This window comes from Mytilus edulis, chromosome 1, assembly GCF_963676685.1.
Source record: "Mytilus edulis chromosome 1, xbMytEdul2.2, whole genome shotgun sequence".
Lineage (NCBI taxonomy): Eukaryota > Metazoa > Mollusca > Bivalvia > Mytilida > Mytilidae > Mytilus > Mytilus edulis.
In genome coordinates, this window is record NC_092344.1 from 99,936,326 (window position 1) to 100,063,912 (window position 127,587).

The window sequence follows — 127,587 nt, forward strand, 5'->3', positions numbered from 1 at the left end:
AAAGTTTGTTATGTAAAAAAGGTTGTCACAAGCAAACTGTCTTGAACTTATAATAGGAATGACATTTGAAAGATTGTAAATACTATTCATGATGCCATTCTCTCAGTCATTTCAAGATTAAATCTTAAAACTTATAGCATTTGGTTAATTGCTCATATGCATATATATTGTAGCGCGCAAGAGCTATATGGCAAATAAGGTTGTCAGCAAACTCCCAAACAATGAACGTACGAAATACCTTGACCCAAGACTAAATCTCAAAATCAGAACCAACTGAGGTGACACAATAAACCAGAAATAATGAATGGAAAAGCAAACTCTATGTCTCGCTAGATTTGTTAAAATCTAAAGTAAACGGAAATACGTTTTCAAGTTCAATACTTTATTATTGGCATGATGTTATGGTCACTTTCAATATATATAATGGACTATTAAGGACTACAGTTTACCAATAAAAATATTAATAACAATAGTGTGTTTTTATTATTTGACTAGGGTTTTCTTCAGATACACTGACACTGGTATATAACAATGAGACCAGTAGCAAATATTACATATAACAAAGAGACAAGTGTACTAGAGACTTTACTAGTAGCGTATGTCTAATATTAAACAAGGTATATCTGAGGTATATATATATATATCACTTTACGGTTTAACTGAGTACTTAACTTCTGAGTTTAAATTCTGAAACGTTACATAAACAATAAGAATATTTAACAGTTTAATACACAAGAAAGTGTGCTAGCTGACCCTGTGCTAGAGCGTTATCAAGTGTACAAAATTTAGAAAGGCAAGTGTGCTAGCTGACTCTGTGCTAGAGCGTATGCCTTAGATCTAAAAGGGTTTATGTTTAATTTGTTTTATATATTTATGTTTAATACACGAAAAAGTGTGCTAGCTGACCCGGTGCTAGAGCGTTATCAAGTGTATAAAATTTAGATAGGCAAGTGTACTAGCTGACTCTATGCTAGAGCGTATGCCTAAGATCTAAAGGTTTTTAAATATTTACTTGTAAATGAATGTACAAATAGATTTATGAAGAGAAAATAAGTTGATCTCAGTTTATACAAATTTAAGCTATTATGACAATTGTGCTAGAGACTTTACTAGCAGTATATGCCATATAATTCATATCAAAGTAGTGTTTATCCGTAATTTGGTTTTCTTATTTACTTCAAGACAATTGCTAGAGACTTTACTAGCAGTGTAGTCCTGAAACCCTTATCCTTATCTCAATTACTTAAATCAAGACAAATATACTAGAGACTTTACTAGTAGTGTATGTCTTTTGACTAATCTCCCTATTTATAAAGTTATTTAAACAGGACAAATGTACTAGAAACTTTACTAGTAGCGTATGCCCTTTATCCTTATTTCAATTATTTTAATCAAGACAAAATACTAGAGACTTTACTAGTAGTGTATGTCTTTTAACTAATCTCCCTATTTATAAAGTTATTTAAACAAAACAGGTGTACTAGAGACTTTACTTGTAGCGTATGTTTTGTGTCCCTTTTGCCTTATCTAATATTTATTTAATTGCGTAAAGGTAGACAAGTGTACTAGAGACTTTACTAGTAGCGTATGTCTTGTAAAATAGAGGACAATAAAAGTGTAACAAAGAAATCTCAGATATACCTTTAAAATCCTATAATATAGTTTATAATTTAAACGCAAAAATAGTTTGATTGGCTTTGGACTCTTAAGTAGAAAAATCTAACTTTCCGGTAAAATGTACTTAAACAAAACTTTCCAATTCCAAAACAATGAAATTTTTAACCATAAATTCTTAAAACAGCCTTTAAAAGTTACTTTTGAATTGAAAATAAACTTCTTAAAATTAGCATTAAAATCTCTGTATAATTACGTTTTCCAAGAATAAAATTTAGTTAAACTAGTATCTCAATTGCTTGTAAAACAATTGAAAGGTCTTTCCTGTAAAAGTGATGTTTTCGTAATGTACTTTGTACGACCTTTCGTTTGATATACGACAAGCATACCTTCTGAAACTTTTCGCTTTTTACAATCCGCCTACATTTTTGAGATCGGAAGTATGATATATGTAACACAGGGTAGATGAGCTTTCATTTGATATGCGAGAACGCCATGTTCTAGAAAGTTTGATTTTTGCACTTAATAACCCCATCCAACCAATTTTTGGAGGTTGGGAATTTGATATTTCAAATGTACACATCATGACCTTTCATTTGATATACAACAACCCTATCGTAAAAGAAAATTTATTTTTTGCAATCAATGACCCCATTTAACCAATTTTTGGGGGACGGCAATTTGAAATTTGAAATGTACGCTTGATGTTCTTTCATTTGATATGCGACAACCTTACCATCTGAGAAATTTGAATGTTTGCACTAAATGACCCCACCCTTCCACTTGGGATGAAAAAGAAGTTTAAAATTTTCATTTTACAAAGTGCCAAAAATGATGCAATATCAACGATATAATTAGAAGTTATGAAACTTACAAAGTCGATGCAAAACATGAAAATTTCAAAATGATTTTTTGGTGTTTTTTTCAATGGAATCTTTTTGGTATTTGGTCAAACATATAACTATGTTAACCTCTTCAATTTCTTAAACATTTTAAGTGGTAAGCTGTTGCTGATTCAGAAAAACATGCCGCGGCTCGCAAAATTTCAAACTGCATTATCTCTGAAACGACAATAGATATCTCAAATCTGTTAAATGGTAAATGATCTGCAGTTAAAGGACAACATTATAGAAAAAGAATTGGGACAATTTCAAAGTTCACCAAGGTCACAATTAATCATCAAATATATGATGCAATACCAAACTTGAGAACCGGACGTCGTTGAGACATGGGACTATCACCATTCAACTCAGGACCACTTGAACTTTCAAATATCACAAGTTCAAGGTCATAGTATAATGTGAAGGTCAAGGTGAAATTTCATCATGACCTGACATTGACCTCAAATTGAAGGTCTTGAATTACTGATCATCTTTGCAGTTTATAGTAGGTTGATATCTGTCACCTTTAAAAAGATATACACAAAATACTATACTTTTAAGAATCATCCCGTTGTAACTTTTGAACAGACGGTCTGACATTTTTGGACTTATTATATAAAATGTAGAGCTCGTCGAGAGGAACATTTCATACGCTGTATGTATGCAGCAAAGTCTTATCGTTTTCCTAATATGTAAGCTTGAAATTGCAGCGTAATTTTATTTTGCACTCTGTGACCTTTGACCTTGGGTGCATATTAAAGGTCACATGAATTAAAGATTATTGGTGAAAGTCCCAAGTCTCTACAACTTCTGGTTCTGGAAATACAATTTTTCTAAAATTGTACACAATTTTTCAAGGGTAATAACTCCTTATAAGGGTTAATAACAAAATAATTGTATATGTTCATTAACATTGCCATCTGTTCCTGTACATGTTGCCGTTTTCAAATCAATTCCATCTCTAATACTTTTTGAGAAAAATGCAAAGGAAAGAAATTGCTTCAAGGGGATATAACTCTCAAAGGGGACGATGCAATCCTATTCAACCTCATATGGTAATACATTATGATGAGATCTACCTATTGTCCAAATAAGGTAATGATATCTTGAAAAACAACGAGAGGGGGCCATGTTGAAAAAAAACTAATAAAAGGGAGATAACTTATAAAGGGGATGATGAAATCCTTAACAGGGTCATCTGGTTATACCTCATGATGAGGTTTATCGATGGTCCATGTTTGGTCTTGATAACTTCAAAAGAAACATAGGGAGGCCATGCCAAAAAAATGTTGGAAGAAAAAAAAGAAAAAAAAGAAAAAACATTAGAAAAACAATAAGGTCTTTCCTCACGTAGGTGAAAGACCTTAATAAATAAGTTTGTAAACGTAAAAATTGGTCTTACTTTCTATTAAAATTTTTGCAGCGGTTCAATCCCTAATAAAATGGCGTGAAAGTGACGTCAGTGCAGCGTTTTTGAAAGGTTATATAATACCCGCCACTGCACGACAGTGCAAATGTACCGCACAGGGGCATGCACGATACCCTTAAGTGCCCCATCTTGCACGGTTCACAGTAACCAATAGCCAATCAAAAAGCTCTATTCTTTACCAAGTTGAATCGACAAAGAATACAAAATGGTTAAAATATAAACTTTTACATTTTTTAACATTAATCGTAAAATAAAACATTTCTATAACAATTTCCACAAAAATTCAGGTAAAATACTTTATTCTTTTAATCAACCAATGAAATCGCTAGCCTTCCATCTGAAGTAATGGCGGATAGCGATACATGCTGTCTGTAACAGAAACGAAGATCGACAAGTTTAAGCAAAATGCATAACCTTCAGTGGGGAAAAGTAAATTCTCGAACTCAATTCGACTTTAGAAAAGAGTGTATAAAAGTAAGTTTGGCTGTCATTGTCCAAAACTGACAGAAAGTATGTCTAAAGTGGGGTCGATCCCGAAAAAATTACAGATGAAAAAGTACGGGAACTTTCTCAAAATAACAACAAGTCTCAAAAATCTAAATATTACAATATTCCTCATTTTCTACCCATTTGTTGGTACAAGTTAATACACAACACAATTATTAAAGCATTTGTAATGACTAGATAAACATAAAAAATATGGGAAGTCATTTTAACAAAAATCTTGATGTTTACAATTTATGCAAAAATGAAAACATTCCTGACTTGGATTAATTTATGAAAATATCTCTTCAATGAACAATAAACAAACAGTTTAGTCCTATTATCATAGGAACTTAGTACTCATATAGAATGAATAACATAATCAACAATTTTTAAACACATATATCTTATCTATAACAAGGAAATAACATATTTACAGCATAATACAAAAATAAAAAAAATACATGCCCTGGGGGTTACTTGTCACAATATATATATATATATATATATATATATTAAAAATTAAATACACAAAAAGAGTTTTAAAAGCAGCATTGTCTAGCGCTTTCATCCATCTTGGGACTTTTCAAGACTATGAACGTCGTTATGAACGTCGTTATGGGGAACACATTAGTATTATGACGTAACGTCATTGTTCGTAAAATATTAGTAGTATGACGCAACGTTATTGTTCATGTAACTACTAAGCATTAAGCTTGGCGTCAAACACTTTTATAAATTTTCTTTCTAGTTCTAAAATTTATAAAAGTGTTTGACGCCAAGCTTAATGCTTAGTAGTTACATGAACAATAACGTTGCGTCATACTACTAATATTTTACGAACAATGACGTTACGTCATAATACTAATGTGTTCCCCATAACGACGTTCATAACGACGTTCATAGTCTTGAAAAGTCCCAAGATGGATGAAAGCGCTAGACAATGCTGCTTTTAAAACTCTTTTTGTGTATTTAATTTTTAATATATAATTCTGTACACCGCTTGAAAAGAAACTTTTTTTGTATATATATATATATATATATATATATATATATATATATATCAACCCAACAATGTTAGATCTGTAAATTTGCTTTCGCAAATTTTTGGTTCTTCCCTCGCCGGGATTCGAACCCATGCTACTGTGATATCGTGACACCAAATCGCCTGCACTGCAGCCGTCCCGCTAGACCACACGACCACCTGGGCTCTCAAAAAAAGAGCTTTCGCTGGCCGTGTGTTACCTTTCCTCGTCAGTTTTAATCTAGCGGCGTACTACAGTACATGATATATAAGGCATGAAGATGTTATCGTTACAGATCAGCTAAATTATCTATAGTAAAGGATCCTACAAATTAATGTAATATACAGTCACAGAAAATAATTATATTTATAAGTACGTCTGAGTCAGTGACAACTCTACAACAGATGTATCCATCGGATCGCCATCAATGATGGTGATACATGGCTGTGTACATAATGTATATACAACTCGTCTAAACATCAACCCAACAATGTTAGATCTGTAAATTTGCTTTCGCAAATTTTTGGTTCTTCCCTATATATATGAGTTTTTAGACTTTTATATATATATATATTCTCTCTATATGTTATTTTCAAAAGACTTGATTATTAACAGACACAAACTTAATGGATGTGTTCTTACAAAATTTCTTCTTTGTTAACACTCTTTTCCTATTGATTCCGTGAAATTAATATGGAAATCGACAATATGAAACGGTTGAGAATTTTAAAACTAAAAGAAAAAAGTAACATCACAAAAATACTGAACTTAGAGGAAAATCCATAATCACATGGCAAAAACATATAACAATACGCATAAAAAACGAATGGTCAAGAACTGTCATATTCCTGACTTGGTGCAATTTCTTATTTTTTGCCAATTGTAAAATTTGTCACATTACTTTGAAAATGTTTTGTTTTGACCTATCGATGCAGGAACTGCATGCCCTTTTGAGAACCATGACAACGTTAGCATCTGCCTATCACTGTTTTTATATTCTATTTCGACAGGTTACTTATGACATAAATCTGTTACCCGTTCAAATAAGAGCAACTAAAAGACGTTAATCGACCTTACAATGGGTGCAGTTTGTAGAACAAGGACCATATAATCAGAGAACATTATTTTTTCCCTATATGTTGCAAAGACTGTTACTAGCTTGATATTATTTATTGTAGTTGCTCTAACTTGACCCAGTACCAGAATGTCCTACCACTATGTTGAAAGGTTACCTGTCAAAAATTATATACTCCAGAATCAAAAGTTTATTGTCCCTTTTATCTGTTCCAATTAAAAAAAAATGCTTTTAGAATGAAGAAACATGTAAATTTAATGTTTGATGTTTAGTTAAAGAAACTTTATTCATCAGAAATTATATGTTTAATTGCAACTATGCATTTTACAACATTCCTACAGTAGTATTTACTTGCCTTTCAGTAGCAGTTGTTGTTATTGCAACAAATGTTTCTATTAACGACGTTATTAATGAAAAAATAAAAAATAAAACATTTGCATATGTCAAGTGGCAATGCCCTTATATATGCTAATAAAAAACGAACTCTATCTACGTTTTTTATGAAGACTAACTCATTGTCTAGAAACCTAGATGGCCAACGTGGCTAAAAATAGAGCAAAATGGTAAAATGAAAATGTTGTCTACTAGTTTGAAAACTGTTCCCTTCGAATTCTTTATAGTTGTTATTTAACTTTTGATTTTGTCGTCTGATAACGGACATTCTGTTTTGAATTTTCTTCGGAGTTCGGCATTTTTGAAATTTCCTTTTAAACGTATTACTTTGGAAATATTTTGTTGTAAACTACCAATGCAGAACCTGTGTACCCTCCTGAGAACCAAGACCAGGTTAGTATCTGTCGACTGTTTTTATATTCTATTTCGACAGGCTATCCACGACATTCAGGTACTCATCCAAGTTAGAGAAACTAAAGGACGTAAATCACCCTACCAATCAGAGCAGATTTGATAACAAGAACCATAAAATCGGAAAACATCAATTTCTCCCATTAATTGCACCGATTGGTAGCTTAATTTTATTTATTTTAGTAACTCTAACTTTACCGAGTTCTTGAATCTCCTACCACAATGTTGATAGGTAACCAGTCGAAAATTATATATTCCAGAGTCAAAAGTTTATTGCCCCTTTTATCTGTTCCTATTTATTCGAGAAAAAAATGCTGTTAAAATGAAGAAAAATGTAACATGTAATGATTGTTGTTTATGTGAAGAAAATTATTAAGAAATTATGTGTAATAACAACTCTGCATTTTTCAACATTCCTTCAGAAATATTTAGATGTTTTTCAGTAGCAGTTAATGTAATTGCAACACATGTCTTATTAATGATGTAATTTATAAACACATTTGCATATGCCAAGTGGCAATGTCCTTTAATAATATGCTAATGAAAACAAACTCTGCCTACGTGTTTTATGTATATTTACTCATTATCAAGAAATAAGGTCTTGCATGCTTTTTTTAATCTAGATTTACTTATCATCTACAAACAAGAGGTGAGTGTGTAGCTTGTTCCTTAAATTTCCGTCTTTATTTATTTGTATAGGTCTTACCCGTCATATAGTTTACATCAAATAACCCGTTTAAAGGCGGACTAATTTATTACCGCACGTCTGTGTTGTTGGTCATTTCAGTCTTAACCTGGGAACTTTTTTTGGAAATTTATTGTGATGAAAATTTGACATGATATCGGCATGTTTATAAGGAAGTGCACAAGAAACAGTGGCATTTATGGTCGGATTGTTTATGAACTAAGTGTTGAAAAACAAATAATTTTAAAAGGTATATAATGTCATAACTGTGTCTTTAGTTGTTTTAAAGCAAATTTCAGGGGGGAAATAATACTTGTATTTATATCATCCACAAATAAGAACGCTCATTGAAAAATCTGTGTGAAAATTTCGGATTTATTGATACCCAGTTGATTCAAATCTAAAAAGAAAAGTGTACCTATTAAGAGATTCTCTAGATCTATTTATCAGGACTATTATTATCAAATAAATTTATGTGCTTGGCCTTTAATAAATGACTGTACGGTATGTATTGTGCTCGTTGTTTTACCGCACGGTTAATTGCAGTTACCTACATTCATGTCTTCCGTTGGAAAGTTGTCTCATTTGCAATTGTTTTTACATTTCTAAAAAAAAGTTTAACTGTTGATGAAATAATTACATTATGAAATATTCTAATCTCTAACAAAAAGTAAAATAACAAAAATACCGAATTCCGAGGAAAATTCAAAACGAAAATTCCGTAATCAAATTGCAAAATAAAAAGCTCAAACACACCAAACGAATTGGAAACAACTGTAATAGTCCTGACATGATACATGCATTGTAATACAAGTGAGATGTTTAGCTAGCTATAAAATCAGGTTTAATCCACATTTTTTTACATAAGAAAATGCATGTACCAAGTCAGGAATATGACAGCAGTTATCAATTTGTTTGATGTGTTTGAGCTTTTGATTTTGCCATTTGATCAGGGACTTCCGTTTTAAATTTTCATTTGAGTTCAGGTTGTTTGTGATTCTACTTCTTCTTCAATTTTTGGATTAAACTTGGTTTTCTCGTAGTAGCTAGGTATGACAGTCGCATACAATTCCATTATATTGACAACAATGTGTAAGCAAATCACACAATTAAGTCAATAGGTAAAAAATGTCAAAAATATGGGGAACAGCAGTCTATATTGTGTAATTATCATAATCACTATAAAACAAAAACCAAATATGTCAACAAAGATAAACCAAAAATATAAAGGCATATAAACAAAGATATAAGCAAAACCGAAATAACAAGAGTACAATTTTTTTTTCACAGCACAATAACACAATGACGGTATGTACGAGAACCGAGCCTCGTCAATTTGATATCACAAAAAAAGATTAAATCTAAACAATAAAAGTAATAATCTACAAAGACAAATAAATAAAAAGACACTTTAATATGTTATAACGATTATAAAAAACGTCTGTACCTAGAATTTATACTTCAATACAATCGTGTAATATTTGAGAATTTGAGACGGGATATTTATCAACAAGGGTTTGGTATCTTCCGATGAACATTCTTTGGAAAGGGAAGAGACTGTCTGTGACATAACCCTGATTTAGTAACGTTTTGCTCAGACACTTTTGACGTTTTACAATGTTTAAGAAGCAGCTGCAAGCCCATGAACACCGAATGAGTTGGAAATATATAATCCCTATGCAGTTGAAGTGGTATTATGTTACTGAGGAATGGGAAATTTTTAATTTTAAAATGAAAACCGTCTCGTTTGTCATAGATTCTTTTAAGTTTTTCCCATATTTTGACTATTTTATTCATTGTGTCTGTTTAGTTAACGCATCAATGTAAACATTACGGAATTTGATGAGACTATCATCAAAGTGAGAGAGTTAGCGCTATAAAACCAGGTTTAATCCATCATTTGCTACATTTGAAAATGCCTGTACCAAGTCAGGAATATGACAGTTCTTGTCCATTCGTTTTTGATGCGTTTTGTTATTTGATTTTGCCATGTGATTACGGACTTTCCGAATAGATTTTCCTCTAAGTTCAGTTTTTTTTTATTTTACTTTTTACTGAGATTACCGCTTATGTTAAAGTCAAGGTATTTCTCGTTTTTATATAGATTATACCGTTTTTTTCCTTTTGAATGGTTTTACACTAGTAATTTTAGGCCCTTTATATATTGATGATCGGTGTGAGCCAAGGCTCCGTGTTGAAGGCCGTACCTTGACCTATAATGGTTTACTTTTTTAAATTGTTGCTTTGGTGAAGAGTTGCCTCATTGACACTCATACAACATCTTTCTATATCTGTATATGTCTAAAATTGTAAAAGAGGAAGCCGTGTCTGGTGTTTCTTTGATGTTTTAGTTCCGGAGGATAAATTAATGAAACCCAATCAGCAAAGTTTAAATTGTTAATTGAACGAACATCATCAATGTATCTGAATGAGAATTCAAATGATCTTGCTTATTTGATCTTCTTGTTTTGACAAGTACCTGAGGGAACTTCGCAAGGAGAGGCGCACAGTTCGTTCTCATAGGAATGCCGACAATTTGCTGAAAAAAGTCTTACCTCTAAACTCAACAAAAATATTCTCTTCCTTCTTTGTGTAGCATGTTTTACCATTTTGTTCACTATTAACAAAATATGCAGTATGGTATCCCAAAGAAATATACTTATAGCGTTTTCTACCATTTTTATGTTGAAAATCATTGTGGTTTATTTCTTTTTCAATGTGACATCGGAAATGATGTTATACAGTTGAAAATCAAGTGTTTTGATAGAATTCATTTCAGGGAAAGATCGAAATTTGAAATTATTGATAATTTCCTTGCAGCTTTTTGTAATCCACATATGGTTGATACCACTACGCGAGTTAACAGTCTCACAGTATTTTTTATGACCCTCTTTCAATGCGGACAGAATGTTTGTCAATCTAAAAAGCAAAATCACAAAAATACTGAACTCCGAGGAAAATGCAAAAAGGAAAGTTCCTTATCAAATGGCAAAATTAAAAGCTGAAAGACATCAAACGAATGGATAACAACTTTTATATTCCTGACATGATACATGCATTTTGACATCAAGATGGACAATTCATTCGTGGAACATACAGAATCAGCCTGTAATATACCGTTGTGTGTACGGGTTTTATAAAATTAGGTATATAGTAGAAACTAGGTAGGGCCTCCGGTTTGCTGTCCAATGTAATTTTTTTGGAAGCGATGAAGGACTTATGATTTGACAAAATCTCATTCGTCATGAACATGGGTTTGTATGTGGTATCCCTGACTACTGATTTAGTGCTAAATGTTTTACAAGACACTCTTAGTACATCTTTTTTGTAGTACAATTTACATACAAAACTCTTAAAATCATGAAAGTGTCATTTATTCAATATACGGGAAAATTGTTTAGGAATGTCGACATGTGGGTCTAATTTTAAAGTCGACAATCATTTTTTGTCGAGCCTGCAACTTTTGTTGCAGATAGCTCGACATAGGGATAGTGATCCGGCGGCGGCGTTAGCTAACTTCTTAAAAGCTTTATATTTTAAAAGGTGGAAGGCCTGGATGCTTCATACTTTGTATATAGATGCCTCATGTTACGATGTTTCCGTCAGTCACATGTCCAATGTCCTTGACCTCATTTTCATGGTTCAGTGACCACTTGAAAAAAAAGTTCAGAATTTTTGAAATGTTGAATTCTCTCTTATTATAAGTAATAGGATAACTATATTTGGTATGTGCGTACCTTGCAGGATCCTCATACCCGTCAGACAGTTTTCACTTGACCTCGACCTCATTTCATGGATCAGTGAACAAGGTTAAGTTTTGGTGGTCAAGTCCATATCTCAGATACTATAAGCAATAGGGCTAGTATATTCGGTGTATGGAAGGACTGTAAGGTGTACATGTCCAACTGGCAGGTGTCATCTGACCTTGACCTCATTTTCATTGTTCAGTGGTCAAAGCTAAGTTTTTGAGTTTTGGTCTTTTTATCTAATATTATATGCCAAAGGTCAACTATATTTGGTGTATGGAAATATTTTATGATCTATATGTAAGTCTCGCAGGTTTTATTTGACCATGACCTCAATTTCACGGTTCATTGCACAGTGTTAAGTTTTTGTGTTTTGGTCTGTTTTTCTTAAACTATAAGTAATAGGTCAACTATATTTATTGTATGGAAGCATTGTTAGCTGTACATGTCTGCCTGGCATGGTTCATCTGACCTTTACCTCATTTTCATGGTTCATTAGTCTTTGTTTAGCTATCTTGGTTAATGTTAAGTTTATGTGGCAGTTGTAATAAATCTTTATACTTAGGACTATCAACATAATATTAATGATTAGTAAAGAAGGCGAGACATTTCAGTGTGTGCACTCTTGTTATATAAATAAGGCCGTTAATTTTCTCGTTTGAATTGTTTTACATTGTCATATCGGGGACTTTAATAGCTGACTATGCGGTATGGGCTTTGCTGATTGTTAAAGGCCGTACGGTGACCTATAGTTGTTAATGTATGTGTCATTTTGGTCTCTTGTGGACAGTTGTCTCATTGGCAATCATACAACATCTTCTTTTTTATATAAGGTTAATTTTCAAAGTCGAAATTTTGGCTAATCTTCCAGAAGCCATATATTATATATTTTTAACTACTAGTATATACTAATATTCTATATGTAACAAATGGCATTCTATCTTAACATGTTCTTGTTTTATGTACCGAATCAGTTTGCAAGTCAATGTCTGCTCCCTACTCAAAAAGGGATTTGATCAATTTTGTTTAACAAGACAATCCGATCTTTTTAGCAATAGATAGTAAACTATGGACAACATGAAGGTATACAATAATTATTTTAAGGGAAAAAACTGTACACCAATAGATTTTTCAAACGGATTGGAGATGGTTCTACATTTAATTTAAAAACGGTAGTAGTGTGATACTATAATATATGCTGATATTCCCTTTAACTGTTTGAATAAACTCATCAAAGATATTCGGTCTAAAATTTTGAACACCAGACACGAGTTTCGTCTACAAAAGACTCGTTAGTGATGATCGAATCTAAATCAATACGGTATGTAGTTGAAGAGCATTGAGGACCCAAAATTCAGAAAGGTTTTGGTAAGTATAGCAATGTATTCCAGGGTAATCCGAAAAATGGAAATTTAATTTTAATTATGACATTATATATGATAATTCATGTCAAATCAAAGTGCTGACTACTATTTTAACCCATTTCAACTAGATGGTGTTAAGTGTTAAGTTTCTTTCTTTTCAACCAGCAATGATTCACAAAGCATGGAATTTTCTGTTGTTTGAATTGAAAAAAATTCCTTATTTATTATTTTACAAATTTAAAAGTATACCTGCAATTTATCTGTAAGAGTAATAAAAGTAAATAGCCAAAATATAAACTTGACTCACAAGATACCGTGGTCACTCTTATGGTTGTGCCCAAATTATTTGCCCCCCCCCCATGTAAAGACAACCTTATTCATTAAACAATTATGAGGGGGAGGACAGGGGTAAGGGAGACCGGGAGAAAGGGGGTAGGAGAAAGGAGAAAGAGGTGGGAGAAAGGAGAAAGGAGAGGAAGGCTGGGAGAAAGGAGAAAAAGGAGAAAAAATAAAATATCTCTCCTTTAAAAAAAATTTCTAATATTTCAAGAAAAAATATCTCAAAAGGAGATGTTTTATTCTAATGGGAGAAAGGAGAACAGGGGTAGGAGAAAGAAGAAGAGAGGTGGGAGAAGGGAGAAGGGTACCCCCCTGTCCTTCCCCTCAATTATGTCTTCATAACATAAATAAATCTTATAAATTAATAGAGATATCTTATTAACTTATGGAGATATCTTATATAGTTAATAAGATATCTTATAAATTAATACAGATATCTTATATTTTAAATAAGATATCTTATATTTTAAATAAGATATCTTATATATTTAATAAGATATCTTTATAGACATTTTAATAAGATATCTTTATAGACATTTTAATAAGATATCTTATTTAATAAATCAGATATCTCAATTAATATATAAGATATCTCATTTTGTTATTAAGATATCTCAATTAGTTTATAAGATATCTTATTTAACTAAATAAGATATCTCGAAATTGAATAAATATAATAACGGCGTGCCATATGGGACAGGCACATAAATAAATAATGTGGCGGGGTTAAAATATGCCTGTCTCACATCACTAGCTCGTCACTGATTGTCTTCAGTTATATGCTATTGTGTTCTTGTCATAATTTGAATTTGGTGTTGAATAAAGAACCTTAAGGAGGCTTGATAGTCTAAACATTTCCGAAAAAAAATAAACATTTCTTTTTTCATTACAAATTTAATTTATTATGTATTAGTTGTTACCTAATCATATGGTACAAAAATCATTCAGAAAAAAAATCGTAGTGGCCCAAATGCCTTTAAAAATGTATGTACCATTGAAAAAGCTCCAAGTTATCTCCCTTTGGTGCAAAAATGCCATTTTTTGGGGCATTTAAATTGAAATATCTTTTTTTAACTCATCGGTGACCTATATTTTTTTTATTATTTTCAAATAAGGTGTACTTAAACTAAACTATTTTTTTCGATATTACCTTTTTTTGTTAGTTCAACAGAAAAAAAAGTACCTTTACAAAAATGTATGCTTCTTTCAACAGATTGAGAGCTTAAATGAACGGTGACCCCATTTTTTTTATTTTATTTTTCTATTAAGCATAAGATAAAGTTCATTTATAGAAAAATAATAGCAAACTCCTATATTAAAAAAAAATGATAAATACCCGCGAGCCCAATTAAATAGTCTCTATTATAATTTCTAGTATTCGAACGACTTAGAGACTTGACATATTCTATGGATACTTGTCTATTGTTGAAGGTTGTATATTGACTTCAAATGTCCTCTGATGATTGGTAATCGCTGTCTCATTCACGTTTATTCTATATCTATTTTATTTGTATTTACATTTTTTTTAGAACCTGCAATGTGTAGATATCTTATAATCGGTTTAGTGCTGTTTATGGCATTACTGATTCAAGCAAAACCTAGATGTCGTAAAAATCCAAAACTCCGTAACGGGACTCCACTTCTGGTATCAGCATTCAACATCAAGACGTTCGGAAAATCCAAAATGAGTGACCCTGAAGTAGCGAACTATATTAAAGAGGTTGGTTCAACTATATGTATTGAAAAGTTATAAACCCCTTTATTAACCCCTTTCACCATGCAAGGCTTTTAGTTTTGGATAACTTGTTTAGGCGGATCTCTTAACTTAAAAATATAATAACACCACCACGTTTCTTGTGCACTTATGCTTGTCCATATCGTTGCTAGTAGCTGCACCTGGAAAAATTTGATACGCCAAACGCTCAAATCAACATAGTTAAAAAGCCAAACAAGTATAAAGTTGAAGAGCATTGACGACCCAAAATTCAAAAAAGTTGTCAAAACTTACAAGATAACCACATTTTTCTATTTTGACATTAAAAATGAGATATATACGCACCAGTGTTACCGAAATCGCTTGTTGCCACGAAATATTACACGCTATTATCTTCGTAACAGAGATTTTGCCTACCATATATTTTCATAAATAGTCAATTAATGCTCAAATGACATATTTATAAGAGATAACAACTGTATGTAAAACGTCAATTTTTAGTCCAATATTCATATTGTCCTAGAATAAAATGTATTGAACAAGGCTGTCAAAAATATGTGATTGAAAACAATACTGTAATAAAATTCATACATCTGATGTGCTTCACTTGATGTACCATCAAAAACGCTCAAACATACACATTTAAAAGCAAGGGGGATATATAAATACGTAGAAATATTTGGAGCTAGATGACAAAAGGGACATGAAAAGAATAGCCGAATTTATCTAAGGTCAACTTAACCCGTTGTTGCTTTACTGTTTCTTAATCTATCAACACCGATTGTTTGGAAACAAATGTTATTTTGAACGTGCAAAAGCGCTAACTTCTAGCTGATAATAGAAACGAGGACTACCAGTCCATAAGCAATTGTATTTTTCAAAACAGTATTTCGAAAACAATTACGTACAATAAAAATTAACCAATGCATTAAGGGAAGGAAATGTAGGCTTGTATTCAACCAATCTGCTAAACAGTGTTTGAATTACATTTCTTTTTATAAATTCACTAACTTAAATTAAAGAAAATTTTCAATAAACAGATAGTACTTAGGTATGACTTGATTTTGATACAAGAAATACGAGACATTATCGTAATGATTATCAAATATGGTTTAGTTATAAACAATTACACAAGGCAGCTCCAGGCTTCCGTAGGACAGGCACATAAATAAATAATGTGGCGGGGTTAAAATATGCCTGTCTCACATCACTTGCTCGTCACTGATTGTCTTCAGTTATATGCTATTGTGTTCTTGTCATTATTTGAATTTGGTGTTGAATAAAGAACCTTAAGGAGGCTTGAGAGTCTAAACATTTCCGAAAAAAAAATGAACATTTCTTTTTTCATTACAAATTTAATTTATTATGTATTAGTTGTTACCTAATCATATGGTACAAAAATCATTCAGAAAAAAAATCGTAGTGGCCCAAATGCCTTTAAAAATGTATGTACCATTGAAAAAGCTCCAAGTTATCTCCCTTTGGTGCAAAAATGCCATTATTTTTGGCATTTAAATTGAAATATCTTTTTTAACTCATCGGTGACCTATATTATTTTTTTATTATTTTCAAATAAGGTGTACTTAAACTAAACTATTTTTTTTTCGATATAACCTTTTTTTCTTAGTTCAACAGAAAAAAAGTACCTTTACAAAAATGTATGCTTCTTTCAACAGATTGAGAGCTAAATGAACGGTGACCCCATTTTTTTTAATTTTATTTTTCTATTAAGCATAAGATAAAGTTCATTTATAGAAAAATAATAGCGAAATCCTATATTAAAAAAAAATGATAAATACCCGTGAGCCCAATTAAATAGTCTCTATTAAAATTTCTAGTATTCGAACGACTTGAGACTTGACATATTCTATGGATACTTGTCTATTGTTGAAGGTTGTATACTGACTTCAAACGCCTCTGATGATTGGTAATCGCTGTCTCATTCACGTTTATTCTATATCTATTTTATTTGTATTTACATTTTTTTTAGAACCTGCAATGTGTAGATATCTTATAATCGGTTTAGTGCTGTTTATGGCATTACTGATTCAAGCAAAACCTAGATGTCGTAAAAATCCAAAACTCCGTAACGGGACTCCACTTCTGGTATCAGCATTCAACATCAAGACATTCGGAAAATCCAAAATGAGTGACCCTGAAGTAGCGAACTATATTAAAGAGGTTGGTTTAACTATATGTATTGAAAAGTTAGAAACCCCTTTATAAACCCCTTTCACCAAGGCTTTTAGTTTTGGATAACTTGTTTAGGCGGATCTCTTAACTTAAAAATATAATGACACCACCACGTTTCTTGTGCACTAATGCTTGTCCATATCGTTGCTGGTAACTGCACCTGGAAAAATTTGTTACGCCAAACGCTCAAATCAACATAGTTAAAAAGCCAAACAAGTATAAAGTTGAAGAGCATTGACGACCCAAAATTCAAAAAAGTTGTCAAAACTTACAAGATAACCACATTTTTCTATTTTGACATTAAAAATGAGATATATACGCACCAGTGTTACCGAAATCGCTTGTTGCCACGAAATATTACACGCTATTATCTTCGTAACAGAGATTTTGCCTGCCATATATTTTCATAAATGGTCAATTAATGCTCAAATGACATATTTATAAGAGATAACAACTGTATGTAAAACGGCAATTTTTAGTCCAATATTCATATTGTCCTAGAATAAAATGTATTGAACAAGGCTGTCAAAAATATGTGATTGAAAACAATACTGTAATAAAATTCATACATCTGATGTGCTTCACTTGATGTACCATCAAAAACGCTCAAACATACACATTTAAAAGCAAGGGGGATATATAAATACGTAGAAATATTTGGAGCTAGATGACAAAAGGGACATGAAAAGAATAGCCGAATTTATCTAAGGTCAACTTAACCCGTTGTTGCTTTACTGTTTCTTAATCTATCAACACCGATTGTTTGGAAACAAATGTTATTTTGAACGTGCAAAAGCGCTAACTTCTAGCTGATAATAGAAACGAAGACTACCAGTCCATAAGCAATTGTATTTTTCAAAACAGTATTTCTAAAACAATTACGTACAATACAAATTAACCAATGCATTAAGGGAAGGAAATGTAGGCTTTGAATTATATTTCTTTTTATAAATTCACTAACTTAAATTAAAGAAAATTTTCAATAAACAGATAGTACTTAGGTATGACTTGATTTTGATACAAGAAATACGAGACATAAGCGGCGAGGCATTACAAGATCTTTGGACATTAGTGAACAAGTAAGTTTTACAGCTGATAAACCACATATTTTGAAGTATTGAAATAACACATACATGAAAAAACATTCATTTAAAAATTCAAACAGATGTTTCCATGAAATACAAACTGAGTAATAAAAACATATTACGAACACTAGAGACTTAAACTTATCATCATTAAACGGACAAAATGGACTAATACCAAAAAGTAGGAAGTATGAACAGACCTACTTTATAACCGTCTTTTATTTAATTTGTACATTTTGGAGCTGAATTCCTTATAATCACTTTGTAAAATTCACAAAATCTTGTACATTCAATTATAAGATAAACAATATAAACGCCACAATGCAATCTGTGTGTTTCAATAATCCTTAGAAAAGAGTTTTTGGGGGTAAAGAAATAATTCTTTCAACAATAACCCTTCAGCTGCTCAAGAAACTGACCGATGGACACTGCTTTATTACAGGACCGATAGTTACGGTATGACAGTAAGCGAACGTCTGGGAAGATCTTCATACAAAGAACAGTATGCTTACTTCTACAAGTAAGTTTTATTCTGGTATTTATAACGTGTAAAACAATTTAGTGGATAGCGATGCAACGTAGAGAAGTTGCAATGATTTGTTCCTTAAAGATTTATTTAAAATTCGATTGCTAAAAAAAGTCAAATAACATTAATACCAAACTCCGAGGATAATTCTAAACGGAAAGTCACTAAGCAAATGACAAAATCAAAAGCTTGAACACATCATACGAATGGATAACAGCTGTCATATTCCTGACCTTTTTAGGAATACTATAACAAGTTATTAAGCTTACAATCAATGTCAGTACCAAGATCCTATACTTCAACACCATCACGTATTATTTGTGAAGTTGATACGGAATATTTATCAACAAGGTCTTGGTATATTCCAATGAACTGTTTTTAGAAACGTCCTTTGGCATAGCCCTGGTTCGTCTACTTTCTGCTCGGACACGGTTGACGTTTTACCAAGTGTGATGAGAAGCTGCAGCTCTTGAATACTGACAGAGTTGTGTGAAATATATATCATATTCTTATGTGTAGCTGAAATTGGTTTATTGCTACGGTGGATGAAACTGATAATTTCAAAATTAAAATCGTCTACCACTTATGTCATATTCGAGATATAAGTCTTCAATTTCTAGTTCTGGAGGATACAATAATGTAACACAATCAGACAAGTTTTAAATGTTACTATAAAGAACATCTCAATATATTTGAATGTGAGAGTAAATTATCTGTCTTCTTGTTTACAAGTGTATGAAGGAACTCCGACTCATATGAAAATAAGAACAGGTTGTCAATGAGAGGTGAACAGTTCGTTCCATAGGAATGCCGACAATTTGATGAAACAGCCTACCTCCAAATTAATTAAATATATTGTCAATAAGAAACTCTGGCATAATATCACATGTACATCTGTGTAGCTTGTGTTACCATTTTGTTCACTATTAACAAAATATGCCGTATGATATCCCAAAGAAATAAATTTAAAGCGTATGATACCATTTTTATGTTGAAAGGCATTGTGAATTATTTGTTTTAGACGATTTTTCAATTTCACATGGGGAATGGTGGTATACAAATACACGGCGCAAATACAAAACTTCAATCCTGGTATTTATGATGAGTTTATATACGGGGTTGAAAATTAAAAGTTTTGATAGAACTGATTTCAGAGAAAGTTCGAGATTTAGAATTATCCATAAGTTCTTTAGCGTTTTTTAGATTCTACATATAGTTAATACCACTACGCGAGTAAATTGTTCACAATTTTTCTGAATACTATCTTTCACTGCGGACAGAATCTTTGTCAATCAGATGGATAATTCTGTAGTCGAACAGGAAGATGAGCCATCAATGTACCGTTGTTTGTACGGAATTTTGTGAAGATCGGGTATCCAATACAAACAAGGTAAGCCCCCTCCCCCCCCCGATTTGCTGTTCTATGTAATGTTTATTGAAGCATAGGAATGATCAAAATGACAACGGAAAAAAATAATATTCATAAAAATGGATATCAATCGGAAGTTGTTTCATGATTAAACAACCTGCATTGTAGAATATTAATAACGTCAGCTTGTTTGTTTTACAGAGTACGTACTTTGAAATTAATAGATGTTCATCAGTATGATGACGGCCCTGATGATTATACTGACTGGTTTGAAAGAGAACCATACAGTGCTCTCTTCCAACCTGTACATGGGGGAACAGGTATTTTAACGCATTTCTTTTTCAAATACACGAGTAAGAATTACTTTAAGTTGATACTATTAAGAGGTCGAATGTGTCATTTATGTTAGTCAACCAGTTGCTGTTAGTTTCAGATACGATATTTGTCGTTGTCACATGTTAGTCATGTTGATGGGTTTTTTTTTCTTTCAGAAACATAATTTATCTGGCTGGTATAAATGTTAGTCAGTTGATGTAATGTCACCGGATATAAATATTCAGTACATTTTGCTATATTCCCTCAGGACTTTGTGCTTTCTGTGTTTTCAGTGTGTATGTTTGACGTTCATATTATCTTCATTTTTCCTATTTATATCTAATTTAACTATTGACGGCAATATTTTGAGCTTCTCCTGTAGAATTAGTTACTGGTGAATGGCTTCTTTTATTTTAGAATATCTTTGGTGTTTTAGTCCGATTTATTTATTACCCTTTCACAGTGTTTTGCGCGTTCGGAACCGGTGGCCAACACGTTCTGATATAAACACATTTCAGTTAAAGATATGTAATGCTTATTAAATATCACTAAGTCGATGTCACTGCTGGATTAGGTTTCCTCTCACATGTTATTAGCTCAGAAATCAGAAAGTCTGTTTTAAATTAATAAGGTAAAATTTATAAATTAAATAAGTACAAACCTTGTGATTGTTCGAAATAGTATAAGGATATTCTAGAATTATATTATCATAGCTGTATTTGACAACATCTTTCTGAATTTAGGAAACCAAGTGCTCCTTAACTTCAAACTTTATTTTGCCTATTATGGCATCCATACGGAGTCTTTTGAGACTAAACTTGTGGTTTGCGTACAAGCTAAAAGCCTGATATTTTTTTGATGAGGTTTTTTACAACCACAGAATCGATCCCACTGCTCGTGGAGGTTTCATTCTCGAGGGTATTAACACCTCAGTAGTCAGCTAGTCTGTCTTGACATATCATGCCTTTGTAAGGTCACGTTTATAAAGTAGCTGTTTCAATACTTTGAACTGTTTGAAATACTAAGCATTTTTTCTTTTAAGAATAGATAACCTTAGCTGTATTTGGCAAAACCTTTTGGGATAAAGGGTCTTATAATGCCCTTTAACTTCGTATTTTTGTTGGCCTTTTCACTTTTTTTATTCGCGTACTAATTCTTTATCCTGGTATCTTTGGTAAAGTCTTTTGTTAGTTAGTTTATATAATTTATAAGTAAAAACTTACTGTGCCTAGTATAATATAATATAATATAATATAAACTCATCATATATACCAGGATTAATACAGAAGGCTATATCTTTGTTTAAGATTAAAGAAAGGTCATGCTAGAAGATGTGCTAATTAGTCAAAGTGTTCTCAAGATCTCTGATACTGGTTTATAGTTGATGTTTTTGTATCATACAAAATTTCGCTTTCGCATGCTGTTATAAAAGTTAGTAAGTCGATGTTTATTTTCAGATACAAGATTTGTTGTGACTGGAATACATGTAAAGCCAGCCGAAGCTGTCCCAGAAATCGGTTATTTGTATAATGTGTACCAAGACACAGTGAACAAGTGGGGAATAACGGTGAGCTAGCATTTATATATTTGTGTCGATGTTTTTTCTTCTCTCCTGATTATTATACTGTTTCCAGTTCATATTCGGAACTTTTTCATGAGAATAAAGTAAAAAAAGGTTTTAAAAAATTAATAATTCAGTAATTAGTCTAATTCAATATGTTGATGTCATTAAACACTATAAAAGGTTTGTTGCAAAAAGAAATAATACAAAATTAATCAAATCGAATAGCAATAGATGGTATACTGCTTGCAGACTACTGGTTGAACATATACATATAAGACAATATTAAAAAGGTTAGTCAACTGACTTCTAGACCAATTACATACAATTTGTCTCATAAACCAATAATTATATGTCTACCGATGAGGAAATTGTTTTTCAAAAGCTTATATAATTGCAGAGAATAATAAAAGATAGATAGAATGAATTAGTGATTGTATTTTGTTTTTATCGATTTTATTTTGAATGGCACATTAAACGCAGTTGTACTCAATTTTATTTTGTTAAGTCATCAAAAAAAACTTGAAAGGTCCCCGTTCATAAATTAAGAATTATTAAGAAGGTTATTCAAACTCCCTCAGACAATGTAAATGTGGCTATCCTGTTTAAGTCATATAGGGTTAACCTTGCAACGTATAAATCCCTGGCTTTATTATGTTTAGATTTGAGCGTGCGTGGTGACCTAAATTCGCTCTTCAGACGCACAAAACTTAAAAAGAATTTATTTCATGAAATTGTCAAGCTTTAATTGAAAAATCTTGAAAATGATTTAATAAAATGGCGAATGGAAATGAGAAATGATTTTCTAGAGAAATAAAAGCAGAAAACAGACCCAGGTGACCAATTGGTCTTCAACACAACTAGAAAATGCCACACCCAGATTTTGGCTTTTTGAAGATAAACATACTTATATTAATTTAGCACTCTTCTGCTTTTCATGAAATTTGATACAACCTGTTCCTTTGTGAATATTAAAACATAAAAAACAGACTTGAGATGATTGACAACGCGATAACTATTTGAGAGGTGCAGATATTGGCAAAATTGTTGTGTTTACTGAGCTTTTGAAATATTTCAAGACCTCAATCATTCAAATTCAGGATACTATTTGAAATATTTCAGGACTAATTCGATTTCACCGAGGTATATCATCGTACATAAACTCGTATATTTTATGGTATGCGCAATGTTCTATATGTTAATTGGAATGTATACTGTTATACAAGTGGTGAGACTTTAATAAAATATTGAATCTGAATCTGAATCTCGTTAATGATATGATTTTATCAACTTTCGCGTAAGATATAATCAAGGAAACAAAACATTGGATATCCCAAACCTCTTCAACATTGATTTGATGTATTTAAAAGTATTTTGATCATTAAAAAATCGGGTTCAAAGAAAATGTTAATGCAGTTATAATTTTCCACAGTTGCCTAGTCTTTTAACACAATACAACATAGTGATAAGTCGCCTACACATATATAGAATGATTTAATTTAAATTATAATGTATCAATTGTTTCGTTAATATTACAAAACTGATAAAAAGCTGTATTTTTATCCATAAGAATATAATGACTTTCGGAGACTTCAATGCAGATTGTTCCTATGCCAAGGTTGAAGATTTGGCTTCAAAGCAATTTTACTATGACAATGTTGACTTCCATTGGCTGATTGATTGGGATGCTGATACTACCACATCTCAAAACACTAACTGTGCTTATGATAGGTATGATGAATGAATACAAAGATATCTAGATTTAATAGCATTTTCTAAATATTCAAAGTTCTGTCATTCTCTTAATATGAGACCCTTAACCAATAAAAAACAGAAATCTCGGAATTATATTGGAGAGTTTCGGGTTGAAACGAGTGTCAGGTTGAATAAAAAATTTAGTATGTCTTTCTCTTTTATTCTATCTCTTTCTCTTTGTCTCGTTCTACAAATATTTAACTAGAACATCATTCTTCATTATTTTCAAATATTACTTCCTAAATAGGTTAATAGAAACTAATATGATAACTAAATAAAAACCTATAGAGATAAAAACAAAAAAAAATAATACAAAATATGTACCTGTGTGTAATAATATCCGTTTTTGTTCTATGGTAGAATCGTAGTCTCTGGAACCAAGCTTCAGCAGGCAGTAAAACCAGGTTCAGCTAATGTGTATCAGTTCGAGAACACACTTGGATTGACTTACGAAAGGGTAGGTTTTAAACTTTATTTTGATGATGCAATATGGTGTTAACGTGTTAGCATAGTACTGTTGTTTCGGTACTATGATAATGAGAATTTCTGCATAAAAGAAGCGTCAGAATAAATTTAAAAGGTATCCGTGGTACTCCAAATATAAACATCTACTGCATTTATTGATTAGTTGATAGAGATGGGATAATTGAAACATGTGTTTGAATCATTATAACAGAAAATCAAATTCGGCCACAATGTTGGACGTATTCTTTCAGAAACATGCACTTCACTATTGTCCCTTTAATATATCCGATGTTTTCTTTTCTTCTTCTGTTGTTCATACCATTAAAACATTTTTATCTTTTTTGCTTGATTTCCATTTATTGTCCTTCTGATATATCCGATGTTTTATCATCTTCCTCTGGTGTTCACACCATTATTATATTTTATCTATGTTTGCCTCGATTTCCGTTTATTGTCCTTCTAGTATATCCGATGTTCTCTCTTTTTATTTTGGTGTTCACGCCATTACAATGTATGTGTTGCTTGATTTCCATTAGTTTAAGGGTTATATAATTTCAATACATTCTACTTCTTGAGTATAACACAAATAAGATGTTTTTATTTGTATTTTGAAAGTGATTAATAAAGGTTGACAGCCTGTTCTGGATCCTAACCATTATCAAATTGTATGAAAATATTCATGCCAAATTGTGTATATCATATTTAATTTTTATTGTATCATAAATGTATATATTAAATATGCAGTTTTATATTTCAGATGTTGGATGTTAGCGACCACTATCCTGTTGAAGTGCAACTTATCATTTAAGAAACCTGTGAATTGGAAAAGGCTTCGCATTTCAATAAAATAATACACAAAAAAAACCAATGTATACTTTACTTTACATCATTTGGTTGAAGCATGAATCATACAGTTGAAATAAAACAAAACATTTCTTGAGTGAAAATTATTTACCATCTTTATAGTATATTCAAATACACAATATCACATCCATCCTCTGACATTCTAACAACATGAGTCAAGTAAAAAAAATATTTATATTTTAAGATAACTAAAACTATTAATTTATCAATTATGCCAATTATGAGCATTTGTTCAAAAGAAATGTTCGAGTCTTAAAGCAGACTCGTGGCACGTATAGTGCAATAATAAAATCCAAAATGTCAAAGTCCATGCTTTGGTGTTGCAAAACAAAACCAAACAGTCAGATAAAAAATTAGCAGGTAAATAATTTTATCTGGATTCAGTGCAATGGAATTCGGTTGAGAAGTTATGGAATAACAAAGTTTAATGCGGACGAAGACAATAGACGACAGAAGTTAACCCTATGTGTAATTAGTTTCGTAAAAGTCTTCAATTTGGAATATATACAGCTAAAAGTGCAAATAAAAGTTATTTAACTCTACGAAAAAATACACTACACAATTAAAATAATAGAAAGCTTACAGTACGGAACCATAGTTACAAAAGAATGACTACATATGTGAATGTGGAATCCGTAAACAACTTGCAGATTAAATAGTTAACAAAGGTACCAGGATTATAATTTAGTACGCCAGACGCGCGTTCGTCTACATAAGACTCATCAGTGACGCTCATATCAAAATATTCATAAACAGTACAAGTACAAGGTTGTAGGTCATTGAGGATCCAAAATTCCAAAAAGTTGTGCCACATACGGCTAAGGTAATCTATGCCTGGGATCAGAAAATCCTTAGTTTTTCAAAACATTCAAAGTTTTGTAAACAGGAAATTTATAAAAATGGCCAGATTATTGATATGCATGTCAACACCGAAGTGTTGACTACTGGGTTGGTGATACCCTCGGGGACGAAACGTCCACCAGCAGTGGCATCGACCCAGCGGTGTAAATAGTTATCAAAGGTACCAGGATTATCATTCAGTACGAACAAAACCCCAACTCCAAGGCTAATTAAAATAGGGCAGTTAATAAAAACTGACAAAATCAATCACCGTCAACCAAAGGAACGAGTGAAATCCTGACATGGCACAGACATTATACGAAGAATACAGCGGATTAATAGATATAGGAAGATGTGGTGTGAGTGCCAATGAGACAACTCTCCATCCAAATAACAATTTAAAAAAAGTAAACCATTATAGGTCAATGTACGGCCTTCAACACGGATCCTTGGCTCACACCGAACAACAAGCTATAAAGGGCCCCAAAATTACTAGTGTTAAACAATTCAAACGGGAAAACCAACGGTCTAATCTATATAAAATAAAAAAACGAGAAACGAGAAACACGTATAAATTACATAAAAAAACGACAACATCAGATTCCTGACTTAGGACAGAATAACTGATGCAAACATTTGTAGCGGGATTAAACGTTTTAATGGATCCAAACCTTCTCCCTTTTTCTGAAACAATAGCATTACATCATAACATAGAAAAACACACGATAAAATATCAATTGGCAGGCTTAACTCAATCAAAAAACGTACATTAATACACTATGAACGAATAAATTTGATCTGCGATAACTGAATGTAAATGCACAGTTAATAAATTATTAAAATATTAGGGACAAACATTCAAGGCCAAAAAACAAACAAAAAAGTCCAAACAAAGCAATGTCAAGACACCACTGCGAAATATTTAACCCTTCGAAAATATTCACTTTAGAAAAAAAATGGTTTTAAAAAAATACAGGTAAATCTTGAAGTTTATACAAATGTAGTAAGAAGAAGTGAAACCTGGTTTTATAGCTAGCTATCCCTGCCACTTGTATGACATTTTTTTGTTAAAGTTCCGTTATAATGAGAGAAACATTAGACATTTTTCGAAAAATTCAAAGTTTTGTAAACAGGAAATTTATAAAATAACTGATATTCATGTCAACACCGAAGTGTTATCAAAGGTTATGACCTGATTTAAGGTCATTTACTAAAATATAAGCAGATTATAGATTCATTTCCTTTTGATTTGAGACCCAAATAGTACCAATGCAAATATAAGGTAGAAGTCCTTCGAAAACACGACGATGGACGCAAAGTGATGAAAATAATACATTTGATTATTTTGGTCAGGTGAGCTTAAGATAAATCAACAAAAGTTAAAACTTTCGAGAGATTATGTGCATCATCATCAGGCGACGACGAAAATTAAAATGTAGATAAAGTATATGAATTACAATCTGATGAAAGCCTGATCTCTCACTGTTCCGTTATATATTTTTCAATTTTTATTCTTTGTCTCTTACATGGCGAGACATCCAAAACAACCAAGCAGAGATGAGAAGTGATCCCGTTTTTTAATAACATTTTTATAGAATATTACTTGGCTTGAGATTTCATACTTAACTATTTAAAGTACTTGACTGTATAAACACATTTCAATCAATCAATGTTCGCCTAAGTCACATACAAATAAAAACCTTGTATTGTATAGAAGGACAGATCGTATAAATAAAATCATTTTATTGTCAATATATGTTAAATCGTCTGAAAATTATTTGTTCAAAACATTGTATCTTTTTGCTATAATTTTACGTTTCAAAATTTTATTTACATTTATTCAACCGTCCTGAAAAACGTAATGTTAATGAAAATGAATTTTCCCGGTAACGGATGGTTACTCGTTATCAGTATCATTTGTCGTTTTAATGTAAAATCAATTGTCACAGTTCAATCCAATTTTCGGACAGAATGAGACGTGGATGTAGAAATGTGGTCAATTTACTTATAGGTTTAATTTTTGTAACCATTATAATATTTATCAACTATCAATATTCAATATTGATAACTAAGGAAAATACAAGTGTTCAATTTAGGCAACACAAAACTTGGAGTAAACATGGTACTAATATCGTTAATCCAAAAAAGTTAGTATATAGCAGTGGAGCTAGTCAAATAAATAAGGATTTACATGTGTATGTCGTGGAAGAGCATCACGCTGGTATGTATATCTTTATGTTTTATCCTCTGATCATTGTAGGGTCCATTCTGTCTGGTAGTGTTAATGTGATCATGACCTTACTTTCATAGTTAATTTTTTTTTTAAGTTTTCATGGTTCAGTCTGTTTCTCGTATACTATATTCTATATAATAGTTAACTATATTTTCTGTAAGGAATTATCGTATCGTGCGCATGTCTGTCATTGAACAATGTTAAGCTTTCACATGCTATATATATATAAGCAATAGGTTAACTCTGTTTGAAAATAAATAATAAAACTAAAAATTCTTACATCATAAATCTCAGTTCGGAAGAAGGAACATTTAATTTCCTGTCTTACCACTTAGTATGTTTCCGCTTGCTTTAATGAAATAATACACATATAAATACATGAAAAATTTATATTATCAACAACGTTTTACATACGATTTTAAGAACAGTTTAAATCACAAACTTCCTTAAGCCCCAGTCCCACTAGACCACGATCGCACCACGCTCACGGCGATCTAAAATAAATTTAGATCGTGGTGAGGTCGCAGTATGAGCGGCATGAAAATGTTAATTTTCGTTGCTTTCACGATGCTACTACGTCCTCTCTACGCTTCTACAACGATCCCGCTACGATTAAATCACGTTCTCACCGCGTTTATTCTGCGACCTCACTACGCTTATAAAGATCTTTCTACGCTCTTCACGTTCTCACTACGACCATACCACGAGTTATCCGATTGCAACACGATCTTACTGCGATTATAGCACGTTCTTACCACTATTATATTACGTTCATACCGCGATCTTACTACGTTCTCAGCAATACCGTCAATATCGTGTTTCATATCAATATAGTTCCATTCCTTCTATTTCTGATTAAAACGGAGATTTCTCGGAAACAATACAGTCATGCCACCAAAATCTACTAGAACACGTGGGCGTGGTGGTAGGGGTTGACTGATGTAGAGGCAGAGGGAGAAAAGTATGAACGCCATACTAAACTTCAAATAGTACACAGGAAACTAAAATTAAAAACAGTACAAGACTAACAAAGGCCAGAGGCTCCTGACTTGGGACAGGCGCAACAATCGTTGGGTTAAACATGTTTGTGAGATCTCAACCCTCCCCCAATACCTCTAGCCAATGAAAAAAGTAAACGCATAACAATACACACATTAAAATTCAGTTCAAGAGAAGTCCGAGTCTGATGTCAGAAGATGTGACTAACGAAAATAAACAAAATGACAATAATTCATAAATATACTACACAACATACTACTAGCAGTTAACTGACATGCCAGCTCCATACTTCAATTAAACTGATATTATACACATAAGTAGTATAATACTTGTCATCAAGAGATGTCGGAACGACCAATCAAACCTAAATTACAACCTATTGCTGGTCCATAAAGCTCAAATGCCGATATTTTAGTGAACGATAGCAGAGATGACACAGATGTGTCAATATATATAGGAAGATGTGGTATGAGTGCCAATGAGACAGCTCCCCATCAACGTAAAAATCTATAAAAGTAAACTATTATAGGCCAAGGTACGGCCTTCATGCAATACGGAGCCTTGGCTCACACCGAACAGCACGATATAAAGGGCCCCAAAAAACTAATGTTAAACCATTTAAACGGGAAAAACCAACGGTCTAATCTATATAAAAACGAAAAGCATGGTTGAGCCGTTAGAGCAAATGGATAAATACATTCAGACAAACAAAAGTATTTAAGTAGGGAGTATTTTTATATATTTTATGTGAAAATGACAATAAAAATGATGGTCGTAGTGTGGACGTAGTAAGGTCGCGAGAAGAGCGTGATGAGGACGGCAAGGGCGTGCTAGAATCGTACTATGGTCGTGAACAGCGTGGTAAAATCGTAGTGGAAGCGTAGTTGGGTCGCGGTGAGAACGTGATGGTCGTGGTAAGGTCGTGATAACGTCGCTGTGAGATCGTAGCGCAATCTCTCCGAATAGAATCACGCTTTCGCTACGCTCTCGCTACGATCGTACAGCGACCTTTGCGATCTTACTACGATCTTAGTGCGCTCTCACTACGCTTCTTCTACGACCTAATTTCGCCACGACCGCACCACGATTGTTTTGAACATGTTCAAAGTTGGCCACGCTCTTCACGATCTTGAAGACATCACCACGACCGTGGTACGACCTTACTGCGACCTACACGATCGTACCGACGTCGCGCAAGATACTGGTGACAATTTGAAGGTGATTCGAGAAAAATCGGCGAAAAGGCTAACTGTCCGTTTAGGACGCAACAATTTGCAGAATCGCTAAATAATTTTCGTTACCCAATCTAATGGCAACAAAATATCTGTTTTTCATAATATTTTTTTCACGAATAGGTTTCGATTTGAAGCGCTAAATTTTATGAAATAGGCAATTTTGCCGTGTAATGCGTAACATTGAACATTGAGATCTCCAAACATTTTTGAGAATGAAATATGGATTGAGTAGCCAAAGGTAGTTCTCATTTGGAAGGAATTAAGAACCATATGTAAAGTTTTGAATTACATAATTTTACTTACATATATGACGTCATACATGTAGAAAAATGACGTCATAGCAACTTTTTGATCTTGTAATGGTGACAAATAATCTAGACTCCAACTGCAAACTTTGAAGATCAAATTCATATACTGAAGGTAATTTTAAAAGGATATCGTTTATATTTATAATTTATAAATTACAAACATTTCTGTTTAAATTGGTACCAAACTTTTTGAGTTTACTTGTTTTAAAAAAAAACTATTGAAAAAATTTAAAATCAGAAAAAATGTCCCGTATCATCTGAAATCCAAACAAATATTCCATTTTGACGATTTCGGGATCTACGATGTATCGCGATTAAATCAGAAGAAAAATACTGATACAGATTTCAAAAATTACAACAAATACTGAACATGATAATATAAATACTGGCTGTTTTTATATTTTATCCTTTTCGCAAATAAAGAAAAGAAAAATCAGAAAAAATGTCCAATGAGACAAAAAACGTCGAAAAATAATGAAACGTCATATTTCACACAGAGTCAATACGCAAAAGAAATTATAAGAAGAACTTGTAAAGAATCGATCTCCAAACATGAAACGATATGGGCATGTTTTTGCCTTAGGGAGCTTCCATTTGATTTTTAAGGGGGGGGGGGGGGCTAGAATGAAATTTGAAAAAGAGGGAGGACAGGGGTTTTGAGTGTAAAAAAAAGGCAGACAGGAGTTTCGAGTAAAAAAATAATGAATAAGAATGGAAACGGGGAATATGTCAAAGAGATAACAACCCGACCAAAACGTAGAAAACAGCTCAAGGCCACCAATGGGTCTTCAACATGCGAGAAATCCCGCACCCAGAGGAGGTCTTGAGTAGGCCCCGAAATCCTAATGTATACTAGATCAAGAAAATGGACGCCACTCTTCACTTCGAAACACACAGATGAACTAAAAGTAAAAAAATATAAAAGACTAACAAAAGCTATAGGTACCTGACTTAGGACAGGCGCGAACTGCGGTGGGGTTAAAAGGGCAGGATGAGCAGTTGGCAAACAAACCCAGGATAAACTTGTAAAAAAGGCAGGACCAAATATAGTGAAAATAAAAAGGCAGGACCGAGATAACAACTAAAAAAAATACCGGACAAAATTTTTCATCCTAGCACCCCCCCCCCCCCCCCCCCCCCCATTAAAATCAAATGGTTGCTCCCTTAATGAAATAAAAATATTATTCTATATTAAAATTCGTAAAAAATGATTTGACTTTAGGAAGTGCTGGAACAATCTAAAAGAAGAGTTACCATATTAGATAATTTTCGTAGACAAAACAAGAGGCACCAATCCCTTCAAACAACCGAAATGATCTCTGGTGTTTCAGGAGAATGATTAGTTCCAAAAAAATAAAACACGAGACAAAAAAGACTCATATTTAATTATTGAATGTATTTATAAACCAACGATCAATTAAAATAATCGGACTTAAAAAAATCAGACCAAAATTTTGTGTACATTCAAATATAAATATGCTTTCAGAAATATGAATAACAGAAAAAAAAGTAAACTTTCGGCTAAGGAAATACTTATTAGGAACAGAGAACGAAAAAGGCTTCAGAAAAATGAAACGAGTAGAAAATCTTATGGAAAGTTGTACAAGAATAAAGAGAGCGAGACAAAAACATATAGTCAAACGATTAATGCAAGAAAAAAGAGAGAACAAAGGGAGAAATCTAAGAAAATAAATGAAAGAAAACTGAAAAATAAAATGAATGTCCGTAAACACAGAAGTAAAAAAAATGTAGAACTTTCATCAATGTCACTTGTTGTACCAGAAGGTTCAAATGTTTTCAAAAACAGAATGGAAAAGGCCAGAGCCCTAAGAAAATTTAAAGAAGGTTTACCAAAATCTCCATCTAAACGATGCGCAGTTATATCGACTTATTTGGCCCGCAGATCCCCTCGATCGCCAACAATAGCTAATCTGAAACATTCAGTTTCGCCAGTTGAAATGGCCGTCGTTGCAGATATTCAAGAAATAATAAAATCTACAAAATTAAAGCGATCTAAGAATGCACGTTCGGTAATGAATTCTGTTACTGCATCAATCAGCGGGGAAAATTTAGCAAACTCGAGAGGTAAAATTAAACTGTGTAAAAATTTAGGTTTGCCAGCAAGAAGGGTTGCTGGAGGCCAGCGTATTAGGTCTAGAATTCTTAAAAGTGAATCGTCTGCATGGGCTCTTACGCAACAGAAAACAAGAAAAGATTCCATTTCAGAAGAAACAAAGAAAACAGTTTATAACTTTTGGCTCTCTGATGGCATATCACACCCGACCGGCAACAAATCCGATATCAAAAGAGAACGATTGGGACCAAACTTATATACTTCGCATATGACACACGTGCTGGAAAAAACACAAACTGATGCGTATTTAGATTTTGTCGCCAAATATCCGGAAATTAAAATTGGACAAAGAGCATTTGAGAAACTTCGACCGTTTTTCGTAAGACCTGCATCTGAAAAAGATAGAAATACATGCTGTTGTAGATATCACGTGGAAGCAAACCTTGTTTTCAAAGCATGTATGAAGTTCAGAAAATCGTGTGACAGGGAAACCGATTCGCAAGAAAGTGACTATCCCGTATTTGAGAAAATGTCAGACCTTATACATATTACGCTATGTCCAAAAGTAAATGGATTTTATAGAAAAAATTGTCTTGACCGAAAATGTAGCCTTTGCGGAGTTGGTAATTTCAAACTTTCACCCAACGAATCACAGTCGTCTTCAACTGTTGAATGGCAAAAATATGAATATATAACTGAAAAATCGAAGGGTAAAAATGTAAGGCGCCGACTGACCCTGATAAAAAAGAAAACTAGCGTAAACGAAATGTTTCTCAATTTAAAAAAGCTTCTCGAAACTTTCCCCGCTCACCAGCACCGATCAAACTGGCAAAGCAATCAACTTAAAAGTCTTGTTCAGAACTTGCCAGTCAATCATTGCATATGCATCCACGATTATTCGGAAAATTATCGCTGTGTCGAGAAAGAAGAAATCCAATCCAATTACTTCCAAAGAACTGAATGCAGCATTCATGTAACCGTCATGCACCGACACGCCATTTTAGAATACGATGGTGTAGACAGTACAGAAGAATTTCCGGAAATAATTACGGAACATTTTTTCGTAATTTCCCCGGACCTGCAACATGATAATGATTTTACAAAATATGTCCAAAAGAAAGTTAAGGAATATTTAGATTCAATATCATACACAGTTGATCATATGCATGAATTCACAGACGGTTGTTCTAGCCAATATAAATCGCGGCACTGTTTAGGAAGTTTATCTACTGCCATCCCTGATTTCGGATATAAAACATTCCATAGAAATTTCTTTGAAACAAGCCATGCAAAAGGGCCTCAAGATGCCGCGGGGGGATTTATAAAAAGACAGGCGGACATATCTGTTCTACGTGGCAATACAGTGATTCAGAATGCGAAGGATTTATTTACGTTCTGCGAAAGTAGCCTTAAAAAGCCAAGAAGTGCATTATTTAAAAGAAGGGTATTTCGATATGTGGACTCAATTGATAGACACAATTCCAAAATATTTAAGCCGATCCAGCAAAATAGACAAATACTTCATGTTTTTACTAGTACATGTAATGAAATCATTGTTTCCGATCTCTCTTGTTACACGTGCGATCAATGCATTTTGGGGAATTATCTTAACTGTTTAAATGTAGAAAATACCGGGGTAAAGAAAACTATTAAGCCACGCGAAATAACACAAACTTCTAACGAAGAAGAAGTAGCACAAGACACTGACATTCTTTCAGAAGACATATCAGATTTGGTATCCATAAACTCTGTTGTGGCTGTCAAAACCGACGATGATAACTTTGACTATTATTTAATGAAAATTTCCAAAGGTTCACACGTATTGAATTCAGCAGAGAGTGACAGCTGGGGTGCTACATATCCCCCTGGATTCGAGGTTTTCCGGGGTCATTATTATGACAAAATCAGTGACAATGATCCGTTAAAATATAAACTTTTAAAGACAAAGACTGCTTTGGTACCGACGAAATCTCTGCTATACATACTTGCTGATGTAGATGCCTCTTATCGTATAACTATTTCAGAGGACACCCATCTAGACATTCTTTCTGTATTGGACAATTTGGATTGAAATAAGAATTAAATTATAAAACATCATGCACTGTTGTTTAGCCACTCATAAAATATTTTAGTAGACCTTTCCGATTCAAATGAAATGATTCAACGTGGCTCTGCTTATAATTAAAAAATATAAAATATATATATATATATATATATATATATATATATATATATATATATATAAGCAAATTTACAGATCTAACATTGTTGGGTTGATGTTTAGACGAGTTGTATATATATATATATATATATATATATATATATATATATATATATATATATATATATATATATATATATATATATATATATATAAGTACGTCTGAGTCAGTGACAACCCTACAACAGATGTATCCATCGGATCGCCATCAATGATGGTGATACATGGCTGTGTACATAATGTATATACAACTCGTCTAAACATAATGTTTAGACGAGTTGTATATATATATATATATAGCAAAAGTAAATAAACATATATATATATACATTTTTCGTTAAATAAAATATACATGAATATCTTTACTGAAAAAAAATATTCCCATGAAAAAAAACCTGAATGAATCAATGCTTACACATTAGAAATCACATTAGAAAAACGTTACGTAAAAAACAAGAAAATAAGACGGCTTTTTGCTATATTTCCGACGTTACGTTATTATCACCAGTATTTTGCGCGACGTCACCACGATCATCAAAATTTGCATTTTTTTCACAGATCGTAGTGCGATCGTGGCCTAGTGGGACTGGGGTATTATATAAATAAACAGTCATCATAGATACCAGAACTAAATTTTGTATATACGCCAGACGCGCGTTTCGTCTACAAAAGACTCATCAGTGACGCGAATCAATAAAAGTTAAATAAGCCAAATAAAGTACGAAGTTGAAGAGCATTTAGTAAACGTTTATGCAAAGTCAACCAAATTTTGATTTAAGGTGGTACCTAACACTACAGGGAGATAACTCTGTAAAATCAGCTAAACGTTTTAATTACGTTATGCTGTTAAGGGAATATAAAGCTTCTAAATGATCAAAATTAGTCTTTGTCAAACTGCTATATAGGAAGTACACCACTAATTAATGGCCCCATTGCTTTCTATGTTAAATTCCCAAATGTCGAGTGGTCACAGCTCTTTTATCTTAAGTTCAAATAAAGTGACAATCATTGCATGTCAAAGCAACACCTTCTGGTGTCCTGTACTGAAAAAATCAACATACCTTACATTGCATATAAGAAAGAACTGGTTCCCGCAACTTAGGATGTACCAAAACAGGTACTTCCGATCTGACAAAAAGGCAAAATGTACCCTCCTTTTTAAATTTCATGCCATTTTTTTATTATTCAAATTTATCAGTCAAAAATTGTTTTACAATGATCACCAGTCATGCAGCTTTCATTTGATACCAAAATTAATAAAATACTCTAAATATTTTGAAAGTTATGTCCATGCGTAGGAACTATTTTGTGTTAAATATGTACTACTTTCTGGTATGTGCTTTCTGGCCGGGCCCGAATTAGTGGTGTTACACCTATAACCAGTGTAATTTTTCTGAAAAAAAAACGGTTGGTTCAAATTATTTGAAATTTTTATATTTTTGTCAAAGGGACAAAGTATATACTTTGTCAAAACTTTATGAAATTTAAACGAGCCAAATCAATTTTAGTGAAAGTGTTGGGTACCACCTTAAACCACTTGTCTATTGCACTGGTTATAATTGTATTACTTTTATTTTCAGTATTGAAATACTGGTTTGATGCTGTCGATAAAGGAATGTTGCCTAAAGAGGGTAACATATTGGTAAGTTCCATCAAAGGGATGTTTTATACACAAAATTTGAAATACTATCGCAGAGGTTATATTGTATTTATCTATTATAATGTGCATTGCCAGAATTGCAATGCATATAATATGATATCAAACAAATGTCGAAATATACACTTTTTGTAGTTTTTGTATATCCTGGTACTTTAATACGCTTTTTTCAGAATATGGGAGAAATGACATTTCATGCCATCAAGTCATTTTCTGGCGCAAAACAAAAAGTAATAAATTTGTATGCGCACTTATACATTCTGACATTCATTTTTGCTAGAACTTAATATTCTGTCAAACTTCTTATCTCAAGAGGTATAACTTCGGAATCAGATCTAATTGATACTCCTTTGTGACATTGTTGACTTATCACTGAGTTTGTACTCACATGAGGAACACATCTTGTGTCACATGCAGAGCAATATCTGTTTGCTTTCAGGAGCTCCTGAAATCACCACCAGTTTAAGATGGGTTCGTGTTGCTCAGTGCTTAGTTTTCTATGTTGTGTTTTGTAAATTGTCTTCTGGTCATTTTTCGTTTGTTTTTGTTTTTTTTTCTTGCTATGGCGTTGTCAGTATTTCAACTCTTGAGTTTTAAAATTCCTATAATCTTATCTTTCGTTAATCTAAAATATGTGTGATGGCTGACCGTTTTACAACCGGTTGTCAACTCGTATATATTAGATCCACTTGTAATGTGTCGTTCGGATACACTGTGGCTTATTCCCTCCAAATGGCAATGTACAAACAAAATTAAACAACACAGCCTCTTATTGTCATATTTGTTTTTATTAGGTACATATTGACGGTCATTCGGATCTAGCTATGCCTTTCAATACAGCATTCTTTCCTACCTTCCGTAGACCACGGACACTGCGTGATATAGAGGCTATGATGCAAAGTAACGATGTTTTTATAATGGTAAGTTGTATACATTTGTATATAAATTGTATGCTTTGTTTATATAAAAAAGAAGATTAGGTGTGATTGCCAATGAGGCATCTTTTCACGAGAGACCAAATGACACAGAATTTAACATATGTATGTCACCGTACGATCTTCAACAATGAGCAAAGCCCATACCGCAAAGTCAACTCTAAAAGGACCCGAATGACAAATCTAGATTCAAACGAGAAAACTGACGGCCTTATTTTTGTACAAAACTTTACGAAAAACAAATATGTTACATGCACAGCAACAAAAGACTACCACTAACTACGGGTTCCTAACTTCGGACAGGCACATAAATACAGAATGTTGCGGGGTTAAACATGTAAGCGGGATCCATAGCCTCCCCTGACCTGGGACAGTGGTGTAATAGTACAACATAAGAACGAACCATAAAAATCAGTTAAAAATGCTTAACTCATCATAAATATGTCTAACAAAAACAGAGTGGACGTAGCCGGGAACTTACACATCCCAACACAAACAAAATAGATCTGAGAATATTCGCAGTTACTAACAGCTAGTCATCTGAGAGCGTAGGGAATATTTAAACATGATTTTATTTAGTATTTATCCAAAAGTTACGTAACAAAGATAGTTTTTACCACAATTAATATTATGCTTGAAGAAAAGCTAAAGTATTCTTCCTATGATGCATATTTATTTATTTTCGTTGGCGAGGTCATGCGAGGTCATGCGAAGAAAATTTGACAAAAACTTTTGATTTTGTATCAAAATGCCATCAACAGGAACAAGTAAATTCAAGCAGAAATTAATAGGGTATTGATTTCATGGGAAAATGTTAAACTGCAAAATAATATGTCAAGCTATGTCTCAACAGCTGTAGCTAGAATCCATAGAATTTAATATCTGACCGTGGTGAAACTATTCATACTTTATACAACAAAACAGTTTCACCCGTTGAACTAGCGTAAATTCGATAAGGACATCATACATAAAATAATTTACCAAGATCATTCGTGTAAATTTTAGCAAATTATACACATGCCCAAAGAGCACCAATAAGATTTTAAAAGTATCATAAATATAGTTTGTTACGTCTGACACGCACATTTTAGACGTGACTTTTTTTTAATAATTACTTTTTGTGAACTATTTATAAAAAGTGAGATTTAGATATTTTTGCTAAATTAATATATAGAGATGATCTCGTGTGGACGTTTTCGCAGCATTTTGACGCAATAACGTACGAAACGTAATTGAAGGCAAACATTATCGGGCGGTTCTTGTGTCGGTGTCTTGTAAAGTGTACGTCGCATGAATAAATGTGATTCAACTGGCCAGCACTAATTTCAATAACCAACTGTAAATAGTTTTTTAGCTATTGATTATGTTCAATTTGAATTTGAAGGAAACCTCTGTGCAAGTTTGGATGTGAAAACGTTTTAGATTTGTCTATATCATCTCCATGTTTTTCTTCTTTATATTGAAAGGGTGCCGCTATGTCCGGTCTTTTTAAGAAGATTGTATGGGTTTGGCCTCAATGGGATGAATCTAACCAAGAAGCAGATGAAGCTACTACAGATTTTAAAGTAGGTTTAACAACTCTTGAGTTCGACGATTTGGAAGAATATGGGAGAACGTTTTGCATGTGTTTCACCAACTTTACGACATCAAAGAACACGTGCGTTTACACGCCAGTGAATGGAGATCGAGCAAATATGGTTCAACTTCCCGTTACTTCATGTGATATTCATATAGAATTTGAAGTCATTCTTTTAGAAGAAAGAGTAGCAGCCAATTCACTTGCAGACAACTTAGGAAATGAAAATATTGTGCTTGACATTGACGAAGACTTTTACGGATGCATCCTTCCTGCTCAAACTTTGGTTGACGTTGGAATCACAATGTCCGAAACGGAGAAACTCAACGAAATTTTAGGTAGCATTGTTTGTCCTAAAACTTCAGATCATGATATGAAGGCCGATAAAATGTTATTTAATGTTTTGGAGATTTTAAAATCTGAGGAAGCTTGTAAACAATTTGCAAAGTATTCTTTATGTAAAGGAGTTGCTCGTCGCCAAACGGCAGTGGACTATTTAAAACATCAGATCCAAGCGTTAAAGCTAGATTGTCCCCACAGCGGAAACAAATCATTAATTCTAATTAGAAAGCTCATAAGTAAGATTTCACTTTTTACGAATTCTCAGTTATCAATATTACAAAATATTGGATTTTGTTTGTATACAATGATGCCTTCTAAGACTACATTTTGGGAGTCAACATTCGGAATTTGTCATGGCAGCAACGTTCCTGGTTCTTCTGCAGTGTTTGATCATCCCACCAATTCAACTGAAATCAGTTATCGGACCAAAATTTTGAAAGAAATATTAGAAAGATTAAAACCGTCCGCTTTACCAATTACGACAATTTGTCGATCAGTTAGAGATGGATATACCCCTAGACACCATTTCCGTCAAATAGAAAATGACGTTGTGAATTCTTTAAATATTTTAGAACGAAACAAAATACTTCATTACGACCCATGGTTACTAGGAGGGAGACAGGGTTGGCACGGAAGGCATGAAAAACACGTTGAATAAATGTTAGATTTTCTTGAAAAATTAACGAGAAACAAATTTGCATGTTCGGCGTAAAATGTTATACGGAAGTTATAATGAAGTAAATGAAATTTAACAACAAGAAGTTACACTGGTTTTTTTTCTCGATTGGTAAACTTCAAGCTCAGGAACAATGCTTTTTTCTTGATTAAAAAACTGAGTCAAATGCTATAGTCGTAAACCATTATTCGGACTGAGGCATGATACCTTAAAAAATTATAAGGGTTGTCTGATAAAAAATGTAAATTGATAACTGTTTTTTGTTGTTTTAGTTCCCATCTTTTTTCTTAACCTCATAAAGACTAGATCCAAAGTAAAACTGACGAAAAAGGACATTGGTTAAATAATGATAGTGCAAGAGGGACAAGGGAGTTTGCTAGGCATACTCAAAACATACTTGTCTGGTTAACATTTAGGATGACAAACCATGTAACTTTAGGTAGTGGTCTCGACCAACATGACCAGAACTAATTAACATTAAAATAGGAATGACGTAAAATAGAACAGAAACAAAGCAAACATGACTGTTGCCAAACCCAGAGCACAAGAATTCATTCCTGCTATTGTTCGAATTCATGTTGCCCAATTTTTAGTTTTCTAGTTAGTGTTTTGGGCACATCATGTTGTGTGTCGTTCCGTCTTATGAAAAAAAGTGGTCATGACGTTGTCTTTTATTAGAACAAATAACAACGAAAATGCATTATACCTTTTATACTAAGAAATTACTAAATATACATAATAAATAGTAACAATAATAAACATTAAATATCAAATCTAAGTAAATAATGGTAAAAATAATTAAAGTAAAGAAATATATACATCAATATAAAAAAAATTGTGCCCTTCATAAAAAATTCCTTCTGATGTGAGGTAATAGTGAACACTTAATGCATTATAATATAAATAGTTATAAAACTACAATTTTTTTAATAAATGAATGTATATATTAAAACTAAAACTTAAAGCTGGATGTGTGCTATGACTTTCCCTAATCGCAACTGTGAAGTATGTTATCATTTGTTGAGTAAATAGCTCATTTAACTCTCTTTGAAAACTCACACCGCGCATTTACATGTTGTAAAAGTTTAATTGAATGTTAAAAAATGCGCTTTTATACTTATTTTAAAACAATTCATAACAACAGCAGTTCCGTTTAGAATTTTACCATAAAGCTAATTTCTTAATGACACTTTCAATGACAAGAAATTCAGTGTCTTGCGTGCTTTTTTTAGGGTTCTTCGGTGTCGTTCAAATGTTTACCTAGACTATGAAATGAATCTGTGTCGCTGAATGGTTCGTCCTCGTCGTCCGCAAACTTAATTTGGTCCATTATTCTATGATCAAAGTGCATTCCTTTTCGTTTGTCGCTGCTTCTAGAATGTGGTCGTGCAGGTTGTTCTTCCAGTTTTCCATCGACAGATAGAATTGGATTGGCTGAGAGTTGATCTTGTAATTCTCTCAGAAATAGATCAGCCGGTAACCCTGCTTCAATAAAATTTGAAATAAAATTTATTCAGCCTTGATTTTTATTTTATTTTTCTGGGGGCCTTACGATATTTATCAAACTTAAATATTGTTGAATTGCTATGATTTTGTACGTGAACACTAGATGATATTTTTTTCGTTCTGAGTGTCTATCATATATTCATGATATTGTATAGTAGATTTTGTCTTAATTACTAATATTAAATAACAAACAAAAAATACAGGATTGCTATATATAGGTGACGGTTATCTTTTTCATTCATTTGAAGTGTAACCGCATCAGTACATTTGAAAATAATACTACAACAGCTTGTTCGAATCAATATTGAATAATTGAAAATAACTGTAATATTCAAGAATACCTAGAATGTTTGACATCATATTGATATCATGAAAAATCAGTTGAATCATGACATCTCCTGCAACCTCCTTGATGAATTGTAAAGTATTTCTGATGTATAATCAGCACTTGTCTCCTGAAATCACCACCACTGACTTTATAAATTAGAGACCCTAACTTTGACTTTTCATATCTAACTAGATTATTTTGTTTTTCACCAACCAAAAAAAAAAACCATTTTGTCTTGTAGAATTTCTTAAAACTAGTGAGTTAGAATTAATTTTGGCCTCTAGAGTGGTGGTAATGTCAAATGAGTTTCGTTTATAGAAGATATTTACTATTTTTGGAAATTTGCAAAATTGCTAACGTAGTTTCGGTGAAGAAAATGATTTTCCATGGGGTTTAAATGCGAACTTAATACAATAAAAAAAAAAAGATGTGGTATGATTGCCAATGAGACAACTCTCCAGAACAGACTAAAACGACACAGAAATTAACAACTATAGGTTACCGTACGGCCTTCAACAATGAGCAAGGCCCATACCGCATAGTCAGCTATAAAAGGCCCCGAAATGACAATGTAAAACAATCCAAACGAGAAAACTCACGGCCTTATGTATGTACAAAAAATGAACGAAAAACAAATATGTGACATATAAACAAACGACAACCACTGAATTACAGGCTCCTGACTTGGGACGGGCACATACATACATAATGTGGCTTGGTTAAAACATGTTGGCGGGATCCCAATATCCCCCCTTACCTGGGACAGTGGTATAACAGTACAACAAAAGAACAAACTATAAAAATCAGTTGAAAAAGGCTTAACTCATCAGATGGACAAACATATAAGTGGACGTGGACGAGAACTTGCACATCCCAACACCAAAAAGACAATAGGTAGTACAGATCTGAGAGTACTCGCAGTTAACTGACAACTAGTTCAAACCACCAACAACTAATAAAAAAGATCATGCATCTAAGACTAAATTATCAATCCGTACACAACCAACATCCAATGGATTTAGTGTAAATACGTCATAAACCGTCAGAGGAAAACATGACCTTGTGCAATGTTTGGTACATAATCGCCATTAAATTGGGATCGTTTGCCGACAAACTCAATACATGTTATACACATTTTGTCTTGTCTTTTCAAAGAAAATGTTGTTTTTTTCACTTTTCCTTTAAGATCATGTTTTTTTTATAAAATTTAAAACTAAAAAGAACTGATTGTTTAGATTTTTCATACATTGTTTCTACAAGACTAAGAAAAAAAGTGCTACAGCAGGAAATTTCGCAGTCTTTTTAATAACATTTTCCGTTTTTTAAAAGTATTTCTACTGTACACTGTGATAGGGATAGAAACTGGTTATATATTTGTTACAAAGATTCGCCAAGATATACCCTGCTAAGTGTTAGGGATGCGTTTGTGAACTCTATAGAATATTATTTTTCGGTTATAGAAGTGGATGGTATTGTTTTAACTAGAACTATTATTGCCCCCTTCTTAAGAAAAGTATTTTTTAATATGAAAACACGAATTACCAGATGTATAGTCTCCACGCTTTGCAGCATCAACGGCAGCATAAATATGATCCCCGAGTATTTGTCGGTGAACGTGCTGAAAGATAGAAAACATTATGAATTATAAAATAATATCTAATGATGTGCGTTTTTAAAATGGCTCTTTGATATGTTTACGGTCTGATAATAATGATGTGAGGATATCTGTAAAGACAACAAAGTGAATATATTATTCCTAAAATGACAGGTATGAACTAGAATCGAAACATTGCCTTTTACATACAGCCAACTGGGCATCATTTTAACGAGGCCATTATGAATAAAACCAGCATTGCCTAGTTGGTCAAATTGATAACTGCATAAAATACAGCGCAGACTTGCCGACTACAGGCGCTTGGAGAATACATATCGAAATCAAAGAACTATATTTAAATTCGATTGGATTTAACAATGACAGTATATTCTGGCCGATGACAATTTATCTTTATTTTCAAAATCCAGTAAACAGAATGGTTATTCAAGGTGACTCCATTGTTTCACTTTTCAAATTTTACATCCTTTTCTTTTTAAAAGCGGAACATACATTATACATGCTTGACCGTTCTCTGGCTGGGTCAAAGGGCAAACTGAAATTCGCATGAAAACAGATCAGTTTATTGACAAGCAAGCCAATTATGCTTTAGCTATGTTCTATAGCTCATTGAGTAAAAAATAAGCCAAACTGATTGATAAAGGCGGAATGTTATTTCATAATTCCGCCCCTATAAATGTTTAAAATAAAAAAAAATCTCATACATATAGCTAATGTCCCTTTACAGAATGTTGGGTTTGTACATTTGTATACGTGGTACATATCCTTGTGCGTCAGCTGTCTGATTAGAGTTTTAAATCGCCCTTAAACTGTACGAAAGTGTTTAACGTTAATAAAATAATGAAATCTTCTATTAAAATGCATTACATCTAGTTCAGATGTTTACAAAGAACTACCAGACACTTGATACATTGCAAATTATTTCAAGGCTATACTAATACTCTATAGAAATATGTCACAGGTGTATATACTGGTGTTCCTGGCAGATGTTTCATAAAAAATAGTAAATCATCATTTCTATGTTTAGATATCCCTATTGAACTATTGTAATGGTTTTGGATTCAAATCCGGCCGGTGGCTTCCTTTTCTGATTATTTCACATTTGGTCACCCAGGGACTCTTGCTAGCTAATTGTATATGGTATGGGGTTTTCTCAAACTTGGAAGAAAAGTTAGACAACACACTGACCAGTTGTTGTTCACGTCCTTGTCCTTTGGTCGTTAGCGGGTAATTGATTCATTGGCTGTGTTATTAAATCACTTAAAAAGTTATTTCTTTTTCCGTTTTTTATGTAGGCAGAAGCCACAACCGCGCCTTATCAAACTACACACAGACACATGATGATCATTGTTAAAGGTTATACAGTTGCAGATATGAAACTTCATTGTTTTATATACATTTGCATATTTTATTACGCCAGTACCTTTTCTTTGGCCCATTTCAGCAAATTAACAATCGAAATAAGTTGATCTTCCATTGACAACAACCGACTACATTCTATTTCAACAGCCTCTAACTGGAACTGAGTACTAGACATGTGTTTTCTACATGACGAAAGGTCATTGCGGAGTCGTTCGATTTCCTTTAAAAGATAATGAAAAAAATGAAGCATATAGTTATATTTTACATGGATTTTATATGGCGAACATAAAATTCCAGATTCTTTCAATGACCTTGAAAATGTTGATAATTGTTAATTTCAAAGTGATTAATAAATATCATGGCATACAACGTATAAGTTTCGCAAACCTACATACCTGAGATTGTTCCGAATTAACTAATGATAGAGAATTTACATCTGCCTGTAACCTCATTAGTAACTGTCGATCCGCCATTGGTGTTGGTGACATTGTGCCATTTGGATCATCTCGAACTGGCCCACATTCTTGGTATTCATTTGGCTTGTTTTCGGACTCTTGGTTTTTATTGTACGTGGAGGTATGCAATGATGCTTCCCCGTCACCTATTATTTCAAACAGATTGTTAGGATCATAGTAATATTGATGTATAATTTTAAACATTCGTGCATCATTATTCAGTTGCGGTGACGTATGGCTATATCTTGAAATTCTTTGACATTTAAAAAGAAAGTGAAAGACATGTTAGAAAACAAAACATTGAAACTCAAATAGTGAGAGTATATAAGTGAGCGCCTGTGGTTGTTTCGTTTTGTTCTGTTCTAAAGAAAGTCTTTAAAATTGTCTTTTTTTAACTTCATCCATGAGCACGCCACATTTATGAAATACGAGAAAGCATGGTCGACCTTGAGTCTAATTACTGTTTCCCTGTAGTGTTAACTATGTCTGTATGTGGACAGTCGGATGCAGCGTGTCGTTGTTAGTACAGTGAACATGCAAATGCTTTTTGCCGGTGAACAATGATCGACGTATTAAGTTATTGATATAATACTGAAATAATACTTGCCATCGTAACCGTTGACCGAAGTTGAAATAGATGAGGCATCTGACATCCAAGTGTTTATACCCGATGAAAGACTATCAGCAACAGCTTGGAAGGTTTCCACTCTAAATGTAAATGACAAAGATATATTCATCTTTAGACAATATGAAACCATGCATTGTTTTATAGTAATAAAAACAGATACCGTAGTTATGGGTTTACTCATAGAAATTTACTCTGCAGTAATTTTAAGTTCACATAAAAAAAACAAGGTTTGAAATTGAGGTTTGAAAAATAATATGTACACTATATTTTATTTTTGTTTTTAAAACTTAAAAGTGTCTGAATACTATTTTTTTCAAATCTACTTAGATGAATTATATGAAAGAAAAACAACTTCTACCGAATCAATCTGGAAATATATGTTATATAAAAGTATGGAATCAAATTACAGTAAAAAACATTGACTCGGCAGTATAGAAATATGGATCTTTAAGAGAAATTTCCATTTGGACCCCGTGTCACAACTCTGCATATGGGAACAGTCATAACGTTTTTTTTTATTGTTACAAGGAATGCGTTGGTATTCTATTGCAAGGCAAAATGTCTGCCCTTGTCCAACACATCCTCTTTTCTATTGGCAGTCCAAATGTTCCGCTCTTCAAAACGGTGACTCAATTTCTAAAACCTATTGTGGGATTATTGTAATTTTGTTCTCGTACTAAATATTCGCCACTGGACATCAATCAAACAACAAACAATCACTTTCAGTGCACATGACATGTGTCTCTGTAGTTATTGCCATCCCCTATTTAATACAAAAGGTGCCAGTACGCCAAAGAATCTTGGGAATAGCGTGGACACTAGAGCTTCTTAATGTAACAGGCTAAAGACAAGTATAAAACTATCTAGCAATTATACCAACAGATAGCACGTTTTGGTGAGAATAACATTAATTTTTTATGCTACAGTAACATAATTTGTTGTTGAAAGTCAAGTTTAAATTCATCCCTGAAAAAGTCTACATCATAGAATTTACATTATTTTGCGTGCGCTTGTTGTTATAATTGTTGTACTTTTTATTTTCTAACTTTGGTCTCCAAGCTTTCTGCATGAAAACTTATCTAGAAATGCACTAAACTTAGAAAGTGTGATTCTGAATTCCTTTTGACCAACGAAATATTGGCATTAATTTAGAATAATAAAGACCTATTCAATGGATTAGTTGTGTGCAATTTTTGATTGATATCAAAAATAAAAAGAAAGGATCGTATTCAGTAGTGAAAAAATATAAGGAATTGCAAAATGCATGAAATGAGGTACAGTATAATAGCATAAGAACTTAACCCATGAAATGATACTAACAGTTAGTAAACAAGATAAAAACATGAATCACCACGAAGTATCTTAGCATGCAACACGTGGAGATGGTATCATATTTATGTTTTAGAATGATCAAAAGCACAATCTATCTTCTGGAATTCTTATCTTTCAATCACTTGGGATCATCGCTAATGTAATGATTCAACTTAATAACTTGTTCTGCATGTAAAAATAGATTCCAATCAGAGAGTATACTTCTACGTAATAACATTTCAGATTTATTCATTTTGAGATAAACTGTAAGACGATTTGATTTAAGTTAAATATGAAAAAAACAAATGAAATGTATTAATCAGTCCTGTTTTGAACGATTTTTTGTTTTCATTGATTGATTGTTTGGTACTTAACGATCAGTAGCAAATATTTCTTGCAATAAGAACAGTTAGATAAACAACAAATCAACAATTAAGGCTTTGTTAAGTACGTTTAAAGGCGGGGCTAGGGACCGATAATTTGGACTACCACTGGAAAAAGACAACTTCCATTTAGAGGCAAACACTCTGTCGTGCTATATGTCAACTACCTATCTCTTAATTACCACCATATTTATACACCCAAGATTCCCATCTTATTAGTTGGTCATTTATCCTTCATTTCATTAACATGTTTTTCACTTTCTTGAGTGAGAATGTAAATGCAAGAATGTTTAAAACTGTAAATTAATTTTGTTAATTGAATTCGTAGTGCTAATAGAAGTAAACTTACTAGTACTATATGGTACACACAACATAAAGAAACATCAGTTATAAACGAATCATAAAAATGATATATGATGGCAGAAATACTATTTCATTTCATGCTGAAAAAAAACCTATAAGACTGTCTTACCTGTGTATAGATTCATCGTCAGAGTTGTTTGCAGACGATAATCGACCGATACATTCTAAATCTTTAACTTTTGTCAAACATCTTTTCAAATTTTCACGTATTCGTTCGTAAACTTTAAGCATCTCATCATATTTCTTATCTAAGATGACATTCTTTTCTTCCAAACTGCACATTTCTCTATCATTTTCCAACAAATCATTTTGCAGTTTAGTGTTATAATGTAAGAGACTTCGAACCTCCTTTTCTCGTACATCCCGAGCATATTTCAATTCCTGAGCTAAAATTTCCAATGGTGTCCCTTCATGACTCTGGTTAAAATATGGTAAATCCCATGGACAAGAGACCCGCTTGTTATACTCGGGTTGTCTCTTTTCTGATTCGAAACTTCCTGGTTGGTCTGAAATAGCAATTTCATTTCGTTTTGATTGCCTTTCTCGATAAAATGCCGAAATGACGTCTCGAGGTGGTCGTCGTTGTGATCGGTCAACAGTAGAGCGTCGGTGAATTCCTACATAAGATCTCCTTAATCCGTCTTCATTGTGTTCTTCTTCTGCAGTTTCGAAAGAAATATCTTCAATGATACCTTTAATATCTTCTGCCAGGAGCTGGAGTTCTAACGGATTTCGCTTTAATGGCGTTCGTCTATGTCTAGATGTTCGTTGGGTTCTCTTATTGTTTGGAGATCCAATCCTTAAAGTTTGTGGCCGTGGTGGTTTTTGATCCATTGTTGACTTTTTCATACCATTTTAAATATTGCAAGGTGAATGAAACATTTCAACATAACTCCTTGTAATTAAGAGACGGAAATACACTTTGATGAATAAGTTAGTTCTATACGATGTTATCTAGTTGTATAAATATATAAGTCGCATCCTGTGGTTACAGAAATCATCTTTTTTATCTTTTTTTTAAAGTCGAATCTATCATAAGGCACGTGCCAACAAGGTCGGAATAAAAAGATGTGAAATCTGATACAATCTAAGCGGAACCCCATACCGATCCTAAGATAAGACATCAGATTAATTAGATATGCAACAACTAATTCTTTCCTTGAATATATCGGAAAACATGTTGCTGTTAAACATTTGTTTAAATCATTTAAATTTAAAAAGTTTCTATAAAATGTTCACTACTTGCAGTTTGATAAATAAATTGAGTATGTGTATGCATTTTCCAATATGTTTGGCTTGATTAAGAAGAAATTAAAAAAAAATGTATGATGTTGGTTTTTTTTTATAATTTGAAGCAAGACGTCATCTAATGAAATTGGGTAACCTGAATTTATCTTGCTTTACCATAAAATAAGATAAAAATTTCTAAAATTGAATAAATGGTTTTGCATTAACCATAATATCTTCGTGTAAATAAGATACACCCAGTCGTTCTAATGCCCCCATTTACGTATCTAATAATTACAGTGTTTAAATGTTGTAGCTCGTTCGCTTTGTCTGTTTTAAAACCTTTACTTACTTATTTCATTAAACGAAAAAACAAATTGAATTTGAGAGTCCTGCTTTCTTTCGTTTAAAAACTGTCCATTGTAGATATAGGTATCTTGTATTGGGGAGGGACAAATGATACTTTGTAATAACACACTGATTCGAAACATAAAATTCTCTAAAACTGACATTACTAGTATCAAGATTCTTGATTTCTTGATTGACAATATATCTTTTACGTTTAGAGTACGTACTTTTAAAAAACAAAATTGGCATACCCATGGGGACCGATTGTGTTCCGCTTCTTGTCGACTTTTTCCTTTATTCATATGATGTTAACTTCATACAGGAGCTTCTTATGAAGAATGAAAAGAAGGTAGCATTATCCTTTAGCGTTCTGCAACATAAATGGTATCCTCTGAAAAATTAATTCACGGTTTGATGGCTACGTTGAACGCATCTATCCCATCGAACTTGCAACAAATGACACAATAGATAAAGTTACGTCTGTATCGTGTCTTGACTAACATCTTGAAATTGACAATGAGTATCGTTTGAGAACAAAACTTTACGACAAACAAGATGTTTCGAGCTTCCTATAATTGTAACCTTTACATTTCTATGTAGCAACAATCTAACGAAGTTTATAACTCCCATTTGATGTGATTTCCCAGTACTTGCTTTTCCTATCATGATTTACCTGATAGTTGGTTGCTACGTACAAGGAAGTCATTAAATCAAACGTTCCATGTGGTGAAGTAGAAATAATTCCTTCAAAATATTTAACAGACGCCACCAAGAGTTGATTGATCGTTATATGGAATATCTGCTTCACAGATGACGATGGAAAATCCTGTACACTTTTTTCTTCGATTGCAACATACCGTAATAGATTTATCACACGGTTCGTACATACATGAGCAACACGAGGGTTGATATATGTGATGCAGGATCTGCTTACCCATCCTGTACATCTGATATCACAGCGTTTTTGTAGGGATCGTTTAGGTCCCAATGGATTCGTGTTGATTAGTCTTCAGTTTTCTATGTTGTGTCTTCTGTACTATTATTTGTCTGTTTGTCTTTTTATTTTTTAGCCATGGCGTGGTCAGTTTATTTTCAATCTATGAGTTTGACTGTCCCTTTGGTATCTTTCGCCCTTCTTTTAGCTTAGTCTTTGGTTTTCTATGTTGTGTTTTGTATTCTGTTTGACTTTTAATCGTTTTTAATTTTTAGCCATGCCGTTTTCAGTTCATTTTTTTTTATGTTATACTGTTACACCGCTGTCCCATCCCATCACAAGAGAGAGTTTGGAGTCCGCAAACATTTTAACACTGTCATATTCTGCAAATGGCTACACCGCAAAGAGCCTACAAATTAGTGGTAGTCATTTTTGGTGAATAACATATTTGATTTTCGTTTGACGTTTTATTTTATTTTTAAATCAGGTAGTTAAGTTTTTATTATTTTTTATTGTTTCATATTTCTCATATTTTAGCATGATATGTAAGGTAGTTTTGCTTGTTAATTGTTGAAGGCCGTACGGAGACCGTAGGTTTATTTGTTGGAATGAAATTAATGAACACGTTTTCTTCAAAATGTACGAAAAACAGAAGTTTTAACCTTACAAAGCTGCAGAAGCTCAGTAAACAAATGCGTATGACACTAACAATTTTATTGCAATATAAATAAACCAAGAGTTATACATCGCCACACATGCAGACAATACGCTGGCAAAAGAAAAGCAACAAGTTAAAAACATATAATACTGAAAACTGTAGACAGGAGCAACACTCAACCCAAGGTTGGGAGTAGTGTTTTGGGGGTGGAAAAACATTTTTAAAACAAAAGACTATAAAATAAAGTTATAAAAAAAACATGCACCACCGATCAGATTTTCTTTTTGAAAAGTCAGTTCACTTCATTGCTTCATAGTTTTCTTCAACAGTTGTACCCTTTAGACTTTAATATTCTGAGAAAATCCCACCGTTTATCAAATTAAATTGCTTTAATTATCCTTTCTTTTCAATCAAATCGCACCTAACGAGTTTAAAAGAGAAACATGAAAAAAAACAATAATACATACTACCAAACAAAACTTTATTGAACTATTCTAACATTTTTTTTAAAGAAACATGTCAAAACTATGCATACTTCGCTTAGATTATTATGTATAAATTTGGTGAGATTTATGAGTATATCTATAAATAATTGATTCAGTGCTGTTAAAATATGTACCAGAAATAATCTGCATTTAGCATATTAAAATGCAAACAAATGTGTTTTATTATAAATATGTTGATAATAATTACATGACAAATTACTTGTAAATAGTTATAACAATTATTACTACCCAGTGAATGTATCGTGTTTTGCGCAATTAGATAGTACGTATGATGTCATATATAATTTTGATCATAAATGGACGAATTTCTTTCTGTGTTTCCTAAACTTTAAGCAAACAGTTTTCTTTTATGAAGACGAGGTTGTTGCTTTCGAATCATCTCCATTTCATCCAAAAGCTGTCGCTCTCTTTCTCTTAGTTTTCTGGTTTCATCATCTCCAACATTTTTAGCTGACCTCAGTTGACCCAATTGGCCTTTCACCCTGTCAAGTTCTTTTCGAAGTCTCTCAACATCAGCTTGTAGTGTAATTTCCAGCTCTAGTCGTTTTTTCTCTTCTTCAGACAAACGGTCTCTCTCGTGTTTTAAATCATCTGTGGTTTTTCTTAATTTCATTTTCAAATTACTGATATCAGCTTCCATTCTTTTAAGTTCTTTTTCTTTTGTTTCAACAGAATCAGGTCTACTTTTGACAACTCGTTCTTTATCTAGTTTGGCTTGTAGAATTTTCTTTTCAAGACGGAGTTGTTTTAGTTCCCGTTCTCTCTTGTTCAATTCCTCATTAAGTTCTCTAACCTTTGTCATTTTGTTGTCAAATGCTTGCTCTGCTGCTTTTACTGCCATGTTTTCGAATTCAGGTTTTAACTGCGCAATCGCCATCTTGACCATCTGTTTTGTAAACGTTCCAACAATTCTGTAAAACACAATATGTCTAAATGGTCAAATAAATTTTGGTCTTTTTTTTTTATAAAAAGTATTTGATTAGTTGTAACAGCATGTATCACCTACTCGAATACTATTATTAAATTTATTTAACTATTAAAACCCTGTCTGTCATGTTGTTCATTCGTTAAAAACTGTTGATGATCTTATAATACTAACATCATCAAGGAGTGTTCTTTAAGAATTGTGTTAGGTCCAAATGCTGCGAGACTAAATACAATTTTGAAACGCAACAAAAACTCGTTGAGATTCAAGTGTAGATTATACATTCTAATGGGAAAACGTGAAACAGAAAAAAAGACACATATCTCTCTCTTACATTTCATTATGTTATCGACCAACATACAATGTGTTAGGTAGGAATAAGAGACTCGGATAAAACAAACCAATTTCCAATCGCGGAATGAGTGGACATACCCGATACTTCTTCTGAATTCCTGAAACTCTTTGCCTTCTTCTTCTGTCATAAATTCAAGAGCATGAGTAACATGATCTAAAACATAAAAATATATTTCAATTGATATATTAATTTTAGATTGCAGTGAATAGGAGCTGGGTGTATAAATGTCCTGGGCATTTCAAAGAAATAACTTTCCAAGGGTGCCAACCATTTAGACTTTTTTATGTATCAATTACGATGAGACCAAATGTGCGTTTATGTTCATGTTATTTCTAATTCCATAGACAATTTGTATTCAAGAAGAACGCGTATCATTGCGTCCTTCCCTTTCCACCCCACCAAAAAAAATGACCAGACTTAAGTGAGTACATGGTTACACAACCTTAGTTTTGCAAGAGATTTCGTAAGGAATTGTACGACACATGCTGCAGGACGACAATATTGACAAGTCTAAATCTCCTGACATGAATATTGTCAACAAGTCAACAACGCATCTCTGTGGGATGTTTTTATAAATCGAAATACCTATATTCATTAATTGGAATCACAACTTATGAAATAAAACGAGGATTGTACTAGGTAATGAAATAAACGCGAAAAAGAAGACGTAGATAATATTTCCGAATGGTTCCATGAGCACTCATGCTTAATCTATTGCAAGGAAACAAAAGATAGCTAAAAGTAAAATAACAAAATTATAGAACTCCAAGGAAAAATTCAAAACGGGAAGTCCCTTATCAACCACCTGTGATACCTCCATGAAAGTATGTTGTTTTCTAAACGATAAATTAGAGCAATAGTAGTTTAACGATTTTCTTATAGCATAAATCGATTAGAAAGACAAATCAAGGTACCTATAAACAAAAACTGAGGGAATCGCAGGAAATCCATAACGACAGATACAGGGACCATCTACAAATCCCGAAAAACATTGTTTGTGTATGTTATTATCATAATAACATTACATTAACTGCTTGGAAATTGAATGAGTTATTGACAACATTTACTTGGAAACTCACCAATACTTTCATGATACTTGCAAAAGAGGAAATCCCTAACAATCAGGACTGTTCTACGTTCCTCTTCAATTTCAACAAAGGGAAGAAGTGAAATTTCCTTCACTGTACCCGGTACCATAGTTACAAACGTGTTAAGACAAACAACGTTATATAGCTCTTTCTTCTTGCAATAGTAAAAAAATACTTCTTCATCATTTACACTAGTATTCCCCATTTTAAACTTAAAGACAGATTACGAATTAGTTCAGTTTTCGTTCAATAAAAATATGGCAAACGTATGTACACCTTTCTGGTTTTAAGAAGGGATAAATTATATAAACTGACATCATCTCCTTGTGTAGTTATTCTAATAATCGGGTGAGGCAGATTTCATACATAGCTTCTCAGGAAGAATGAAAAGAAGCTTGCATTATCCTTCACGTGCTGCTATGTAGATGATGTACTATCACTAAATAGTTCAAAGTTTATTGACTATTTCTGAACGCAACTATTCAATTAAACGTGAAAAGGGGTTACCATAGATACAGATTAGTCTGTCCAATATTTTGACTATATCTAGAAATTGACAATGAATTTAGGTCGACAACAAAGCTTTACATCAAACGGGATGATTTCAGTTTCCCAATTGTAAACTTTGTATTTTTAGGTAGCAACATCACAGCAGCGTCCTAATATGAAGTATGTATATAAACTCATCATAGATACCAGGACTAAATTTTGTATATACGCCAGACGCGCGTTTCGTTTACAAAAGACTCATCAGTGACGCAGTTGTAAGCAGTTAATTTATAATTATAACCATATCAATGATAATTCATGTCAGCACAAAAGTGCTGACTACTGGGCTGGTGATACCCTCGGGGAAATAAATCTCCACCAGCAGTGGCATCGACCCAGTGGTTGTAAATAAACTCATCATAGATACCAGGACTAAATTTTGTATATACGCCAGACGCGCGTTTCGTCTACAAAAGACTCATCAGTGACGCTCGAATCCACCAAAAAGTTAAAAGGGCCAAATAAAGTACGGAGTTGTGGAGAATTAAGGACCAAAATTCCTAAAAGTTTGGCAAATACAGCTAGATAATCTATGCCTGAGGTAGAAAAGCCTTAATATTTCAAAAATTCAAAGTTTGTAAACAGTTAATTTATAATTATGAACATATCAATGATAACTCAAGTCAGAAGTGACTACTGGGCTGGTGATACCCTCGGGGAAATAAATCTCCACCAGCAGTGGCATCGACCTAGTGGTTGTATAAAATAAACTCATCATAGATACCAGGACTAAATTTTGTATTCCCTAGTTGATACAAATTGTCATATTCTAACTATTGATTTTCCTATCATAATTTTCTTGAAAGAGGGTCTTTGTTTTCATAGTTTAAATTTCTGACTTCTTTTATCTGTACAGTTGTACCGTCATATGTCTTTTTATTTTAACATGCCCATTATTAACATGATGTTTGTTTAACAGTAAATTTAATAGTATATAGTTTTATATGCAAGATATTTCAAATAAGATTTTTTTTAATATTAACAATCCCTTTCATCTTTTTAAAAACTATATATAAGTGATCGTTTCTCATTTGCTAAATTTTTATCATGGGCTGTAATATTTCGCTATGTTTTTCTATAAATGAACTTTATCTTATACTTAATAGAAAAATAAAATTTAAAAAAAGGGGTAACCGTTCATTTACGCTCACAATCTGCCTTCGAATGAAGCAAACATTTTTGTAAACGTACCTTTTTCTGTGGAACTAATAGGAGAAATAGAGGTAATTTCGAAATAAAAAAAAGAACTTAATTACAGAAATCGCTCAATTTTTACAATAGTTTAGTTTTAAGTACAGCTTAATTGAAAATAATAATAAAAAATATTGGTCACCGATGAGTTAAAAAAGATATTTCAATTCTAATGCCAAAAAAAATGGCATTTTTATACCAAAGGGAGATAATTTGGAGCGTTTTAAATGATATCTACATTTTAAAAATTCATCTGGGGCCAACACGAATTGATTTTTTTTATTTATGTTTGTACCATATGATAAAGTAACAACTACTTAAGGTAAGAAATAAAATTTGTGATGAAAAATAAATGTTTATACCCTCGAGCCTCCATAAGCACTCAGATTAGTTTTCATATTATGTAATGCACTGTTGAAAAAACGAGTTCCAAGTGATAAAGTTGAAGTCATTGCTTCGAAATATTTAATGACAGAATGACCAGTTGGTTTGGTCGTTATGGAATATATGTCTCACAGGTGACCGCATGTCCAAATTGTCATAATTTTTCGATTTTGATTTCACCGAATACGACTTGTTACCGAATGTGTACTACCCATGGGCATCTGATATAATCCCATGTTTTAATGGACTTCCTTTTGCTCAGTGTTTATACCTCTATGTGGCTACAAAGTTTCCAGATCTAAATCTGAACGAGGCAAATGATGATCAAGGAAGAACAAAACTTGTTCCTTATCCAAAAAATCAACCCTAAAAAAGCAACAACAAAAGATAACTTTGTTAAAACTCTCCCCCCTCCCCCTAGACACCTGTTGATTTGGAAAATACAAAGGTACTGGTATGTAAACAGTTATAGACAAGAGGTTCGACAGACAAACACTTTTTAGTTAATGTACTTGATGGTCATCTATTGTTCAATATGAAATTGATTTTTCCTTATTAGCTATAACAGAAATTTGGAATTCATCATATGTGTAAAACAGACGGACGGCAAAACAACATAACTAAGAGGAAAATAATGATAGCTTACCAATATCTAAAACAAGTTTAAAAATTCAGAATATACAAATATAGTTAATAAAAAACTACTGACAGATATTAGTTAATTAATACAACAACCTTATCTCCTCGACGGTAGTCGTAGGGACAAAACAAACAATCGAAAATATTCGAAGAGGATGTGGACGATACCAAGGGAATATTTTAAAGAAAAACGTACATCTCCATGGAAAAATAAGGAAAACGACAAAAAGACGAAAAAGTCCACAAAACAATGACAAACTACAGACTGAGCAAAATAAATTCCACCAAAAAGCGGATAGAACTCAGGTTCTATTGAATTGTAAATAAAGGCAACAGTATTATACCGGTGTTCAAAAGAAATAAATCGAATCGACCGGGTAACAAACTAAAACCGAGGGAAACAAAGAAAAAATAAAAATACTAAATTGCAACAAAAACAAACGCCAACATATATTTTGATAACAACTGGTATATTCCTGACTTTGTATGGCACATTTTAAGAAAAAATGGTGGATTGAACTTGGTTTAATGGTTAGCCAAACCTCCCGCTTTATGCCAATGTTAAAATATATCACTAAAATGACAATACTACGTGACAGAAATACAACACAAACACTCGCAAGAAAATTCATCTCGGAGAAACGCACTAACAAATAATGTTATAGTCGAAACAACATACAAACCGCAGACGAAACGAATATATTCCATCAACGACAGATACTACAGGATATAACAGTGACGCGCTAACATAACTAACAAACAATCTCGAACTTTATACAATTATTTTCACAATACGCGTCCAAACAATGTTCATGACAATGATTATTTGGAAAGGAAATTCTATTATTATTTGGACTACAAACGACAAGACATAATTCATTATTCAACCTCCACCATAACAGAAACATCAAAAGTAAATGCATGACTTTTGTGTGTACGGAACAGTTCTTGATCAACATGTAGCACACTTCGTGTTGCTCATATATAGATATAGGAAGATGTGGTATGAGTGCCAATGAGACAACTCTCCATCCAATTAACAATTTATAAAAGTAAACTATTATATAATTTTTAGGTCATGGTACGGCCTTCGACACGAAGCCTTGGCTCAAACCGAACAGCAAGCTATAAAGGGCTTCAAAAATTACTAGTGTAAAACCATTCAAACGGGAAAACCAACGGTCTTATCTATAAAAAAAAACGAGAAACACTTATGAACCACATAAACAGACTACAACCACTGAACATCAGATTCCTGACTATACATATGTATTGAAGTAACTTCATTTACAACATATCCGTTGTCATTGTGACACTGCATATATTCCACAACAGTCAATCAAGTTATGAAGATATTCAACTTACATAAAGAGCATTATTGATCGTAATATTTCTTTTTAAACTATTTGTAAAAAGTGAGAATATCTGACAATTTTTTTTATAACTACACTGTTTAAATATGTTAATGTAGTAACATAATCTTACATTATATGTCGATATAATGATATTCAACAAATTTATTCAGCAACCATAATCTCTGTTCGGATCGTGTGTTTGGTTTTTTTTTCATTTTGAAGTTGGAATTTCACCTGATACATGTAGCGTGTTTCATAATACATTATATGCCAATGCTATTTGAGTTGGACTACATTTAAGAAATATGCATTTTATGTGTTTTATCCTCTCAGAAAAGGCGATATATTTTGATTTTATTTAACTTTTACTTATGAAAGGTACAAATGTGCCAGTAAATATTGTCACAAAACCTGCAATATAATAGCAAATTATGAAAACATGAAAAATAGTAGCAAGCATTTTCTAATAAAAACAACTTACGAGAAGTCCCATTACTCATTGTATCGTCATCTGAACTACATGCTGCCATTTCTGTCAATATAAAACAAAAGATAAACATGAACTAGTTATCTGTAAGCCTAAAAAAATAGGTTAAATTTCTAGTTTAAAAGGTCGAAGTATGGTAGTTTGCAACTATAATCCATTTTATTCTGGACGCACGGTTATAGACTTCCATTTAATCTAAAGATAAATAAATATAAGGCGACACATACCGTGAAAGGCTTCAGAAGGAATATTGTTCTTTAAATCGCTAATACATTATTATGTATTATATAAGTTTTTTTTATCTCACGAAATATTCATTCAAAAACAAAAAAAGGATAGAACAGATGTGATCAATAGAAATAAAGTATTGTAAAATTTAATTGGGTATACTTATCGTTTTGTGTGTGTGTGTGTGTGTGTGTGTGTTTTGTTGTTGAACCGAAAAGTAGTATCCGCCTATTCTGTAAAGGTTTATAGCTTTGGTATAGAATGTATACAGATCGTAACCCTTCTATTCTGTTTGAAAGTGGCATTAAAAAAAGTAAAACAAATGAGTCTGTGCCATTTTTACTTAAATTCTTCGTATTTCCGAAATAAATATTTATAGACAGCAAAAAAGTTGTAATTGATAAGCGTCTCTATTCTATTTCTCTTATGTCGAAGCGAGAGAGCGTCTATAGGTCTTGCTGTAAGGTGTTAGCTCGTCGTTCAAAACCTCATAACTGCCGTCACATCGGAATACATTAATAAACGCTTTGCTCCTTCAAAATTTTCATTTTGTAATATTTCATGATAGTTTTGTCTCATTCATATATCCCTCTATTCCTTCATCAGTAATTCAAAACAAAACAAAAATATGGCAAACAAAACGTATTTACAAGTCACTTACTTCGTATTCTAGACATAGCACATTTCTTTGTTTTTAGTTCAAAATTTACAGTTCATAAATCTAACGACATGAAAATAATTTTATATGGATGTAAATTGCATTACACAAAACAACTTGACATTTAAATTCAACACAATAATGGCACTTGATTGCCAATAGATTTATTACTATAGACTTATCTCAATGGTTGTTCAAGAGTATATATAAATATTCAGTTGCTAACAAAACTCGTCTGGTAGATTAAAAAAATAGAATTGAAATTTGAAAGGAAAAAAAAATGGAAGATAGAAAAGAATTGTTCACTTTGGTTCTGTCTATATCCAAACATAAATACGGTTGACACATTAATTGTATGGTTTTCAAAGTCTAATATTTGATTTTCTTTTATGTTTGTCACACTATTTTTCTGAATGTAATCATGTAGGTTTGTTTGTTTGTTTTTGTTTTGGTTTTTTTAAGATATCTTACCTTATCACTGATTTTCCAGTACTTCGAAAACATAGCTTTGAAAGTGGAACAGTTTTGGGCTTTAATTTCAGAAGTTAATTTGCATTTGTAATGGGACAGCTCAGGATGGGAGAAAAATAACAAGAAAATAGTTGTGAACTTCAAAGACCTTCTCTACTAGAAATATTGCCAAACGTTCATAGATACATTATTGATTTGACAATAGTATATATCACTTGATAATATTGCATTATATATATCAAACATATATGTCTAGAAAAAAACAGAAAATCTAAAAATCTGAAAATAAATGTTTTAAACAAATACAAAAAGTACAATTTTAATCAGTTGCCCATATAATTTTGCTTTTTCTCTCACATGGAGGTATTTAGGTTGTAATTTTGTCGTAAAGCAATTCGTTCATTGGGACAGTTCATGGAAAATTAACCGCACTTTGTGTACAAAACCTTTATTAGTATTGTTTAAATAATATAAAAACAAGAAGATAATTCAAGCGAACTATATAAACGTACCTTTTGGTTGAAAATATTCCACAAATAATGAAAGCCTTTATTATGGTGTAACAAGTAGCATTGGCAAAGTTATGGTTATTTATTTGATTTACTATTGATTTCAACGTTTGAACAGTTATCAAAAAGTCGTTTTTAAGTCAAGAAGAAAGTGATAAATGCTTCCGAAATACCATATTTGTTTTCCATACCAAGGGTTTAATCTTAACTTTGTCAACAATGGATTAAAACTACGCATACATGATTGCAGGCTTCTGAATATTACATATGATTTCTACGTTTTATTTTGATTATTTGGAGATATAGAACTTTTATTCTTGATTTTAAAGTACACACTGAATTTGTTACTGTGGTGAATATTAACTTATGACTGTCCAATATTTCAAATGGTGTTTCCATAATTTTTGTTATTGTAGACACTTCATGAATAATACGACTAAGATAAGACGTAAAAGTCAATACAACAGATAAATATAAATATCTGGATAAAGTAAGGTTTAACATCACATAATCAATTAAAACACTATCAATAATATCCGCGATCAGGAATGTCCCTGTCGCGATGAAGTTCAAAACGACATGTACTACATATGCAAAAATAAGTCAAATGCAACATTAATTAGAACTTTCAAAATTTCAATAATGCACGAATATACATCTAAAGCTAACACAAATTTCGTAAATTCTAAAAGTGTTATCCAATTATGTATTATAAGTGAACCTAAACCCATATGGTAATATCCATCACAGTCCCGTTTGAATGTTATCGTTATTTTATCTGTTTATATTTTTACGGGTGCAGGGCATTTTTGCAAAGAATGTAATGACTTCTTTTTGCTGAAATTGGCTTGGATCTTTTTAGTTAGCATGCACAAACCGTGGGTTTAAAATCTGGCGTTTGAATGGGTCATACTTTGTACTCTTGTGTGACTCGGTCTACACTTGGACAATCAAGAGCGTAAAAGCTGAAAAATATCAATTAGTTATCAAAACTAAATTAGTAATTAGTAAATAAATTAAATATTTTTCCCCTCTTTAAACCTCCAATTGAAATTTTTGACACTTTTATGGCATTTCTGTAGTAAATCTAATGAATATTACGTAAATAAAATCAATCGAGAGCACTGAGGTTTATTTTCAGCAAATAGAGACATACAATTTACATATAATTTACTTATATTAAAATGCTTCGGGGGACCTTTGGGGGAGGGGGGGGGGGTGTCGTTCCGAAATACCGCTGTACCTATATAATGGAACTCATTTACGAAATCTTCAGAAAGGAAATAAACTATAATCAATTTAAAGTTCTCTTTTTTTTTGAATGGGAATGCTTGCAATTGTGTATATTGTACAACTATGATACGTTATAGAGTTGTCTCATGAACCGTGACATTATTCTTCTTTTTTTATTTAGGCCTAACCTTTAGATGTTTTTTGATACACGTGAGATAGATCTACGAGCATTTTTTTTAAAAGCTATGAGATTAATGTCATTTTGTTTCTGTTATTAACTTTGCATGAATTTTACGTGTATCTTAAAACAGAAAAAACATTGCCGGAAAAAAAGTTTTAGCTTTAACTTATAAGAGCAGTAAAATTAAGCTGGATCTCGACTGATTACTACACTTTGTTCACATATCATCAGATAGCATTTGTTCATTTTATACTAAATTAGAAATGGTCATAGCTGACTCATAGCTCCTCAACTACCAAAAAACCAAAATTTGAATTTCCCGCCTGATCAACTAATAGAAAAAAATGTGACGTCTGTCTGTTATTCAAAACGGAAGTAAACAATATACGATGGCAGACTATGGAGATCCAATTTTTCAGTCCACTCTACACATACAAAAAATAGCACACCAAGTTGCATTAACTTCTAGTCATCTTATTTGGGAACAAGCATCGAAAGGTGGACCCCTTGACAGTCCGTCTTCTGAGCCACTGTTTTGTATGTAGATTTACAAATATTCTTCCCTTTGTCTTCGTACATAAATTTGAAGGTTCATCATGACATGATAAGGAATTGAAAAATATGGCCGTGTTTACACCTCCAAAATTACTATGAGTACAGACAAACTGGTACATCCAGGAAAGTTTTAAGGCATGGCAGGAACTAGATATATAAAAGTTATATGAAGTCTGCGTTTCAGAAAATTAAAAACTTACCTGGATTTTGATGTTCATTTTTTTCCAGTCTGCAGAAGATAGCAAAATAAACAAACACCCGAGTTTCATTTGATACGGTCCACTCAGTTACACAGTTTAAACCTGTTAAATCACCTATTGTTTTCAGGTGTCTATTGTCCATCTATTGTCCATTTAAATCAATACTACTCACAACATTGATTATATGAGGGGAGCTTCTCAATCGTTTTCACTACTTAGTTAATTTTTGCACCTTCTGCAGGAACGAAAAAAAATGGATAGCAAAATCTAGAAAAGTTTATAATTTTCTGAAACATAAAATGCATTTAAAATTTATATATCTAGTTCCTGCCATCCCTTAAAACTGTTGCAGGTGTATAGGTTAGTCTGTACTCAGAGTAAAATTTGGGGTGTAAATACGGCCATTTTAGCCAAAAGGTTATGATGAACCTTAATTTGACACTTTTTTGTTAATTTCTTGGAAAACTGTTTTCTTCCTCCTTTAATCCGTGGCCCTCGTTTAATGCTCTTTTGCAAAATCGAAAAGAAATGAAAATATGTGTTTCCTTCACTACTGGATTTATAAAGATAAAAAAAAAGTCTGCTAATAGCAGACTTTTTTATCTTTATAAATCCTAAAACAAGGATGGAAATTAAAATTTCCATTCAAGCAGTAGCCTCCTCTCTCCGCTACTCTAGTACTATACTGACTCTAAATAATTATGACGTCATGAAAGACAGTAAAGACGGCAAATATAAAAGAGTTATTCTGATCCAGGGTAGTCGTTAAACTAGCGCTCATTGTCAGCTGTCTGAATTGTCAGCCAAAGGATTAAATTGCTAGGTCATATCCCTCAATTTACACTCCAAGGTTAAACAACAATACATATGCAGGGGATAATTATTGAATTTAATCACCAACTTGTGGAAAATCTAAACCTTACCAGCTGTCTGGTTCATATGACCTTGACCTCATTTTCATGGTTCATTGGTCAATGATAAGTTTTCAAGGTTTTGTCTGTTTATCAGATACTAAAAGAAAAGGTAATTTTACTTGATGTATTGATATTTTCCAAGTTTGGTTCATGTCTGGTCTCTGTGTGCATGATACATCCGGATTAGTTCTAGCAGTTTTTGCCAACTCGGAGTCATCCAATAATTGTCTAGATACAGTTAAACATAGCATTATATCATATCTACTAGAAATCTGAGAAATTTGTGTATTTGGTGAATAATTTCCTAAAAAGTCCTCATGGTTAGTGAAAAATATTCTATACTTTTTTTTACATCTGTTCACTGCTGCATACTACATCAAAATATATGGTTTGTCCCTTATTCATTCTTTTTTCCTTTTCCAGGTCATAGAAATGCAAATACAGTGCCACTGAGAGAAGTTATAATTGCTACACATGAAAAGGATAAACAGAATCCAAGTCTGCCATCGGTGAACAAAAGTCAAGGGGTGAAGGCTAAAGACACAACACATCTATACATAGAGTTACAATGCCCATCTTTCATTGTTAATATATTGAGCAGAGGATCAAAACATAAATGGAAGTACAAAAAGTTATCCTTTGTCTGCCAGGATTCTCACCTATGCAGTCAGTGGGTCAGAAATATCAATGATGCTCTTGATAATCTAGGTCAGATTCTTCAAAATGAATTTGATTTGTTTGAATATAAATTAATTGTTATTGTTAAACCTACATGTTTCTATTAAAACCAATATTTTAATTGTAAAAAATTCTACATATTTGAAGCAGAAAATACCCAAAGGGACATAAAAAAAATAAAAAATCATGTCAAAAAATTATTACATACAGACAAGGTAAATGTTTGTGACACCTATCTTGTTGCTCAAGGCAAGTAACAATTGCTTAGAATAAAAGAGAAATTTTCATAAAAAAGAAAAGTTAAAATTCAGTCATGAAGGTGGTTTACTGTGACTAGCCTTACTTAGCATAATTACTGATTTAAATTTTGTCAACATAGTCAGAAGACGAAGTGATTGCCCTTATAAATGATGATTGTTTTTATCCTCTTTTACGTTTTGGGCAAGATCTAAAGGAGAAAAATTCAAAAAGGTCAACAGAAAAATGATCAGCAAAATAAGATCAATAAAAAAGAGATTTTTGCCATGAATACTTTATCGAAGGATGCTCATTTTTACATACAAGCATTTGTGCTTTATAAATAAAAGATTTTTTAACTGTTGTATTTCAGATTTTAAAAGACCAAAACATCTACTGGTATTTGTAAATCCATATGGAGGTAAACGACAGGGACCAAGTTTATATAAAGAAAAAGTCGCTCCATTGTTTGAGATGGCTGGCATCAAAACTGAAGTTATAAGTACGTACAAAATGTACAACACTGTACAGAAATGACAGTTCAATTGTTAATAACAAGAGTTATATTAAAAATTTGTGGAATTAAAGCGTTCACTGTATATAGCAACATAGCAACATACACATATATACATTTGCACATCTAAATGTTTAATATTATTAAGATGAACTACCCTGACAGAAAAATGCAACTGTTACAATTCAAGCTCACCAAATTTGGATTACCGGTATATGTAGAAAATCTTGAAACCATTATGATAAGTTAAGTAATTGAACCAAATCAATTTTAATACATTTAACAGCATTTGGTGTTAATTTGGAGAATAACAGTTAAAAAAGTGTGTGCCAAATGCCTACCAAAATACAAATGATTTCTTTTTTTCTTTTCATTGGGATCTAGTTTCTTAAAAAAGAAACAGAATAAATAATATCTTTTATTGTGTTAGGCAGATCTTCCTACAACAGAATCTTAACATTGCAGGGAGGGAACATGCCATTGTCTAGACCATTATACTGCCAAAAATAGTCAAATTATTTTGGCCATTCAATTCATTCATGTATGCTAATCTGATGGATAAATGAATAGGATATAATCTGGACACGTTTTATGCAGAAATGTAACTTGTGATGTTAAATGACCATTGAACACGTTTAAGTGACCTTTGATTGACTCTTGATTCTCATGAAGAGCTGTAGCCTGTACTAATTAATTATACCGTTTGCTGTATATTTAAAAGTAATTAATTTTGTAGCCACACAGAGAGCAAACCATGCCAGGGACACTTTACTTGAACATGACCTTCAGAAAGTTGATGGGTAAGTAAATCCATAAAAGCATCGTTACAGAAAAGACCCTACCAAAATTTAAGCTACATCAATTTTACTTAAATTACATTTGTTTTCAAGAACGAGATTTACAATATATCTGCATAGGGTTACTTAAAAAATATTTCAGACAAAAAAAATGAAAATTTTATGTATTTTTGTAAAGATCAAAGTGTGTTCTCTCCGATCCCAGGGGTGACAGTTAGTTTAAAGCTAGGTTCACACTGCTGATCAGATCAACTCGATGATCCCGACTGTCCAAAAACTGAGCTCAACCAAATTCTTGATCGGGCCTGTTTACGACTTATACGCGACCGCCATCCGACTGTACACGACATTAACTTGACAGTTCACGACTCCTTATGACTCTATCAGGACTCCATCCCGACGTACAAAATGAATGCTTATTCAATAATTCCGATCAATTCACGATCTTTACTCGACTAGCTAGACCAAATCAATTTTTCACGATCTCAGTCTGATCTCGACAAGACCAGATCCACTTGATCATATATGGGCCGTAGGGATAGTCGGGAATTGGTCGGGTATGCACAATCTTAGTATTAAAACGTGCGAAACTTTTATTCCCTGCCGCTTCGGAGTGGGCATTACGTGTTACCATTGTTTGTCTGTACATATGTGTGTACGTCCCAACAATATTAGTTTTTGGTCTCTAATTTTATTTTGCCTCAACCAAATTTAATGAAACGCCGTATACAAAATGCTTATTACCATAAAACACATTTCAAATGCGAATTTGGGTGGCCGTTCTTGAGTAATGACCCTTTATAATGTTATATATGCTAGCTTGGGTATTATCAGTGTCCCATGGACACATTCTCCGTTTATTTGGTTATATACAGTAGAAAGTCCGAGTGAAATCACATTTAAAATACCTAAATAGAAGTAAAGCCATTTGTATTTGTATGCAAGGTGGTAAAAGGTCAGAGAGATAGATTAATAGCTGTGAACGGAGCTTGAAGAGTGCATAGAAGACGAACAAGAAGGTGTAGAGAGCAACGGCGCCGACAAATCTTGGCGAGGCAGTGGCTGACACGACGACTACATGTAGGCAGTATGAGAGACTTGCACTTACTCAACACAGAGTAACCCAATGCTTATAAAAACCTCATAGTGGACACTGATATGTAATGGTAGTGTTAATGCTCTTTTTGGAAATGACATCACAAAATGACATTTGTAACTGGATTAGTACTTATGTTAGATAGCAATATACATACACTGAACCATCCCCTTTTCCTTGCTTTCTTAAAGTGGAAGATATTAGCAAGCAAAATCGAGGGAATTGTGCAAATGATGATACAAGCATGAAATTTGGTATAAAGGTCGACCAAATGATACTAAAAAAAAATCCGCTGCTGGCCATAAAAAAAAATCATTTTTTCAAGATGGCCACGGCCTTTTTCAAAATGGCTGTAGTTTAAATTTCGAAAATATCTATATTTCTGGAAAACTGTCTTTCTTTGTCATTCTTTTGGTAAAATAACAATGAGGTTCGGTGTTTTCCTTCCTTACATGAGAGATATATTGTATACATGAATATTTGACTTGTCTTGGGTTTGCGCATGCTCAAAAAATAGTTATAAAATTCAAAAACATTTACTTTTTCGTTAATGAATTTGTCTATACTTACTAATGATATTTTTGCCACGTATAATAATGATTGTTATTTACTATTACGTCGTCAGATCTCCTCACTTATTCCCTATTGTGGCTGGTTTTGCTGAATATAAAATCGCATTGCTATAAGACGTGGCACGGTATTTAGTTATCTCACATTCATGAATTTGGTTTCAATGTTTTATTTGTAATATTGATCGGATATTGTCAACTGTTTTATCGTTTTTAGTTGTAACTGTTTTGTTTTCTATTCTATTATAATAGTATTGTAACTTAAATTGTTAGTAAATGCATCGGATATCATTATTACGAACCTAATCTTGAACTTTTTCTTGAAAATTATTAAAAGTTACCTGTGAATTCACTTTTGTGCGTCGATGTAGTCGGATAAATCCCTCGACCTGTTATCATTTGAGTGAAATTTAGAAAAGGTTTTTTATATCTGTATTGCAATTATTGTTGATATTATTAATGCTATAAGAGTAAATATTTGATTTGGTTTTATTTTCACAATCATCATGGCGAAAAGAATTCGTCTGTCATCAGTCTCAACAGGCAGTTGGGAAACTGACTGGACAAAGTGTTGTTTATGTCAAGAAGACACAGTTGAAACATTAAAATTAACTGCCGATGGGTATAAAATGTTTGCTATCAACATTCCTAAGTTTCACGAAATGAATAGCTTACCTATACCAATAGACGTTAGAAGGTTTAACAATGGTTCTGGTATTGAAAACACTTTAACAACAAATGAGGCAAAATACCATCCAAGTTGTCGAATAAAATTTAACAACACCAAATTGAAACGTGTCGAACAACGATACGAGTCGGCAAAATCAATCAAAGGTGAACCTTGTTGTTCTCCCAAGTTCATTCGTCGCCCAATTGATCATTTAGATACAAAATTGAAACAAGATATTGTTAAGTGTTTTTTGTGTGACAAAGAGGCTCCACCTTCGTCACTCAGGGAAGCAATGACAATGAAGCTGAATGATAGATTGAAAAGTTGTGCTGAAACTCTCCAAGACAAGCAGTTATTGGCCAAACTAAGTACTGGGGATGTCATAGCCCAAGACTTGAAATACCACCCCGCTTGTCTTGCAGCTCTATATAATAAAGAAAGAGCCGTGAAGAAAAGGACAGAGGAACAGGCACAGATTGATACCAATGCGGAAAAAGAAGCAGGAGATGTAGCCTTGGCTGAGTTGGTTAATTACGTATTTGAAACTCAAAGAAATAGTGATGGGGCCAATGCATTTAGACTGGCAGACCTTTCAAATATGTATGAAAAAAGAGTTAAATGAGGGTACAATTCCAATACACAGGACACGACTGAAAGAAATTCTTCTTGCAAAGATACCAGATCTTCAAGCATATACGAAAGGCAGGGAGGTGTTATTGGTTTTTGAAAAAGATGTTGATCCGGCAATAGCATTAGCATGTAATTACGACGACACCATACATATTGGAAAAACTGCAGAAATTATTAGGGCACAAATTAAGGAACATAAAACAAAATTTTCTGGTTCATTTTCTGCCGAAGATACCCAATCAAGCGTTCCAACATCTCTGCTAGAACTAGTGTGCATGATTGAACATGGCCCTGATATTCAATCTCAATTAGAGAACAGTGTATGCAAGTCTGATATAGCAATTGCTCAGTTGCTTATGTACAATTATCATGCAAAAACACCAAAAATATCAGAACAACAACGGCATGCAGTAGATCGTGAACCTCCTTTTTGTATCTATATTGGACTTTTAATTTTTGCAAGGACTAGGAAGCGTCACTTGATCGATATTTTATTTCAATATGGGTTATGTATTTCATATCACCGGGTATTAGAAATATCAACACAATTGGAAGATGCTGTAGTTGAACGATTTTTGTCCGAAGGTTTAGTATGTCCTCCTGTTTTGAAAAAAGGGCTTTTCACTACAGCTGCTGTTGACAATATTGATCACAACCCTAGTTCAACAACTGCCAAAACTTCATTTCATGGGACAGGAATTTCTATTTTTCAGCACCCGTCAGATGACATAAGTGGGATTGAACGTGGAGACTTAATACTTGGGAATAGATCAAATTCAAGACAAGTATCTTCACTTCCAGATACATACGCAAATGTTAGACCTGCCTACTTAAAGACTAAACCTAAACCTCCAAATAGCCCCGATACCATACTCAAGTTAACAGATCATGATTATCTTAAACAAAGCCTCCAGTGTGAATTTGAATGGCTAAACGAGGTTCATCTAACAGATGAGGATTTGGGATTCGAACACATATCTTGGTCGTCATATCATTCCTCCAAAAAACGAGGCCCTTCTGTACAAGTTAGTTTAACATCTTTGATGCCACTGTTTGAAGAACAAGCCCATTCAGTTGCAATGATAAAGTGAAGGAAGTGGTTGCCTTTCTAAATCCAGGACAAACACCAATTATAACTGCAGATCAACCACTTTTTGTTTTGGCAAAGCAAATTCAGTGGGAATGGCCAAATTTGTATGGAGAAGATAAGTTTGTCGTCATGTTTGGGGGATTGCATATTGAAATGGCTTGTTTTAAAATTCTTGGTGACATTTTGCGTGATAGCGGATGGACTAGTGCCCTCACAGAAGCCGATATTGCAACATCTGGCACGGCAGATTCCTTCCTTGTATGTTCAAATGTACCCAGGATTAGACACGCACATCAAATAACTGCCTGTGTTTTGTTTGAATTGCTAATGTCGGCTTATGAAAGCATAAACGCAGACAATATAGCTGATGACTCTGTGACGTTCGATAATTTGATGGATTGGTGCACAGAAAGAGAGTCAACTAGACCCCAGTTTAATTTCTGGCGTTCCATTATGAATTTAGAACTCTTGTGTTATCTGTAGTACGATCATTTCGTGAGTCAGATTTTTTACTTTACAAAGAGTCCTTATCAAGCATGATACCGTATTTTTTTGGACTAGATCGTGTAAATTATGCTCGATGGTTACCGATCCATCTCCACGATATGGCTTCCCTTCATGAACATCACCCACAGGTGGCAATGGAATTTGCCAATGGTAATTTCACGGTTCGTAAGACCAACAAGTTGTTTTCTAATATCGCAATTGATCATGCACATGAACAGAACAATGCAATTGTGAAGGGCGATGGTGGTGCCATAGGTTTAACTGAGGATCCCTCAGCTTTGAGGCGATGGATGGTAGCTGGACCAGAAGTCAGTAGATTGGTAGAAGAATTTGAAATATCTAGTGGTTTGAGTCATACAACAACAGACGAACGGCACCATGAAGACTCTGCTAAGACCCAAAGGGATTTCTTCGAAAGAGTTCAACGGCTTTCTAAAGTGATGACTGAGTTTGGAAATCCTTTTTTAGAGGAGTCATCAGATTTATACAAAATTGACTCTAAGGAAATTGTTGAATCGGAGGCTGGTAATATATGTAGACTGGAAGATATTGGATCGAAACAATACGAAGATCTATTACAAAAAATTCAAAACGAAGGAGAATCTGCATTTTATGACCTGATAAAAAAGAACAATTTCCGGTTATTCAGCCGTAAAACAAAACCTGAAACGTCTTCATCAAAAACAAAACTTAAGAACCTTAAAAGTGATTGCGATCTCTTTTCTTGACTTTTCATTTCGTGTCAAAGTAGACAGTGTGACTTAGAAGATTTCTTTAGTCATGAAAACCAAACTGCTCCACCGTCTTTGTCTCAGGATGGCACTTTCAACAGTGGAAATAAATCGCAGCTAATGGACGTACTTGAATCCTTCTGCGATTTGCCTTCAACTGATCCACACTCAGACGCATTCGTTGTTGATGGGGCAGCAATGGTTAATTCCAGACCACCACGTGGGGCAAAAACATTTGATGACTATGCATATGATGTCATACTGCCTTACATAAAATCATGCACAGATGATTATCCAAGAGTAGACATTGTTTTTGACGTTTACTTAAAGAATAGTTTGAAGGCTGGAACGAGAAGAAAGCGAGGTGCTGGTGCAAGACGGAAAGTTGTAGGTTCAGGTCGAACACCAAGGGTTTGGAGTAGTTTTCTCCGTGAGGATGACAATAAAACTGAATTGTTCCATTTTCTGGCCGACAGAATCGCTCGTTTAGAGACTGATAGAAAAATTGTTAATGTGACGCAAGGTGAAAATGTTCTTTGTAATAGCAATACAAATATCTCCCAGATATCTCCTTGTAACCACGAAGAAGCCGATACGCGACTGTTTGTCCATGTTAAGCATGCTGCTGCAAATGGTTGTAAAAAAGTGATAATAAGTAGTACTGACACGGATGTAGTAGTGTTAGGAGTTGCAGCATTTGAAAGATTAGGTGTTGAAAAATTGTGGATCGGTTTTGGAAGAAGTAAAGACTTTCGATGGCTTCCAGTGCATGAATTATCGAATTCGTTAGGTCCTCGCGTAGCTGCTCTTCCTTTCTTTCATGCATTTAGTGGGTGTGACACTGTGTCAGCATTTCGTGGGAAAGGGAAGAAATCAGCTTGGCAGACATGGGAAGTATTTCCGGATGTAACAGACGTTTTCGCCCGCTTGAGTATGAGACCAAACTCTATTGAGGACACAGACATGGACCTCATAGAGGCATTTGTTTGCATTATGTATGACCGATCAACAGCAACATTTGCAGTGAATGAGGCGCGGTTTGAATTGTTTGCGAGGAAGCAGCGGCCTTATGATGCTATTCCGCCTACCAGAGGTGCTCTTCTTGAACACACAAAAAGAGCAGCATTCCAAGGCGGACATGTTTGGGCCCAAACGGACGTATGCATTCAACAGGTACCAAGTCCTGAACACTGGGGTTGGACGAAAGAAAACGACATCGACAATTGGAAACCAAAATGGACTTCGTTACCTGCAGTTTCATCGTCGTGTCAGGAACTTGTGAAATGCGGGTGCAAGAAACCCAGCTGTGTTGGTAATTGTAAATGTTACCGTTCTGGCCTTCCTTGTACGGGTTTGTGTACATGCAACTGTCAGTTTGATAATTTTTAGATACACACAATGTTTTTTTAAGCAAACGATGAAAGAAAACTGAAAACAATCAGTAACATCCCTTGTGATGTTGCTTGAAAGTATAAAAATTGGCATTTTTGACTTTTTTGCCGGCATTTTAAACCGGAAGTCAACTTTTGTATCATTTAGTTATTGTCTAGTCGACATTTATGATCTGTTATTTACTTTTTATCAAAACTTACATTAGATTTTAGGTATAACACACCTTACAAAGGATAAACGCAGTATTGTCAATTTGTAATGACACCATTTTCAAAATGAGTGGTGGCCATCTTGAAAAAATGATTTTTTTTTATGGCCAGCAGCGGATTTTTTTTTAGTATCATTAAGTCGTCATTTATACCAAATTTCATGCTTGTATCACGATTTGCACAATTATGTCCATAATATCTCCCACTATTACAAATAAAGCGTACTGTTCGTGTCATATATGTGCATAAGTATGTAATCAGTATTTTTCATAGATTTGATATCCAGTAGTTAAATGGTTAAAGATACTTATTTTCATTTTGCTGTATGGCAACAACCTGCATATATTTGCTTAAAAATATTGCAAAAAGGAGGGCAAAGATGTCACATATTTCCCAAAAATTTGACCCAAAGTAGAATTTCAATCCTATGGAGTGATACTTTTTTGAAACCGTGTACATATATCTATCAAGAGATCAAGAGTGCATTTCTTTCTAACCAAAGCTTGGTAAACGTTGTGTGCCATTTTTTATAGTTTGTTAAACATTACAGAAGTAGAAACAAATGCATCGTTAATCAGATTTTGCTGACCCTTTTGAACTGTCAAAATCGCATGCACATTTTGTTGTTATTTGAACTTATGACGCGGGGAAATAGGCTCCATAGAAGATGTTATAGACATAGAGGACATCTTTCCTCAATGCATATTTAATCTTATTGGCAATCTTTCGTCTTAATCAGACGAATGTATGAAGATAGTGATGACAAAGCTTCTTTTTTTAAAAGAGTTATGTTCTTGCTTGTCATAACTCAAAATATTGTTTAAACTACTCAAATTCAGGTATTACCCTTCTTTCTTTCATAGCTGTTATTTTATGAAAGAAAGGAGGGTAATACCCATAAAACAGGTAAAATATAATCTTGGTGTTCTTATGAACCAACTTTGAAAGATAACTCAGTCATCATCAGTCTAATAATAAATGTTATTGCACAAATACTTTCATATTTTTAAAATCCGCTGGTGCTTGCAGGATTTTCTTCCCGTCCGGAACACATGAGTTCCTCCCATGTTTTGTTGGGTTATGTGTTGCTAAGTTTTTAGTTTTATACGTTATGCGGACGGCTGTTTGTCTTCTCGTCGGTTTTCGTTTTTTCTATGGCTGTATCACTGTTTTCAACCTTGGAGTTTGATTGTTCCTTTGGTGCCTTGCCTCTTTTTTAAAATGTTACCTCTCCTTGCAAAAGTAAAGACAGAGTTATGAGAGTTTATCAGATCTGCACACACTTTTAGAGAATCGTGTAGCTGTCATGTGTTCTCGTGTATGGCTGAGTAGAGATCGAAGAGTGGTCGATAGTGGTCAAGAAGGGATCGGGTATTGGTCAAGTTGGTCTGTGATAAAATAAATATAGAAGTCACAGTGATCTGGAAGTGATCGGACACTGGTCGAGTTAATCTGGAAATGATCGGACATTAGTCGAGCAAAGGTCGAAATGATCGAGGACTGATCAGTAAAATTTTTGTATTCCGACCAAACTCGATCTCTACTAGATCCTTTCCCGATCAATTCAACCGCTACTCGACGAATTCTCGATCTCTTGTCGAGTGACTTGCTTCTTGATCCTTACTTGATTGTTTTTGACATGTCAAAAACTGTAAGGGAGAAAGTCAGATCGCTGACAAGCAAGGTAGACTATCCCGAACATCCTTGTCGATTGAGTCAGACCAGTCTCCGATCTCGTACTTTGTCTTGATCGGGCTTGATCGAGTTGATCTGATCGGTAGTGTGAACCTAGCTTAACCGGTTGAATCCAACATGCAATGAAAAACCACAAAGTTCTCCAAACACATCTTTATTGGATGTCAAAAGGTAAAAACTGCAAAAGATAAAATAAAAACAACCTAAAGTAATTTAAAAACACATACGTAGTCAAAAATACAATTTTCAATACAATGTAAAAAAATTGTTTGCAAAAATGTATGACACAAATGGCGTTCCATACAAATTTAATCAAAAAAGGGGACACTTTACAAAGCAAAAAATACAAATTTTAGAGGCCGATACAGGCCAAATACTTGCACAAAAAAGGGGTTGGACTTCTATAACATGTATTTAACTTGCTTAAATGCCCGAAAACTGATGTAAGATAATCAAAATCAGATATTTGCAAAGGCTTTTACATGAAATTACTTCAAATTGTCACAGAAATCTTTTTTGAACTAACGTGACATTTCAAAATATACATAATAATACAAAAATAGCATAACTTACAGTGTGGTAGACAATAATACGACAAAAATTGATCCAAAGTTCTCAAGCAAGCATACACGAGTTGTGTTGATGAAGGGAGATAATTACATAAAAAGTATCTATGGAAAGCATGTAAAAATGTTCCAGAACAAAGTGTTGATAAAGGAAAAATGATTGATTACAGGGTCGTTTGTGTAGGAGGTGACGGTATGTTCTCAGAGTTACTAAATGGTCTTTGTGAAAGAAAATTAAAAGAGGCAGACCTTGAACAAACACAAGAACAAAATCCTATACCACCTGATATAAGAATTGGAATTATACCAGCAGGTAAGAATGCAGACACAAATTTCCTGTCTCAAAACCAGCACGAAAACCTATTAAATTAATAAAATTAAAAATTCTAGTGATGTTTGTATATTGGTATCACGTCGGCGTCGTCCAAAGACAGATGGTTTCTAGATAATAACTTTAGGATAAGTAAACAGAAATCAATAAAATTTTAAAACAATGTTTATAACCACAAAAGGAAGCTTGGGATTGATTTTGGGGGTTATGGTCCCTAAGGTTTAGGAATTAGGGGACCAAAGGGCCCAAAAATAGCATTTATCTAGTGTCAGAACAATAAGTTGTGTATAAGTATTTCAATTGTTCTGAAATTGTACCACAATGTTTAATACCATAAGTAGAAGGTTGAGATATATTTTAAGAGTTATGGGGCAAACAGTCTAGGAATAAAGGGCCAAAAAGGGGCCAAAAACAAGCATTTTTAAACGACCGCAAAAATTGAAAAATTTTTGGTCATATATTGGTATGACGTTGGCGTCAGCGTTGTAGTCCTCGTAGTCGTTGTCCGAAGACATTTGGTTTTCGCACTAACTTTAGTAAAAGTAAGTAGAAATCTATGAAATTTAAACACAAGGTTTATGACCATAAAAGGAAGGTGGGGATTGATTTTGGGAGTTTTGGTCCCAACAGTTTAGGAATTAGGGGCCAAAAAAAGGTCCCAAATAAGCATTTTTCTTGGTTTTTGCACAATAACTTTAGTATAAGTAAATAGGATTCTATGAAATTTTAACACGGTTTATGACCACAAAAGGAAGGATGGGATTGATTTTGGGAGTTTTGGTCCCAACAGTTTAGGAATTAGGGGCCAAAAAGGGCCCAAATAAGCATTTTTCTTGGTTTTCGCACAATAACTTTAGTATAAGTAAACAGAATTCTATGAAATTTTAACACGGTTTATGACCACAAAAGGAAGGATGGGATTGATTTTGGGAGTTTTGGTCCCAACAGTTTAGGGATAAGGGGCCAAAAGGGTCCAAAATTAAACTTTGTTTGATTTCATCAAAAAATGAATTATTGGGGTTCTTTGATATGCCAAATCTAACCATGTATTTAGATTCTTAATTTTTGGTCCTGTTTTCAAAATGGTCTACATAAAGGTCCAAAGGGTTCAAAATTAAACATAGTTTGGTTTTAACAAAAATTGAATTCTTGGGGTTCTTTGATATGCTGAATCTAAACATGTACTTAGATTTTTGATTATGGGCCCAGTTTTCAAGTTGGTCCAAATCGGGGTCCAAAATTATTATATTAAGTATTGTGCAATAGCAAGAAATTTTCAATTGCATAGTATTGTGCAATAGCAAGAATCTTCAATTGCACAGTATTGTGCAATAGCAAGAAATTTTCAATTGCACAGTATTGCGCAATAGCAAGAAATCTTCAATTGCACAGTATTGTGCAATACCAAGAAATCTTCAATTGCACAGTATTGCGCAATAGCAAGAAATATCTAATTGCACAATATTGCGCAATAGCAAGAAATTTTCAATTGCACAGTTTTGCGCAATAGCAAGAAATATTCAATTGCACAGTATTGTCCAGTTTTCAAATTGGTCTACATTAAGGTCCAAAGGGTCAAAAATTAAACTTTGTTTGATTTCAACAAAAATTGAATATATGGGGTTCTTCAATATGCTGAATCTAACCATGTATTTAGATTTTTAATACTTGGACTCGGTTATCAAATTGGTCCACAGTGAGGTCTAAAGGGTCTAAAATTGAACATTATTTGATTTCATCAAAAATTGAATTCTTGGGGTTCTATGATATGCTGAATCTAACCATGTATTTAGATTTTGGATATTGGACCATAATAGGTAAATGTCCAATTTAAAATTTTTAAGTTTTTAAGTTTAAGTTCTTAGACCACATTCATTCTGTGTCAGACACCTATGTTGTGTCAACTATTTAATCACAATCCAAATTCAGAGCTGTATCAAGCTTTTAAATGTTGTGTCCATACTTGCCCCAACTGTTCAGGGTTCGACCTCTGTGGTCGTATAAAGCTGCGCCCTGCGGAGTATCTGGTTTATTGTAGTTTCAAGTCAATAAATTGGAGTTATCTTTCTTTGTCCAGAATGGTTGTTGAATCACCTTAAACCAATGCTTTATATAATCTTCTTTGAAAATTGGAGTTATCTTTCTTTGTCTAGAATAGAAGTTGAATCAACGTAAATCAATGCTATATACAATATACAATGCAATATTCACTTTACTACCAACTGATAAATTAAAGCAATCTTTACCATTCAATGATTACAAGCACTTTGATTACCATTCTAGGGTTATGCCCCTTTACAAGTGGAAAAATTGAAGAATTTTTTAGTTTCTGTTTTCTTAACTTAAGTTTGTCTCAACTAAATTTAATGAAATGTGTATATAATGCTTATTACCTTTAAACTCAGTTTAAGTTCAATTTTTGGCATCTTCACTTTTACAGTTCTTGAGTTATGTCCCTTTATAACGTAATATGCTAACAGGGGCATCATCTGTGTCCTTTTGGACACATTCCCCATTTATTTTTTTAGAAGTTACTATTAATTAAAATTAATTTTAACCATGACTGATGACATTTTATACAGTCGACTCTCGTTATCTCGAAGTCAGTAGGAACAGAGAAATATTTTGAGATGCACATAGTTCGACTCAAACGAAAACTGGAAGTTTGACAAACCAAGGGACACAACTCTTACTTAACTTGGTTAAACTAAAATAAATCAGGGTGAATATGGGAAGGGGATCGATATTGTGGTATCAGATCGATGTAGTTAAATGTCATGGTCTTTCATTATTATAATAACATTATTTTTACTTTTTCTATTGTTTCAGTTACAATTTTTTCCTATGGCTATTTTTCGAGAGAGTAATTTCCATTCGTTAGTTTCGTTATTCAGGTCGGTTATAGTTGACAAAATTGTTTATTCTCGGATACATGAGATTTTAGAAAATTTAGATTTCTCTTCATTTTGTTTAGTCTCACTCTTTCTTTTCAAAAGAAAATACAACAAGATTAAAGACGCCGATTCAGTAGTTTTTAGGTGATTATTTACAGAAGTCATAATCCTCACTTAATACACACCCACGCTCATTAGTATAAATCACAATTAATTGTTTTGTAAACATTTTAAATACTTTTTTATGAATATTAACAATGTATCACTAATTATTTATATAATTTCTTATGTAAACACTAGCCGAAATAGCATGTCGTAAATTAATACAGTGGTCAGTGACCGGAAATTTAATTACACATGTATTGTCACTCTTCGATCCATTTAAACCCTGGAGGTCATGTTTTGACATATGTGTATTAGTTTGAGATAAATAATGAATTTTGCATGCTTTTGTTAACCTTGGGACCGTAAATTTAGTTTGACTCATCCAATTTCGACTCATCAGGAGTCAAATTACATACATTTATATGGAACAAAGTTCGGGACCACGTGAAAACTTCGACTCATCCGAAATTTCGAGTCAACCGAGTTCGAGACAACGAGAGCTAACTGTATTTTAATACTTTATGATGTATTTAAATGAGTAGTTATTGTTGCAAACTCCATTAGAAATTTGAATTGAGATAATTTTTGGAATAAGGGAAAGGGGGAAGTGAAAAAAAATTGAGGTGGGGGTCAATTTTTTTTTCTCATTTCAGATTTCAGAATTTAAAAAGAAAATTTCTACAAATATTTTTTCTTTGAGAGGATTAATATTCAACAGCATAGTAAATTTCTCAAAACCAAAAAAAAATTTTAAGTTCATTAGACCACATTCATTCTGTGTCAGAAACCTATGCTGTGTCAACTATTTAATCACAATCCAAATTCAGAGCTGTATCCAGCTTGAATGTTGTGTCAATACTTGCCCCAACCGTTCAGAGTTCGACCTCTGCAGTCGTATAAAGCTGCGCCCTGCGGAGCATCTGTTTAAATGTTAATAAAAGGAAATGTTGGGTTATAGTCAATGAGACAGCAAACCACAACACAAGAAAAAAATCTAGTGTCAACTACTAATAATCATCAAAAGCAATGTGAAAAAGTTGTAAATTGGGGTCCTAATATATATTTTATGTTCAATTTAAAACAGGATCAACAGACTGTATAGTTTATACCACCGCAGGAACAAATGATCCTGTTACTTCAGCATTACATATTATACTAGGTAAGTTATTGTCATCACAAAAATTGGATGTAAAAGTATGCATACATTAGATTCTTTCATGATATTTTTGATATATCTTAATATATTTTAGAATTGAAAAAAAAGGCGCAAACTGGCCTCTTATGATATTTTTATTTACCTAAGAAGATGGATAATATGGAAATGCTTGCCTTGATTTAATTCCATCTTCACATGGTTTTACTATGACCGATAATTGTGATGATCTTGACCTGAAGTCATAATGCATTTCAAATTGATAAGTGTGTGTGTGTGTGTGCCATATATTTGTACTGATTGCCTATATGTAAGTTATCCTACTTACAATTATTAAACTTGCAGGTTACTATGTATCAATGTAACAAGTAACATATGTTGTTATTTATACTTTCAGGTGACAATGTAGGTTTAGATGTCTGTTCTATATACTCAAATAGTAAATTTCAACGTTACAGTGTCTCAATGTTAGCATATGGTTACTATGGTGATATTTTGTTAGATAGTGAAAAAAATCGATGGATGGGACCAAAGAGATATCATATTGCAGGTAAGTTCAGAGATTACTGTATTTTTTTTAAAGCTTTGTGGACACTCATCAGTAGTTACACTGTCCTTTTGACTTGCATTTCATCTGTTCCAAAGTGTATGAATTCAAGTATGAATTGAATCTGGACCATGCATCTGACTTACTGGTGAATAAACAGCTTCACAACCATGTTATGTACAAACATTAGGAAAGCTTCACACACTCTACAGATATACTGTTATTAAAAGAGAGAGGATACCAAGCAATCAATAAAAAATCTTAAATTGAATAAAAAAACCATGGCAAAAAAAATGATGGGAGTAGACAAACAACAATAACAAAATACCACACAGAAAACTAAAGATTCTTAAAAAAAAATGTAAGTAGTATCAGGGTTAAATTATAGTTTGAAAAGTTTGAATTTTGGCTTAAAAATGTAGTTTAATCCATTTAAAAGTTCTGTCAGTCTTTGGAAGGTCATCCGAAGATGGCAATGACAAATCCTATTTATTATACCCCACTCAACGAAGTTGCAGAGGGTATAATGTTTTTGACCCGTCCGTCCGTCAGTCCATCCGTCCGTCAGTCCGTCAGTCCTGTTTCTTGTCATCGCAACTCCTCTCAAACCACACAACAGAATTTCACGAAACCTTTTCAGATAATAAGGACATACTATGTAGTTGTGCATATCGACGGGAAATTGCGATTCAATTTTTTTTCTAGGAGTTACGCCCCTTTGAACTTATTTACTTTAATGTACTACTGCAACAGTTTGACATCGCAACTTCTCTCAAACCACACAACAGAATTTCACGAAACCTTTTCAGATAATAAGGACATACTATGTAGTTGTGCATATCGACGGGAAATTGCGATTCAATTTTTTTTCTAGGAGTTACGCCCCTTTGAACTTATTTACTTTAATGTTACTGCAACAGTTTGTCATCGCAACTCCTCTCAAACCACACAACAGAATTTCACGAAACCTTTTCAGATAATAAGGACATACTATGTAGTTGTGCATATCGACGGGAAATTGCAATTCAATTTTTTTTCTAGGAGTTACGCCCCTTTGAACTTATTTACTTTAATGTACTACTGCGACAGTTTGTCATCTCAACTCCTCTGAAAACACACAACAGAATTTCATGAAATTTTATAGATAATAAGGACATACTATGTATATTGACAGGAAATTATTATTCAATATTTTTCCTTATACATTTTTTTTCTCTTATACTTATTTAATTTCTCCAATGACAATGTGGGGACGTGGGGTATGTGAGCGTGCTCACTAAGGTTCTTTAATTTTTGAAGTTCATTTTTTCATGGCTGTTTGAAAATAGATTAATGATTTTTGATTGTTGCAGGTGCCAAAAAATTCCTTGGAAACAAGGCATACCATGGAGAAGTCACATTTAGATTGTCTTCTGACTCAGATAGTAATCCAAGAGATAAAAAGAAATGTTTAAATGAGTAAGATATAATAAATTTATTGTTGAGTAAAGGGTAAATATCAAATAATTGTACATGAATAGAGATCCTTATATTATTCTCTCATCAATACTGAAAGACAAAAGAGTAGAAAAAAGACAAGTCATATTGAAAATTCTTTGCTCTTTTCCACTCAATTCTTTCTGTTATTATTTTGAAATCTAGTGTATGCATAAATTTTAAGACAAGAAAGACATGTGATCATCAACTTAAGTTGTGATAAGCCTTTGACAAAAGACCATGCTCAGGACTTGATCCAAGATAAACCTATAGCTTGCTGTACAGTACTCTGATATTGCTTCTTATTAATATCTGTTTGCTCCTTATAACTCCATCAGCCATATGTCTTGATATTTTATAGACTGATTTTTACATGAATAAAAATTTCTTTTGTAGGTGTAATACTTGTTGTCTGGCTGGTTCCAGGACAGTTGATAAGCACTCTAAGATGAATGATGGTAAACTATTTTATAGAAATAAGATAATTTGTAATTTAGTGACTATAAGGGTTTTTGGTTATATGATAAGTTTTGAGTTTCAACATACTATGGGGACATAGAAATACTGAGTGTCGAATGTCTAGTCTTGTAGGCATATTAATTGTACAATTCTTGCCAAATTTTTATAAAACTTGTATCATAAGTTTATATCAACAATGTCTTGAAACAGTTCAAAAATCAGTGATGATGAATATTTGTAAAAGAGTAGTCCCCTAAGGAAATATTAATAGGTATATTGAAAATTCCTTTGTATGCACTTTACCTAGTACAATTCTTGCCAGATTTTTTTTAACACTTATGGTTGTCTCATTGGCACTCCTACCAAATCTCCTTATTTTATAATTATTATTATAATACTGCATTTATATCGCACATTATATAATATTAAAATTACCCTAAGCACCTTTAATACAACATATATCGATTCATATATATAAGTATTAACAACAAAATATGAAAGCCCATGTTATAAAATCCTGAAACAAACAGATTTTAAAAATATTACATATAAAACTATACTACATGTATTAAATTTACCGATAAACAAAACAATTGGTCCGAGACCACAATTGTCGTCCCTTGATTTTCGTTGTCCACTAATATAGTCCCTAGTGTTGACAGTGGGTTACTTGCCATTAATTTTTATACCCCTTCCAAATTTATTTCTCCATGTTTAATGCCTCAAATTGCAAGTGGGGGGGGGGGGGGGGGGGGTAAAATTACATTGTAAAAAAATTTGGGTCCAAAATTTTAAAGGAAAGTAGTGATTTGGTCCAGCTTAAAAAGGTTAAAAATTAGCACTTCGGAAGCTGTCAAAAGATTTCAAGACGCCCTAAACATAAAATTGTCCATATTTTGAGTTAGAGCTGATGAAGTTTTCTATAATTTTGATATAATTTGTCCCAAAAGTAGTACAACACACTGTAAAAATTTCATTGAGAAAGCGCAGGTGGGATTTTTCTAATTTTCATTTATGTACTAAAAGAAATGCACTACCAAATAATTGTGGTCTCGGACCAATTTATATAAAATGGGCATGGTAAAATAAAGGAGATGTTGAAACTGTAACAATAAAAGTAAGTTAAAACTTCAAAAATATTTGCTAAAAAAATTCTAAAATTACCAAAAAAAGTAAGTTAAAAATTCAAAAAATAAATCAAATGTGTAAAAATTCAAAGATACAATGATATAGAAATATTTTAAGAACTATGAAAATGTATTGTATATTTATACAAATTGTGCATACTAGTGTTGTAAAATTATGCCCCTTATGGGTTCTTGATTAGATTAATGAAATTCTTATACATGAATTGAGTGCAAAAGTTGACAAAGATGTAAATATTGTAAATATTTGTTTCAGAATCTGATGGTGTACACAAGTTCAAGGGTAAATTTATGGCCATTTGTAGTTTTACAATGTCATGTGTGTGTGCTCTGACTCCTGCAGGTGCTTCACCTTACTGTCATTTAGGTGACGGAACAACTGATCTCATGCTGGTACAGGAATGCTCAAGGTTTAAATTTTTGAAACATTTGATGAGGGTGGCTGACAGAACAGCTGATCAGGTAAATAATAGATAAATGATTAAAACAGTCTTTTTATGTCCCACCTTCTCACCTAGGGACATTATTTTTTTTGGTCTATGCATCTACCGTAAATTTGGTTATTTTGGTTTCTTTGGTGCCTCCAATGAAAGTGCCAAAATTAAACGTATGAAAATAAAGCAAACACTACAAATTGAAAGGCCAAGATCGTAATACTCATTTTTGTGGGAAAATATTTGATGTTAATATATCTTCCGTATATTTCCTATCATTCTATACATAGCCAAATCTGCAAATAAATACCTGGTATAATTTGACAACAACACTGTATAATTTTTACTTAATTGTCAATTTTTGGAAATTGTTAAGAAAACGCAGCATTAATTTTTATTCACACATGTCATAAATATGCCAGGCTATTGCTAATTAGACACCGTTATTGGTAATAAGAATATCAAAGCTCCTTGCAATTCTTTATCTTAAATTAATTAATTAACATATACTGCCAGAGGCACATGGATTAAAATTTAAATCCTTGATTGTCAATAGATTTACAAGTACTGAAATAAAGATGATTCAAATTTATTTCATATGATAGTGTTAAAAATAAGTAATCTATTTAAAAAGTGATTTTGACATTGAAGATTTTATTTCATAACTTTTTTCAGCACGATATACGGAGTTATTTGCAATTCCATCCGTATCCAATTCCTTCATTAGGTTAACCTTGTCGTGTTTCTCATTTGAGAATTGTCAATTATCAGGTAAATAAAGGCAAAGATGAATGAGCTTGCTCACGGCTGTTGTTCCAAAATTAATCATATCAATTGGACGAAACACCAAAATTACACACACCAAAATAAAAAAATTGCCTTTTGAGAGAAACCGCCAAAATATCCTCTGCCAAAAATTCCAAATTTATGGTATTCAAATTTTGTCTGTCCGTCCGTCCATCTGTCCAACTTTAGTTTAAAGTTTTGGTCAAGGGGGTTTTTGATGCAGTTGAAGTCCAATGAATTTGAAACTTTGTACACAGGTTCCCTATGATATGATCTTTCTAATTTTAATACCAAATTAGAGTTTGGACCCCAGTTTCACACTCAAATGACCATAGAAAATGATAGTATGAGTGGACCATCAGAGTACTATGGACACATTCTTGTTTTATTTTATCAGAAGGAGATAATTCTGTGGATAACTATTCAGTACTTCTAAGAAATAAATCTATAGACTACATTATCCTGTAGTTGAAGTCTACTTTATAGTCCCACACTGAAATGTGTATCATTCCTAAAATAGTATATGCATTAAAACAACTTTACATTATGCATTTATTAAAATTTTATCATGTTTTATCATTACAGTTTGATTTTGACTTCATTAAAATATACCGAGTGAAAGAATTTAGTTTTCGTCCATTTCCTGAACATGAGGAAGAACAAAAGGAGGATACTGCATCAGGAGGAATAAAACATTCCAAACTTCCCTCGTCTAGAATGAAGACAAGTGTATGGAATTGTGATGGGGAAGTTATACCACACCCTTCATTACAAGTCAGGTTAGATTATAATCGAACAACTATAAGAATTCATTTTCTCATAATTTGTAGACATAAATATCAATTTTCTACCTTTTTATGTGATTTCTGAATCAATTGGTTAGTATTTTGGCATTATATAAGTTACATCATAGTAAGTTACATTATTTATTTTCTTGTTCAAATTGAGAGGTTTATGGTGAATTTGTGGCTCTTGAACAAAGAATTGCAAGAAAAATATTCCTTCTGAATGTCTGAATCAGTTTGATTACTATTTGGAATAAAGTCAAGTCATTAAAACTTACAGATCAAGATTGACTTATGTTTCTGGTTGAAGATTTATATGGAAGCTTACTGTATATGACCTTTGGACATTGACAATATCAGTTACTACACCTTGTTTTTTGCCATCCCTACAATAGTAGCTGGGATTATGTTTTCAGGTCTCTGCATCCACTAGAATGCTTATTTGTCAGTCCTGTACCTGGTAAAATTAATGGTTTGTTTAAGGACATTTAAAGTTAAGTTATGGTCTCATCTATTTAAAACTCAATAATCATGTGTTCTACAATGTTACTTTTAAAGAATATATGCCAAATTAGATTTCTGACCAATTGTTCACTGTTCACTAAACATGCAAATGTGTTGGTGTTAGTTGGGCTTCCATGGTGTCCTATGGATACATGCCTGTTCTATAATGCCTATATCAAATTCTCTAGATAATATTAGTGTTATAGTCATATTTTATGAAGTAACTGGACAATGTTGAGTCTAATTCGGGTTGAGTGATATTTACAGATGTTGTGGACCTAGAACATAGTAACAGCAAAATCAAACAAGTAATTACTTATTATTTCATTTGCAAAAAAAATAAACCATTGTTGATAATAAGAAACTGACATAATATTTTGATCATTTTTTTCAGAGTTCATTGCCAGCTTATAAAGTTATTTGGAAGAGGTATAGAAGAAATAGAATCAAAACATATGTGTAATTGTTGTTGTTCACTAGGAGAACTACCACCAGATACTCCATGATATACTACAACCTTTACAGAAGAAGATAAACATGGTTTACACCATGCAAATACAGTTCAAAAATCCTCTGTGATATGCAGGACATATTAAGTCCCAAAAAATCTTTTAAAATTCAACTTTGGATATTTTTAGGACATAGTTTTGGGAAAAATTAAGTTGATTAATTCTTAGGTAGTAATTATGTTAATCAAGAAATTATAAAAGAAAATGCTGTTATCTTTGTTTATAAATAACAAAATCCTCAAAGTCATAAAAGGATGAAAATATGTATTCAAAGTAAAGGTTTTATTTAAGGTAGATCATAAGTATAGACTTTTTGAGACAGAATTTTCTTATAATTTGTTAAATTAAAGATTTACTATGCTTTTTTTCAAAAATATAACAAAAAGTATGGGTCACCGTGCTATTTTTCATGCTATGAGTCGTTGAAAATTGCTTAAATTTGGTTAGATTGTTCATGAAAAAACACATTTGTGTGCATAAAAAAAATCTATGCGATAGAATTTTGAAATAAATTGTGAGAAGATAGGTTTTATTATAAGTTTTAAGAAATAAAAACAAAATATGGTGTCACCGAACTCGTTTTCTTGCTACAAGAAAAAATAAAAAAAATCCCTATTAGTCCAGTCTAATTTTTTTACTAAAAGAGTTATCTCCCCTTAAATGGCTCATTTGTAAAAATGATTCTAAAAACATAAATAAATGATATTTGTTTAAATATTTTGAATAAAACAATGAATCACCAAGTTTTCTTTATATGAATAACAGTCTAACCATTAAGTTGCAAATCTGTCTCCAAATTTGCAGATTTGGGCAAATAACTAGATCGATTTTATACTGTGATTGAGCAATCCAAGATTGCGGTATACCATGAATCTTCCTTAAGTAAACTCGTTAAAACTTATGCTTTCAAACTTGTCATGTTATAGTTGGAGGTCTTTATAATTTCTTTCTTTCAATTAAATCTTAACAGATTTGACTTTATACTGGATGAAAATTTCCACAGTAATGTGCATACATAATTACTTTTAAGTTTCTCAAATAGAGCCACCATTAATTTACTTTCAAAAGTGCTAACAAAAAAGTATACATAGAATTTCGTTTGGACTATTTGTCACAATATAAATTGTATTGTATCTGTGTTTCTATTTAAGTATGAAGAAACCACCAAAATCAACTGCAAAAACCAAATACTTGCATTTATAGTGAGAACATAGTTACCCTTTTGAAAGTTTAGAGAAGAGAGATAATAAATGAAAGTTTTAATAATCCATTCAACCTTTTAACCACAATTTCCCATATCATTAAATACTAATAAAAGAGATTGATTGAATATTATATTCTGTACTGAACCTTTTTTTATTATTCATGTCCTGTCTTCTTGTTCATCGAGGAAAAAACTGATCTTATTGTCAGATGAGAATTGAGAATGTACAGGTAACTATGAATTTCAAATCCCAACTCATAATTTGTTGTTTCAAATAATCCGTAGATATGCCAAAGCATATGTTGTATGCTTGTTTATAAATAAATTTTTTGTGATAATGTGTATTTGGAATTTAATGATGGGAAAATTTAATCGAAATGTAAGATTAATGAATTCAATTCTTGCACAGTTATTAGTTTGAAGTTACAAACAAAAAATCATATGTGGGTAACATCTTTATTAGTGTTAAACCTGTTGCGTATATACATCAAGAAAAACATCAACTTATTTTCCAAGTTACAGTTTTCCAATTATACTGTTTACATCAGAATACAGATGTACAAGTTTGTTATTAGACATTTATATATATGTTGTCGTTGAAATGTGTGGATCTCGCATCAAATAGTATGTTATCTCATAGAGAGAAGGCTGTGATATTTTTTTATGTTCAAATTGTATACAGATTTTTTTTAATATCCATGTAAATAGTGTCTCAGTATTTAATTTCATTACAATTTTTGTGATAAGCTGCGAGTTAAATTGTATGCTGATGTCCCATGAAAATGTCTACTGGAGAACAAAGCTGCTTCCTCAATCCCCATCTGTCAGAAACAAATCATTTTCAAAAGTTAACTATGAAGAAACCTTTTCACTTTTATATGATTATCAAAAGTCATATGCAGGGTTCATTTTCGTCATAATTTAAAAAAAAAAAGGTTAATTAGAGATGTAGAATTAACCAGGGTAAATTAATTGAAATTTACGTACTGTAATTATTTATGGTATGTATTGGCATGTACTATTTTTTTATGCTTTCACATTTCCCCCCTGCTGATACACATAATAAATATGGTGTGTACTAAAGAAAGCTAATGTATTTAGAGACCTCTTATGCAAAAACACCTTTCTTATATTTCCATTGTAATAACTTATGGTGTTTGAGTGCTTCAAAAATGCTATTTATTTAACTTTATTTCATTTTTTTGCTGTCTTTTTCTTTGTCATATCCTGTGGATACATTCATTCTCACAGATATCAATTTTCATAAAATAACAATATAATTTTAATTTACCGCTTTTTATTTCTAAACATATTTATTTATTCTGTTTGTACCATAATGACCAGTCAATATATGATGACATGTTTCATATTTTATTTTGATTTTCTTGAGGATTGTTTTCCCTTTGACAGACAATTTGAGATGGATCTTTAATACTGCCTCAAAATATAAAAATACCCCAAAAAATAGTTTAAACGCTGAAAATAAAAGTATTTTTATAATGCCCCTTGTAGGGCATTATTTTTTTCAGTCTGTGTGTCTGTTCGTCCAAACTTGCTGTTTATTCCAACTGTTTAGTATACTTTATTGACATCATGTTGTTTGTGTCCAAATATTTGTAATTTCAGAGCAAGAAAAGTATTAATATGTTGACTAAAGCCAATGACATTACCTTTAATTAGTTATCATTTTTCCTGATAACAGTTATTGAGAAAACCGTTGTGGGTGCAGATTTTCTCACTGCGTTGAGTTCCAATAGGTGACCTTTGGCTGTATATGATCTTTGGTCGGGTGGTCGTCTCTTTGGCATATTCCTCATTTCCATTCTCAATTATATTAACTGATCTGTTAGTGGAAATTGAAAAAGTTGACAACTATTAGTATTTTCATTCAAATTAATTTAAATTCCTGAATTTTTATGTAATAAAGATATTTTTTAAGATGTGACCGATATCTTGCAAGTGTACATTTATGAATTATTTTTCAAATACCTCAAATATTTTTTTCTTTTAATTTCATTCTGTGTGTAATTAACTATATCTCATGTTTTAGTTATAGATCAAGGAGAGTAATTTAGATTTCAATGTATTTAATGTGACTTTTTTATAGGATGCTTATTTATTCTGCTTTTATCAGGATATAAATCAAGGAATTGTTTCTTGATAGGTAACAATGCAATTTAGTGACATTGTATGTCCTTGTTCTTTTTTTTATTACATTGTATTTGATGTAATTATTTTTGTAATTGGTTATTTTTATGTAATTTATTTGCTAAGCTATGTTTAGGTAATACATTCCTGTGTGTTATAACATCACAGTACTGGTTTATCATGTATTTTTTGTCATCCATTCTTTATGTAGATTTAGGAATCAATTTTTTCAATGCAATTATTAACAGACAATGCAAATACTATGAGTGTTTTAATAAGAAATGATTTTATTCAATGCAATTATTAACAGACAATGCAAAATCCAATGAGTGTTTTAAATATGACACATAGCTGCTCCATAGAATAGAAAACAATATGTACTAAAGTAATCAATGCAATATGTCATCTTACAGCAGGTAAAATGACACAATTAATAACATATTTTATAATATAAAGACAGACAGACAGACAGACAGAATATTTTATTATAGTGTCACATACCAATACTGAACAATATCATACATAATAATATAAGTATAAAAATACAAATAAGAATTTAAATCGAAGTTAAAATATCGGTATCCAGCCATGACTGACTTATGAGACACTTTTGCTTTAAAACTTATTCTAACATTCATTTACAAATGAATAAATAAAACTTTTACATCACATTTAAAGAAAAAAAACATTCCGTTATACACAATATTTTCTGCGGTTAAACATAAAATATAAAGATTTTGCTAAAAAGGGTTGTATACAGTCATGTGACATCAGAAAGATAAATTTGTCATCATGACTAAAATCGTAAAAATTTGGGTTAATTGTATAAAACCAAGGCAAAAGTTTTGTACTAACTAATATAAATATTTCAATGCCCTAACAAAGTATATTGCTTTTTAAATTGTGTGCTGTCTTATGTATCATAAGCATACTGTTAGAAATAGTCCATTTGGAAAACTTAATATTATGCACAGAAAATAAATTTAGTAATGCATAAAGCTGAAGCAGTATATGAACTTTTCTTGCTTACACAGTATCATAAACCTTCATTTACAAGCTTGATTTTGGTGCGCTTTACATATCTTTTGTTTCTTATGTTTTGTTTTTTTGTGTCTTGATGTTTATTGTTGGTGTATGTTATTACAGTTGTGACGAGCTGAATAAAACAAATACAAAATTATTATGTGTTTTTATTGGAATAACCTTTCACAAAAAATTCTAGTGCTATCACTTCTGCCATATATTGTTATTGTATGTACTATTCAACTTGACCAGAAGGATGCCTTCATTATGTTTAGTCTGTAGGTCCTATGTTACTACCTGTTTACCTTTTTATGCCCCACTTACGATAGTAGAGGGGCATTATGTTTTCTGGTCTGTGCGTCCGTTCGTTCGTCCGTCTGTCCGTTCGTTCGTCCGTCCGTTCGTTCGTCCGTCTGTCCCGCTTCAGGTTAAAGTTTTTGGTCAAGGTAGTTTTTGATGAAGTTGAAGTCCAATCAACTTCAAACTTAGTATACATGTTCCCTATGATATGATCTTTTTAATTTTAATGCCAAATTAGAGGGTTTACCCCAATTTCACGGTCCACTGAACATAGAAAATGATAGTGCGAGTGGGGCATTCGTGTACTGGGGACACATTCTTGTTAATTATTCATTTTCTCATAAGGATACCATATTGAAGGCATTGTACTTTAGAGTATAATCTCAAGAATTTGAGATTTACCCAGAATTTAAGATTTTTTAAGTATTGACTGACTGTCTGATTTTCTAAGTGGTAGTAACAGGTGGTAGGGGGCATTAAATTTTACCCTTGTCTGTATGTCCCAAAGTTGGTATCCATTCTCTAACTTTAGTTTGCATTAACCAAATGTTATGAAAATTATACACAATGCCTATTGCCACAAAACACAGATCAAGTTTTAATTGGGTTGTATCATTTTTTTAAACTGTTCTAGAGTTATGCCCCTTTACAAACGGAAAAATTGCTGAATTTTTCATTTCTGTTCTCTAACTTAAGTTAGCCTCAACCAAATGATATGAAACTTCTACACAATACTTATTACTACAAAATAAAGGCCAAGTTTGAATTTTGGTGGTGTCACTTTTTTGTTCTAAAGTTATGCCTCTTTACAATTGAGAAATTGCTGAATGTTTTGTTTCCATACTCTCACTTAAGTTAGCCTCAACCAAATGTGATGAAACTGATACACAATACTTATTAACACAAATTCATTAAATATGGGTAGTGTCACTTAAACCGTTCTTCGGTTATCTCCCTTTATAACTTATATGATATGCAAGCGGGGCCATCATCTGTATCCCTTGGACACATTTCACCTTTATTTAAATTTTGTTTAAAAGCAACACTTATCTTGAACAACAGATAAAAATTGTCGCTGATGTTCTTATAAGCATTTTGATTTGCTGGTAAAATATGTAAATGTTCTTATAAGCATTTTGATTTGCTGGTAAAATATGTAAATGTTCTTATAAGCATTTTGATTTGCTGGTAAAATATGTAAACTCTGATTAACTAACATCTTGAGCCTGTCAACACTGTTGTAGAGAGTTCCCAACCCTGCTAGTAGTTGGTGGGCATGACTGAGCATAGCTGTCTATGATTGCCAGTTTTCCTGCTGCAGGTCTAACCAATAAAAACTGGCTACTAAGATATAGGCAAGAGTCCTGAAATGTGGAGTTCAACAACAACAATCAATTTATCTTTAAAATTGAGAATGGAAATGGGGAATGTGTCAAAGAAACAGCAACCCAACCATAGAACAGACAACAGCAGAAGGTGACCAATAGGTCTTTGTTGGTTTAAAATCAAGCATTACTAGACAATTGGTTTTTAAACACTATTCTCAACTAGGCAAATCCTAACAACAATGGAAGTGAGTGATGCACGGAAATAAAGATGAACACACAACTGATTCAGTAATTAAAGGTACGATTTTGGGGCAAAATTGGCCTTAAATTTAATTATTTCAACCACAGAATTGATTCTATGTAATTTTAAAGGAACACTGTTTTGGTTAAATATAAACTGTTTTCTATAGTTTCATTTATCAAGAAATTAAAGTAAATTATATAAATTCTGCAGCAGTGCCAACATTTTGACTTTCGCCTGGACATGCTTAGCAATAATAAAGACTTAGCTCAAAAAGATAGATGAACAATAAATGTATTTTGTGTTTTTATTGAGGCATATTCTTTAAAAAATTTCGCCTATGACATTACATGGTCAAATTGTGGTATCAAGACTTGGCTAATATTTATTTTCTTTAGACATTCATTGGATGTTTAAAGAGTGTTATTAATAAAGATATCATGCAATGTTTTATTGTCAGTGAATTTACGAGACAACTTGAAAATCAGTCTTGTATTTACATTCTCCATAGGCTAAATCACAGGCACTTGTCTCACAAAAAAATCCTATAATTGACAGCCGACAAATCGGCATATAACGGAATTTCGCCACCAGCTGACATTTTTCTAAAATGCGAGGTAAGTACCTTGTGTTATATTAAGGTATGTAGGAAACAAATTCTGAGACATGTGCCTGTGGGCTAAATGTTTATTTGAAAGAGGGGATTCCATAGATCCTTATCCAAAACCTTGTCTTGGACAAAGGCAATACACATATCAACAAACTATAATATTTTTCAATATTGGTAGTGTGCATTCCTTCAATGTGCTAGTTAGGGTTCAATCTCTTGTTAGGTCAAACGAAAAACTTTATAAAAAAACATTTCCTGCTGCTCCACCGAAAACAAGACAGTAAGAAAAGACTAGTTGGCTAGGAGTCAGAATAATGTTGAGACTTCGTGTTACTCCCTGGCTAAAAAATGGTCCCAGTGTGTCAGTCTAGTACAAAGCAGGTTCATATTTATAATGATTTTCTGTGTTTTCATGTACGCCATGTTATATTTGCCACTTCACATTAAACATCTATCAACCTCAATTAAACATCAAACAAGCGTCCTGTAATATCTTTAATGTATTTAGGTGTTTTTATTAAAAGTAAAGGTAGATATACAGTGTGTGCACTGCGTACTAGTTTCCTTTTTAAAATAGGAACAGTCAGTGTTAAGTGAGATCAAGTCCGAAAAAAATGGTATTTTAAGATTGAACTAGTGACATCAATGATAAATAATGCAAGATAGATGAAAGACTGAAGTGTAAGTAAGAAATTTATCCTGATTACCCTAATTTCTTAGCCAGTAGGTTCAAAGGAAATTCGTGTCTTATTTTGCCATACTACCTAGTGGCAATGAAACGTTTTACACTTCAACATATGCTATTCACTCATGCCTGACTTGTGTATATTAACTGGTGACTCTATGGTAGATGAAATTACTAGTAAGCTTCTTCATTTTATTGATATCTTATTACAAATATTGATATTACAACCATAACCATTGACCAGTCCTGACAAGTATTCATTGCTCCATTTTCTATGAGGGATTCCCAGAAATGGATAAATTCTTTTTGTGATGTAGATCTATCTGAAGAGAGACAAGAATTAGTTTGTTCTTCATGATTGTATAGGTATATGAGTGTAAATATTCTTTTGTTGCCTTTAAAAAAGAAAAACTCAGCACTTCTCTAGTAAAATACTTTTTGGCTTTTCACTTTCTCCAGTGTTAACTTCTGTGGATTTTTTTATAATTATTTTTGACATTCAAATTCTTTTTAAAATATTGTTCATAACTGTTGTATAGATAATGGTTATAATATTGGTGTTAAAGTTAACTAGGTGCATTGTTCAGAATTCATGCTTACGACATGTTTCATCATAGTGATATTTGGCATAGATATTGGTTGTTTGTTGCTTTTTTGTCAGTTGTTGTCTCCGATACATTTTCGCTTTACATTCTCAGAATCTATACACCGCTCAACTGCATGCAGTTTGGTAATGTTCTAGTGACTTTATAATTTAAATGGTGAGTTTACTGATTGGGTAGATTAATGAGGATTGACTGGGTTTTTTTTTTCTTTATTTCCAGTGGCAAATATTTCAAGATAAATATTTGTAACCAGTTACATATACTGTTGATACATGCTATGATTATGCATAAGTATTCGTGTACCTAAGATTCAAGGACTACTCTTATCTCGATATCGAAGGGAATTTAGAATATTTATTTTGTTGAAATGTTTTTTTTTTTATTTATGCATGTTTGATATATTTTGTATGCCTTTGCTAAAGATTTTTTTCAGAACAGTTTCAATTTCAATGTAAAGACGTCAGTCTTACTTCGCTGACTTTGGACTGTATGTTTTAATCAAAATGTTAGTTTCTTATGCGAGTTTATAGAAAAGATCCTTATACAAGACCATTTATATTTGGTTATCTTTTTAATAGGCATTCTTCCATTCTATTTCCACGCTCCCTTGGTCAATTATTTTAAAATGCTAGACATTTGTTCAAATATTACGATCTCTGACTAGACATGTTGTAAAACAACAGTGTATTTTGCCATTGTGATTTGGTTAGCATCCCTTCAAAATGAAGCTTTCGGTGGCCGGGTGTTACCTTTCCACGTCAGTTTTAATCTAGCGTCGTACTACAGTACATGATATATAAGGCATGGAGATGTTATTTTTACAGATCAGATAAATTATCTATAGTAAAGGATCCTACAAATTAATGTAAGATACAGTCACAGAAAATAATTATATTTATAAGTACGTCTGAGCAGACTTGGGGTAATTGTAATTGTAATCATTAATCAGCTGTAATTGATTACAATTTTTCAAGTAATCATTGTAATCATTAATCAACCAAAAATCTGATTACATGTAATTTAATTTAATCAATTACTTTTCAAAATACCCTGTAATCCTGATTACTTTTTGATTACATTCTGATTACAATGAAAAAAATCTTAAACTGTGTTTATGGTCAATAAATGAACAATTTTGTTATTCTTATTTAATAAATATGTACATCTTAAGATAGTTTGGTTTACTTTATAAAGCATTGATTTGTATACTTCAGAAAAAATAAACTGTTACAGTATTGAAAAGTCATCATTATATCATCAAAGTCATCAAAATATATTTTACTGGCCTTAGTAAAATATATTGTACATATATTCAAAATTTAAAGATTTACATATATAATATATATTTGATAATAACTGTTATATTCAAGTAATATTATACTTTTCTTTAATCCTGAATTATGATCTTTTGTTAATATTGTGATTTTTGTCAACTTTGAATTGACAGGTAGGAAACCAATTAAGGTTTGTTTTTATTGCAATTTCCAATTGAGTATAGCTGTAGGACAATGTATATGATAAAAGATTAATCAGACATGTGAAAATTTATCAAATTTTAAGTTGGACAAATATCTTGTTCAAGATAAGCAAATTTTTGTATTTTCTTAAATTGGACATGTAAAATGCAATGATTTATAGGACTTATATTTTGTTTACAATTTGATTAAACAATTCTATTAAAATTTTACATAGTTTTTAACTGGTAACTTTATTTCATCCATATTTTAACTTCCATAAACTGCACCTTGAAATACATATAAAGTCTCAAAGAGGTCAGAAGACAAACAGCAAACTCTAAATGCCATATTCAATTGAAGTCAAAATAATTAAGAGATCAATGCTGATAAAGTGTAATGGGTAATAACCAGTGACACAATGTTCATGTATGTATGTTGTGAACTTTTGTGGTTTATTAAATAGATAGCATTCAAAAAATCAGAATGTGAATATATATGTTCAAACTCTTTTAGGTCATTTTTTAGTAGCAATAAACAAAAAAAAACTATGTTAATTGGACATGCTTTGATACTATATATGCCCTTGAATTTTTACTAGATAACATTTTTGTTCGCTTTGGGGATTCCGTATATCGTCAGATTATCGGAATTCCAATGGGGACTAACTGTGCACCACTTATTGCGGACCTGTTTTTGTATTGTTATGAGTTACAATTTATGACAAAAATAAGCAAAGACCCATCGAAACAACATCTGATAAACAAATTTAATAATACTTTTAGATATTTGGATGATATTTTGGCTCTCAATAATGACGACTTCAGTATGTATATTAATGAAATTTATCCTGTTGAACTTACTTTAAATAAAGCTAATACTAACAATGACCACTGCCCTTTTCTCGATCTTGATATCTATATCACTAATGGAAAGCTGAATACTAAAATTTATGATAAAAGGGATGATTTTTCATTTCCTATCGTTAATTATCCGTTTTTAGATGGTGACGTTCCCTTGTCACCATCTTACGGTGTTTATATATCTCAACTTGTACGATTCGCTCGTGTATGTAACAATGTTTTAGATTTTAACGAGAGAAATTTATGTATTACTGATAAATTATTACACCAGGGTTTTCGATATCACAAACTAGTCAAAACATTTACTAAATTTTATCATCGCTATAAAGACATCATTCGTAAATATAGCTCAACATGCAGACTTCTAATACGTTCAGGTATTTCACATCCAATTTTTATGGTAATATTCTTTATAAAGCACAAAGGTGTCAGTATTCACCTCAGAAACTTACAAAACCTTTGAATAAACTTATTAAGAAGGGATATAATTACGATACTGTTGTCAAGTCATTAAAGATTGCATATTTTGGCGTTAATATTGAGTCACTGATAAGGTCTTTGCATCGGAACTAAACACATTATTTTTTAAAAACAGTTGTTGGCATGACACGGGTTATGTTCTTCTCATATATGTTATGATGGTATGATGCTAAACCCCTAACGGGAAGGATTGTGCCTGATGTTCATATGATGAAATCATAATCTTTCAGTCAGTTTAATTGAAGTCTGGAGCTGGCATGTCAGTTAACTGCTAGTAGTCTGTTGTTATTTATGTAGTATTGTCATTTTGTTTATTTTCTTTGGTTACATCTTCTGACATCAGACTCGGATTTCTCTTGAACTGAATTTTAATGTGCGTATTGTTATGCGTTTACTTTACTACATTGGTTAGAGGTATAGGGGGAGGGTTGAGATCTCACAAACATGTTTAACCCCGCTGCATTTTTGCGCCTGTCCCAAGTCAGGAGCCTCTGGCCTTTGTTAGTCTTGTATTATTTTAATTTTAGTTTCTTGTGTACAATTTGGAAATTAGTATGGCGTTCATTATCACTGGACTAGTATATATTTGTTTAGGGGCCAGCTGAAGGACGCCTCCGGGTGCGGGAATTTCTCGCTACATTGAAGACCTGTTGGTGACCCTCTGCTGTTGTTTTTTATTTGGTCGGGTTGTTGTCTCTTTGACACATTCCCCATTTCCATTCTCAATTTTAAGTTTGAAGTTATTATTTTCTAATATATATATAAAACAAAATCTTTTCTAAAAAGTGCTTTAGTTGTATCAAATTCATTCATATCATTCAAAATGTTTGTTCTTTTTAAATTCATTGTAATCAGATGTAATCATGATTACTTTGCTAATGTAATCATTAATTTAATCAGACACTTTCAGAAATGATGTGATCATAAATTTAATTCAATCGTACAAATGACAAAGTAATTGTAATTTAATCAATTACATTGAAAGTAATCGGACCCATCTCTGCGTCTGAGCCAGTGACAACTCTACAACAGATTTATATTCGGTTATAGCTATATTAGCAGGGTTGATTTTGTTTCTTCGGCATAATCTCAATTTACTCAATTTTCTTTGTAATATATATAAAAGTAACATGGATATCGTTTTTTGGTGGCCTTTACAGTTGCTGTTGGGTGTGAGCAATTTAATGCTCCGTGTTGAAGACAGTACTTGATGGTCTATGATGGTTTACTTTTACGAATAGTGACTTAGATGGAGAGTTTTCTTATTATCACTCATACCACATCGTCTTATATTATTCTGCTCATTATTAGTTAAGGAATGACTGTAATATATTTTCTGTCTATTCAAAATAATATAAAAAATGTGGTGCACACTGAATAACGCGCGTAGCGGGTTATTTAACAGTGTGCACCACATTTTTTAATGCTATTTTGAATAGACAGAAAAAATATTACAGTCATTTCTTATAATTTAATTCTAAATTCCATTTTAAACCGTAGAAAACCATGAAAAAACGTTGATGACGTCACGGTCACATGACTAAATTATGTCTAGGGGCTGATAACAAAATAACGTCAGCCAATCAGAAGACGCGTTACATCCAAAATTAAATTATTAAATGATTTGTTCTAATTATTCAAGCATTTTACTTTGCAATGACTACAAAGGTGATAAATTTTAATATATTCAGCCTCCTCCACATATCGCAAATGTTTGCGTTATAACGCAAAGGTTTGCGTTATTTCGCATAAGAACGTTTCTAAAGTATTTTATTGTATTTTTGTGGCAAAAACTAAAATGACTAATTTTGTTTGTATACTCACGTATTTTGTATGCCTTTATCAGTAATATACAATTTAGACTTTATTTTTTTCTTTATCATCAAAGTTGAAAATCTATATGTTATTTCTATTATCATTATGGAAAATATACCTACATGCAGACGGAAATATCCAACCAAAAATCTTCCCGAGTGACTGCATTTTGACTGAAAGAAATGTCGTTTGTTTTCTCACCTAATTCTTACACGATATATTCTATAATTCACACACTAAGTGCAATCTAATGTTATTGGTCCAATGTTTTTTCCCTTCTAACATGAAAACAAACTTTATTTTAAACACAACTTTACAGTCCCACTCATATTTTGTTTCTTGTTTTTATTGGTATTAATTGATTTAGATGTAGTAGATATGTTTAGTCATGCATGATTTGTTTTGGGAAATTCCTATTTATCTATTTTTTGCATGTATACGCTCTTTAGATGGTAAAACTAGCCTATGCTCTACGTATCTTTTTTTGTGCTTTGAAACTTTTGTTAGGGTATTTTTTTTAGTGATAATTAGGAAGGTCTGGTGGGTTGTTTATTCCAAGTATCGACTCTGTGGTGATTATTTTCGCCTTGTTAGATTTTCGATTGTGTGCATGTAGTTTGGAGTATCGAACTCACCGTACAATATGACTCTTACGATTCTTTTAAGAATTCTCTTAGTAAAAATCGTTTAACTTTTGCTAAGAATAAAAAACTAAAAAAGGATTTCATAAAATTTTGGGAGAATTCCATTTCAAAAAGTATTAATGATAAAAGAGGAAACAAATTAAGGACTTTCAAGGATTTGAAATCGTTTGATATGGAGAACTTTTTAAAATTAGATATAGACAGAGCTAATATTTCAAACTTTATAAGAATAAGGATAAGTAATAGTATTCTTATGATTGGGAAAGGCAGACATAAAAAGATTGATTTAGAAAACAGATTATGCCCCGTTGTAAATTTGAAGATGAACTACACTTTACCTTAAAATGTGCCAAACTGAATGAATTGAGGAATAAATTTTTCCTGAATATTTCGGATATTTTACCATCTTTCAATAATCTTTCAGACATGGAAAAATTCTATTTCATGATTTCGAAGTAATGAATCAATGTTAATACCAAAATATGCTATCTTTAATTACATTACAACAGTATCGTAACTATATCCTTTCTGAATAAGTCTGTTTAAAGGATGGTTAGCTTTTGAGGTGAATGCCAATATTTTTGTGCTTTCGGTAAAGAATATTACCATAAAAGATTTTGATGTAAAAATGTCCTTGTAAAATCTAATAAATGTTTTACCACTGGTTTGTGATATCGAAAACCTTGGTGTTATAATTATTCAGTAATACAGAAATGGGTCACCTTCTAAAAATGGATGATTAACAATAGGAAATGAAAAGTCATATCATTAATTTCGGTATTATGCTTCCCGCTAAAGATGTGTCAGATGTTGTTTCGATGGGTCTTTGCCGATTTTAGTCTTAAATTGTAACTCATAACAATAAGGAAACGGGTCCGCAATAAGTGGTTCACAATCAGCTCCCATTGGAATTCCGAAAACTTGGCGATATATTATAGGAATCGACCATTTATGGCCGTGTTTTTGGATGCGGATATTTGCTGAAGTGATTGGTAATGTGCTTTTCTTGATTGAGTTACTTTTTTGTAAACTCTATTAAAACCAAAATTTATAAAGCTCACTATAGCTTGTGTTTATCATAGTGTAGTTTATTGAATATTGACTTTCATGTAATAAAATTTTGAATCTTGAAACTTAATCTTGAAAATTTAAACTTTAAAAGTTAAGTAGGCTCGCGGGTATAAGATTTTCAGAAAAAAATTAAATATTAATTTTTCATTACAAATTTTATTTATTACCTTAAGTAATTGTTACTATATGGTACAAAACTCATTCCAAAAAATCAATTCGTGTTGGCCCCAGGTGACTTTTAAAATGTAGATATCATTGAAAAAGCTCCAAATTACCTCCCTTTGGTGCAAAAATGCCATTTTTTAGCATTCAAATTGAAATATCTTTTTAACTCATCGGTGACCTATATTTTTTATTGTTGTTTTCGAATAAGCTGTACATAAACTAAATAACTGTAAAATTTAAGCGATTTCTGTAATTTAGTTCTTTTTTTATTTCGATATATTACTGCTATTTCTCCTATTAGTTCAACAGAAAAAAGGACATTAACAAAAATGTATGCTTCTTTCAAAGGCAGATTGTGAGCGTAAATGAACGGTGACCCCATTTTTTTATTTCATTTTTCTATTAAGTATAAGATAAAGTTCATTTATATAGAAAAATATGGAGAAATCCTATATTAAATAAAAAAAAAATTGATTTAGCGGACCCGCGAGCCCCCTTAAGTACTGAGAGATGTTTAATAAAAAAATAATAAGATTGTTTATTGTTTTGTTTGTGGTTTCCGAATATGTGAGTTGCAAGAGCTTAAGCAGAGTTCCATTTGGTTCATATTATCACTTTATTTCATGATTACTTTGTGTACGTATTATGTGTATATATATTGTGTATTTCACTAAAAACTTGTTTTATAATAATCATTGTATTATGATGTGTATGTATCTTTCCGAAAAGGGGCCCATCATGGATTGGTCTGAAAATAATGCCTAATTAGGGTTCAATCTCTTGTTAGGTCAAACGAAAAACTTTATAAAAAAACATTTCCTGCTGCTCCACCGAAAACAAGACAGTAAGAAAAGACTAGTTGGCTAGGAGTCAGAATAATGTTGAGACTTCGTGTTACTCCCTGGCTAAAAAATGGTCCCAGTGTGTCAGTCTAGTACAAAGCAGGTTCATATTTATAATGATTTTCTGTGTTTTCATGTACGCCATGTTATATTTGCCACTTCACATTAAACATCTATCAACCTCAATTAAACATCAAACAAGCGTCCTGTAATATCTTTAATGTATTTAGGTGTTTTTATTAAAAGTAAAGGTAGATATACAGTGTGTGCACTGCGTACTAGTTTCCTTTTTAAAATAGGAACAGTCAGTGTTAAGTGAGATCAAGTCCGAAAAAAATGGTATTTTAAGATTGAACTAGTGACATCAATGATAAATAATGCAAGATAGATGAAAGACTGAAGTGTAAGTAAGAAATTTATCCTGATTACCCTAATTTCTTAGCCAGTAGGTTCAAAGGAAATTCGTGTCTTATTTTGCCATACTACCTAGTGGCAATGAAACGTTTTACACTTCAACATATGCTATTCACTCATGCCTGACTTGTGTATATTAACTGGTGACTCTATGGTAGATGAAATTACTAGTAAGCTTCTTCATTTTATTGATATCTTATTACAAATATTGATATTACAACCATAACCATTGACCAGTCCTGACAAGTATTCATTGCTCCATTTTCTATGAGGGATTCCCAGAAATGGATAAATTCTTTTTGTGATGTAGATCTATCTGAAGAGAGACAAGAATTAGTTTGTTCTTCATGATTGTATAGGTATATGAGTGTAAATATTCTTTTGTTGCCTTTAAAAAAGAAAAACTCAGCACTTCTCTAGTAAAATACTTTTTGGCTTTTCACTTTCTCCAGTGTTAACTTCTGTGGATTTTTTTATAATTATTTTTGACATTCAAATTCTTTTTAAAATATTGTTCATAACTGTTGTATAGATAATGGTTATAATATTGGTGTTAAAGTTAACTAGGTGCATTGTTCAGAATTCATGCTTACGACATGTTTCATCATAGTGATATTTGGCATAGATATTGGTTGTTTGTTGCTTTTTTGTCAGTTGTTGTCTCCGATACATTTTCGCTTTACATTCTCAGAATCTATACACCGCTCAACTGCATGCAGTTTGGTAATGTTCTAGTGACTTTATAATTTAAATGGTGAGTTTACTGATTGGGTAGATTAATGAGGATTGACTGGGTTTTTTTTTTCTTTATTTCCAGTGGCAAATATTTCAAGATAAATATTTGTAACCAGTTACATATACTGTTGATACATGCTATGATTATGCATAAGTATTCGTGTACCTAAGATTCAAGGACTACTCTTATCTCGATATCGAAGGGAATTTAGAATATTTATTTTGTTGAAATGTTTTTTTTTTTATTTATGCATGTTTGATATATTTTGTATGCCTTTGCTAAAGATTTTTTTCAGAACAGTTTCAATTTCAATGTAAAGACGTCAGTCTTACTTCGCTGACTTTGGACTGTATGTTTTAATCAAAATGTTAGTTTCTTATGCGAGTTTATAGAAAAGATCCTTATACAAGACCATTTATATTTGGTTATCTTTTTAATAGGCATTCTTCCATTCTATTTCCACGCTCCCTTGGTCAATTATTTTAAAATGCTAGACATTTGTTCAAATATTACGATCTCTGACTAGACATGTTGTAAAACAACAGTGTATTTTGCCATTGTGATTTGGTTAGCATCCCTTCACCTTTTTTCTTATATGTGTTTGTTTTGGGGTTTTGTTTCGTCTTTTTTAACAAACAATTCATACCGTGTTCTTGGCATGTCATTATGGAATTCATCTGTTCAAAGACAGTATTCATCATATCCGTCACAACATCTACAGACGACTGTCCACACGAGTCACTTACAGACTTCTGCATACACTGGTAAGAACCAAGAAGTATTCTGAAACAGTAACATCACAATATTACATCCTCGAATAACTATCAAACTAGGATGAAAAACCGTGTCCTGCATTTATTTAAGTTTTTATCTCTGTCTTGACTTTTTATTTTTCACTCTACTCGGTCCTGACTACTTTTTATAGTTTATCCTGACTGTTTTACATACATTGTTATCCTGTCCTAGACCCCCCCCCCCTAAAATCAAATCCCTTACTTGCACCATTTTTGTTTAACTTGATCTGTGTACGCATCATCTAACATGGATATTTGTTCAAGTTGGCTCTTGACAGTTTCAACATGGTCCTTGTAACAAGCATTAGATCTTTTCTGTACCTCTGGTTTTCTCCAACAAGCATCATGTAGAACCATATCTACAAAATACACTTTTAACATTAGGAACTCAATTGTTTGTCTTATTTTTTGGTTAAAAACGATAATGCTTATATGTTCATTTACTATTTGGGTTTCTTTACTGTGGCAATATCCGAAGGCTGTTTGTCCTAGCCCTTCAATGTGTTTACGAAGAAACACCAAATCCTACAATATTTTGTATATTAGTTGGTATCTGTAGCATGATTTGCTGTACAACTTGAGCTTAGGTTTTTTATATAGATCATTATAATATTGCTCACGTTGTATACATTTCTTAGTCTGCTTGTAACGTATTGTGTGCCTTGTGTTTGTATAGTTTTTCAATAGGAGGACCTTTTATATATCACTAATAGTATACGGTATGGGTTTAATCATTTGTGAAGGAGACGATGACCTGTATAATGTTAACATCTTCATACTTTTGGTATATGGATCGCCGGTTGTCTCATGTCGGATATGATGATCTCTCATAGCAATCATGACACATTCTTTTTTTTCATATACTGAAAAAGGCATCTTGTTTAATGTCCTCCGTGGCCAGATAAATGTAAAAAAAAATGATGTACCGTTGTCGTTGTTTATTCATTTATCTAACTTATTGTATACCTGAAAACCCAGACGTGCATATAAAGTTGACTGTTTTCAGTGTCGTCGCAAAAGTAGATGCATACATCAAGTCATCTGAACATTTCGATAACTTGGGCGTGTAACAGCTCTTGAATTCTCCTCTGTATCTGCAAATTGAAGTAATATCACAAGATTTCGACGTGCATTGCATTATACTGTTGCATGTTAGTATGTACAGTGAAATAGCCATCTTTATGTGTATTGTGGTTGGATTTACCTCGCTGAAAGCTCCTACAACAAAAGCTGGTCCAAACATCAATATATCGTGGAGTGAGTTTAAATTGAAGAATCAGTTTTAGTGTTGTGGGCTGTCTGCCAGCAGTAATGAAATAGAGCAGCAAAGAATATTCTGAGGAAACTGACTCGTAAAAGATATGCCGTACAACCAAACAAAATGATGATTTGTTTTATTCGCCGAGATTTTGATTTTTGAAAAATGTAGAATATATACGTACTTACGAACAAAGACTTTCAATCTGTCTTTTATGAGGCAAAACAGTGAATTCTTCCGATTCAGATACATTCTGCGACAGTTTCCAAGTACACAGATTAAGTCCAACAAAATCGCATCCGTTTACTGTACTCAAGACAACTAAAATGAAAAGTTGTCTATCAAAATTCTGTGTTGTCCAGGAGAAAAAAACTGTAATGTGTTGGTTTCATTTTTACAGCACTGGGTCGATACCTTTGCCGGTGGACTACCAGTCCCCAGAGGTTTGCGCAACTCAGTAGTCAGTACTTCGGGACTGATATGATTTATAACAAACCTTTCTTAGATGGACCTTTTATAAATTTTTAAACAATGAAGACACTAAAGTTTCAACTCCCTCAGGCAAAGTGGACAGTAGATGGTTTAGTCTATTCTTTTAAGGCCTTTTTCTTCATAAAGCTTCTATTAAAACTGTTTAGAATCTCACACATCCTCGGCTTTCAAATATTCGGCTTTGCGCGCTCCTGATGAAGGTAAAGTCAGACTGAAGTGAAATTTTTGTGTTTGCTCTTAATCTATAGAATATCCAGAATATGCTGAAAAGTTAGTGGATATAATGCGGCTTCCTTTAAATCATACTTTGACAGATGGAAAGTCGGAAGAATACTGAAGTATTATATGAGGAATTCGCTCCACAACTCAGTAAAATATTCACCACAATAACAAAATATGGATATATTATTTAAAGTGTATGGATATTGTTTTTTACGGAAGCGTTTTAGCGCCACACTTTTTTTTTATATTTTTCTTCCTATCTTCGCAAAGGTTTGCGTAATATCGCAAAGGTTTGCGTAATATCGCAAAGGTTTGCGTTATATCGCAAATGTTTGCGTTATATCGCAAAGGTTTGCGTTGTAACGCAAACCAAACCTTTTGCGTTGTAACGCAAACATTTGCGATATAACGCAAACCTTTGCGTCACAACGTACACCTTTGCGTTACAACGTAAACCTTTTGCGGTATAACGCAAACCTTTGCGTACCTTTGCGTTATAACGCAAACCTATGCGAAATAACGCAAAGGCAAACCTTTGCGATAAAACGCAAATCTTTGAGTTATAACGCAAACCTTTGCGAAATAACGCAAACCTTTGTGAAATAACGCAAACCTCTTGATTTCAATTTTTCATTAAGTTTTGTATGTATATGACCGACTGTCATTCATTTCGTTTGTGGTTTATTAGTAGGTTAAAAAAGAAACATACATCCATGCAAGGCCAAATTATTATATTAAAAATGCATAAGAATAATGGAATACTTGAAGTTCAATTATACATAAATAAAAACTGATTTGTGCATAAAAAAAGTATATAATTTAACATGAAAATAGACGCTATATAGGCATATTTAAATTGAAAGATAATTCTTTTTTTTTTTTTTGAAGCAAGAAATCGTTTTTTAAAATCTCAGAATATGATAAAGATTCTTTGATAGAAAGTCATTGAATTTTCATTTCAATATAGTGAAGTATTTTTAAGATGCTTGGCTAGTAATTTTAATGGAGAGAACATAATTTTATTAATAAAACATCTTCATTCTGTACATTTATTGTCAAAGGGTAGCTTGTTTAAATCTAACCAACTTTACACAGTTCTCAAACGGGATCTTACTGTGGAAGTATATTTATATTCGGTTAAACAACTCGTCTAAACATCAACCCAACAATGTTAGATCTGTAAATTTGCTTTCGCAAATTTTTTGTTCTTCCCTCGCCGGGATTTGAACCCATGCTACTGAGATATCGTGACACCATATCGCCTGCACTGTAGCCGTCCCGCTAGACCACACGACCACCTGGGCTTCATAAAAATGAAGCTTTCGGTGGCCGGGTGTTACCTTTCCACGTCAGTTTTAATCTAGCGTCGTACTACAGTACATGATATATAAGGCATGGAGATGTTATTTTTACAGATCAGATAAATTATCTATAGTAAAGGATCCTACAAATTAATGTAAGATACAGTCACAGAAAATAATTATATTTATAAGTACGTCTGAGCAGACTTGGGGTAATTGTAATTGTAATCATTAATCAGCTGTAATTGATTACAATTTTTCAAGTAATCATTGTAATCATTAATCAACCAAAAATCTGATTACATGTAATTTAATTTAATCAATTACTTTTCAAAATACCCTGTAATCCTGATTACTTTTTGATTACATTCTGATTACAATGAAAAAAATCTTAAACTGTGTTTATGGTCAATAAATGAACAATTTTGTTATTCTTATTTAATAAATATGTACATCTTAAGATAGTTTGGTTTACTTTATAAAGCATTGATTTGTATACTTCAGAAAAAATAAACTGTTACAGTATTGAAAAGTCATCATTATATCATCAAAGTCATCAAAATATATTTTACTGGCCTTAGTAAAATATATTGTACATATATTCAAAATTTAAAGATTTACATATATAATATATATTTGATAATAACTGTTATATTCAAGTAATATTATACTTTTCTTTAATCCTGAATTATGATCTTTTGTTAATATTGTGATTTTTGTCAACTTTGAATTGACAGGTAGGAAACCAATTAAGGTTTGTTTTTATTGCAATTTCCAATTGAGTATAGCTGTAGGACAATGTATATGATAAAAGATTAATCAGACATGTGAAAATTTATCAAATTTTAAGTTGGACAAATATCTTGTTCAAGATAAGCAAATTTTTGTATTTTCTTAAATTGGACATGTAAAATGCAATGATTTATAGGACTTATATTTTGTTTACAATTTGATTAAACAATTCTATTAAAATTTTACATAGTTTTTAACTGGTAACTTTATTTCATCCATATTTTAACTTCCATAAACTGCACCTTGAAATACATATAAAGTCTCAAAGAGGTCAGAAGACAAACAGCAAACTCTAAATGCCATATTCAATTGAAGTCAAAATAATTAAGAGATCAATGCTGATAAAGTGTAATGGGTAATAACCAGTGACACAATGTTCATGTATGTATGTTGTGAACTTTTGTGGTTTATTAAATAGATAGCATTCAAAAAATCAGAATGTGAATATATATGTTCAAACTCTTTTAGGTCATTTTTTAGTAGCAATAAACAAAAAAAAACTATGTTAATTGGACATGCTTTGATACTATATATGCCCTTGAATTTTTACTAGATAACATTTTTGTTCGCTTTGGGGATTCCGTATATCGTCAGATTATCGGAATTCCAATGGGGACTAACTGTGCACCACTTATTGCGGACCTGTTTTTGTATTGTTATGAGTTACAATTTATGACAAAAATAAGCAAAGACCCATCGAAACAACATCTGATAAACAAATTTAATAATACTTTTAGATATTTGGATGATATTTTGGCTCTCAATAATGACGACTTCAGTATGTATATTAATGAAATTTATCCTGTTGAACTTACTTTAAATAAAGCTAATACTAACAATGACCACTGCCCTTTTCTCGATCTTGATATCTATATCACTAATGGAAAGCTGAATACTAAAATTTATGATAAAAGGGATGATTTTTCATTTCCTATCGTTAATTATCCGTTTTTAGATGGTGACGTTCCCTTGTCACCATCTTACGGTGTTTATATATCTCAACTTGTACGATTCGCTCGTGTATGTAACAATGTTTTAGATTTTAACGAGAGAAATTTATGTATTACTGATAAATTATTACACCAGGGTTTTCGATATCACAAACTAGTCAAAACATTTACTAAATTTTATCATCGCTATAAAGACATCATTCGTAAATATAGCTCAACATGCAGACTTCTAATACGTTCAGGTATTTCACATCCAATTTTTATGGTAATATTCTTTATAAAGCACAAAGGTGTCAGTATTCACCTCAGAAACTTACAAAACCTTTGAATAAACTTATTAAGAAGGGATATAATTACGATACTGTTGTCAAGTCATTAAAGATTGCATATTTTGGCGTTAATATTGAGTCACTGATAAGGTCTTTGCATCGGAACTAAACACATTATTTTTTAAAAACAGTTGTTGGCATGATACGGGTTATGTTCTTCTCATATATGTTATGATGGTATGATACTAAACCCCTAACGGGAAGGATTGTGCCTGATGTTCATATGATGAAATCATAATCTTTCAGTCAGTTTAATTGAAGTCTGGAGCTGGCATGTCAGTTAACTGCTAGTAGTCTGTTGTTATTTATGTAGTATTGTCATTTTGTTTATTTTCTTTGGTTACATCTTCTGACATCAGACTCGGATTTCTCTTGAACTGAATTTTAATGTGCGTATTGTTATGCGTTTACTTTACTACATTGGTTAGAGGTATAGGGGGAGGGTTGAGATCTCACAAACATGTTTAACCCCGCTGCATTTTTGCGCCTGTCCCAAGTCAGGAGCCTCTGGCCTTTGTTAGTCTTGTATTATTTTAATTTTAGTTTCTTGTGTACAATTTGGAAATTAGTATGGCGTTCATTATCACTGGACTAGTATATATTTGTTTAGGGGCCAGCTGAAGGACGCCTCCGGGTGCGGGAATTTCTCGCTACATTGAAGACCTGTTGGTGACCCTCTGCTGTTGTTTTTTATTTGGTCGGGTTGTTGTCTCTTTGACACATTCCCCATTTCCATTCTCAATTTTAAGTTTGAAGTTATTATTTTCTAATATATATATAAAACAAAATCTTTTCTAAAAAGTGCTTTAGTTGTATCAAATTCATTCATATCATTCAAAATGTTTGTTCTTTTTAAATTCATTGTAATCAGATGTAATCATGATTACTTTGCTAATGTAATCATTAATTTAATCAGACACTTTCAGAAATGATGTGATCATAAATTTAATTCAATCGTACAAATGACAAAGTAATTGTAATTTAATCAATTACATTGAAAGTAATCGGACCCATCTCTGCGTCTGAGCCAGTGACAACTCTACAACAGATTTATATTCGGTTATAGCTATATTAGCAGGGTTGATTTTGTTTCTTCGGCATAATCTCAATTTACTCAATTTTCTTTGTAATATATATAAAAGTAACATGGATATCGTTTTTTGGTGGCCTTTACAGTTGCTGTTGGGTGTGAGCAATTTAATGCTCCGTGTTGAAGACAGTACTTTAGTCTATGATGGTTTACTTTTACGAATAGTGACTTAGATGGAGAGTTTTCTTATTGGCACTCATACCACATCGTCTTATATTATTCTGCTCATTATTAGTTAAGGAATGACTGTAATATATTTTCTGTCTATTCAAAATAATATAAAAAATGTGGTGCACACTGAATAACGCGCGTAGCGGGTTATTTAACAGTGTGCACCACATTTTTTAATGCTATTTTGAATAGACAGAAAAAATATTACAGTCATTTCTTATAATTTAATTCTAAATTCCATTTTAAACCGTAGAAAACCATGAAAAAACGTTGATGACGTCACGGTCACATGACTAAATTATGTCTAGGGGCTGATAACAAAATAACGTCAGCCAATCAGAAGACGCGTTACATCCAAAATTTAATTATTAAATGATTTGTTCTAATTATTCAAGCATTTTACTTTGCAATGACTACAAAGGTGATAAATTTTAATATATTCAGCCTCCTCCACATATCGCAAATGTTTGCGTTATAACGCAAAGGTTTGCGTTATTTCGCATAAGAACGTTTCTAAAGTATTTTATTGTATTTTTGTGGCAAAAACTAAAATGACTAATTTTGTTTGTATACTCACGTATTTTGTATGCCTTTATCAGTAATATACAATTTAGACTTTATTTTTTTCTTTATCATCAAAGTTGAAAATCTATATGTTATTTCTATTATCATTATGGAAAATATACCTACATGCAGACGGAAATATCCAACCAAAAATCTTCCCGAGTGACTGCATTTTGACTGAAAGAAATGTCGTTTGTTTTCTCACCTAATTCTTACACGATATATTCTATAATTCACACACTAAGTGCAATCTAATGTTATTGGTCCAATGTTTTTTCCCTTCTAACATGAAAACAAACTTTATTTTAAACACAACTTTACAGTCCCACTCATATTTTGTTTCTTGTTTTTATTGGTATTAATTGATTTAGATGTAGTAGATATGTTTAGTCATGCATGATTTGTTTTGGGAAATTCCTATTTATCTATTTTTTGCATGTATACGCTCTTTAGATGGTAAAACTAGCCTATGCTCTACGTATCTTTTTTTGTGCTTTGAAACTTTTGTTAGGGTATTTTTTTTAGTGATAATTAGGAAGGTCTGGTGGGTTGTTTATTCCAAGTATCGACTCTGTGGTGATTATTTTCGCCTTGTTAGATTTTCGATTGTGTGCATGTAGTTTGGAGTATCGAACTCACCGTACAATATGACTCTTACGATTCTTTTCAGAATTCTCTTAGTAAAAATCGTTTAACTTTTGCTAAGAATAAAAAACTAAAAAAGGATTTCATAAAATTTTGGGAGAATTCCATTTCAAAAAGTATTAATGATAAAAGAGGAAACAAATTAAGGACTTTCAAGGATTTGAAATCGTTTGATATGGAGAACTTTTTAAAATTAGATATAGACAGAGCTAATATTTCAAACTTTATAAGAATAAGGATAAGTAATAGTATTCTTATGATTGGGAAAGGCAGACATAAAAAGATTGATTTAGAAAACAGATTATGCCCCGTTGTAAATTTGAAGATGAACTACACTTTACCTTAAAATGTGCCAAACTGAATGAATTGAGGAATAAATTTTTCCTGAATATTTCGGATATTTTACCATCTTTCAATAATCTTTCAGACATGGAAAAATTCTATTTCATGATTTCGAAGTAATGAATCAATGTTAATACCAAAATATGCTATCTTTAATTACATTACAACAGTATCGTAACTATATCCTTTCTGAATAAGTCTGTTTAAAGGATGGTTAGCTTTTGAGGTGAATGCCAATATTTTTGTGCTTTCGGTAAAGAATATTACCATAAAAGATTTTGATGTAAAAATGTCCTTGTAAAATCTAATAAATGTTTTACCACTGGTTTGTGATATCGAAAACCTTGGTGTTATAATTATTCAGTAATACAGAAATGGGTCACCTTCTAAAAATGGATGATTAACAATAGGAAATGAAAAGTCATATCATTAATTTCGGTATTATGCTTCCCGCTAAAGATGTGTCAGATGTTGTTTCGATGGGTCTTTGCCGATTTTAGTCTTAAATTGTAACTCATAACAATAAGGAAACGGGTCCGCAATAAGTGGTTCACAATCAGCTCCCATTGGAATTCCGAAAACTTGGCGATATATTATAGGTAGCACTCCACAGTTAGAAAATAAAATTAAAAATGAGCCACAAAATGTTTTATCATCTCCTATTCCTGGATTTCTAATACATTAACCTAACTGTTTGTGTTGTACATGTGCATATGTATGTAATCAGTATGTTCCATAGATTTGATTTTCAAAAGTTAAAAGAGTGAAAATTAATTCCTTTTGTGTGTATCCATGGCAACATTCTGCATTTATTTACCATAAAATATTGCAAAAAGGGGGGTGGACATGTCACATATCCCCCCAAAATTTGGATCAAACTAGAATTTCAATGCCTTTGAGTGATACCTTTTTAGAAACTGTTTTCATAAATCTTCCTAATGATCAAATAAAAAATGGGTGTCTTTCGCCTCATTTTTTCGTAAAATCCAATCACAAAGTTCGTGCGATAAAAAGTTGGAAAAAAAACATTACAATAATTGCTGGACCAATGTATGGTAGGGACATGCAAATACGGACTGTCATACAGAAAACAGCCTATATTACATACATTACATAATCTTGATGTTCATATAAACCCAATACAAAGGCTATTTTAATACTCAGCTATCCAAAAATGAATTTTATTGCACACTAGCTCTCATATTTGAAAAATCCACAGGGGCCAAAATGCGAAACTACACACCTAACTGTGGAGTGCTACCTTAAGGTGACATTTTTCCCCTCCTGCCTCAATTTTTATTATATTTTCTGTGTTCTACTAGCTGTTACGATGAAAATGGTACCTTAGTTTTTAAAATTGGTTCAGTAATAAAGATTTTATGAAGGTTAGCAGTTGATGTTGAAACGCGACAAAAAGTGATTTAAAAATAAATGCTGGATAATAGTGAAAAACTTCAAGTCTGTCTCATTTTTGGGGTAAATTTCTAAAACTTTTCCCATTATCTTATTTAAAATCATAAAATTACCTTAAAGGAGGACAAATTGTACAAATTTTAGGTATTTGAAGGCACTTATAGGTCAATTTTGCTGTAAATAGCATACCTAACCTTGGTTTAGAAGCTCTCAAGCAGGGTATAAATTTCTAGCAGTACTGGCATCATTAAATTTGATTAATGCCAAATTATAATATAAAATCCTGCTAAAAATGTTTATTTGACTTATTCGCATTCAAAAATATAAAGCGATATATTCTGAGAATATCATATAAAGCGCAATCTTTGGTTACAATGGCGAAGCTAATGGAGTACAAATTTAAGACCGCAACATGTCTAAGTGTCAAAATGTGTATATTTGGTTGCTAAGGACAGTAAACAATAAAATAAACATAAATTGCATTCCTAGCAGATTTTTTACCTTCAGAACTAAAACAAGAACATAAAAGAATAAAGATTTGTGGTGAATTTTATCTTAAAAAGTGCATTTCTGTGCTTTCTGATGTGCCATAAGGTAGCACTCCACAGTTAGAAAATAAAATTAAAAATGAGCCACAAAATGTTTTATCATCTCCTATTCCTGGATTTCTAATACATTAACCTAACTGTTTGTGTTGTACATGTGCATATGTATGTAATCAGTATGTTCCATAGATTTGATTTTCAAAAGTTAAAAGAGTGAAAATTAATTCCTTTTGTGTGTATCCATGGCAACATTCTGCATTTATTTACCATAAAATATTGCAAAAAGGGGGGTGGACATGTCACATATCCCCCCAAAATTTGGATCAAACTAGAATTTCAATGCCTTTGAGTGATACCTTTTTAGAAACTGTTTTCATAAATCTTCCTAATGATCAAATAAAAAATGGGTGTCTTTCGCCTCATTTTTTCGTAAAATCCAATCACAAAGTTCGTGCGATAAAAAGTTGGAAAAAAAACATTACAATAATTGCTGGACCAATGTATGGTAGGGACATGCAAATACGGACTGTCATACAGAAAACAGCCTATATTACATACATTACATAATCTTGATGTTCATATAAACCCAATACAAAGGCTATTTTAATACTCAGCTATCCAAAAATGAATTTTATTGCACACTAGCTCTCATATTTGAAAAATCCACAGGGGCCAAAATGCGAAACTACACACCTAACTGTGGAGTGCTACCATAGGAATCGACCATTTATGGCCGTGTTTTTGGATGCGGATATTTGCTGAAGTGATTGGTAATGTGCTTTTCTTGATTGAGTTACTTTTTTGTAAACTCTATTAAAACCAAAATTTATAAAGCTCACTATAGCTTGTGTTTATCATAGTGTAGTTTATTGAATATTGACTTTCATGTAATAAAATTTTGAATCTTGAAACTTAATCTTGAAAATTTAAACTTTAAAAGTTAAGTAGGCTCGCGGGTATAAGATTTTCAGAAAAAAATTAAATATTAATTTTTCATTACAAATTTTATTTATTACCTTAAGTAATTGTTACTATATGGTACAAAACTCATTCCAAAAAATCAATTCGTGTTGGCCCCAGGTGACTTTTAAAATGTAGATATCATTGAAAAAGCTCCAAATTACCTCCCTTTGGTGCAAAAATGCCATTTTTTAGCATTCAAATTGAAATATCTTTTTAACTCATCGGTGACCTATATTTTTTATTGTTGTTTTCGAATAAGCTGTACATAAACTAAATAACTGTAAAATTTAAGCGATTTCTGTAATTTAGTTCTTTTTTTATTTCGATATATTACTGCTATTTCTCCTATTAGTTCAACAGAAAAAAGGACATTAACAAAAATGTATGCTTCTTTCAAAGGCAGATTGTGAGCGTAAATGAACGGTGACCCCATTTTTTTATTTCATTTTTCTATTAAGTATAAGATAAAGTTCATTTATATAGAAAAATATGGAGAAATCCTATATTAAATAAAAAAAAAATTGATTTAGCGGACCCGCGAGCCCCCTTAAGTACTGAGAGATGTTTAATAAAAAAATAATAAGATTGTTTATTGTTTTGTTTGTGGTTTCCGAATATGTGAGTTGCAAGAGCTTAAGCAGAGTTCCATTTGGTTCATATTATCACTTTATTTCATGATTACTTTGTGTACGTATTATGTGTATATATATTGTGTATTTCACTAAAAACTTGTTTTATAATAATCATTGTATTATGATGTGTATGTATCTTTCCGAAAAGGGGCCCATCATGGATTGGTCTGAAAATAATGCCTAATTAGGGTTCAATCTCTTGTTAGGTCAAACGAAAAACTTTATAAAAAAACATTTCCTGCTGCTCCACCGAAAACAAGACAGTAAGAAAAGACTAGTTGGCTAGGAGTCAGAATAATGTTGAGACTTCGTGTTACTCCCTGGCTAAAAAATGGTCCCAGTGTGTCAGTCTAGTACAAAGCAGGTTCATATTTATAATGATTTTCTGTGTTTTCATGTACGCCATGTTATATTTGCCACTTCACATTAAACATCTATCAACCTCAATTAAACATCAAACAAGCGTCCTGTAATATCTTTAATGTATTTAGGTGTTTTTATTAAAAGTAAAGGTAGATATACAGTGTGTGCACTGCGTACTAGTTTCCTTTTTAAAATAGGAACAGTCAGTGTTAAGTGAGATCAAGTCCGAAAAAAATGGTATTTTAAGATTGAACTAGTGACATCAATGATAAATAATGCAAGATAGATGAAAGACTGAAGTGTAAGTAAGAAATTTATCCTGATTACCCTAATTTCTTAGCCAGTAGGTTCAAAGGAAATTCGTGTCTTATTTTGCCATACTACCTAGTGGCAATGAAACGTTTTACACTTCAACATATGCTATTCACTCATGCCTGACTTGTGTATATTAACTGGTGACTCTATGGTAGATGAAATTACTAGTAAGCTTCTTCATTTTATTGATATCTTATTACAAATATTGATATTACAACCATAACCATTGACCAGTCCTGACAAGTATTCATTGCTCCATTTTCTATGAGGGATTCCCAGAAATGGATAAATTCTTTTTGTGATGTAGATCTATCTGAAGAGAGACAAGAATTAGTTTGTTCTTCATGATTGTATAGGTATATGAGTGTAAATATTCTTTTGTTGCCTTTAAAAAAGAAAAACTCAGCACTTCTCTAGTAAAATACTTTTTGGCTTTTCACTTTCTCCAGTGTTAACTTCTGTGGATTTTTTTATAATTATTTTTGACATTCAAATTCTTTTTAAAATATTGTTCATAACTGTTGTATAGATAATGGTTATAATATTGGTGTTAAAGTTAACTAGGTGCATTGTTCAGAATTCATGCTTACGACATGTTTCATCATAGTGATATTTGGCATAGATATTGGTTGTTTGTTGCTTTTTTGTCAGTTGTTGTCTCCGATACATTTTCGCTTTACATTCTCAGAATCTATACACCGCTCAACTGCATGCAGTTTGGTAATGTTCTAGTGACTTTATAATTTAAATGGTGAGTTTACTGATTGGGTAGATTAATGAGGATTGACTGGGTTTTTTTTTTCTTTATTTCCAGTGGCAAATATTTCAAGATAAATATTTGTAACCAGTTACATATACTGTTGATACATGCTATGATTATGCATAAGTATTCGTGTACCTAAGATTCAAGGACTACTCTTATCTCGATATCGAAGGGAATTTAGAATATTTATTTTGTTGAAATGTTTTTTTTTTTATTTATGCATGTTTGATATATTTTGTATGCCTTTGCTAAAGATTTTTTTCAGAACAGTTTCAATTTCAATGTAAAGACGTCAGTCTTACTTCGCTGACTTTGGACTGTATGTTTTAATCAAAATGTTAGTTTCTTATGCGAGTTTATAGAAAAGATCCTTATACAAGACCATTTATATTTGGTTATCTTTTTAATAGGCATTCTTCCATTCTATTTCCACGCTCCCTTGGTCAATTATTTTAAAATGCTAGACATTTGTTCAAATATTACGATCTCTGACTAGACATGTTGTAAAACAACAGTGTATTTTGCCATTGTGATTTGGTTAGCATCCCTTCACCTTTTTTCTTATATGTGTTTGTTTTGGGGTTTTGTTTCGTCTTTTTTAACAAACAATTCATACCGTGTTCTTGGCATGTCATTATGGAATTCATCTGTTCAAAGACAGTATTCATCATATCCGTCACAACATCTACAGACGACTGTCCACACGAGTCACTTACAGACTTCTGCATACACTGGTAAGAACCAAGAAGTATTCTGAAACAGTAACATCACAATATTACATCCTCGAATAACTATCAAACTAGGATGAAAAACCGTGTCCTGCATTTATTTAAGTTTTTATCTCTGTCTTGACTTTTTATTTTTCACTCTACTCGGTCCTGACTACTTTTTATAGTTTATCCTGACTGTTTTACATACATTGTTATCCTGTCCTAGACCCCCCCCCCCCCCCTAAAATCAAATCCCTTACTTGCACCATTTTTGTTTAACTTGATCTGTGTACGCATCATCTAACATGGATATTTGTTCAAGTTGGCTCTTGACAGTTTCAACATGGTCCTTGTAACAAGCATTAGATCTTTTCTGTACCTCTGGTTTTCTCCAACAAGCATCATGTAGAACCATATCTACAAAATACACTTTTAACATTAGGAACTCAATTGTTTGTCTTATTTTTTGGTTAAAAACGATAATGCTTATATGTTCATTTACTATTTGGGTTTCTTTACTGTGGCAATATCCGAAGGCTGTTTGTCCTAGCCCTTCAATGTGTTTACGAAGAAACACCAAATCCTACAATATTTTGTATATTAGTTGGTATCTGTAGCATGATTTGCTGTACAACTTGAGCTTAGGTTTTTTATATAGATCATTATAATATTGCTCACGTTGTATACATTTCTTAGTCTGCTTGTAACGTATTGTGTGCCTTGTGTTTGTATAGTTTTTCAATAGGAGGACCTTTTATATATCACTAATAGTATACGGTATGGGTTTAATCATTTGTGAAGGAGACGATGACCTGTATAATGTTAACATCTTCATACTTTTGGTATATGGATCGCCGGTTGTCTCATGTCGGATATGATGATCTCTCATAGCAATCATGACACATTCTTTTTTTTCATATACTGAAAAAGGCATCTTGTTTAATGTCCTCCGTGGCCAGATAAATGTAAACAAAAATGATGTACCGTTGTCGTTGTTTATTCATTTATCTAACTTATTGTATACCTGAAAACCCAGACGTGCATATAAAGTTGACTGTTTTCAGTGTCGTCGCAAAAGTAGATGCATACATCAAGTCATCTGAACATTTCGATAACTTGGGCGTGTAACAGCTCTTGAATTCTCCTCTGTATCTGCAAATTGAAGTAATATCACAAGATTTCGACGTGCATTGCATTATACTGTTGCATGTTAGTATGTACAGTGAAATAGCCATCTTTATGTGTATTGTGGTTGGATTTACCTCGCTGAAAGCTCCTACAACAAAAGCTGGTCCAAACATCAATATATCGTGGAGTGAGTTTAAATTGAAGAATCAGTTTTAGTGTTGTGGGCTGTCTGCCAGCAGTAATGAAATAGAGCAGCAAAGAATATTCTGAGGAAACTGACTCGTAAAAGATATGCCGTACAACCAAACAAAATGATGATTTGTTTTATTCGCCGAGATTTTGATTTTTGAAAAATGTAGAATATATACGTACTTACGAACAAAGACTTTCAATCTGTCTTTTATGAGGCAAAACAGTGAATTCTTCCGATTCAGATACATTCTGCGACAGTTTCCAAGTACACAGATTAAGTCCAACAAAATCGCATCCGTTTACTGTACTCAAGACAACTAAAATGAAAAGTTGTCTATCAAAATTCTGTGTTGTCCAGGAGAAAAAAACTGTAATGTGTTGGTTTCATTTTTACAGCACTGGGTCGATACCTTTGCCGGTGGACTACCAGTCCCCAGAGGTTTGCGCAACTCAGTAGTCAGTACTTCGGGACTGATATGATTTATAACAAACCTTTCTTAGATGGACCTTTTATAAATTTTTAAACAATGAAGACACTAAAGTTTCAACTCCCTCAGGCAAAGTGGACAGTAGATGGTTTAGTCTATTCTTTTAAGGCCTTTTTCTTCATAAAGCTTCTATTAAAACTGTTTAGAATCTCACACATCCTCGGCTTTCAAATATTCGGCTTTGCGCGCTCCTGATGAAGGTAAAGTCAGACTGAAGTGAAATTTTTGTGTTTGCTCTTAATCTATAGAATATCCAGAATATGCTGAAAAGTTAGTGGATATAATGCGGCTTCCTTTAAATCATACTTTGACAGATGGAAAGTCGGAAGAATACTGAAGTATTATATGAGGAATTCGCTCCACAACTCAGTAAAATATTCACCACAATAACAAAATATGGATATATTATTTAAAGTGTATGGATATTGTTTTTTACGGAAGCGTTTTAGCGCCACACTTTTTTTTTATATTTTTCTTCCTATCTTCGCAAAGGTTTGCGTAATATCGCAAAGGTTTGCGTAATATCGCAAAGGTTTGCGTTATATCGCAAATGTTTGCGTTATATCGCAAAGGTTTGCGTTGTAACGCAAACCAAACCTTTTGCGTTGTAACGCAAACATTTGCGATATAACGCAAACCTTTGCGTCACAACGTACACCTTTGCGTTACAACGTAAACCTTTTGCGGTATAACGCAAACCTTTGCGTACCTTTGCGTTATAACGCAAACCTATGCGAAATAACGCAAAGGCAAACCTTTGCGTTGTAACGCAAACCTTTGCGATAAAACGCAAATCTTTGAGTTATAACGCAAACCTTTGCGAAATAACGCAAACCTTTGTGAAATAACGCAAACCTCTTGATTTCAATTTTTCATTAAGTTTTGTATGTATATGACCGACTGTCATTCATTTCGTTTGTGGTTTATTAGTAGGTTAAAAAAGAAACATACATCCATGCAAGGCCAAATTATTATATTAAAAATGCATAAGAATAATGGAATACTTGAAGTTCAATTATACATAAATAAAAACTGATTTGTGCATAAAAAAAGTATATAATTTAACATGAAAATAGACGCTATATAGGCATATTTAAATTGAAAGATAATTCTTCTTTTTTTTTTTGAAGCAAGAAATCGTTTTTTAAAATCTCAGAATATGATAAAGATTCTTTGATAGAAAGTCATTGAATTTTCATTTCAATATAGTGAAGTATTTTTAAGATGCTTGGCTAGTAATTTTAATGGAGAGAACATAATTTTATTAATAAAACATCTTCATTCTGTACATTTATTGTCAAAGGGTAGCTTGTTTAAATCTAACCAACTTTACACAGTTCTCAAACGGGATCTTACTGTGGAAGTATATTTATATTCGGTTAAACAACTCGTCTAAACATCAACCCAACAATGTTAGATCTGTAAATTTGCTTTCGCAAATTTTTTGTTCTTCCCTCGCCGGGATTTGAACCCATGCTACTGAGATATCGTGACACCATATCGCCTGCACTGTAGCCGTCCCGCTAGACCACACGACCACCTGGGCTTCATAAAAATGAAGCTTTCGGTGGCCGGGTGTTACCTTTCCACGTCAGTTTTAATCTAGCGTCGTACTACAGTACATGATATATAAGGCATGGAGATGTTATTTTTACAGATCAGATAAATTATCTATAGTAAAGGATCCTACAAATTAATGTAAGATACAGTCACAGAAAATAATTATATTTATAAGTACGTCTGAGCAGACTTGGGGTAATTGTAATTGTAATCATTAATCAGCTGTAATTGATTACAATTTTTCAAGTAATCATTGTAATCATTAATCAACCAAAAATCTGATTACATGTAATTTAATTTAATCAATTACTTTTCAAAATACCCTGTAATCCTGATTACTTTTTGATTACATTCTGATTACAATGAAAAAAATCTTAAACTGTGTTTATGGTCAATAAATGAACAATTTTGTTATTCTTATTTAATAAATATGTACATCTTAAGATAGTTTGGTTTACTTTATAAAGCATTGATTTGTATACTTCAGAAAAAATAAACTGTTACAGTATTGAAAAGTCATCATTATATCATCAAAGTCATCAAAATATATTTTACTGGCCTTAGTAAAATATATTGTACATATATTCAAAATTTAAAGATTTACATATATAATATATATTTGATAATAACTGTTATATTCAAGTAATATTATACTTTTCTTTAATCCTGAATTATGATCTTTTGTTAATATTGTGATTTTTGTCAACTTTGAATTGACAGGTAGGAAACCAATTAAGGTTTGTTTTTATTGCAATTTCCAATTGAGTATAGCTGTAGGACAATGTATATGATAAAAGATTAATCAGACATGTGAAAATTTATCAAATTTTAAGTTGGACAAATATCTTGTTCAAGATAAGCAAATTTTTGTATTTTCTTAAATTGGACATGTAAAATGCAATGATTTATAGGACTTATATTTTGTTTACAATTTGATTAAACAATTCTATTAAAATTTTACATAGTTTTTAACTGGTAACTTTATTTCATCCATATTTTAACTTCCATAAACTGCACCTTGAAATACATATAAAGTCTCAAAGAGGTCAGAAGACAAACAGCAAACTCTAAATGCCATATTCAATTGAAGTCAAAATAATTAAGAGATCAATGCTGATAAAGTGTAATGGGTAATAACCAGTGACACAATGTTCATGTATGTATGTTGTGAACTTTTGTGGTTTATTAAATAGATAGCATTCAAAAAATCAGAATGTGAATATATATGTTCAAACTCTTTTAGGTCATTTTTTAGTAGCAATAAACAAAAAAAAACTATGTTAATTGGACATGCTTTGATACTATATATGCCCTTGAATTTTTACTAGATAACATTTTTGTTCGCTTTGGGGATTCCGTATATCGTCAGATTATCGGAATTCCAATGGGGACTAACTGTGCACCACTTATTGCGGACCTGTTTTTGTATTGTTATGAGTTACAATTTATGACAAAAATAAGCAAAGACCCATCGAAACAACATCTGATAAACAAATTTAATAATACTTTTAGATATTTGGATGATATTTTGGCTCTCAATAATGACGACTTCAGTATGTATATTAATGAAATTTATCCTGTTGAACTTACTTTAAATAAAGCTAATACTAACAATGACCACTGCCCTTTTCTCGATCTTGATATCTATATCACTAATGGAAAGCTGAATACTAAAATTTATGATAAAAGGGATGATTTTTCATTTCCTATCGTTAATTATCCGTTTTTAGATGGTGACGTTCCCTTGTCACCATCTTACGGTGTTTATATATCTCAACTTGTACGATTCGCTCGTGTATGTAACAATGTTTTAGATTTTAACGGGAGAAATTTATGTATTACTGATAAATTATTACACCAGGGTTTTCGATATCACAAACTAGTCAAAACATTTACTAAATTTTATCATCGCTATAAAGACATCATTCGTAAATATAGCTCAACATGCAGACTTCTAATACGTTCAGGTATTTCACATCCAATTTTTATGGTAATATTCTTTATAAAGCACAAAGGTGTCAGTATTCACCTCAGAAACTTACAAAACCTTTGAATAAACTTATTAAGAAGGGATATAATTACGATACTGTTGTCAAGTCATTAAAGATTGCATATTTTGGCGTTAATATTGAGTCACTGATAAGGTCTTTGCATCGGAACTAAACACATTATTTTTTAAAAACAGTTGTTGGCATGACACGGGTTATGTTCTTCTCATATATGTTATGATGGTATGATACTAAACCCCTAACGGGAAGGATTGTGCCTGATGTTCATATGATGAAATCATAATCTTTCAGTCAGTTTAATTGAAGTCTGGAGCTGGCATGTCAGTTAACTGCTAGTAGTCTGTTGTTATTTATGTAGTATTGTCATTTTGTTTATTTTCTTTGGTTACATCTTCTGACATCAGACTCGGATTTCTCTTGAACTGAATTTTAATGTGCGTATTGTTATGCGTTTACTTTACTACATTGGTTAGAGGTATAGGGGGAGGGTTGAGATCTCACAAACATGTTTAACCCCGCTGCATTTTTGCGCCTGTCCCAAGTCAGGAGCCTCTGGCCTTTGTTAGTCTTGTATTATTTTAATTTTAGTTTCTTGTGTACAATTTGGAAATTAGTATGGCGTTCATTATCACTGGACTAGTATATATTTGTTTAGGGGCCAGCTGAAGGACGCCTCCGGGTGCGGGAATTTCTCGCTACATTGAAGACCTGTTGGTGACCCTCTGCTGTTGTTTTTTATTTGGTCGGGTTGTTGTCTCTTTGACACATTCCCCATTTCCATTCTCAATTTTAAGTTTGAAGTTATTATTTTCTAATATATATATAAAACAAAATCTTTTCTAAAAAGTGCTTTAGTTGTATCAAATTCATTCATATCATTCAAAATGTTTGTTCTTTTTAAATTCATTGTAATCAGATGTAATCATGATTACTTTGCTAATGTAATCATTAATTTAATCAGACACTTTCAGAAATGATGTGATCATAAATTTAATTCAATCGTACAAATGACAAAGTAATTGTAATTTAATCAATTACATTGAAAGTAATCGGACCCATCTCTGCGTCTGAGCCAGTGACAACTCTACAACAGATTTATATTCGGTTATAGCTATATTAGCAGGGTTGATTTTGTTTCTTCGGCATAATCTCAATTTACTCAATTTTCTTTGTAATATATATAAAAGTAACATGGATATCGTTTTTTGGTGGCCTTTACAGTTGCTGTTGGGTGTGAGCAATTTAATGCTCCGTGTTGAAGACAGTACTTTAGTCTATGATGGTTTACTTTTACGAATAGTGACTTAGATGGAGAGTTTTCTTATTGGCACTCATACCACATCGTCTTATATTATTCTGCTCATTATTAGTTAAGGAATGACTGTAATATATTTTCTGTCTATTCAAAATAATATAAAAAATGTGGTGCACACTGAATAACGCGCGTAGCGGGTTATTTAACAGTGTGCACCACATTTTTTAATGCTATTTTGAATAGACAGAAAAAATATTACAGTCATTTCTTATAATTTAATTCTAAATTCCATTTTAAACCGTAGAAAACCATGAAAAAACGTTGATGACGTCACGGTCACATGACTAAATTATGTCTAGGGGCTGATAACAAAATAACGTCAGCCAATCAGAAGACGCGTTACATCCAAAATTAAATTATTAAATGATTTGTTCTAATTATTCAAGCATTTTACTTTGCAATGACTACAAAGGTGATAAATTTTAATATATTCAGCCTCCTCCACATATCGCAAATGTTTGCGTTATAACGCAAAGGTTTGCGTTATTTCGCATAAGAACGTTTCTAAAGTATTTTATTGTATTTTTGTGGCAAAAACTAAAATGACTAATTTTGTTTGTATACTCACGTATTTTGTATGCCTTTATCAGTAATATACAATTTAGACTTTATTTTTTTCTTTATCATCAAAGTTGAAAATCTATATGTTATTTCTATTATCATTATGGAAAATATACCTACATGCAGACGGAAATATCCAACCAAAAATCTTCCCGAGTGACTGCATTTTGACTGAAAGAAATGTCGTTTGTTTTCTCACCTAATTCTTACACGATATATTCTATAATTCACACACTAAGTGCAATCTAATGTTATTGGTCCAATGTTTTTTCCCTTCTAACATGAAAACAAACTTTATTTTAAACACAACTTTACAGTCCCACTCATATTTTGTTTCTTGTTTTTATTGGTATTAATTGATTTAGATGTAGTAGATATGTTTAGTCATGCATGATTTGTTTTGGGAAATTCCTATTTATCTATTTTTTGCATGTATACGCTCTTTAGATGGTAAAACTAGCCTATGCTCTACGTATCTTTTTTTGTGCTTTGAAACTTTTGTTAGGGTATTTTTTTTAGTGATAATTAGGAAGGTCTGGTGGGTTGTTTATTCCAAGTATCGACTCTGTGGTGATTATTTTCGCCTTGTTAGATTTTCGATTGTGTGCATGTAGTTTGGAGTATCGAACTCACCGTACAATATGACTCTTACGATTCTTTTCAGAATTCTCTTAGTAAAAATCGTTTAACTTTTGCTAAGAATAAAAAACTAAAAAAGGATTTCATAAAATTTTGGGAGAATTCCATTTCAAAAAGTATTAATGATAAAAGAGGAAACAAATTAAGGACTTTCAAGGATTTGAAATCGTTTGATATGGAGAACTTTTTAAAATTAGATATAGACAGAGCTAATATTTCAAACTTTATAAGAATAAGGATAAGTAATAGTATTCTTATGATTGGGAAAGGCAGACATAAAAAGATTGATTTAGAAAACAGATTATGCCCCGTTGTAAATTTGAAGATGAACTACACTTTACCTTAAAATGTGCCAAACTGAATGAATTGAGGAATAAATTTTTCCTGAATATTTCGGATATTTTACCATCTTTCAATAATCTTTCAGACATGGAAAAATTCTATTTCATGATTTCGAAGTAATGAATCAATGTTAATACCAAAATATGCTATCTTTAATTACATTACAACAGTATCGTAACTATATCCTTTCTGAATAAGTCTGTTTAAAGGATGGTTAGCTTTTGAGGTGAATGCCAATATTTTTGTGCTTTCGGTAAAGAATATTACCATAAAAGATTTTGATGTAAAAATGTCCTTGTAAAATCTAATAAATGTTTTACCACTGGTTTGTGATATCGAAAACCTTGGTGTTATAATTATTCAGTAATACAGAAATGGGTCACCTTCTAAAAATGGATGATTAACAATAGGAAATGGAAAGTCATATCATTAATTTCGGTATTATGCTTCCCGCTAAAGATGTGTCAGATGTTGTTTCGATGGGTCTTTGCCGATTTTAGTCTTAAATTGTAACTCATAACAATAAGGAAACGGGTCCGCAATAAGTGGTTCACAATCAGCTCCCATTGGAATTCCGAAAACTTGGCGATATATTATAGGAATCGACCATTTATGGCCGTGTTTTTGGATGCGGATATTTGCTGAAGTGATTGGTAATGTGCTTTTCTTGATTGAGTTACTTTTTTGTAAACTCTATTAAAACCAAAATTTATAAAGCTCACTATAGCTTGTGTTTATCATAGTGTAGTTTATTGAATATTGACTTTCATGTAATAAAATTTTGAATCTTGAAACTTAATCTTGAAAATTTAAACTTTAAAAGTTAAGTAGGCTCGCGGGTATAAGATTTTCAGAAAAAAATTAAATATTAATTTTTCATTACAAATTTTATTTATTACCTTAAGTAATTGTTACTATATGGTACAAAACTCATTCCAAAAAATCAATTCGTGTTGGCCCCAGGTGACTTTTAAAATGTAGATATCATTGAAAAAGCTCCAAATTACCTCCCTTTGGTGCAAAAATGCCATTTTTTAGCATTCAAATTGAAATATCTTTTTAACTCATCGGTGACCTATATTTTTTATTGTTGTTTTCGAATAAGCTGTACATAAACTAAATAACTGTAAAATTTAAGCGATTTCTGTAATTTAGTTCTTTTTTTATTTCGATATATTACTGCTATTTCTCCTATTAGTTCAACAGAAAAAAGGACATTAACAAAAATGTATGCTTCTTTCAAAGGCAGATTGTGAGCGTAAATGAACGGTGACCCCATTTTTTTATTTCATTTTTCTATTAAGTATAAGATAAAGTTCATTTATATAGAAAAATATGGAGAAATCCTATATTAAATAAAAAAAAATTGATTTAGCGGACCCGCGAGCCCCCTTAAGTACTGAGAGATGTTTAATAAAAAAATAATAAGATTGTTTATTGTTTTGTTTGTGGTTTCCGAATATGTGAGTTGCAAGAGCTTAAGCAGAGTTCCATTTGGTTCATATTATCACTTTATTTCATGATTACTTTGTGTACGTATTATGTGTATATATATTGTGTATTTCACTAAAAACTTGTTTTATAATAATCATTGTATTATGATGTGTATGTATCTTTCCGAAAAGGGGCCC

General features: G+C 32.3%; 8 protein-coding genes across 16 annotated transcripts; 4 read left to right on the forward strand and 4 right to left on the reverse strand.

Moving 5' to 3' along the window:
• The first annotated feature begins 7,871 nt into the window (after positions 1–7,871).
• Positions 7,872–25,310, forward strand: LOC139497707 (deoxyribonuclease-1-like). 2 transcript variants are annotated; one of them, XM_071285954.1, is made up of 9 exons: positions 7,872–7,960; positions 14,975–15,165; positions 18,343–18,431; positions 18,880–18,957; positions 20,534–20,652; positions 22,105–22,214; positions 23,779–23,939; positions 24,324–24,420; positions 25,186–25,310. In XM_071285954.1, exons 2-9 carry the CDS (start codon positions 14,983–14,985, stop codon positions 25,234–25,236), a joined length of 888 nt encoding a protein of 295 aa, XP_071142055.1. In that variant the 5' UTR covers positions 7,872–7,960; positions 14,975–14,982; the 3' UTR covers positions 25,237–25,310. The 2 variants fall into 2 exon arrangements, with proteins under 2 accessions (XP_071142055.1, XP_071142047.1); XM_071285946.1 differs by lacking the exons at positions 7,872–7,960; positions 14,975–15,165 and adding an exon at positions 17,142–17,340.
• A 2,637-nt stretch (positions 25,311–27,947) lies between these two features.
• On the forward strand, positions 27,948–41,896 carry LOC139497734 (uncharacterized). Its single transcript, XM_071285971.1, has 4 exons — positions 27,948–28,353; positions 36,783–36,844; positions 37,654–37,779; positions 39,261–41,896. The coding sequence occupies exons 1-4, from the start codon at positions 28,104–28,106 to the stop codon at positions 40,368–40,370; spliced, it is 1,548 nt and encodes a 515-aa protein (XP_071142072.1). The 5' UTR covers positions 27,948–28,103; the 3' UTR covers positions 40,371–41,896.
• LOC139497725 (uncharacterized) lies at positions 30,550–35,078 on the forward strand. The gene is made up of 2 exons (XM_071285962.1): positions 30,550–31,019; positions 32,394–35,078. Exon 2 carries the CDS (start codon positions 32,398–32,400, stop codon positions 35,050–35,052), a length of 2,655 nt encoding a protein of 884 aa, XP_071142063.1. The 5' UTR covers positions 30,550–31,019; positions 32,394–32,397; the 3' UTR covers positions 35,053–35,078.
• LOC139497743 (uncharacterized) lies at positions 41,084–49,410 on the reverse strand. 2 transcript variants are annotated; one of them, XM_071285986.1, is made up of 6 exons: positions 48,446–49,410; positions 46,259–46,359; positions 45,592–45,797; positions 45,258–45,416; positions 43,765–43,840; positions 41,084–41,870 (listed from the first exon to the last, which is right to left on the reverse strand). In XM_071285986.1, exons 1-6 carry the CDS (start codon positions 49,183–49,185, stop codon positions 41,617–41,619), a joined length of 1,536 nt encoding a protein of 511 aa, XP_071142087.1. In that variant the 5' UTR covers positions 49,186–49,410; the 3' UTR covers positions 41,084–41,616. The 2 variants fall into 2 exon arrangements, with proteins under 2 accessions (XP_071142087.1, XP_071142083.1); XM_071285982.1 differs by having other exon boundaries at positions 41,617–41,873; positions 48,446–49,316.
• A 2,132-nt stretch (positions 49,411–51,542) lies between these two features.
• Positions 51,543–62,813, reverse strand: LOC139498074 (golgin subfamily A member 6-like protein 7). 3 transcript variants are annotated; one of them, XM_071286417.1, is made up of 4 exons: positions 62,735–62,813; positions 58,977–59,026; positions 53,367–53,442; positions 51,543–52,920 (listed from the first exon to the last, which is right to left on the reverse strand). In XM_071286417.1, exons 2-4 carry the CDS (start codon positions 59,023–59,025, stop codon positions 52,338–52,340), a joined length of 708 nt encoding a protein of 235 aa, XP_071142518.1. In that variant the 5' UTR covers position 59,026; positions 62,735–62,813; the 3' UTR covers positions 51,543–52,337. The 3 variants fall into 3 exon arrangements, with proteins under 3 accessions (XP_071142518.1, XP_071142507.1, XP_071142498.1); XM_071286406.1 differs by lacking the exon at positions 62,735–62,813 and adding an exon at positions 60,852–60,952 and having other exon boundaries at positions 58,977–59,027; XM_071286397.1 differs by lacking the exon at positions 62,735–62,813 and adding an exon at positions 59,872–59,945 and having other exon boundaries at positions 58,977–59,027.
• On the forward strand, positions 62,628–88,491 carry LOC139498067 (ceramide kinase-like). The gene is made up of 12 exons (XM_071286388.1): positions 62,628–62,799; positions 64,355–64,639; positions 65,220–65,348; positions 66,097–66,160; positions 75,483–75,625; positions 79,727–79,801; positions 80,193–80,345; positions 81,695–81,800; positions 82,215–82,276; positions 83,679–83,884; positions 85,228–85,421; positions 86,326–88,491. Exons 1-12 carry the CDS (start codon positions 62,652–62,654, stop codon positions 86,435–86,437), a joined length of 1,677 nt encoding a protein of 558 aa, XP_071142489.1. The 5' UTR covers positions 62,628–62,651; the 3' UTR covers positions 86,438–88,491.
• Positions 88,492–102,503: 14,012 nt separating this feature from the next.
• On the reverse strand, positions 102,504–111,484 carry LOC139520253 (uncharacterized). Of its 3 annotated transcripts, none has more exons than XM_071312750.1 (6): positions 111,158–111,484; positions 105,309–105,441; positions 104,829–104,956; positions 104,065–104,221; positions 103,715–103,851; positions 102,504–102,648 (listed from the first exon to the last, which is right to left on the reverse strand). In XM_071312750.1, the coding sequence occupies exons 1-6, from the start codon at positions 111,201–111,203 to the stop codon at positions 102,518–102,520; spliced, it is 732 nt and encodes a 243-aa protein (XP_071168851.1). In that variant the 5' UTR covers positions 111,204–111,484; the 3' UTR covers positions 102,504–102,517. The 3 variants fall into 3 exon arrangements, with proteins under 3 accessions (XP_071168851.1, XP_071168866.1, XP_071168857.1); XM_071312765.1 differs by having other exon boundaries at positions 105,305–105,441; positions 111,158–111,483; XM_071312756.1 differs by having other exon boundaries at positions 102,504–102,644; positions 111,158–111,480.
• A 4,933-nt stretch (positions 111,485–116,417) lies between these two features.
• Positions 116,418–125,421, reverse strand: LOC139520269 (uncharacterized). 3 transcript variants are annotated; one of them, XM_071312778.1, is made up of 6 exons: positions 125,096–125,421; positions 119,227–119,359; positions 118,747–118,874; positions 117,983–118,139; positions 117,629–117,765; positions 116,418–116,562 (listed from the first exon to the last, which is right to left on the reverse strand). In XM_071312778.1, exons 1-6 carry the CDS (start codon positions 125,139–125,141, stop codon positions 116,432–116,434), a joined length of 732 nt encoding a protein of 243 aa, XP_071168879.1. In that variant the 5' UTR covers positions 125,142–125,421; the 3' UTR covers positions 116,418–116,431. The 3 variants fall into 3 exon arrangements, with proteins under 3 accessions (XP_071168879.1, XP_071168886.1, XP_071168895.1); XM_071312785.1 differs by having other exon boundaries at positions 116,418–116,558; positions 125,096–125,417; XM_071312794.1 differs by lacking the exon at positions 125,096–125,421 and having other exon boundaries at positions 119,223–119,338.
• Positions 125,422–127,587: the final 2,166 nt, after the last annotated feature.

What these genes read in the sequence shown, in the direction of transcription:
- LOC139497707 (XM_071285954.1), top strand. Translation starts at nt 14,983, where the DNA reads ATGTGTAGATATCTTATAATCGGTTTAGTGCTGTTTATGGCATTACTG. An exon ending in ACTAACTGTGCTTATGATAG is followed by an intron (nt 23,940 to 24,323) that starts GTATGATGAATG and finishes GTTCTATGGTAG; the next exon opens with AATCGTAGTCTCTGGAACCA. An exon ending in TTGGATTGACTTACGAAAGG is followed by an intron (nt 24,421 to 25,185) that starts GTAGGTTTTAAA and finishes TTTATATTTCAG; the next exon opens with ATGTTGGATGTTAGCGACCA.
- LOC139497734 (XM_071285971.1), top strand. Translation starts at nt 28,104, where the DNA reads ATGAGACGTGGATGTAGAAATGTGGTCAATTTACTTATAGGTTTAATT. An exon ending in CGTGGAAGAGCATCACGCTG is followed by an intron (nt 28,354 to 36,782) that starts GTATGTATATCT and finishes TTTTATTTTCAG; the next exon opens with TATTGAAATACTGGTTTGAT. An exon ending in GTAACGATGTTTTTATAATG is followed by an intron (nt 37,780 to 39,260) that starts GTAAGTTGTATA and finishes TTATATTGAAAG; the next exon opens with GGTGCCGCTATGTCCGGTCT.
- LOC139497725 (XM_071285962.1), top strand. Translation starts at nt 32,398, where the DNA reads ATGAATAACAGAAAAAAAAGTAAACTTTCGGCTAAGGAAATACTTATT.
- LOC139497743 (XM_071285982.1), bottom strand. Translation starts at nt 49,185, where the DNA reads ATGAAAAAGTCAACAATGGATCAAAAACCACCACGGCCACAAACTTTA. An exon ending in GACGATGAATCTATACACAG is followed by an intron (nt 46,360 to 48,445) that starts GTAAGACAGTCT and finishes ATTTACATTTAG; the next exon opens with AGTGGAAACCTTCCAAGCTG. An exon ending in TGAAATGGGCCAAAGAAAAG is followed by an intron (nt 43,841 to 45,257) that starts GTACTGGCGTAA and finishes TCTATCTTTCAG; the next exon opens with CACGTTCACCGACAAATACT.
- LOC139498074 (XM_071286397.1), bottom strand. An exon ending in AATGAGTAATGGGACTTCTC is followed by an intron (nt 53,443 to 58,976) that starts GTAAGTTGTTTT and finishes TTTATGTTTTAG; the next exon opens with ATCATGTTACTCATGCTCTT. An exon ending in GAATTCAGAAGAAGTATCGG is followed by an intron (nt 52,921 to 53,366) that starts GTATGTCCACTC and finishes TGTGTTTTACAG; the next exon opens with AATTGTTGGAACGTTTACAA.
- LOC139498067 (XM_071286388.1), top strand. Translation starts at nt 62,652, where the DNA reads ATGGCAGACTATGGAGATCCAATTTTTCAGTCCACTCTACACATACAA. An exon ending in GTCTTCTGAGCCACTGTTTT is followed by an intron (nt 62,800 to 64,354) that starts GTATGTAGATTT and finishes TTCCTTTTCCAG; the next exon opens with GTCATAGAAATGCAAATACA. An exon ending in AAAAAGAAATGTTTAAATGA is followed by an intron (nt 81,801 to 82,214) that starts GTAAGATATAAT and finishes TTTCTTTTGTAG; the next exon opens with GTGTAATACTTGTTGTCTGG.
- LOC139520253 (XM_071312750.1), bottom strand. Translation starts at nt 111,203, where the DNA reads ATGCAGTCACTCGGGAAGATTTTTGGTTGGATATTTCCGTCTGCAT. An exon ending in CAGATTGAAAGTCTTTGTTC is followed by an intron (nt 104,957 to 105,308) that starts GTAAGTACGTAT and finishes TTCAATTTGCAG; the next exon opens with ATACAGAGGAGAATTCAAGA. An exon ending in ATGCACGTCTGGGTTTTCAG is followed by an intron (nt 104,222 to 104,828) that starts GTATACAATAAG and finishes TGTATTTTGTAG; the next exon opens with ATATGGTTCTACATGATGCT.
- LOC139520269 (XM_071312778.1), bottom strand. Translation starts at nt 125,141, where the DNA reads ATGCAGTCACTCGGGAAGATTTTTGGTTGGATATTTCCGTCTGCAT. An exon ending in ATGCACGTCTGGGTTTTCAG is followed by an intron (nt 118,140 to 118,746) that starts GTATACAATAAG and finishes TGTATTTTGTAG; the next exon opens with ATATGGTTCTACATGATGCT. An exon ending in GTTAAACAAAAATGGTGCAA is followed by an intron (nt 117,766 to 117,982) that starts GTAAGGGATTTG and finishes TTACTGTTTCAG; the next exon opens with AATACTTCTTGGTTCTTACC.